Source organism: Myripristis murdjan, chromosome 24, assembly GCF_902150065.1.
Source record: "Myripristis murdjan chromosome 24, fMyrMur1.1, whole genome shotgun sequence".
Taxonomy (NCBI): Eukaryota; Metazoa; Chordata; class Actinopteri; order Holocentriformes; family Holocentridae; genus Myripristis; species Myripristis murdjan.
In genome coordinates, this window is record NC_044003.1 from 3,778,747 (window position 1) to 3,922,925 (window position 144,179).

The 144,179-nt window shown below is 44.3% G+C and overlaps 2 protein-coding genes across 3 annotated transcripts; one reads left to right on the forward strand and one right to left on the reverse strand.

Annotated features, from left to right (window-relative positions):
* Positions 1-1,189: 1,189 nt before the first annotated feature.
* On the forward strand, positions 1,190-78,611 carry rad51b (RAD51 paralog B). Of its 2 annotated transcripts, XM_030047935.1 has the most exons (11): positions 1,190-1,421; positions 4,283-4,396; positions 5,033-5,137; positions 6,796-6,932; positions 7,125-7,244; positions 7,830-8,013; positions 15,092-15,134; positions 32,167-32,285; positions 37,381-37,459; positions 77,692-77,842; positions 78,172-78,611. In XM_030047935.1, exons 1-10 carry the CDS (start codon positions 1,338-1,340, stop codon positions 77,805-77,807), a joined length of 1,101 nt encoding a protein of 366 aa, XP_029903795.1. In that variant the 5' UTR covers positions 1,190-1,337; the 3' UTR covers positions 77,808-77,842; positions 78,172-78,611. The 2 variants fall into 2 exon arrangements, with proteins under 2 accessions (XP_029903795.1, XP_029903794.1); XM_030047934.1 differs by lacking the exon at positions 78,172-78,611 and having other exon boundaries at positions 77,692-78,156.
* Positions 78,612-92,585: 13,974 nt separating this feature from the next.
* Positions 92,586-98,331, reverse strand: zfp36l1b (zinc finger protein 36, C3H type-like 1b). Its single transcript, XM_030047455.1, has 2 exons — positions 98,195-98,331; positions 92,586-96,639 (listed from the first exon to the last, which is right to left on the reverse strand). Exons 1-2 carry the CDS (start codon positions 98,246-98,248, stop codon positions 95,629-95,631), a joined length of 1,065 nt encoding a protein of 354 aa, XP_029903315.1. The 5' UTR covers positions 98,249-98,331; the 3' UTR covers positions 92,586-95,628.
* Positions 98,332-144,179: the final 45,848 nt, after the last annotated feature.

The following is a 144,179-nucleotide window of genomic DNA, read 5'->3' on the forward strand; positions in this document are numbered from 1 at the left end:
CTAACACTTTCTAGCCATTGAAAATGCGCCAGATAACATTATAAACCTCTGGATTTTAGTTTCATCTTTCCAATCCTCCAAATAAGTTTCTTTACATTGCATTTCTTCAAACATAAAAGTGTGTAAATATCCTAAAGCTAATCAACACCCACAAATGAACACAAAAATTAATTTTAATGCTAATATTACAAGGATACAAGGATACAAGGAAGTTTATTTGTCATTATCAACAGGTTGAATAATGAAATTAAGGTGTGGTTCCCTCTTGATTGATTAATTGATTGATTGTGTAGAAAATAGAATTATTAAGCCTGGAGGAGTTCAGATGGTGCATTTAGTAGTCTCACAGCCTGAGGGAAGAAGCTGCTCTGTAGTGTGGTGGTATGGCAGCGAATACTTCTGTATCTTTTGCCTGACGGCAGCAGGTGAACAGGCTGTGGCTGGGATGGCTGTTGTCTTTTAGGATCTCACCTCACCTCCCCGATATCACTGTTGCTTGGTAGATGGGTACCAATGATGTTTTGGGCAGTTTTAGTCACTCGTTGCAGAGTCTTCCTGTCCTGGGCCGTGCACATCCCATGCCAGTTTGTGATGTTTCCAGTCAGGATGCTTTCAATCGCTCCTTTGTAGAAGCTGACAAGAACTTGGCGTGGGAATTTTGCTTTCTTAAGTTTCCTTAAGAAATACAGCCGTGTCTAAGCTTTTTTAACCAGGGCAGAGATATGTGAAGTCCATGACAGGTTCTCTGTTATGTTGATTCCCAGGAACTTAAAACTGCTCACTTGCTCCACCTCAGCTCCATTGATGTAGACAGGATTGTGTGTCTACTTACCACTACTATTATTACTGCTACTCATAATAGTAACATATTAAGACATTATGACGACAACACGGCAATGAAGGTAAAAATGAAGGTCCAAACAAAACAAAACAAAACAAAACATTTTGTCACTATTTCCAGTCCAAACGTGCCCTGCGTTCCAATACTCATACTACCATACTATTTAGTAGGGAGAAAAAGAATTAGCATGCATATTACATACTAAACTACATACTTTGTAAGGGCAGCTGCAGTACATACTAAAAGTAAAAAGTATAAGTATGCGATTTGGAACGCAGGGAGCGACTCAAGAGCGCCCAAGTAGCGTAATCGAGGAAAAAACTACATTACCCATAGTGCAGTGCGGAAGAGTCGAGTCACAGTTGTGTTCGTTAGCCGCGGATTGTTGCTGCTGCTGCTGCTGCTGCTGTAACCCAGGGGGAGAAAAATAATGGTTGTTCGTTTATTTTCATCTAACATTTCCCCGCATCGACAGGGGAGGTGAGACCAGGCCGACATGGCGACTAAAAGGCTGAGACGAGCCGGAGTTTCCCCGGAAATCTGCGAGCGGCTCCAGCGGCAGCACATAGAGAGCTGCAAGGTAACGACAGGTTAGCTAACGTCGGTTACGGCTGTCATCTCAACCGCTTCAAAGTTTAACAAAACTCCGTGTAGTGGAGGGTAAACACACCTAAACTGGTTTAAACTCACCTTTAATATCGATTCAGTCTAGTTTACTCAACTTTTAATGCTGACATAGTGTATTTTAATCGTTATTTTGCGTTGGACTCTAGCCGCTTTATTCGCTTCCATCTCGTTTCAGCTGTGCTAATGTGATTTAATCTGTTATTTATGCGCAGATTATGTGTTACCTTGTGTTTTTTGGCTGCAGCAGGTGTCTGTGTTAGTACACACTGTGACAGAGGGAAGGAGAAAAGCACATTAAAGCGTCTCTCTAAGGGTTTTGGGCCGCCACCAAACCTCCAGTCTGGCCTCAGTGCTCTTTGGGTTAGACTGGCAAAGTGATGACTGTGATAATCCCTCATTTGGGGTTTTGATGATGATGATGATGGTGATGGTGATGATGATGGTGGGGAGTCCAGAATCTCCCATGCATGTTGAACTGGGCTGAGATGTGCTCAGTGAGAAACCCACAGCATAACATAGGATTTAGATCATTTTCATCCAATCAATTTAAACTTCCAGACAGATGATAATAAAAACTGTTACCTGAGATTATGTGTCAGGTGCTGTTTGTGTCCTGTTGACAACCTAAATAGAAAAAAAACATAAAACATACCCCACGTTTATACATCAAAGTTCTTGTGGGAATCATGTTTTTCTCTCTCAAATGTCACATTAATTATCAGTGTTTCTTGCACTCCTACAGGTGTGGGTTTGTTAGGTTTGGGCCCTAAAGCACAGGAAAGTTTGTCGAAGATTATATATGGCATATGCAACGCCAGTATCTAATGAGGAAACTGGTTTCATATGGCGTAAGTGAGGAAATTTTAGAGACTGTCCGCAGAAGTCTTGTTGAAAGTATTTTAACTTTCAGTATGTGGACATGGTGTGGCCACCTGGGGTCTAAGAGCGAGAGCAGACTATCTGGGATTATAAACATGGCCAGTGAAGTTATTGGGAAAGAGCAGAGACAGCTAGCATGTATATATAATAAAATGCATGTGAAACAAATAAATGGAAATATTATGTATGATCCTGTTTGTCCCCTCTTAAAAGAATTCATGAAACTGCCCTCAGGAGGGCGCTATTGAGCCGCTGCAGCAACTAAGAACTAAGAACTTTTATAAAAAGTCTTTAATACCAAATGCAGGAACTCTGCTAAACTGGTAAACCCCATTCACACTGGAACTGTGACTGTCACTGTTGTTTGTACTCTGCCTTTTGTGTGTTTTTGTAATTTCTGAATTTTTATGATTTACTGTGACATGTTTTTAAGGAACTTGTGAAGGCAAATTTACACATCTGTGCACAATAAAGAGATTATCCTATCTATCTTATATTATATACTAGTTCCTCAGAATGTGTATAGGACATTGAAAACATACCATGATGTTAATTTAATGTTTGCCCAGTCATCCCGTTTAAATTGTGAAAATTGAACCCAGAGATAATAAGAGGGTTAAAGCATTCAGCGAGCCCTCCTGCCCCATGGTTGGGGGTGTCCCATCAGAATGGAAATGTTTCATCATAGGATAAAGGTGATAATAAGAACTCCTTCAGTCAGATAGTAAGGTGGTCCAGTAGGCTGACTGGTGAGCCACAGCTTTACCCTGAATCCCTCTACACTAGGCAGCTACAGAGGAAGGCTGCTTCCATTCTGCTAGATGGCTCCCACCCTCTGCACAATGAATTTCAGCCCCTTCCATCAGGGCGCAGATATAAACTGCCAGCCTGTAAGACAAAGAGATATAGAGAGAGTTTTGTCCCCTCAGCAATTAGATATACCAACAAACAGTTGCCAAACCAAACTGAATAAATGACAACTGTATGTGTGTAAATGTATGTATGCGGCTGGCAATCTTTTAATGCCTCAACTCTGAATTTTGAATTTTATCTATACACTCACATATTAATTTATTTCATGTCCTTTGATCACACACAGCGCTGCACTTTTATCTGTCACTGTTTTTATCAGTAGTACTAGTAGTTCTATGTGTTGATGTAGTGCTAAGTTTTGTTTTGTTTTTTTTTTGTCTTTTGTCTCTTGTGGGGGGGGGGGGGGGGGGGGGGGGGGGGGGGGGGGTGGGGGGGGGGGGGGTATAAATAAAGTGACCTTACCTTACTCAGAATAACCTTGTAGTGATTTGGGTGGAAAATGTTCCCCACACGGAGCCAGCAGACCCCCTCAGTGTCGGGGTTCAGCAGTCAGGCAGGTAGCGCTCTCTTACGGGACAGCTCTTGTCCAGACTGTAATGAAGAATAACTCCTCTGACCACATCACTTTTTTCCACATCTCTGTAGGGCAGTACCACTCAACTCTCAGATGTGCATTTGTTTCTGTAATGAGGGTCCTAATATATTATCCGTCCCTGTGCGGTTGTTTTTGGACAGTTCTTGCTGACAGTTGGATCACGTTGCATTGACTCTCTCAGCCACATGAGGACGAGATGCTCGTCAGATGTCACTTTAGTCACTGTTCCTGTTGAAACACTAGCCAGCTGAGCAGTCTTTGTGACTAACACACCTGCTGACAGTAACTGACATCTTGTCCTCTTGCCATCTTGATCCAAAATCGAAGTCACCTGGGCCTGCTCATTATTATTCTTCCATGTCACAGTACAATTTTTCACCCGTCTGTAACTTGAATAATTGTAGTAAATGGACCAGATTTCCTGTGTGGAGTGATTTATATAAATATTAAGCCTGCATGATGTGACTGTCCGTAGCAACGCTCATGATGCTTGCAGTTTGTCTGACTCTGGGCTCTTCTTCTTCCAGGATCTGTTGTCTCTGACTCCTCTGGAAGTGATGAGCACCACAGGGCTGAGCCACCAAAATGCCTTAATGCTGCTGCAGACGGTCAGCAAAGCCATCGCACCTCCAGTCACCACGGTTTGTCCAGCAGCCACTGACTCTGTCCTCTACACGGCGACGGTTCACGTTTCACAAGTTCTCCATCAAAATTGTACTATTGTCTCTTGTAAAAATGTTGTATTGACAACATCTTAAATAGTTTGCAGTCTCTTGCAGTAATCTGGTGCCGTTGCTTTGTGTTTCAGAAATAAACATAATTCATACATCGCTGCAAACAAACTCTTATTATATTGTTACCAAGGTTTTATGGAAGTCCTCTTGTGAGACGGGGAGATACTGTCCCATCCTGCTTTGATGCAGTTTGCTGGTGTTTCCTCCTAATAAGCAAATGACATGAAATAGGACATGTTTGAGTGACAATATGAAATTTCACATCAGATGAGGCCAAATGTGTCTGAAAGTGGTGACTTTTTTAGGCACATCCTCACAGTCGACTGGCCACTTACGCTGTTTTATCAGCCATGTAGATGTTCAAAATGGATCTAGACAGTAAGATAACGTAGAGTACAGTGAAATAGAGCAGATTTTTTTAGCATTTATGTTGAAGCCAGTAGTAATTTCGCACACTGGTTCAACCACAGTGTCAAATCATACAGTGCAGCAAAATCAAATGTCACCTTCTATCCTCAGTCATTGAAGTCCTTGTGTTTAAAGGCCCTGGAGTTGTGGAAGCAAAACGCAGTGTCCTGTTTTCCTACGTCGTTGTCGGCGCTGGACAAACTCCTTCGAGGAGGTCTGCCCTGCGGGACGATCACAGAGGTACAACTTTAAAACAAGCTCATGTCATTTTCTACGCATCTGTTTGTTTGTGGTTGCACTTGACATTTCCATTATAGTCCAGTAATTTTAGGCCAAAATTGGGGTCAACCTAGGACAAATTGCAAGAGAAGCAAACTCCACTGATTTTGTATCCTCAGTTTGTCCTGAGTGATGGGAAAAAAGTCCCAAGAAATCCCATTGGTGGAAAGTTTTGAAAGTTACTATATATAAAGTAACCTTGAATTAAAAGGTTACTATATAACAGTGAATTAAAAGGTTACTATATATATAGTAACCTTTTAATTCACTGTTTAAATATCTGTTCTGGCATTTATTCCTTATATTCCTTATTAGCGCATATCAAATCAGATAATGTGTGATATGCATGTGTAAACAGAATAATTCAAAGAACTGGTAATTGACTTTTTTTCTTGTCTTTGTGTGTGTAATCAACTTGTGAATTTTTATAGTGATATCTGAAAGTAAAATGTTGAACCCCTTTCCCCTGTGTGTTAAAAACAGTGTTTTTTGGTAATATGTGGTCATAAATAGGTGATTTTCAAAACTTTCCACCAATGGGATTTCTTGGGACTTTTTTCCCCCTCACTCAGGACAAACTGAGGATACAGAATCAGTTGAGTTTGCTTCTCTTGCAGTTTGTCCAAGGTTTTTTCATAAAATGACTGGACTATTAGGCTTGTGTCATCATGTGTGCAGCTGCATTGAGCCACTGAGCCCCCTAGCCACTGGTAACTGGCGATTCTATGACAACCACTGACAAAGCATGACAAGCCAAAATATTCCAACTAAGCCTACATACATTTTGTATAACCGGTTAATGACACCTGAATGAAATTGTAGCTGCCTGCTTTGTGATATGAACAGATGGTAACAACAACACAATCTTTTTTTCCACGCCTGGTCCCGTAGATTGCGCAGTGTGATTGTGCAGTTCTCGTACTAAATAAAAAGGTGATTGTTGGATGCTGATGTAGGATACTCGCCGCTCCTGTGTTGAACAAGATGTTATCAATATTACATGAAATATAGTTTGTTTAATGCGGCCTTTATGGGATAGTAGCTGGTTCCAGTGAGGTCTCAACAAAGGGAAACAACAGCATGATCTGGAGGTGGGTTGCAGAATGGCTTGCAGAGGAAGCAGCTTAGATAAGATGCCCTGTATGAGATTTGCCATTTGAATGCATTGAAGGGAATCAGCTGATGTAGCAGGGATTGTGAGCTGAGCCTCCCTGAATTAACGCTATGCTCAGTAATCTGTGCCGAAACACAATCGTTTCTCTGCTATGATGTGTCCCGGAATAAACAATTGAAGTGTGAATATTTTGTCCCTCTTGATTTGAATAATTTCTGTCTGTGTCACCTTTGCCCTTTTTTGACGACAGCTGAATCGGTCAGAGTTTGCTTGGATGATGTTCTCTGTAGAAACTCCTGTGTGCGGTAGAGTGCTACTTGTTTACAGAGACGAAGACACCAGAACAGAAAATTAAATTCTGCTGCAGGTTTTACAGGCTGGCTGTGGTCAGGGAGGAACATCCATCACATCAGAAGTGGATGAAACTGCCTGGTCGATATCTGGTATTTAATAAATATGATGATATGATGTGTCAGATGTTAAAAAATAAATCTGCATCCTTTAGGTGACGGGGCCGTCCGGATGCGGGAAAACCCAGATGTGTCTGATGCTCAGTGTCTTGGCCACGCTACCCAGGAGCATGGGCGGCCTGGACAGCAGTGTGATCTACATCGACACAGAGTCCGCTTTCTCCGCTGAGAGGTGACCGCAGTGCTGACAAATGCTTCTGCCATTTTACCTCAGTGGTTATTTACACTACTCTAAATTCCAGTTATATCAGTGGTATGCTAAACACAAATAAATGTTTCCATATTGTCAAATTCTGCAAATATTAATCACCAAAACGAAAGTTATGCAATAAATTATGACATGCTTTACTCGGTCTAATCTCAGGTTGGTGGAAATCGCCCAGAGCCGGTTCCCAGACTACTTCTGTTCCAAAGAGAAGGTTCTGCACATGGCCGGGCGGGTTCACCTGTTCAGGGAGCTCACCTGTCAGGACGTCCTGAACAGGTACAGTGACTGCTCTCCGCTGTTTGATTTTCTCTTAAGAGTTTTTAGGTCTTCAAAGTTGCTCCATCAGTCAGTGATTTTACACTCACTTCAGCAGTGCAGGCAGGTATCCGACTTGTGAAATGCCGTGTAAGCGAGATACCAGGTTAACACATAGATTTCTGCTGCAGGAACTCCATCACTGAGTTATGTGAAGCCTTACTTGGATTTCTGAAAGGCTTTATATATATGGGATATAGGATAAGAGAGTGAATGAAGAAACTGACACAATAAATAACACACAAAGTGAAATTTGGCTTGTTTACAGGTAAAAAACAAAGAGTGGCGTTGCACTTTTTTTTTTTTTTTTTTAACTGAAAATGAACACAGATCCTCCAGTCCTCGGTTCGGTGAATTGTACATGGGTGGTGAACTGATTTTTTTGTTTTGTTTTGTTTTTGACCATAGATCCTGTTATTTTCTTGAGCAAATTATTAGAAAAGCATTATAGCGAGCATACTAATAATTATGTTAGGCCTGTTATTTACAGTGGGATGTTCTCTAGCTGATTCCCTGGATGTGGTCTTTGCTCTGTCCTGAGTTCAGGTTGGAGAAACTGGAGGAGGACATCATCTCTAACGCCGCAGGCCTGGTCATCGTGGACTCGGTGGCTTCGGTGGTGCGGAAGGAGTTTGACACGACGCTGCCCGGGAACCTGATCCACCGCAGCAACCTGCTGGGCCAGGAGGCGTCCACCCTCAAATACCTGGCTCACGAGTTTCAGATCCCTGTAAGCAAACCAAACCCCTTCATCCTGACAGACAGAGCTGGTTTATAAAGTGCTGTGGTGTTTCAGCACTTTGCAGAGATCACCTGTCAGTCACACAGTGTGGGCAGGACTTCGATTTTCTGTTGTGGGAGTTTAAGTTTCTTCTGGTTGCACTTTTTGTGTTGTCTGCTCAGCCATGGTGGATATCACTGCTTATGTTAGCTAAAAAACCATAACACATGCATCACCTCCTGTGTGTTAGTGGATTTTAACTGAGAAACACTGATCAGACTCTCTGTCTTTAGAAGAGCACCTGCACAGGTTAAATCACTTCTGTGTTGTATTTGTCTGAATTGTGGACATACCAGCCCATACAGGGTAAGGAGGCTCCCAGCCCTGGTTTGGATATCTGAGGTTCAGGAGGAGTTTCTTCTGTGGTAAATGGTTGTAATGTTGTTCTCCACCACTAGATGTCAGTGGTATCATATGAAGAGTTTGCTCCAAAATGAGAGATCAACCATTTGGAGAACTGTGAGGCCTCCCCTGACAAAACATGATTGATAGCAAAACATTGACACAAATTACAGTACTTTTTAAAGCGTAGCAGATATTTAAAGTTCTCGGTTAACAAATGAATCACTTTTACAGGCTGCCTCCTCAACCACTAAATGATCACCTTCAGCCTTATTGAGGCTTATTTCCACGATGGATTTATAGTGTTTTGAAAATAAGCTCTTCATTTACATTTGCCCTCATCCTCCTCAAGGTCATGAAATCACAACAAAACCAAACAAAGAAAACCCACGTCAGGCGGATGAACATTACACTGCAGATACACCTAGATATCCTGAAAATCGAGTAAAAACAAAAACAACTCCCATCTGACACTCTCCTTAAATTAATGTCATGCTGTGAGGAATGCGTCTCGTCTGGCTCGGCGTCAGAAAAAGACGAAGCAGCACACTAGAGGGCAGAGACGAGCGGGGCTACACCTCATCCAGCTTTGTGTAGTGTTTCTGAGTGTGTCTGGCTCCACTGTGGAGGATTTCTTCATCAACTTGTGGTGTTTCAGCAGTGCTACAGCTACGTTTTCTGTTTTACTACTACTACTACTACTACTACTACTCCCTCTATCACCACTAATACTACTGCTTCAGCTTCTACAACTACTACCACTGCTGCTCTTCCTGCTTCCACTACCAGGCCTCTCACTAGCACAACATTTACTAACATGAGTTCATATGCTGATATGACCTGATTTGAGCAGGTCCCACTTGTGTCTTCTGGTTCTCTGGGGGTCCCTGCCCCTGACTCTGTGCACTGAAATCCGCATTTGTACAGAAATACGAGGAGAAGAAGAAACATCAGATACAGATCAGTGCCCCCCCCCCCCCCCCCCCCCCCCCCCACTCCCCAGTTTCCTCCTCGGTCTCCTGAGAAAGCGTTTGAGTCCAGCGTCCACAGACCCCGACGTACGAGCCAAGGCACAGCAGGTGTCTTGGTAAACTGCACCTCTAATGCAGGAATACATCACGTCTGTAGCCACCAGCCAAATATACCGGTACATCTGTGGAGCGGTTCCATGGTTTCCCCTCTGTCCTTCCTCGAGTTTGTCAGTCAGACACTGTGGGCAGGACTGCGACATTTGTCTTCTTGGATTTTCCGTTCGGTGGATCGCCACGGTGGCAAAATGGGTGCAGACCCCAGGCGTTTAAAAGAACCAGGCGGCTATTTGCGGCCGGGCGATTAATTGGTGAAATACGGTAACTAGGTAGCGCTACCAACTACTACACTGTACAGTTGTCTGTTACGTTGTCAACTAACCATGGTAGTTATTCTGATACACTTTACTTACTAACATAAACAATTAAACAATAATTAACGTTACCCAGGTACAGTAACGTTAGCTTTATTGCTGACATCCTTAAATTAAGCTAACATTACTTTCTCACCTCAACCTCATACCAGGCATTTTTTTTTTTTTTTTTTTTTTTCATGGAAGCCTCGACTTTGTTGTACGAGTTCAGTCCCTTTTTTACCGAATTCGGGAAACTGGCAAAATATGAAGTAACCGTAAAAAAGGTGACTGGCTCTTTAGCGGCTGCCATTGCTGTTTACATCCATGCCGGCCGGTGTTGTGTGGCTCACGTTAGTTTAAATAACCCAGGGCCCTGCTTGGTCGCGTTGTACTTTGGAGTTCATAAAGTGAGAAGTAAAAGTTTGATATATTTATCTTAAAATGTGGATGAATCTTCACAGCGTCGCCTTTTAAACGGTGTATTCCATGTCTTCGTAGCCTTACCGGGCGTTTTACAATCCAGCGGTAAAGATAGGCTGCTACCATCGCTGTTTACCATCGGATGGACCCGTTCGGACCCGGAAGTGATTTATGACGTAGCACTAGCCACCCCTATAAAACATATTGAAATGGAAATTGAATCGATTTTGGACGTTGTGAATCAGAGTCGAATTGACTCGGGGAAATCAGTGGCGATACCCAGCTCTAGAAAAAGATTCATGAACTGAATCTGAACTGAAAGAGGGTAAACACAAAAACTTATTATATGAAAATGCCACAAATTATTGCTTCAAGTTTACTGAGTGCCCTTGAGCAAGCAACTTAAACCCCATTTATTCCAGTGGAGGTGACTGTGGTTACACTGATTTCAATGTGTGTGAAGATTAATTTCACACACAACATTGTGGTGGTGAGAAGGGGGACTCATTCCTGCTGCATAAAGAAGTTAAAACAGTCATATTTCTGTCCTGGTGTACATTCAGAGCCCGTCGCTGCCTCGGGGGCGTGCAACCCGCAGCTTGAGGCGTTTCAGCTCCGACACAGGAGCAGCCTGTGCTCTGGCTTTATGTACACATGTCACATAGGCCCTACTTGGCGTTACGTAGCAACAAGATCCTTGTGATGCCCTCAGCTTTTGTTCAAATAATCTCCTTCTCTCAGCCCTCTGTCATTACCCAGGACTGTCCCCGTCCCGGCTCTGTTTTTTAAGAAATTTGTCTGCGCGTTTCGTGTTTTCAGTCATGCTTGAGCCACATGTGCCATGACTTTGTGCCCATGTTTTGGCAGAGGGATGTTTGTGGTGCGGTTGAGTGCTGTTGGAACTTGACAAAGCACACAGCCTTAGTGTGTTTGTGTGTGTGTGTGTGTGTGTGTGTGTGTGTGTTTTTTCTTACCTTTCATTATCAGTTAAACTAAAATGTGCCCTGACAAGACGCACACAAAGGAGGGAGGGAAGTTACCTCGCTGTGGCCCTCTTGGCATTCTTTTATTTTTATTTTTTTTAGACTGTCGTGACTAAAAAAAATAAGACTTTTATCAGTAGCACCCAGGGCCATAGCAGCAAGGCTGTTCAGTTGATTAAGTGTTGTTAAGGTTCTGTTTGAAGTGCCAAAACCATATTTAATCACACTGTTGATGACTTTGGCAGATTGGAGCGCTTTGCTTCGTTTAATCTTTATTTATTCAAGGAAGGGTTTGCTGACTGACGTTTTTTCAGCAACACCCTTTTTCACATTCACTCTGCCAGTGGCACACATTCACACCTGGATTTCCTAACACGACCGCAGTCCTCCAGTGAGCTGCTTCGCTGCAGCCAACTGAGGCTGAGTGCCTTGCCCGGTGGCATCATGGTTGTAGTTGTTGAGGGATGGGAACCGGTTACCAGTTATTCTTGGAATTTGAACTGACCACGTCTTTTTCATAAGCTTTCCTCTTGAACTTCATACAGGGTGTCCACAAGTCCTTCAAAGGTCTTAAAACGTCTTAATTTCACTTTTATGAATATCATTGTTAAGTTAGTCTCAAACTTAGGTTAATATTAGGTCTTAATCCAAACATTTTTGCTTATTTCTGTTATACATAGCTCTTCTTCAAGCTCTTCTGCATCAGATCAGTGCTTCTGACATAATAAAACTATACTGACCTGCTGGGACAATGACCTACTCACCTTATACTCACCTGTTATACTGACCTGTGGAGAAAATTCAATGAAAATCCCTGAACTTACCCTTGTCAAGCTCTTTGGAGTGAAAATGGTGTTGGTTAGATTTATTACAGCAGCAGCTTCATATCAAACCCTAAAGTAAACTGTTAAAATGTTATTACAGTCATCTAGTTAATATCCGACCATACTGCAACCTAAAACTGACCTGCACAGTGTGCCCTATTTATAGCACTTACCTGTGATGCTGTTGTGGACAAGAAAAAGATGATTCATTCAGTGATTAGTCTGAAATTTGGTTTGCCTTTCTGTTAATTAAAACATTTTATAAAAAACTGTCTGTTACCAGTAGACACCCCATTATTTTGTTTCCAAAGCTGAGAGTCTGTTTTGTATTTTTTTTTTTTTTTTTTTTTCCCATTTATCAAGCTACTATTCCAAAGGCTGTGGTCAGGTGGAGGCATATGGTCTGCACCTAGGTAGAAATTATCTCAGTGTATTGGTGTGATGCACTGTCTCATTCTAGAGATTCCTTTCTAAAATTATGAGTTGGTATCATTTTAGTTGCATTTTTTTTCATGAAAGCAATACCATGATAGGGCTGTTTTGGAAAAACACGGCACCAGACAGGCCTGGGAACATACAGAGTTTCATATCACTGAGGTTTTATTATAATGCGTGCCAGCAAAACAAACCCAGAAGGGCTGCAGGGCTTCATCTGCCTGTTTTGTTTCTTTAAGACGGGATTAAAACGGGACAGAGTCAGTTTGTCATGGGAGTCCAGTCCAACTAGTTTTACTGTCATGCACAGAATTTACTTCACGCTCATTACTTCTGTGTTCGATCACTGTGCGTATTCAGGCAGCAGCAAACACCAAACATATACAAAGTGTACCAGCCTTGTCCCATTCATATTAAACAGTCAACCGATGAAGGTTTTTCAATGGCTGATGCCAATATTTAGAGAGCAGGGTGGCCAATGGCTGATATATAATGCCGATATGTTGTTGTTGTTTGCATCTAATAAAACACAACAATTTAATAATAATAACAAATGAGATGCAAAATCACTGCACTTAAATTGCTGAGCATTTATTTAACGTTAATGTTATTTTCTGCCTTATCTCTGTTTGCTGAAGTAGATAGATAGATGGATAGATAGATAGATAGATACTTTATTCATCCCGAAGGAAATTCACAGTTTTCAGCAGTATCCACAGAGTACAAGATTAAGTAAATAAAAAATGAAGAATAATAAAAAATAAAGAATATAAAAAATAAAGAATAAAAGATGACACTCGAGATCTAAAGATCTAAGTACCCAATGTGCAAAAAACAATGTGCAAAAAAAAACAAAAAAAAACCAGTGTGCATCGATGTATACAATGTGCATAGATGTGGGCAATGTGCAATTTACAGTATAAACAGATGATAAATAACACTCTGTCTGCAGTGCACTCCTTTTAAATTCAAAAATATCAACCAAATGAATTTCCAAAGGTAATGAACAAACTAAACTTTGAAAAACAAAACAAAACAAAACAAAAACATTTGTGAATGGAACAGCATCATAATTCATATCATATCGGATTGACTGAGGGAAGCATTGATGTTAGCCTCCTAGTCAAAAGTCAGGAATTCGTTCTGATCCTGTGCAGCAGCGGCCCACAGCTGATGAGAGTCGTGACCGTCTGTAGCTGTTTTTGCTCTCTGATTAAAGTAATCCGGACTCATTCTGATCAACAGTCTCGCTTTAGTCAGCTGGAACTGACTGATCAGTTTGACGTTTTTGTTGCATTTTCAGTCCAGAACATGTAAATCCAGACGGAGCTGATGCCTTTATTATCAGTCGCCTTTATATGACGAAGGCCGGTTTGATTCCTTAAACTGGTTCTCAGACATGTTGGTGTTGCTGAGCTGTCCGAGATGCCCCTGAGCAAGGCAGGGAACCCTCCACTGTTCAGCAGCTGTTCAAAACTGTGATTGCACTGGGCAGGCCTTATGTGTGAATGTGAATGCCCATTACTGCAAAAGTGCATGCATGCTCACTCAGCTTCTCCAGGATAAATGCCCGTAGAATAAAAAAGCAAATTGCAGCAGGTCCAGTGGAGTTTTCATGTATGAGCACTGCAAAAACTCAAAATCTTACCAAGATTATTTGTCTTATTTCAAGTCAAAAATGTCTTATTCCTAGTCAAAATATCTCATTACACTTAAAATAAGACATGATCACCTCAGAAGTAACTTGTTTTTAGACAGTTGTCTCTTGTTTCAAGTGAAAATTTGCTTGAAACAAGTGAAAATTTGCTTGTTTCATTGGCAAAATTTGTTTCTTGTTTCTAGCTAATTTTCACTTATTTCAAGTGAATTTTCACTTTTTCCACTGGCAAATTTTGCCAATGAAACAAGAGACAAAGGCACAACATCGTTCCATGCTCAGGCATTTTTGACTTGAAATAAGACAAATAATCTTGGTAAGATTTTGCATTTTTGCAGTGAGGTGAGATCTAATTCTTTTTTTTTGGCCTTTATTCATCCAGGTTAGTGGTGTTCAGTGACACAAGGTTTGAGTACTCAGCGGAGATCAAGCCAGTAGCACTACATTTAAGTTAAACACACAACGCCCATGTAAACATTTCCCCAAAAAATAAAAGATGTACTTGAACCCTTTGTAACCCAATGATCACATACGCTTGTGCTCCTTCAGTTGGATCAGACTCACCGTCACGTTTCCAGCTAAATTTCGTCAGTAGAGTTACTAAAGAATTACCTCATAGCATCCTCTCCCCATTGAATCACAGCTTTTCTGTCTTCTCCCTCTGCTTGCCCTCGCATGCCCCTCTTTTGAAATAACTACCTTTCATAGCTCTTATTTTTCTTCCGTCTTCTCCAAACACCGCTCTTTTTACAGGATCATGGTGATCCCAGGAATAATGTCTGAGTTCTCTGGGTCTGACCCTTGCCCTTCTTAGTGTTGGTCGCTTGTAATGTTGGCAATCGAGGAATTTCAGCCTAATCCAGTGTTTCACTCTGTCTTAAGTTTCTTTGGATAACAAAAGTAATGACTTGCAAGCCATTGACAAAACCACGGCTGTGCCAAGCCAACCTGTCTGCCTTTGTCTCTGTTTTTTTCTCCCTAGGTGGTCCTGACCAACCAGATCACAACTCATATTGGGGAAAGAGGTGAGACACTTGTGCTGTTATGGAGGGCGGTTTGGCTTTGGGTTTGGGGTCTGCCAGACAACAACAGTATCCATGTTGTTCTTCTGGACCACATCTCTGTTTGTCACAAAACAGACATCCAAGGGGGAGTCTTGTCTTAGGGAGAGGGGGATGTTGCACTATAATGCAAATATAATGCATTCAGTGGGGAAAAAAAAGTTTGGGTTTATCGTGTTGCAATTCAGAATATGTGTCTATTGTACAAGATTTTGACATTGCTTACATTTCATCCTCCCAAATAAAATACAAGTTCAAACTCACACAGTCATCCATAATCTGCTGGTTTTTGGTGGCACGCCACCATCTTAACCCAAAGCAGCTGAGCTTGGAGGGATGTTGTGCTCAAGCTGTATGAAATTTAAAATAAATGTTAAATCTGATCCTGGGAAAAAACATTCACACCATCCCTCCCCCCGCCTCCCTTGTAGTAACTCTGTGCATTTTTGGCATTCGGAACCACGTTATATGTTTCAATGACAAAAAAGTGTCACAGTAATCAAAGATTCTTCCTCTTCTTCTGACACAATGTGAACGTGGCACAGCCTCCATGTTAAGGCAGAGACACACTCGCAGTGGATCGCTAATAGTCACACGGATTTCCACTGACCTATATTCACACCAGCAGCTTTATTGAGCCGTCTGGAGCCGGCTGACTTTTCCCTGTAGAAATGTCCTGAAGTTTCACAAGATCTTCCAAATGTCACAAGATTTCACAAGATGTTTTGCGATTTTTTTTTTTCTTTCAGCTTCATCACAGGTCCAGTAAATATAGCTGCATCTCTGTAAGATAGAAGCGTAGTTACAGATATTTCAGCTGGGGCGCCTGGTGGCTCAGCGGGGAGAGCGCGTGCCGCACATCAAGGCTCAGTCCTTACCACAGAGGCCTCGGTTTGAACCTTTTCTAACATGTCATCTCCTCTCTCCCTCGCCTTGTCTCTCTCTACTGTAGCTGTTGAACAAAGCAGAAATGCCCAAAGGGAAAAAGGGATATTTCAACAGATAAAGCTCGTAACTTGGCCCAAACACGTCTCTGTCACCCTGCGACCTGTGACCTCAGTGCTGAACGAGGACGCAGCAAAAACGCTCGGTGTGTCACAGGTTCAGTCAGATAAACTTTATTTAGGACTGCAGGACCTGCAGTGTTGATTATATTGCGAGATATGATGTATTTTCTTGTGATGAGTTGTGTTTCTATGTGTCTTTCCTCTACGCACAATGGAAAAAATAGACTTAAGGTGGAAAAAAGCTTCCCGTACCCGAGCAGTGAGCACCATGCACCACGGTGTGCCGGATTTATCAACAAGCGCATCCGACAGCACGGGAGTTACAATGACATTTGGCTGTTAAGTGAGTTTCGCTTGCTGCTTTTCATGACTTTTGATTGGTGGACGTGACTCAGCTGGGACACACCCAAAACTTCAGAGTGACTGAGAAAACATAGAAGTCGTAATGAAATGTGTTCTGTAGCTAGAGCAGGGCGATATGGCCAAAAAAATAAACTCTTTTTTTCCCCCCAAACTTTTCACAATTTATGATTTTAATCCAGATTTTTCACTAACTATTGGGAATCTTAGATCATGTGACTGATGATTCGCCCATGCGTTGTTCTGTGATTTGTTTGGCTCATGTGACAGTGCTCAGCTGTTTTGGATAACATTCATTGTCAAATCTTGATTTTACGATTCAGACTTTTTTGCATCGATAAAAAATGAATCTCAGTGGTTTTAATGGATTTTTTGTGTGTGTATATACACTATATTACCAAAAGTATTCGCTCACCCATTCAAATGATCAGAATCAGGTGTCCTAATCACTTGGCCTGGCCACAGGTGTATAAAATCAAGCACTCAGGCATGCAGACTGTGAAACAAGACATTTGTGAAAGAATGGGCCGCTCTCAGGAGCTCAGTGAATTCCAGCGTGGAACTGTCATAGGATGCCACCTGTGCAACAAATCCAGTCGTGAAATTTCCTCGCGCCTAAATATTCCACAGTCAACTGTCAGCTCTATTATAACAAAATGGAAGCGTTTGGGAACAACAGCAACTCAGCCACGAAGTGGTAGGCCACGTAAAGTGACGGAGAGGGGTCAGCGGATGCTGAAGCGCATAGTGCAAAGAGGTCGCCGACTTTCTGCACAGTCAATTGCTACAGAGCTACAAACTTCATGTGACCTTCAGATTAGCCCAAGTACAGTACGCAGAGAGCTTCATGGAATGGGTTTCCATGGCCGAGCAGCTGCAGCCAAGCCACACATCACCAAGTGCAATGCAAAGCGTCGGATGCAATGGTGTAAAGCACGCCGCCACTGGCCTCTAGAGCAGTGGAGACGCGTTCTCTGGAGTGATGAATCACGCTTTTCCATCTGGCAATCTGATGGACGAGTCTGGGTTTGGAGGTTGCCAGGAGAACGGTACATTTCAGACTGCATTGTGCCGACTGTGAAATTTGGTGGAGGAGGAATTATGGTGTGGGGTTGTTTTTCAGGAGCTGGGCTTGGCCCCTTAGTTCCAGTGAAAGGAACTTTGAATGCTTCAGGATACCAAAACATTTTGGACAATTCCATGCTCCCAACCTTGTGGGAACAGTTTGGAGCGGGCCCCTTCCTCTTCCAACATGACTGTGCACCAGTGCACAAAGCAAGGTCCATAAAGACATGGATGACAGAGTCTGGTGTGGATAAACTTGACTGGCCTGCACAGAGTCCTGACCTGAACCCGATAGAACACCTTTGGGATGAATTAGAGCGGAGACTGAGAGCCAGGCCTTCTCGTCCAACATCAGTGTGTGACCTCACCAATGCGCTTTTGGAAGAATGGTCAAAAATTCCTATAAACACTCTCCTCAACCTTGTGGACAGTCTTCCCAGAAGAGTTGAAGCTGTAATAGCTGCAAAAGGTGGACCGACATCATATTGAACTCTATGGGTTAGGAATGGGATGGCACTTCAGTTCATAGTATGAGTAAAGGCAGGTGAGCGAATACTTTTGGTAATATAGTGTATATATATATATATATATATATATATATATACAGTACAGGCCAAAAGTTTGGACACACCTTCTCATTCAATGCGTTTTCTTTATTTTCATGACTATTTACATTGTAGATTCACACTGAAGGAATCAAAACTATGAATGAACACGTGGAGTTATGTACTTAACAAAAAAAGGTGAAATAACTGAAAACATGTTTTATATTCTAGTTTCTTCAAAATAGTCACCTCCTGCATGATACTCACAAAATCCTTCCTCGCAACTTCACAGGCCGCTGTGTTTTGGTGCTGCGGCTACCTCAAACCTCCGGTCATGTCTATGAGATCAATTCCGCTGTGTGCAGCATCTTTTATGAAAAATCCAGCTTCACCCTGTGAAGAAATCTGTAAATCTGTCACTAACCAGTGTAGTTAGAACCTGTTAATGCCCACTCGAAACACTGATTGGCATTTATTTTCATTTAATCTGTTATTACGCCTTATAATCATGTCCTTTATTACCTTTCGCTTCTCTGTTCTCCAGCCCACACCTTCATTTTTTGCTGCTATGATTCAGTTTCGCCTTCAGGATCAGTTAAATTAATCTTATCTTAAAAAACCTTTGAACACTTGATCTGTGCCAAGCGTGTTAACTTCTTCCGACCAGTAATTTAATTGAGACACGTAGGTCTGCCAGAAGCCATTAGCTCTTCAGAACCAGCCTGTTATTAACTCCGAGGGTGGGGAAATTAGTGCCACTTTTTACTGCATTGCTCGCCGAGCCGCTGATTCTGTTGTGCGTCATCACCAAGAGAGTTTGCTCAGGACATGACCTTCGTTATAATACATTATCCTCCAGCGTGGTTCAGCGTTTGTTTGTAGAGCGACACTAAAATACTAATACTCAAGGTCCAAATATTCAAGAATAAATTGTCTGTCTTACTAACACGAGTTAACGCCTTACCACTCTGGCCCTTTCTTTAGATCCTTTTTGTTTTTTCAGTTTTGGCTTCAGTTATGAGTCAGAAGTTGTTGCAGCAGTTTTTCAGTTGACAGTTTTTTTTTTTGACATTTGGAGATTTCTGTAAGAATTGCTCTTTTGGCGATTGCCCAGTGAGCTCATCTGTTTGGAAACAGCTCAGGATCCCCCCTCCCCCCTTTATGGACGATATACCTAGAAAAGAAACCCAGCCATCCTGTGAATGCCCTTGTTGTGTAGTTTGTGGCTGTAAAGTCTCCCGAGGCTGTTATTATCCTAGAGGTCATTATAGGTCATTTCATACAGTGACATCAAGTTCCAGGAAATGGTCTCGCTACAATTAAGTGGCTGCTATGGGGGCGAGCATCATCACACATGAATCAAGCGTGGCTCATTGAACCCAGCAGAGTCTCAGCTTTCCGTTCAGATCGTCATCATGCTCAGGGGTCAGATGAAGCCTAAAAGCAGGAAACGGGGGTTACAGCGGCCACCTCTGTATACACTATTAATGCAAGATGTGTGAAGCTTCATGCATTGTCCTGTAGCCACCACTGTTACAGACTTTTAAACCCTCCTGTTATGTTCACATTTTTGAACATCTTTTATGTTTGTGGTCAATTTGACCCCTGTCGTTTAAACTTCCACGAAATTATTATAACTAAAATTGTTATTAAAGTTTATGTGTCAAGTACTTTATGTTTCTTTGTTGATTACCTAAAAAAGCCCTTTAAATAAAACATAACTCCCTCCCACCCCGACTTAAACATCCAGTATTCCTATTATGCGACAATGGAAAAATATGCAAATCACCATAAAATCTCACTGATTGATCTAAAATTGGAAAGAAATTTAATTTTTGGTCTTTTAATGGCTTCATATTATTTCTAAGTACAGATTTTTGTTATTTATAACCAATGCGTTACAAAGTCTGTACAGGACATTGAAAACATATCATCATGTCAATTTCATGTTTACCCAGTAGTACCCATTACATTAGGAACACTCATTAAATGTGAAGCAAAAAAAAAAAAAATGATGTTAATCATTTATTTAGAGACGTTAAACATTGTCTGGGGTCAAATTGGTCCCAAACATAATAGGAGGGTTGAACACAGATTTCATGCCGTGCTAAACACTGAATTTTGACAGTGGCTTGCGGACCTTAAAATTAACAGTCACAGTGTGGAAAAAATTGTTTTCTGCCCTACTAACCCATATGCAGTAAGCATTACTATTGATTGTCTTGTTGTAACACCTCTGTGTATTTGTGTATTTGTGTGTGGTTGAAACTTTGCGGCAACACTTTGCTTTAAAGGCAGCTCGGCATGTTGGCCTGGAGAGAAAGCCATTTGAGTGAATTTCAGTCCTTAAACAGAATGTAGGCAGACAGATAAACTGCAGACTGTGTTTTCGCATTCACCAGTCCGGTCTGCGTCGCAAAGGAGAGCGACGGCACAGGAGAGGTGACGCACAGTTTTCCCTGGAAATCTCTGGAGTCATCTCTTGCACGGGGCACAGATTTCCCACTGCTGTCCTCACCTGACGCCAGAATTTCATTTGGGCGAATCGCGTGAATCTTTGTTGTCTCAATTAGCGGGGACAAGGCGTCCTTCTCTGTTGCAGCCCCGTTTGGTGATGTAGGCTGATAAGACGGGTGTGTTTTTACGTAAAAATCTTACATAGTGCAGCAAGTAAGGCGATACAGGTCTTTCTCTTATGTTATCCAATAGACACATGATATTGACCTGTAACTATATTCTTTCCTTCTCCTCCTTTCTCTTTCTTTTTTGCTCGAGCTACCTTCGCTTTAGCTTTCTCCCCGCAACTGTTTTTTTTTTTTTTTTGTCATTTTCTCTGTCTTTAGCCCTTTCCATCTGTCTGTCATTCTCTCTCTCTTTCTCCCTCTTACATGCAATGTTTCCCCTCAGGTCCTGCTCTCTTTCATGCCCTTACCCACCCCTTGTCCTAGGACAGTGTGTGTGTTTGTGGATGGTGACGGAGAGTCAGACAATAGGGCGTGTATCCGATTCACCCTCCTTATGCTCGTGTAATCAGATTCACATCTCCTGCCATGTCCTTGCTGTCTCTTTCTCTCTGTGCCTCTCTGTCTCTCTCACTCTCTTCTGTCCCGCTTTGTCTCCAGCGCTGGTTTTTGTTTTCAGCCAGGGAACCCCACGTCTCGTCTTCCCCGTTACGACGTGGGCCCTCGTCTGGAGCCTTAATCCCCCGGCGAGGGGCTCCCATGTCAGTACAGTGAGTGTCGGGCGATGGGCGAGGCTTTGAATAGGACCTCTGTATCTGTCTGTGAGAGAGAGAGGGCGGGTCTGGTTACACCTGGGAAGGGAGGCGGGGGCGGGGTGGTTTGATCTGGTGACACACTCAGGTGGGCTTTTGGTGCTCAGGCCTGTCGATGATGAAGATGAATCGCGTCAGGGTTAAATCGTCGGGGTGCGTGACTTCCAAGGTTCTGGATTTGAAGCCTACAGATTTGCAGTATTATGGGACGATGCACCAACGATACGAAAACATGTCAGGATGCATCATGGGGCAGAAAAATCTATCATGGTGTTTGTTACGTTTTATTCTGCTGTAATAACCACAAAAGACTCTCCATTAAAATTATATTATTTTCACTTTGCAACAACAACATTTTCAAGCTGAGCAACCTGGTAGTGTTTCAAGAAAGATCTGTGCCTCTGAAATAAATGTAATTCTGTACAGTTGTCCTTCGCTATAACGCGCTTCACCTTTCGCGGCCTCGCAGTTTTTTTTTTTGCATGCGTATTTTTTATTTATTTATTTTATTTTTATTTTTTTTACAGCGCATTGTGTTCTGCGTCCTGATTGGCTGAGGGACTGTAGACCATTGTCAATCAGTCTCCTCCGTGCCGTGTCTCCTGTACAGTACAGTACAGAATGCGTTCGGCTTGCCAGATTTACATAAATCTTCGATCGCTAGCAGTGTGACTCTGAAGTGCTGTATGTTTGCAAAGGTTTGAACTTTGAGAGTTTAAACAAGAGAGAAAAGTGAGAAAATGTTAATGCCTGTCTGAGAAAAGTGTATAAAGTGTGTCGTGAGGGGTTTTACAGCCTTAAAACATCTAGAATAATTGTAAAAAATAAAGCTGACTACTTTGCGGATTTCGCCTATTGCGGGTTATTTGTAGAACGTAAGTCCCGCGATTAATGAGGGAACACTGTATATATTTACTTTGTTCTCAGTGGACGTATCGCAGAATAAGCCTATGGTCTCACCCCTAATTCTCATCGTGGGATTTGCTGGCGATCACCCTGCATCGGGGAGCAGTGTGTGCATGGTGCTGGAACGGCAAAGCTGTGGTAACGTTTCGGTGAGGGATAGCCATAAGCAAACTCATGCAAGTTATTGGTCAGTTAATGCAACACAAGTGGCCTTTTCATAGACTTGCTGCTTTTACATTGCACGATACGTCTGGCTACCCACCACACTGGCAGTATTTTGAGGAGACGGGCTCATCTGAGATTCAGGCAGGCTACTGAACGTGCTCTTAGGGGATGCATGAGTGATTCAAGTCAGCTGTGACACAGTAAGCCGGGGAATTGTTAGCAGTGCTCTGTGCTCAGCTGATGAATAAGGGTTGATGAGGCAATAGCCACCGTTGTAGAAGCTTTGGAGAAAATACATTTCTTGGAGGAGAGGATGCGTTCACTTTGGGAAAGGTTTTATCTACTACCCAGCTCCTTTTAATGGTGGAAAAAACTGAATCTGAGAAGCATCCAGTGGTCATTGTTGTGTCTCCTGTGATATTAATGCAAGACCGAAGTTGGGCATAGCGGCTGTCCAGATGTTTGGAGCGATAAAGACATAACATTTTTCAATTGTTTCTGGTAGTCCAGAGTCTGCAGAATGTCACAGATTTTCACCTTACAAGATCATCTTTTCTAACATGTGTTCTGTCCAGATCTTGCATAACGGCGGCTGTTGCCTCATCAGCCGTTATTCCCCAGCTTGCACGCAGCACTGTTAACAACTCCCTGGCTCGCTGAGTCACGGCGTCATGGCGGCGTCACTAGCAACAAACACAAGGGTGAAACTGTCTGCATCTTGGACGAGCCCACCTCTTCCAAACAATACCAATTTAGTGGGTAGCCAGACGTATCTCACAGTGTGAAAAGCTGCGAGATTCAGCCGGCTCATGAGGCTTGCTCTTTTCAGGTACCCAGACCAAAAAAGAAAAACAGAAAATGATCATCCGAGTGGTGTTGGCCGACACCAAGAGTTGACTTTGCTCGGTTTCTCAGGGTCATTAACCGAGAGCTGGTCCTGACTGTCTTCTTAGATCTTGTAGGGTTTAGGAATCGACTTTTTGTTGTCAATCCACCACTACCAAATAATGTTTTGCCTAAAAAAGTTTTAATCTTTGACCCTCTGTCACACATGACCATTGCAGTGTCTCATCAGTACAACTTTATCTAGACAGGTTTTTCAGTTGTGCCGCAAATCTAACAAGCACACCTGGTGCCATCTTGGAGGTGCCCTGCTGAACTACCTGTGCACAAATAATGGCCAAATATACACTACTCACAAAAAGTTAGGGATATTTGGCTTTTGGGTGAAATTTATGGAAAATGTAAAAAGTTCACACTACAGTGATATTATATCATGAAAGTAGGGCATTTAAGTAGAAGCATACACTGGTGATTTCCTCATCTCAAACAATTTCTTGAAACAAAAGCCAACAACAGTGGTGGATATACCACAACAAAAAATGTCAGTGTCAATAACTTGTCATGTGCCCTTGAGCATCAATTACAGCTTGACAGCGACGTCTCATGCTGTTCACAAGTCGACTTATTGTCTGCTGAGGCATGGCATCCCACTCTTCTTGAAGGGCGGCCCTCAGGACATTGAGGTTCTGGGGTACAGAGCTCCGAGCCTCTACACGGCGACTCAGCTGATCCCATAGGTTTTCTATGGGATTCAGGTCTGGAGAAAGTGCAGGCCACTCCATCTGAGGTACCCCAGTCTCCAGCAGCCGTTCCCTAATGATACGACCTCGATGAGCTGGAGCATCAAACACCTGATGTGAATTTTGCCGTTAAGCTCCTTGTTAGAGAACAGCAACTTGTGCAAAAAGTACTGAAACACTGAACAGTTGGACATGTGCATTCAAAAGTTTACAGAAGGTCACATTAAGTTCACCTGTAAAGGTTAGAATGCATTTTAGGTTCATCCTGAAATTTCACCCGAAAGCCGAATATCCCTAACTTTTTGTGAGTAGTGTATAAGAGCAAATGAGGTTCAGAAAGACTGACAGTCTAAAAGACATTATTTGTTATTTCAACCAGGTATATCTTTGATTTACAGCTCACCAGACATTTTCTGGTATTGTTCTGTAATGATGAACGCCTCCCCTTTGGTATTTCCCCATTCATGAAAAAACAGAGACCTCTCAAATTATTAGAGGCTGTTTTTTTGTTGGGCTGGTGTGAGGATCACTTCTGGACTGACCTGGACAAACGTGTCACTTTAACAGAGAGTCGGTCTGTCGGTTCAAGGACAAATATTCACCGCTGCATGAATACTGAGACACTGTGCATTTAGTAACAGGGTAAATATGACTCATGATAGGGTGATAAATATTTTTGGTATTTTTTAACAGTTGAAAGACGAGACCAGTATTGAGGAAAAATAGCCCTGGGTAAATGAGTTGAACACTAATGCATCAGTTTGTTGATACGAGCACAAATATTGACTGTTGGCTGAGGACCTCGACTGCTTGTGTTGCTCATTTAGTAATCGTATAAATTTGACTCTGTAATGAGGTAGTAGCTGCTCTGTTTTTCAGTGTTGTTTGATCGTTGAAAGAGGAAACCAGCATTCAGCATAAATAGCCCCAGAGTTGCCAGAGCAAATTAATAAAACTCTAACGATGCATTATTCTGCCAAATGAAGGCAAATATTGACTGGGGACTGTACACTGAGGCTGTTTTGTGACTCATTTAATTATATGGAAAGAATGACCGAGTTTTATTTTTTGTTTGTTTTTGTTTTTTTTTTCCAAAATAAGGTAATAGCTATTCACTCTTCCAACTCAAACACCAACTCTTTGGTGTTTGGAAGGGGAATAAAACCGTCCCGAAGAGAGACAGCCCTCCACTCAGCCTGCAGCACATCTCTTCCCCTCTCGCTCTGTGGTAGGGCGGAAAGACGCTGGGTGTCTCTGAGGTTCGCCTCGATCCCTGTGTTTAATCTAGCGGAGCTGCAGTTGTCCAAGCGAAGCTCCCTCTGACCTCATTTTGTGAAAACTCAATAGCTCAGCGAGTGCCAAGAGCCGCCTTTGCCAACAGCAGAGCCACCAGGAGAGCCGAGGACAAGCAGTGGGCAAGGATATGCAAACAGAGACTGGAGCTCAACCCAGAAACCCAGAGCGAGACCGCGAGGTGAAAAAGCCTCAACAAACGTGCCAGAACTGGAACAACAGGCGGCACCTTGGAAAAATGAACCGGCCGTGTTTTTATTTAGCAGCGAGCATGATTCGGCTGCACAGCTTTAATCATCTGATGCCCGGTGAGCCAAAGCCCGGACATAAGGCACCGAGGCCTGGCAGGTTTACTTCTGTTTAGCTCAGCTTAGAAAAGTTTAACTTGGTTTATTTTTGTTTGGATTGGGTTAGACCGTTTTAATTTGGCCCAGCTTATCTCCACTTTGCTTTGCTTTGCTTAGCTTGGTTTTCTTTACTAAAATGCATATTGAAAATACACATGCATCTCAGATTGATCAGGGAAAACACTGTGGAAGGCAGAGCACCGCGCGGGGGTCGGTGAAGCCATTCTCAGAAGAAATCATGACGAGTGGTTGTAAATGTAGTGTTGACTTTCTAGAACATAGTAAGGAAGTAGTAAGGAATAATATAAAGTGCATGTGGATTTTTCTGTGTGAGGGTTAGAGTTGTAAACAACAGAATAAACATATTCTCTGGTTTGAGGTGGTTTGTTTTGCACGGACTGTGGTGATTTGTCACTCTGTTGCTGGTTAGGTTTGGTTTGCTCTGTCATGTTCTCACAAAGCGCGCTTTTGTCTCTGCTGATTTGATGTGTTTCAATTTCTGAATCGTTACTTGTCCAAGGTGCTGCAGACACACAGCTGGTGTCATTCGGCCCGGATCATGTAGTGCTTATTGCTAAAACATCAGGACAGACGTCACGTGTACAAAACCTCAGGACGAGCTGCTTTTTTTTTCTTTTTCTTTTTCCTTCCTGACTGGTGAATCCAGGTGAAAGCTAAGAATATCTAGTTGATTTCACCCATTTAACCAGTTTAAGTTAGGATTTGGATCATTTATTTTGCACAAAAAAAACGACGCTGGACCAGAACATGAGGAACAAAGAGAGAGGCTTTGTGCAGGCGAGTTTGGAAGCCTTCCTTTGTGCGCGTGAATGAGAATTTGTGTATACGACTGCATGTGTGGGGCAGCTGGAGGTGGGATGTAAACCAGAAATGGAAGCTAAACGGAGTCTTCCGCTGCGGTTTCTCGTCCTGCCTCCCACGTCTCTGCCTGCCCCATCCCTCTGCCCCTGCAGGGGTCAGATGGGAGTTGGAGGGCAGTGGTGTGAGACCTGCCACCGGCCCTGCGGACAGCCTCTCTTTGTCTGCAGAGCTCCTTCATTGACTGTGTGTGACAGAGGCTCCAGTGATTCAGGCCCCTCCCTCCTGCCCCTCAGCGCCGCCTCTGATAAGAGAGCCACTGTGTACACACACACACAAACACACACGCACACACACACCTCCGTGCCCTCATGCTGCTCTATCTGCATAATTAACTTTTTTTGTCCCCATGTACGCATTTTAGACATTTAGTTGATTCTGAACATCTTGCAGTGAGTGCAACAGCATCAGTCACTCAATCAGATTTTATGTGCACAGCATCAGTCGCTCAGTCACATTTTATTTCTGTGCACAATTAGTGTGTTAAGATGCGATGCAATCTACTTAACATGGGCGAAGAAACAATAGAAAGCATACACGGCAGAGAATGGATGAAAAAATAGAAAGTATATAAATACAAAGAAATTGGATTAATCTGTTACAACAAATTGCTCCTTGGTAAAAGGAAGAATTAGCAAAGTGTGTCCTGAGGCCTTCGGTGATGTAGCAGAGTTTGGGTGTGGAGGAACGGAAACAGTGCAATGTGCTTGAAGTAAAATTACAGACATATTCGACCTTGATGCTATTTTCTGATCTTCCTTCATCGTAACAGTTGATTCTGGCCAAAATCTTGGAAATTTCTTCTGCATAGACCACCTTGCACCTGGTTTTCCAAGACTTTCCAGTACTGTCCTATAGAGGGCACCCCGAACATCACCCTCAGGTGACCCAGAGCATGTTGTCGTCCCCCGTCAGACGGCCTGTTAGGACACGGGCAGCCTGACGCTGAGTCGCTCTGCGGTGAGATTTTGCTCAGAAGTGAACGGTTTGATGGAAAACAGCAGGAAAAGTTGGGTCCCAGGTTGAAGGTTACGCTTTAAATTCCCACATCACCAACACTGCAAGCAACCGGCGGAAAAAAAGTGTCGGGGCGGCTGCAGTGTTTTCAAGTAACATGGCACGTCCTCTGGTGGCCATATTGGAAGCTGTGTGGCTACCAACCCTGAGATCAGCTGATGGCATCGCTAAAATAATGAACTGCAATATCAACAGCATCAAACCGACTTTGTAAATGCAGTGTAAATTCTGTGCATCCTAATTGGGAAATGATAGTTTTATCACGAATACATGTGATTAATTTTGTTTTTAGGTAATAGCTTGTTGGCTGGCTAGTTGGCTAACCCCGTTATCTATGTGGCCGTAGATGAACCTCATACTGTAATCCACCAGTATGCTCCATAGAGCTGGGAGCACAGAGCTGTCAGTCAAACTGGGTTTTAAGAGGAACAGGCAAGGAGACGTGAACATAAGAGAGCTGTAGATTTAATGCCTGAGAGACTTAAACAGTGTATTTTGAGAAAGAGTGAGTTTTGGGGCAAAGCTGAGTGAATGGGGGGGGCAGAGGAAAGGAGAAAAGGGAGATCTGATGTTGATTTGTTTATGAGAGCCAACTTCCTCTGCATCTCACAGGGAGCTCACTATCACATGTCACTGATAAGGGTTTATCTTTGCTTTTCTATAGAGGAATATGATATCTTTTCTAAATACCATCCTGCTGACTTTGGCCACTTAAGCTAAAGTTTCAAACTGTTACTCTGGAGACCAACATTTTCTAAGGATTTCTGACTCCAGCAGACGGGCTTTGTTGGCTATTTTAGGAGTTAATTAAGAAAAATATTGTGTACTCTGAAGGAAGTGATCCAGCCCACTTAAAGGGTCATCAAGTAATTCATGACTAAGCTAGCTAATTAGAGCAGAGATCCAACAGAAACTAGTCTAGTGAAGGGGCAATACATCACCGCACTAAATGATGGAAGAATAATAATAATAACTGCCTTGTCATGTGCTTTTTTTGTCTTGAGAGCAAGTAGTTTTAGGCCACAGCTGTAATGCTTTGCAATGAAGGTCACTCTCTTGTTAAACAGCCCTTTATCATGGAGCAGTTGGTTATAATTTGACTTACTGGTATTGATAAACAACCCTATCAGCCCTTCAGATATATTATGGTTATTTTGGCCTGTGGCTGATAAGAGTCTTTCTTAATTCCCCTTCAATGCTCCATTGACCTGAGAAATCTTTGGCATCACGACATGGTCATCAGTGCAGAATTGGATTTGTCCAGTTCAAAGTTCCTATCCTCTGATGCCAGTGCGCTGATAATTTCATTCACCAGAGTCTGCTTTGCAGTCTCGCAGGGCTCCCATTTGTTTCTGCTCTTGTGCCTGAGAATATAAGACGTTTCCTATAGACAGACTGTTTTTTGGGAAGACGTCCAGCAGGGCGGGCTGGTTCAGTTTACATGCCGGGCCGGGCTGCTGCCTCCCTTACCATATCTGCTCTCTGCTGCTCAAAGTGTGGGAAATCATATGGGCCAGCCTGGCTGTATGGACCAGTGGGGTTTGAGGGGTGGTCCGGGTGGTGGAATGATGGGGGTGAACGGACGGAGGAGGAGGAGGAGGAGGAGGAGGAGGTGGAACAGGGCTTCAGTGTTTGTGTTGGAGGCAGGATCAGCAGAGCCAGCAGGGGAAGGCAGGCCGATAGCAGATCCTGTCCTCCCGGGGATAGAGGGGAGGTCTGAAGCACACATGGAGTTTGTTTAGTCTGCCTTTCCTTCCCACTGGCCTTCTCTCTCTCTCTCTCTCTCTGCCTCTCTCTCTCTCTCCCTCTCTCTCTCTCTCTCTCTCTCTGCAAACTGTCTTACTGTTAGAGCCGCCATGATCAGTAGTATACGTTTTCTGTCTTGTTTCACCTTGTTTCTGATATAAATAAGTGATTTTAGTTTGTATTGTATGTTGATTTGGGTTTGTATTTTCAGTTTATTCAGCTCTCAACTGTAAAAACAAAGCATTGCGCACTTGTCGCCCCTCTCCTGCCATCAGAAACAGCCACCTTTGACACAGAGATGATGAATAATTCGCATTATTAATTATTGGAAGTAGTGCAAGAGCGGCATATATTGCTTCATTTATAATTAAAAAAAATAAATAAAACCGTGATACGTCTAAAACGTTCATCAAAAATGCTTCTCTGTTGTTGATCCACTGTTTTACCATAACCTGCTGTTGAAATCAACCCGCTGCCCCTCGCTGCCCTTACACAATGGCCACATCATGTGACTGAAATGCACTTTCTTCATGTACACATTTCCACAGGAAATGTTTTGAGGAAGTCAGAGTTGCTGATGTGACACTCGTAAAGCAGAATCCCTGCTTAGCACATGGAAAAACCAGCAAGGAAGAGGGCAGTGGGGCAGCGACTGGGGCATGTGTTTGCTGTGAAAGCTTAGTGACATTCTGCAGGACAAAAAAAAAAAAAAAAATACAGCATTCAGTCTGGAAATATGCAGCTCAAATCCTTGAACTGTGATCGAACCAACTGCACCGTTTGAACTGCGGGGCGGCCGATCGTCCTGTCCTGCAAAATCAAACAGCAGTGAGACAATGAAACTCTGAGAAAAAAAAAAAATAACCCGTCCCAAAAAAATGCATTGTTGAGATACAAATTCACATCAGTCAGCGCAATTTAATAGCATAATTTCTTTTTACCTAAAGCCTTTTTAAAACACAGAAGAGAGTGCTTACTGTTCTCTGTAGGCCAAAAAAGGCCCAAGGTGAGAACATGCAACTGTGAAAATGATGTAGTGTTGCCGTAAAAACACACACATGCTCAGCAGAACATTACTCGCAAAAACTCCAGTTTTCAGAATCCTCCTGTCTCGAACTTTAGCTGACAGATTTATCCCTGAAGTCATGGGAACAGCAAGAGTCGCCGTCTGATCGAGGCAGTCTCAGCTGATAAGAGCGTCAGGTGCGAGCCTCTTGGTCAGGCCTGTGTTTTGTCCCGGTCAAGGCTCATTGAGGTGCACAGGACAAATACAGTCACACAGCTGCATAGTTGTTGTTGTTGTTCGGCGACTTTGAGCCCTGTGATGAGCCGCGGGCTGTTTTCACTCATGACGCAGCAGAAACAGTTCAGCGGGTGAATGCCGTGATGGCGTTTCCCTTCGTGACAAGATGTTTATAACCTGGACCGGTTGAGAGAATCTGTTTAGTGAAAGTGAGAGAGAAACACTGTCCTCTTCCATTGCCAATAATGAATGAATGAATGAATTGAATTTTTATTGAAGTGTCGTGCACTCAAGGTGCCCAACCCACATGGGCTTATAAGACACTAAACATGACAAACAGCATTGCATAGTGAGTAAACAGATAAACAAAACAACAACAGATAAACAAAAATAAAGAAAAAAATACATACACTTATACCTGCACATATGGACTACATACTGTATATATTACCAAATTCAAATCAAATGTACAGCACATTTTCTCTCTTTTCCCACGCTTTACAAATAAAGTTAGCTGTATGAAAAACTCCTATTCTGAAACATAATTCAAGTTTTTTATAATCATCCAGGTAAAAGAAACCATTGAATAACAATCTCATTTTTTGAAAAAATACATGTCTGAGCTCATCGTACAGAGGACAAAGGAACATAAAATGAATCTCATTTTCAATCTGTTCTAAATCACAGAGCAGGCAAATACAGTCAAGGTGCCCTTCAACAACACAGTATAACACACCGTTTTGCTCTACGGTGGCTGCACAGGGCCAAATCCAGTTGTGAACGGATATAACATTGTATGAATATGACTTGGGATGGAGACCTCTGCCGTAGATTTGGCCTCAGTGTTGGTGGAACGATGAAGCTTTCCAAATCAGCTAGAATGAAAAAACAAATCCATGCTGTTGAAGCTTAAGTTAGCCTGCTAGATAGTGTTTGTGTATTTACTTGAGTGTGCTCGGGACATATTAACCGCACAGACTCACAGAAGTGTGTGTGTCTCCAGTCAGGTTTTTGAGGGACAGCGTAGTTTTATCACCTGCCAATCCCTCCGGCCTCCACAGCGCCTTGTCAGCTTAAACATCCCCAGATGTCGCTCTCAGACAGTTTTCACAAAGAGCTCTGCGGCTGGTCCTGGAAGACCACGCTGTTTGTAAGAACCGATCATCACTTAGTTAGAAAACAAGGAAAAAGGGAGCGCATCACACCTGTTAGAGTTTTGGCTTCCCTTCATTGCCTGCCAGTTAGTTTTAGGATCTGCTGTTTGGCCCCTCCTTATATCTCTGATGGTCTTCATCCATTTTCCATATCTCGATCACTCAGGTCTGTCCCATGATCTCAGTTAAAGCTAAGAGGGACTGGGCTTTCTCTGTGGCCATCAGGTCTGCACCCCCCTGCATCCCCACTCAGATCTCCCTTTTCTCCCTTGCTTTCAATTCCACATAAGGTTTATTGTTCTGTTTATGTGTCTTGCTTTTATTATTTGTCTTGTGCTCTCTGTTAATGATAATGAGTAATTCATCATTTATCCAAAGGCTCTTTTTTTCCCTTCTCTGATGTGTGTTTCAGGATCTGCTCCACCTGGTGAGATGGATTCTGGGTTTGTGGTGGCAGCCCTTGGGAATACGTGGAGCCACAGCGTCAACACGCGTCTGATTGTCCAGTATGTGGGGACACACCAGAGACAGGTGAGGGACACACCTGGACAAAGTACATTTCCTGCATCTAGTTGACAGTCCTACCCAGTGTGATGTACCATGTGTGAGAAGGTAGGGGCTCATTTGATTGACTGTAATTTGCTGACAGACTGTTTCAATTGGTAAGTTGGTTTTGTCTCTATAAAAAGATTATATATATAGATATACATGTACATGTGGCAGCAAGCAGCTACACCAGAACCCTTGTAAAATTGGCTGTCGCCCCTAGAGACTAAATCGTCGTCAGATGATAGCCGATGGGTTTTCAGATTGTTTTTTAGTATACAAAATTTTCTCATAAAAATTAATTGACTCACTGAAAAAGAGAAACAGCATCTCAGCTGTTTTTGCATGTCTTTTTTTTTTGTTGATTTTTGTCTGATAAACAACAGATTTAAGTTCAGTTTGCACGACTGCTTGTGTTTGAAGGGGGTCAGTCGTGAGAGTGGCCCACTTGAAGTCATAAAACTGGGTTTCTTAAGTCAGTGACAGAAATTCATCTATACGGTACATTATTACTCCCATTCAGTCTAACGATGGGAACGGAACAGTTTCTTCGTGCAGCCTCTGTGATTTTGTGCAGAACTGCCCCACGAGGAGTTTCACAGGCATGCAGTAAACCACCGCAGTAGGACCTTGCTTATATTATCTATTGCTGAAATATTGTTGCCAGACCCTGTGTGTCCGTTCTCTATACACCCCCCACACACCCACACACATACACACACACACACACACACACACACACATCCTCCCTGTCGTCTCATCCTGCACAGCTCAGTGCTGCGGTGCATTCCACAGCAACTCCGCAAAGCCCTCCGAGGTCCAGAGGCTCTGCTTTCATTTTCATGTTCCAGATCCTCCCCAAAGGAAAAACAGTGTGAAAGGAAAGCAGCGGTCCACAACTGCTGTCCATTAAGGCCCCTGCACTAACTGCTCCCTGGCCCTGAACACTGAGGCTGCTGTCCCGTCCCGTCCCGTCCCGTCCCGTCCCCAGGCCATTCACCCAGATAAAGGTTAAAATGGTTAACTAAAAGTAAGAGTGATACGGCATCAAAAGTTAAGTACTATTGGTCCTCAAAATCTCAGTTTAGCCATTACTGTGTTAATGCATGAGAGGAACATCCTACAGCAGTGCTTGGGCATCTTGTTTTTTAATATTGGACCCCAAACACACCTGTGTCAGACAGGTACTTCCTGTAGAAAGTAAACATATTCCAACTTGATCTACACATGAGAATTCAAATCAAAGTTTAAAAGGAAATTGGTTCAGTCTATTTTAACCAAGGAGTTGCAACAACACTGACAAGTCTAACATACAACCTGTGATTAACAGAAATAGTCACATTTTTCATGAGAGAAATGAGTCAGCTCGGTAAATGTTCCTAAAATTCCTTGCAAAAAGGTCAGATGTCACCGTGCAAAATGCTGTAGTAATAAAATCACTTTATCAGCTGCGGTTTGGGCTTGAGAACGAGCCTTTTTTTTTTTTTTTTTTGCCCTTCATAGATGTAATGTCTTCGTACACTACGTGCTCACTTGTCCTCCGTCACTGAGCAGTTGAAAGCACGAGTCGTCTGTTGTTTTTGTTCCAGACGCACAGGCCGCAAAGTCATTTTTAATGCCATAAATCTTGGTAACGCCTGGTGATGTTAAATAATTTTGAGTAATTGTTATTAATCAGCAACCCTTTCACTCGCCACCCCCACCGCACAAATACATTAATAATCAATTTGTGTTGTAGAACATTAAAATAGTACTTTTTGCACGTTTAAAAAAAAAAAAAACCAAAACAAAACACAAAACTCTGAAAAAATGCAATTCCCAGTACTGTCATAACAATGCCTCGGGCTCATTACCCTGCAGTGTTTCTCAATCTTTAAGTCATTAGAAGGAAACATGCCTGGCTTAACATATGGCGACATGTCTCTGTCACAATAATGACATGTTATTGTGGCTGCCGCGGTCTGAAACTCGCAGAGGAATGGCTTATGCGGTCCCATGGCTCTGCATGCCTGTGAAAATCAACTGAGACTGCATTATTCACACTGGTCTAATTCAGGGGGGGCTAGCCAAAACAACTGATTACCAACCACAGGTAATCTAATCCGCTGTGAAATAGCACTCAAAGTTTATTTTTAACTTTAATCAAGAAACAGCAGACATCTGTAACTGGTTAGGCCTAAGTGGGGATAAATGCTCAAATTGGAGCTGCACCTCCTGAAAGAAAACCTATTAACTGTGCTGGGGTTGTTTTTCTTAATCTGACGTCCCCCTCCCCATTTCCACTGCTGCTGACTGGACTGCTCAGAGGCTGCCTGGGAATGGGTTCAGTATAGCTACAGAGCACACATTACTTAAAGCATTATTTTTGCATGCCAGCACCTTAAACGTAATTTCCACTCTCAGAGCAACACAGCGATGGTCTCGCAGTAACCGAAAGTGATTGTTTGAACACATGGAAAAAACAATATTAACTATTTGTCTTGTAGTTATTAAGAAAACAAAAATGACATACATACATTCTGGAATGGTATCCTTTCATGACAAGTTTGAATTATGAACCATACGATCCCAATTATTAGCAACATTGCGACTGTAAACCAACATAAAACTTGTCATTATTAAAATAGCAGTCAAATTACCATTTATAGGTTTCCATTATTGTTTGCCAGTTATCCTTTATTAGAATGAATATTTGCCGGTTTCTGTCACCCAGTCAGCATCTACATATGTGAACAAGGCCTATAGCCAAACCTCGTGGAGACCTATAAGGGTAAAAGGGACAACCCAGCACTCTGTTAAAAGTTGGGAAAACACTGGTCTAAATACATTTGATTTCATTGTGTTGACTGTGATGTTGCCGCAGCTTAACGTCATGAACGACCAGGTTTCCAAAACACTGAATCACATCCATGTCCGCATGATCTCTGCACAGCGTATACCAATTTATGCAGAAACTCCAGACATCCTGTTTTTGCCTCAATTATTTCCCATTTCGCTAACGTTTGTCATTGCCAGCTGCCAGGAAAACTCCCTGGCCTGTTTTGACAGTCCGGGACGGCTGGAGCGCAGCATCACATCAGTGGAACTGTGCAAGACCTCTGTCCCAAAAAAAAAGAACAACAAAAAGCCACAGGTGCACTGGAAATTAGAAACTTAATGACAACAAAATGTAGGAAAATTGTGTAACAAAAATGCACAAAAGACAAAGCGAGGGAAAAAAGTCTGTGGTGGGTAATATGATGGGACTGATCAGCACGTTACATCTTTAAGTATTTTGACACACATACATGGTTGTCCAGGTGTGGCTCTGGCCATGGACCGTGCCCTCTAAAACTAAGGGTCGATGGGTAGATCTGTGCTCGCAGTTTATTTATTTCTTATTTCTTATATCAGTGGTTTTGTATGTCCCAAAGTTCTTTGCACTCCAAGTCCGAACGACCTGAAATGCTACCTCACAAGTTTACTGACTAGCAGTTTGTCTCACTGTTGGGGCATAAAAGAGGTTAGGGGTCGGAATCACAGAGTAACTGGCAAAACAATACCATCACAATATTTTAACCACGATAATGATGAATTCACAGTACAGGTGATTCTACGATACGCGATATGTTGTAAGATCGTCATCGTATCTGTGAATGATCAAGAAAGACATACTCTGGAAAAGGCAAAATGTTTCTCCAATATGCAGAAATCAGCACCGTGACAGTTTCTCTTCAAATACCTAAAGGCAGGGAACAAATACATGCGACAGGAACTCACATGTACATCTGCGTAAATGAAATTGGAAACTCAAATATCGATACTTGGCAGTGTGTCAATAATGTGTCACAAGAGGAGGTATCGCGATATTCTGATATTTTGTCCCATCCCTGTTTATGTTGGTGTATGACTCAGCTGCTGGCATTCCCAATCTTTATCTTCTTTATTAGAGAACATCTCTTGTGCCATGAATTTTTTTTTTTTTTTTTTTTTTTTTTACATTGAAAAGTAGAAATTGTTCTGTGATCCAAAGGGAGTGACTACGTGCCTTTGGGTCCCTCATGAGACTGAATTTTCCCAATGTTTTCCATGAAGGAGCCTCATAAAACCCACTTCTTTTCTTTAGCTTTTGATACCATGTAGGATTTATGATTTTATGATTTATGATTTTATGTGTGCTTGTTTTTTCTTTTATGCTGTGCGGGCAGTGCATTTTACATTATTTTATTCTATTAAAATTATAATTGTATTATTATTTTATTTTATTATTTTATTTTATTTTAATATTTTGTATTTATTTTAATATTTTATATATTTTATTTATTCTATCCTATTTTGTTTTATTGTTTTATTATTATTATTATTATTATTATTATTATTATTATTATCATTACTATTATTATTTTACTTTATTTGATTTTATTTTAATTAATCTTATCTTATTTTATCGTGTTATCCTACTGTGTTTGTTACCTTTTTATTCTGCTTCTATTGTGTTATCTTGTGGTGTTTTATCTTGCTGTGCAGCACTTTGGAAAACCTTGTGTTTGTTAAAATTGTGCTATATAAATAAAGTGGATTGGATTGGATTGGATATGTTCAGGAACCCTCCATAAAGGGGTTCCTCAAGGTTCCTTTAGAACTGCAGACTGTAGAGCCGTAAAAGGTTCCCCGCAGCCCCTTTACCTTGAAGAGTGCGCTGCCCTGATGTTTCACTTGATGGTTAGCTGAGTTTGACGCTGCGTGACAAAAGCCGAGCGTGTTCGGTCTGTGAGCTGCTGAGACTCTCTTCAGGTCAAGTGGGATGTGAACATGGCTCTCTGTGTTGCAACGATGCAGAACAATTTCAACTCAATGAACTGAGACAAGTAACTGAGTTCATCCTTCACACAAGTATGTGACAAACAACCTCCATCCCTCCTCTCTTATGCACTTCATCCCTCACTGTTCCCTTATCTCTGACTCCTTCCCTTACTTTTTTCTGATTTTCTGTTGGCTTTTCTGACTCTACCTACACATCTCCATCAGTGCCAGTCCCCTTCTCTCCCTGTGTCTTTTCTCAATTAATAGTATTCTTGTTCAATGTCTTGCTGTTTTTCAGATATTGATAGCCAAGTCACCTGTGGCTCCATTCTCTGTACTGAACTATACCATCCAGAAAGAGGGCATCTGCTTAAGCGGTGAGTGGACACTGTGAATCTATTTTCCCGTGAGCATTGCTCTGTTTCTCATTCTGTTTCTTACCAAGGCAACAGCAAATACTAAGGCACTACCCTGTCTGACCTGGTAAGTTAATGAGTTGGATATGTAGGTAAGCAGCTGGACGACAGCAAGAGCCTGCCAAGTGCACTCAGCCCAGCTTTCAGTATTTGATTGTTAGTCTCATTTGGACACTGCATGGGTATCTGTAATAGTGGGAATAAGGAGAATGAACATTTTTTCCCATACATCAGACAAACAAAAAGGCACCAGAAGCAAAAAAAAAAAGATCGTAATACAGAGTGGAAGCATTATACTTGAACAAATTATAGAATTCAGTATATCACTAAAGGCAGCTGTATGGGAAAAACAGAAAAGTGTAAAGTTGTGATTTAAAATGTGAACCTGCTCACCTTTAGTCTTGAACCTAGACCAAAGGTCATTCCATGTGCTCACAACCATGGCTGACCTGCCAATTAAATGAGATGTAAAACAGGGTCAATTACCTAATGCGCTCAGTCCGTTGGGAGAAAATCGCTCTGTTTCATATCACATGAATCTTCAAATGCTGACCTGCCGGCCAAATGAGCATTTAGTGTTTCTCGCTTGTACTTTTTAGCAGTCTTGTTCTTCACCTGAGGTGCACCGGGGTCAACCCGTCTGATACGCTCAGCCTAATGAGAGAATCCAGCCTGTCCAGCGTTTTATTGTCACTGTGCAGTTTCGAGGCCACATGACACCCCCCGAAACACTCATTAGGCTGACCCTCCAACTAAATGAGCATGTTTTTTTGGATGGTACGTTGTGGATGACTTCCCTCTCTCCCAGCATCAACCTGCCTAATGATCTCAGTCCACTGACAGAATTCAGACCATCAGCGTTTTATTTGGCCTCAAAATACCATACTGATAGCAAATCTCCATAGTCAGAGAGCAGCGGCCAGCTAGCGGGAGGAAGCGGTGGCAGCCGGGAGTTTAGAAAAGCAGGTTTGTGACTGGCAGGTTGCCTGTTTGAATCCCTGACAAGCTGGGAACATGAGGCAGGGGAAAGAAATTAACCAAGTGGGCAGGTGAGGCTGTGTGAAGCTGTGTGTTGTTAAAAGAGAGCATATGTTCTTAGGCAACTTCATCCAAGTAAGTAAAGGTTAAAAAAAAAAAAAAAAGGTTGATTGTGTTTTGTTTGGCGTTTGAGCGGCATCAACCTGGGCGACGCACACAGCCCGTGAAGTAACAGAGTCTGTAAAGTTGTATTTTATTATCACCGGTTTGTCTTGAGGCCACATGAAGCTCCATATGGAAAGATTATGTTGGAGCGTTCTCACGGAAATGGAAAGTTCACTGAATATTCCCCAACGTTCCGTCAACGGGGAGACAGTAGGAGAGTGAAAGAGGAGCCACCCACCTGCCTCCATCTGGGCCGTAGCAGAGATGTGCCCCCAAAAAGCTGCTCACACTGCTCTGCTGTTTTCACTTGCAGCCAAATCTTAAAATCCAGTTGGAACATGGAAAGGTGAATGAAAGCCAAGCAGCGCTGTGTGTGCTGTGACCGTTTGGGTTGTGTAAGCCTGGAAATTGATTCTCCGGGGGTCATCTGAGTGGTTCCAAGGGTTCTGTTGTGTTTCTCAGCGTTAAGTGTTTATCTTGCACAACCCTGCTGGCTCGCTGTCACACTTTGGCCCTTTGACCTCTCTGGTGTTTGTAAGGTCCCAAATAACTATTTTGCAACACATGCAGAAATGCACACTTTAAAACCAGCTGTTAGGTTGTTGATCAGTATCTCTGCTTACAGGGCGACGTCAAGTAAATCCGGGAATGTGACCGGAACATGTCTGGTTCAAATCCCAAGACTGGGGAGAACAATCTGGCTCAGTGCAGATTAATGAGTTGGTAGTTTCAGTTTTATTTTTTGAAGTGCAGCTTTGGCAAATTGATTTGGCTCTTATTTCAGGTTTTACCTCTCATCGTCTCAAATCAATAATCCAGTGGTTTAGAACCAGCTATTATCCCATAATCCACCGCTGTGCCGCCATTTTGAACCAAATTGAGTTGCAATTGTTTTGCATCATTACAAGTTCATTGACAGTGCAAGCTCCCTCTCATGCCAGTGCCACATAACCCTGATCAATGGTGATGCTGATAGATGCTGACAGACTGCAGACACACCCTAAGCCAGGTCCAACGCAAAATGAATATAATCATCATTTGATAAATCACTTTTTGGAATGGAAATTTTCTGTGGAATGAGGGGCTCTTGTGCAATGTTTTCACTTCCCATTGACAGCTTATGCTCGCTTGCTGCCAGATGATGATAGTGATTTTGCAACGCATGATGGAACAAAAACCCAAAATGTTCCCATCGTAGTATTCAAAACCTCAACGGATTGAGACAAATCGGGTTTGAAAACCAGTTTCCCTCAGTCACACATGATTAACAGATTTGAATTATGAAAAGAAACATTGCTGTTCCATTTCAGTTGTCCAAAAACCTGCCAAATATTGTAGGCTGTTACACAAGTGGGGAGAGAGTTAGGGAAAAGAGTAACTACACTGCACAAAATATCATCTTAATTTAATTATCCTTTTATTTGGAAAAGAATAAGGAATGTTATATCACTGCTGTAGTATCTAGAAAATCACACTTTAAGAAAATTGTTTCACCAAGGGGAAGTATTTCACCCCATTTTCTTTCACTTGCTTGGAGAAAAATGACTTGATTTTTTTTTTTTTCCCTTTTTTGCTGTGCACCCCTCCAAAACCATGGCAGCTCGTTTCTGAAAGTTAAATGTGACACCCCGAGCCAGTGAAGGCTTGGCTCTCTGTCTTGTGTCTCATTAAATGATCTCATTACCTTCCCCATCCAGTGCACATCGCTTCCATTAGGGGACCTGCTGTCCCCCGGCATTACGTAACTTCCCCCTCTGCGTCTTTGTCAGGAGAGCGTTCGTGACCGAGGTTTCGGGCAGCGCTGCCAGAGCGACAGAGCAGCTCACAGATGCAAAACATTTACATCTCACATTTTTGACATTTAGCTGACCTTCTCATCCAGAGCACCCCACCAGTAAAACATGAGAAGGAGCTTCATTTTCTAGATTGCCAACAGTACAAACAACCAGTTCAGCCCTGTGACAACAGAAGAAAGCAAACTCTGCTTTGATGTTAAAATGATCATGAAATGTTAGGAAATGAAAATGAGTGTGTTAAAATCAGTTAATTTTTGTGTTAAATCAGTTAAAATGCTTTAAAAAAAAGCTGTCCACATAATGTTCAAGGATTCAAGGATTCAAGGAACTTTATTGTCATACCAGCTCACATTTACATGCTAGTGGTACGAAATTAGCACTCAGGTCCCAGTATAAGCCTAAATAAATAAATAAAGCAAGGTAAAAAAAAAAAAAAAGAAGTGTAAATATAGAATATAAGTATATATAGAATATAGAATATAAGTATAAACAGTATATATAAACAATATGTGTGAATATAAACAGTATGTATAACTATAAACAGTATATATAAATGAATATAAACAGTGTATGTAAATATAAATAGTATATATATAATAAATATAAATAAACAGCCTATGTATATAAGTAGTATATGTATAATAAATATAAAATATATATATATATGAACAATAAATATAAAAATATAAATATAAACCTGGCGTCTGGTACTGGGATTCAGGAGCTGCTGACTAATGTGTCTTGCAAAACACACTCTTTCCACATTGCCCTGATAAAACATTGACACTTATGCTTACATTTACATTTTAGCTGTCATTTTAGCTGACTGTATTATCCAGAGCAACTAAGTGAGTTCAGCTGCTCAGCTGTTGAAGGAAAGCAGTGAATCCCACATTAGCTCTCAGCTAGGCCACAGCAACCTGTATGGACATGCCTTTACAAAAGTAAGAGTACATTATAGGGGTGCACGATATTGACAGAATACCATATTGTGATATTTTCCAGGCATATTGTGATTTCAATATCAATTTCAGCGTTCATAATCCCATGGGAAAATGCTTTATCTTTCTGTCTGCATGTGCTAAATATGTATATTCCATGTCCCAGCAACTTGAGACACGCATATGGGTCATGTGATATGCTTCACACATGCTCATTTAGTGAACCTGTGACATAACAGGCCAGCCAATGACAAAGAAAGGTGATCAGCGAACCTCCTGCTTTGCGCCCCAGCTCACTCAGTCCTTAAATCAAATGCACCCATGGCCACTCATCTAACAGCAGGCGCAAAGGGGTGTCTGTTACTTCCATGCATAAACTAAATATTGCATAATTTTACAGACATTTTCCATACGATATGGAGCACTTTGATATAGAGATATGGCTTTTGCAAGACTCAAGATCCAATGAAAGGGTGTCAGACAGTAAACTCTGGTCTCAAATCATCACAGCTAACTTGAGATGTACAGTGTATGTTCACTGTAGAATATACTCAACTTAAAACCACCTGGAAGTGTATCCAAGCTTTTTATTTACCAACATCCTGATTTGTCCTATTCTGATATTATGTTCATCTTGCAGTAAAAATAAGTGATACAGCATGTTGTAATGATAGTATAGTAGAATACTGTGATGTAGTATATCATTCAGCCCTGTTGTCTCCTTACCCAAACTGTAGGCAACATTTGAAAAGTGCAAAGATGAGAACTTGTAGCGCTTCAGTAGCTGGATGGTTTGTTTAAACCAGCTTGGTTTGGTTGGTAAAACATAAAAATCAAGATAAATGATGCACTTTCACTGAGAGAATCTTTCTCTCATTGTAATATAACATGTCAAAGTTAAGCAACAGTAGCTCGACAAGAGAAGTGTTACAGAGTGTTGACTTTAATGAATTTCATTAATGATGAGGACTGAAAGCTTTATTCTATAAGTTATGGATATACATGCAACAGATTAAAAACCAATACCAGTGTTGGGCTCCTTTGGACTCGTAAGTGGCTCATGTGTTAAAAGGTAATAACTTTATGCTTTGCGACAAGCCAAGCCAGCAGGTACTTCAAGCAGGTCAAAACAGATTTCCTAATTATTTAAAAATGCCATATAAAATATTTTGGCCCAGATCTGATGTGCAGCACTAATGCTTTTGGGGAGTTTTAAATTTGGCAGCGGAAAGTTGAGGTAAGTAGGAGGTAAGTTTGTGTGGGATCTGCTAACCCACTGAGGCCTGTAACTGATGTGAAAAGGCCTCCTCTCTGAAGCGGAGGAAAACCAGACTGTGCCTGGTGCCAGAGGGGAGAAGGAGCAGGAGAGGGAGCTGAGTAGGAGAGACAGACAGACAGAGAGAGAGAAAGCACCTTAGCAAGATCCTGCATGCCTGGGAATTCACTTATTGTTATTGCCTTCAGGATTATTTATGGGCCTGCCTGGAGTGGCCAAGCTGGCAGAGCACGCGGAAGGAAAAAGTGCTGTCACTGCACAACTGTCGAACTGTATAAGGCTACGGGCGCTATCTCAGTTCCTACTGTGTTCCATGTGGTAACCAATGCAGCAGAGCTGGCACAGATGCATCATGGGAGTCACGGAAACCCTAGTGTCTCACACAGAGGATGACAGCAGAGTTTCCCAGTATGTTTAGATAATTTATTTTCTTGTTCTCTCCTTGCATTGGATTAATGTTTCTCACGTCAGAGACGATTCCGTCACTACAGTCTAATAGTTTTCATCTGCGTTGACTTAGGTGCAGGAGGTGTAATATACTTAATAGTTTCTTTCAAAGTGAGTCAGTTTTTTTTTTGTTGTTGTTTTTGTCTGTAGTTTTTGTAAGACATGTGGTTAAAGATGAAATATAAGACTTATTACATTACAAGTATAAATAAATCAGAAAACAGAGAATGCGTAATACATTATCAGTCTGTGCGTCTGTGACTTTGTGTATACATGTCTAAATATTTGCCTGAAATTGGCCTTTTAATGGTTTTGGATGTTTTTGGGTGTGTACCGTTTGCTGTGGTACAGCCAGCTGTGAGCTAGCTGTGGTCATGGATGAGGTGAGGCAACACAACCACAGAGCTGTGAAGTCATAGAGCAACAACAATGGCAGAAAATAGGAGGAAACAAAAGGACAGCAAAGCTAAACATGCAGCAGACAAGACCGAGTGAGCATCCGTATTGCTGTAAAAAAAAAAAAAAAAAAAAAAGTCTATTTATTTCTTTCATTGCAGACTAGTCACACTGGCCCTCCTCTTTAACATCTGTGTTGGCTTTATAGATGCTGGTTACCACACTCCCAGGGCAGAGGCCAGCTCAAATTAGCTGAGCAACAACTTTTGAGGTTTGACTTTGACCAGTGAGGGTATGGAGGGCAGGTTTAATAATACACCTTTTTTCCTCGAGCCTGTAAGCAGCTTTAAGTAAAAGTGGTTTTATATAATCTGAGTCAGTGAGAAAAGTTTGTTTTTAGAAATAGTCAGTGTATAAAAGGCTTTTATTTTGAAGGGTTTCAGAGGAAGTGTTTATATTTTCCGTCTTCCTTGTTAAGTGAATCGACGTTATCACTCGGCAGAGTTAATTAGCAGCGGCAGAGTCAACGGACTTTTCTCCTGTCTCCGTTTTTTCACCTCACACCTGTAGGGCTTACCTGTGTGTTTTTTACCTGTTGCAAGGTGTGTTTTGTTTGGGATTGGACTTGTTATGGTGCTCCAAGTGTTAAAGTGGATGCAGAAAGTAAGTGCCGTTTTTTATATGGAGATATTTTATGCTAATTACTCGGCGAGGGAGCCGACATGTGAGCCATGCATGGGTGTTTACTTAGCGTTTATTTTAACCAGTAGAGGGTGTTATTCGGTTGAATTACTCATGTTTATGGTGAAATGTATGGATGTTGATTTGTTATGTATTATTGTGGTTTTTATGCACAGAGGATAATGTGTATATTATTCTGTTTCTGTGGTAATATTATATTAGTAATAAGAAGACAATTAGATATAATATGATTTATTGTTATCATTTCCAGAAACTGTTACAACACTGAGTGCCACAATAAAGAGCCACAGCTGTTAGATCTGCTGAAAGGAGTCCTCATCTTCTGTCATTATCCTGGTGTCCTGATAGACACAGCATCTTGTTTATTGCATAACCCTGAAAAGAACTAGCTACCAACCCTTACCTCATTTACATTGGTCCTTCGAGCCGGATGCAGTATTCAAGATGCAGTCAGAAGAAGAGTTTTATCCTGATGTGAGACCCAAACGTCTAACACGTCGACCTACTAGACATCAAGATTTTGAGGTGGACTACGTGGGAGATCGTTCCCGAGACCCATCACAGTGGGGAACACCACCCCCTCCCTCAGAGCAGACTGTGTTTTTTCCCCAGGATGGTCCTGTTGATATGAGCCATTTTCGTTCAACCCAGTCTCCCTTTAGTGGCTTCCATGGGGATGCTGCTCATCATGAGACACCTCAGCTAGCCCCGGGTCGCCTTCAGTGGGGAAACCTAGCCTCAGAGATCCTACCTGGAGCTTCTACCTCACTCCAGTGGAGTTCCCACAGAGATCCACCTTTTTATCCAGACATCAGAACCATCCAGGAAGAGAACGCTAAGTTGCTACAATCTCAGCAGGTGTTCCAGTCTACACTAAAGGAACTCCATGAGGCCCGGAAGGAGATGAAGGAACTAATAGGCGTAGCCCGCTCATTAAGGGAGGACATGGAACGGTCTGCTGGCTCAGCCTCAAGTCACAGCAGCTACAGACCTTTTGGAGTTACTGCTGCAACATCACAGAGTTATCCCATTCCTATCCAGCCAAAGGAAGAAGATGAGGAGGATTGGCCTGATCCTCCGCCATGGCCTGAACCTGAGGATGACCTGCCTACGGGCATGAGTGGTCTTAACCTGGGGAAACAAGATATACAGAATACTCAACCTTCTTATGGTTCCCAGATTCCAGCTAAGTCATCCTCTAAGCCTCCCATGTTCGCCTCACTACCTCATCAGCTCACACACCCTGCCCCATATAGTGGGACCCTGCCTTACCCTCCAGCGCAGCCTTCTCAGTCACTCCCTCACCCTGCTCCTGCCTACATAGGCCCAAGACCCCCAGCACCGCCACGAGCATCACCTCCCTCGGCAGCCACCGGCGCTGCACCCTGCTCACTCCCACCTAACCAGCCTGTACAGGTTCCTGTGTCAGAACTAGTGTATAGAGGTCCCAAACCTACAATACCCAAGTTCATTCAGCCAGACCCCAGTGAGTTTGCTAGACTCCGCCTCGCTTTAGAGAACCTCCTCCCATCAGACTCCACAGAACTCTTCAAGTACCAGATTCTTGTGGATCACTTGAAGTTGGAGGAAGCTAAGCTAATAGCTGATGCTTATCTAAATTCACCTACTCCCTACACTGACACAATGAGAGCTCTGTATGACAGATTTGGTCAGCCTCATCAGCTAGCTTTAAGGAAGATAGCTAGTGTCTTAGAAGCCCCGGAAATCAAACGTGGTGACGCTGCAGCATTTCAGAGGTTCTCTCTCCAGATCCAATCCCTAGTGGGTTTGCTGAAGACCTTAGGCCCAGAGGGTGAGATTGAACTTAACTGTGGTTCCCATGTGGCTCGTCTCCTGAGCAAGCTGCCAGCAGAACAGAGAGCTGACTTCCGTCGCCATCGGTTCAAGCAGCCTGGGTCTTCACACACGCTGCATGATCTGTCAGAATGGCTCAGCTATGAGTCCTGGTGCCTGAGTTTTGACAGCCAAGTCAGTCCAAGAACTAGTAAGGAAAGACAGCCTACTCGGCCTGATACTCGTCCTGGGAAACAGATGGTGACTGTCCTACACGGTCTTGGAGAGCCATCCGGGGACGTCGCCATGCCTAAGCCAAGTTCGGGGAAGAAGAAACCTACGAGCCCAGCTCCCTGTGCCTATTGTCAGAGTGCTGAACATCACTTCAGTCAGTGCAGTGCAGTTGCCAAACTCTCTAAAGAGCAGCTCAAGGAGTGGATTCAGGCCAACAAACGGTGCTGGCGCTGTGCACGGAATCATCAGGCAGCTCAGTGCACCTTAAAGAAGCCCTGCAGTATTTGTCAAGGGAAACACCTCCTAGCCCTTCATGAGGTAAACTTGAGGCCAGAGAGACGTGACAAAGATGTAGCAGGGAAGGAGGAGAGCTGCCTGACTAACTCCGCCTCTGACTCCCTCTACCTCGACCGACCTGGAGCTGGAAATCGGGTCATGTTGAAAGTCGTCCCAGTGCTTCTACACCACGAGGGACGCAGTCTTAGCACCTTTGCTCTGCTGGATGATGGATCAGAGAGATCCATGTTACTACCAACTGCAGCCAAGTCACTGGGAATGAAAGGCATCCCAGAAGATCTTCCTCTGCGGACAGTCCGGCAAGATATCCAGGTGCTCCACGGACACAAGGTATCCTTCCATGTTTCTCCAGCTGCCAATCATAAGGTCAGTTATAAGATTGAAGGTGCCTTTACAGCTAGCCGTCTCAGTTTAGCTCAGCATACTTACCCCATAGAACAACTTCAGAAGAAGTACAAACACCTTCGTGGCCTTCCCATACCTACCCTGAAGGAGGCCCAGCCATCGCTCCTTCTCGGCTCTGATCAGGCACATCTCATAACCCCTGTGGAACCGGTCAGACTCGGGCCGCCTGGTGGCCCAGCAGCAGTCCACACCAGGTTGGGATGGACCCTTCAAGGTCCTGTCAGATCCATGGGGCGGCCAGCTCACCCTGTGCAGTGTCTCTTCACCTCCTCCCCACCACATGTGGATGAGCTATTCCGCCATGTCGCGAGGCTCTGGCAGATAGACACTGTACATCACAGACCAGAAAAGGAAGTGACTCGGTCCAAACAGGACCAACAAGCAGTCACATTACTGGACGCCAAGACAGTGCGCATGGAGGTTGACGGAGTTAGAAGGTATGCTACACCACTACTACGTCATGCAGCCATGCCCCCCCTGTGTGCACCTAAGGAGTCAGTCATGGCTTTATTACGGAGTACTGAGCGGCGCCTCCTGAAAGATCCTGAGAGAGCAGAGATCTATCAAGCGGAAATGCAGAAACTCATAGGAGCAGGTGCTGTGCAGGAGGTCAACCAGGAGAAACCGCCAGAGGAGTGTTGGTACATTCCACATCACCTGGTCGCCCATAACGGTAAACATCGGCTCGTTTTCAACTGCTCTCACCAGTACCTTGGGCAGACTCTGAACCAGTACCTACTTCCTGGCCCCACCCTTGGAGCTTCCTTGGTGGGTGTGTTACTGAGATTCCGGGAGCATCGCATTGCTGTAAGTGGAGACATCAAGGGGATGTTTCATCAGGTCCTCCTCCTTCCAGAAGATCGTCCCCTTTTGAGGTTCCTGTGGCGTGACCTGAAGGTGGATGAGCCCCCGAGAGTATTTGAGTGGCAGGTCCTGCCCTTTGGCACAACCTGCAGCCCCTGCTGCGCGACATATGCACTGCAGCGCCATGTTGTTGATCACTGCCAGCCTGATGACATCCTGAGGTTCTCAGTTGAACAGTGCTTTTACGTCGACAACTGCCTCCAGAGTGTGCGTACACCAGACGAAGCCAAGCAGCTGGTGGATCGCCTTAGAGACCTTCTGTTCTCTGCAGGCTTTGAGATGCGACAGTGGGCCTGCAATGAGCCGAGGATTCTGGATCATTTGCCCCAGGATGCCAGATCTCAGAGCCTGGACCTGTGGTTGGCTCTAGACAGGGTCAGCCCCCAGGAATCGACCCTTGGTCTCAGTTGGAACTGGGAGAGAGACTCCCTGAGCTACAAGCATAGGCCAGTGTCCTATGACACCCCTACCCTTAGGAACATCTACAGGGTCCTGGCTTCCCAGTACGACCCTTTAGGTTACCTCCTACCTTTCTCCACCAGGGCGAAGCTCATCATCCGACAACTGTGGGATAAGCAGCGAGGTTGGGATGACCCGAACTTACCTGCAGCGCTGCTTCAAGCCTGGTCCAACTGGGAGGATGAGCTCCAGTTTTTACCTCTCCTTAGCTTCCCTCGGGCATATGTGCCCCCAGACTTTGACCCTGAGGCTGTCACTCGTGAAGTGCATGTCTTCGCTGACGCTTCAGAACAGGCTTATGGAGCCGTAGCCTACCTGAGGACAGAGACCAAAGAGGGCCAGGTTCATCTTTCCTTCATCCTTGCTCGTTCCAGAGTGGCTCCTAAACGTGTGCACTCTGTTCCACGCCTGGAATTGTGTGCAGCTCTTGTAGCAGCACAACTGGCAAGTCTCCTCATAAAGGAACTCACCTTGGAAGTGGCCCACACCATCTTATGGTCTGACTCTACCACCGTGCTCACTTGGCTCCATTCCCAGTCTTGTCGCTACAAGGTCTTCGTCGGGGCAAGGGTGGCAGAGATCCAGGAACTGACCGAGAACTGCACCTGGCGTTACGTGGACTCGGACCAAAATCCTGCAGATGACCTAACTAGAGGTAAAACTCTAGAAGAGCTTAAGGATCCCAACAGGTGGTCCCAGGGACCCCCCTTCCTTCTGCAAAGCCCAGACAACTGGCCAGAAAGGCCCAAGCCTGAACCTCCAGAGGATCAAGTCGAGCTCCGTAAAACTGCCTTTTGTGGAGCTACAGTCACTGCAGCTACAGGCGATGGCCCAGGTGACATGAAGTATAGTTCCTGGCAAGAACTCATGGAGGCCACTGCCAAAGAGCTCCAGGGAGCAACCTCCTCCAGTACCCCACCAACGGCTGATGAATATCAGCAAGCTGAAACCAGAGTCCTGCAGCGAGCTCAGAAAGAGTCCTTTCCTGAGGACTATAAGTTGCTTGCAGCGGGGAAATCAGTGTCGCCCTCAAGTCGCCTACTCACCTTAGCTCCTGTCCTGGACCAGACCTCTGGTTTGATAAGAGTGGGTGGTCGACTCAGACGGTTGGAAGACCTAGACTTATCCCTACATCCTGTTGTCCTTGATGCAGCTCATCCAGTTGTCCATCTTCTCATCCAGAAGTTCGACAGTGATTTGCATCACCCTGGTCCTGAGCGAGTTTTCGCTGAGTTGCGGAGGTCGTTCTGGATCATCCATGGGCGAGAGGCCGTCCGAAAGCATCAACGGGCTTGTGCCGAATGTCAACGTTGGAGGGGTCAGCCTTCTATTCCCAAGATGTCTGATCTTCCTGCTGCTCGCCTCAGACTGCACAAACCAGCTTTTTACTCCACTGGCGTGGATTGTTTTGGGCCTATGATGGTGAAGATAGGCAGACGCCAGGAGAAACGCTGGGGTATCATCTTTAAGTGCTTAACTACCAGAGCAGTACATTTGGACCTTCTCCGGAATATGGACTCCGACGCCTACTTGATGGCTTTGAGGCGGTTTGTCGCCAGAAGAGGGACTCCTGCAGAACTGTGGTCAGACCAAGGAACTAATTTCAAGGGAGCTGAACGGGAACTCAGAGAAGCCTTTGAGAGTATGGTCCCAGCGTTGCAGCAACAGCTCGCCCGTCAGAAGATCAAGTTCCACTTTAACCCTCCTGCTGCTCCCCATTTTGGTGGAGTGTGGGAACGGGAAGTCCGGTCTGTTAAGTCAGCACTCTACACATGTGTTGGATCTCAACCAGTCCCTGAAGAGGTGCTCCTCACTGTGCTTCTTGAAGTTGAGGCTATCCTCAACTCGAAGCCATTGGGCTTTGTGTCGGCTGACATCGCAGACATTGACCCTGTGACACCAAACAGTTTGCTGATGGGGCGGCCTGATGGTTCACTCCCTCAAGTAGTGTACCCAGAGACTGAGATCTTGAGCCGCAGGCGCTGGCGACATTCACAGATCCTAGCGGATCAGTTCTGGTCTAGGTTCATAAGGGAATACCTACCTGGTCTACAGACAAGACAGAAATGGCAGTCCTCTCCCCCCGACCTGCAAGACAAAGCAGTCATCATGTTGGTGGAGCCACAGCTACCACGGGCCCAGTGGCCAGTAGGACGCGTGGTTAAGGTCCATCGCAGTGATGATGGGTGCATCAGATCAGCTGATGTCAACATTAAGGGACACATCTTCACACGGCCTGTAGCCCGGTTGGTAATGTTACCAGCTCTTCCATCTGGTGAGGAAGATCCTCCTCCAAGTTCGGGACCCTCTAAGACTGTTTGAGCCTTTTATTTGATTCAAATGTGCTATGCACATTTGGGGGCGGCTGTATAAAAGGCTTTTATTTTGAAGGGTTTCAGAGGAAGTGTTTATATTTTCCGTCTTCCTTGTTAAGTGAATCGACGTTATCACTCGGCAGAGTTAATTAGCAGCGGCAGAGTCAACGGACTTTTCTCCTGTCTCCGTTTTTTCACCTCACACCTGTAGGGCTTACCTGTGTGTTTTTTACCTGTTGCAAGGTGTGTTTTGTTTGGGATTGGACTTGTTATGGTGCTCCAAGTGTTAAAGTGGATGCAGAAAGTAAGTGCCGTTTTTTATATGGAGATATTTTATGCTAATTACTCGGCGAGGGAGCCGACATGTGAGCCATGCATGGGTGTTTACTTAGCGTTTATTTTAACCAGTAGAGGGTGTTATTCGGTTGAATTACTCATGTTTATGGTGAAATGTATGGATGTTGATTTGTTATGTATTATTGTGGTTTTTATGCACAGAGGATAATGTGTATATTATTCTGTTTCTGTGGTAATATTATATTAGTAATAAGAAGACAATTAGATATAATATGATTTATTGTTATCATTTCCAGAAACTGTTACAACACTGAGTGCCACAATAAAGAGCCACAGCTGTTAGATCTGCTGAAAGGAGTCCTCATCTTCTGTCATTATCCTGGTGTCCTGATAGACACAGCATCTTGTTTATTGCATAACCCTGAAAAGAACTAGCTACCAACCCTTACCTCATTTACAGTCAGCCTTGACTCTCCTGTGCTCTATTGTACATAGAGGATTATGCAGTAGTGTGTGCAGCCAAATGCTTGTGTGTGTGTAAAACCTGTGCTTGGTCATGGGCTGGGAGATTGAGATGCACAGGTGTTCTCCTTCAGGCCCTGAGGTGGGGATCAAAATAGACCCTTACCCTGCCTACCTCGCCTCCTTTCAGACCAGCGAGATCCAGACGCTCTTATCTGCCTCCCGTTGCTTTTGTCTTGTAATCTTATCGCAGCAAAAAGCGTGTCAACACTATTGTCAGCTCAGCTGACAACGGAGAAAACAGGAGTCCCAGGTGTATTCATCCTGATGTGTTATTTAACGTGTGTGTTGCCGTTGGCTGGTGGACAGTAGGACCATGTGCAGCCAGGTAACCAGAGACGTCCCTGTGGATTGACTGTACAGCTCTATTAAGCAGAGGATGATGACTCTGATGTCAGGACTGTGTGGACCTGAGACCTGACCCACACTTAGCACAGAGTGATGATGACATTTTGTAATGACGGAATCAGATGGACTGGATTTCCCAAGCAGAGTAAACATTCAGGGATTTGACTCTGTGGCTCTGGTGCAGAGACGTCTGTAGTGAGACAGTACATATTGACACACACGCCGGCCTACAAAGGCAAACAGTTATAAGAGCGTAAGAAACAGAGAAAAATGACTTCATCCACTGACCTAACAAAAGCAATGTCGGTAAAGCAGCAGTGTATCATGTAATAGCTGCTGCATCGTCCAAAATAAACACCCACCGAGCGCCAAATGCCGGTACAGCTTGTCTTCTGCACCGGCTGGTAATGTTTTGAAAAAATAACATTAAACTCCTAGGTTATAAACAGCCTTTGGTTTTTGCTTCTGCTCAGACTTTGGCCTCGCTGAACGTGCTCTCTGGCTGGAAGTCCAAACCATCAGTGGCTCGGTTGTAAAGCGGCTTGATGCGCTGCTGTTCACAGACCAGTAGCATCACATCTGCTGCCTGGATGGTTCACTCGCTGGCCTTAATTGAAAGATTAATCAGTTATTTCTTTTATGAAAGAGAGAAATATAGATATGAAAACAAAAAAGTGAAGACCAGGTGATGTCAGTGGGTAGTTCCCACTCTGTGGTTGAAGGTGAGCTAATGACTCGAACAGTGTTGTTGGAATAAAAACCTGCAGACTCTTATCTGTTCATCACATGGCTGCCCATCCCTGATTTATGGCTTTACACGGCACCTGATTCTCAACCACTGTGTTCTCAACAGTTGAACACAATGTCAGCAAACAGAGGGACACATTTCTGTCTATATTCATTATTTTGACCAGTAAATTTATTTTTAGTGTAGCAACCTGTTGCAGATGTGTCAGTGACAGGTTTGCTGATCTGAAATCTCATCCCCAGTCCTGAATGTTGCCTTTTAGACATGGAGAAGTTAGTTAACACGTGGTGTACGTGCAGAAGTAGATGATTTTAATCTGAGGCAATATAAATATCTCTACTAGCCTACATCTACAGCCCCCCCGACAATGGACTTTCCTATAAGTGCTTGTTATCTTTAAACACAAACACTCAAAGCCTAACCTCTGTCACACCCTCAGACAAAAGGGCAAACCGCCTTTTTACTACCATTCAAACACTTGACTTTTATTGCTATATGGCCCATCATGCACCTGGTTTAGGATAGAAGGGGTGTCAGGACTGTGAGCCATTGTTTGTGGGACTCTTCATTTTTTTACCTGCCGCTTCTCTGTCATTATGATAATTGTAGGGACACGGATGCTTGTCATGTCTGTTCTAGGCTCCTTAATACTGGCTGCTTGTAAGGCTGGCAGTCTAAGAGTTTGATCTGATTCCATCGCTGTGCTCAGTCTGTGTTGTGCTGCGGCTTTGGAGTCTGTATGAACAGAAAAATCCTGCATATAGTCCCAAGCTAGACCCGGTAGATGGACTACATGTGACTTGAAAGCTAAAATATGGATTTCTCAGTGTTGCCATGATAAGTAGATCCTCTGTCCAGCTGTTATAATTTCACTATCACATTAGAAAAGAAAGTGAAACTGACTTACAGTGTATTTCAGAAATGGATTAATTCAGTCATAAATCAAAGCTTGTTAGCTCTTTGCATGTGTCTTTAGTTTTTTCATGGCCAGTGCCAATCCTCCAAAAAAATGTGGTATCAGTAGATTAGAGCATGAAGCCTGTGGTGAGAATGCTGCTGTAGTTTCATCTCTCTGTCCTCAGCTCCCCGGTCCTCCTCCTCCTCACTTTTCCTCTTTTTGCTTCGCGGTGGAGGTTCATGCTGGTTTTCATTAAAGTTGCCACGCAACTTCCGAAGACGTGCCAAACCCTCAGGAATGCAGACACGGGATCCAACACATTCACGTCTCCAGACTCGTACATGGTGTTGTTTCAGGTAGATCGTCCCCCGTTTGTGATGGAGGCCCGGCTCTGTGATACATGGGCTTGTGTGCTACTCGTACGCTACATAGAAGTGGATATGAAAATATGGCTCTAGATTTATGTTATATATTAATGCTGTAACCAACTCACAGTTTTCCAGTTGGCCTTTCAATACAACAAATCGACTCTTTGCGTTGACGCAGTGCAGCATCTGGACAGCGGTCTTTGTTTTTCCTTCATCCGCTCCGTGGGTGGGATTAGCTCTTGTTTGGTCCTGTAGCGACGTCTTGATTTAGGACACTTACATTTGACATGTTTTCATGTTGATTATGTACAGAGTGGTTTCAGAACTGTCCTTAGCGATTCACCAGTTAATTAAACCATTTGACTGCACATCTACCAGTTCTAAAGGGGTATAAAAACAATATTTTTCCATTTCTTAATATATTCCCGGTGTGTTTATAAGAAAACGTGTCTTTTGTTGTAATATTGCCCAGTACCTACCTAAAAAAAAAAAAAGAAATTTCTGATGATTCCTCAGCTTGTAAATGGTAAATGGACTGCACTTCCATGCATCTTTTTTTACTCTACTGACCACTCAAAGCACTTTACAGTGTCTGCCTCACATTCACACACAAACACACACACACACACACACACACACACACACACACACACACACACTGATGGCAGAAGGTGCCAAGCTGCCCATCAGGAGCTGCTCCACCTCCTGAGCCACACCACCTGCCGCTGGTGATAAAGCATTTTTGTTCTTTCGTTTATTGTTTTGCATGTTGCTTCTATGACAACTAAATAATAAATAATGCATCTTTCTACCTGCCTGCTTTCTTATTTACCTGCAGATTCCATCGCTCTGTCTGTTTTGAACACCGTCAGGCGACCCTGTCCTCAAGTGGCTTGCACGGAAATTCGGTGCTAACATTTTCTCCCTTTCTCAAATACAGTGAAACATGAGCAGATCTGGCAACCGCTCTCTGCAATTTGATGAAAGTCAACGCTCATTATTTCGGTGTACCAGTGGCAAATTTTGACACCCGTGCGATTCTCTTAGCCCGCAACAGCAGAGAATGCCTCTTGAATTCTGCTGTCATATTTTCTGTGTGAATATTGTGATTGCTGTCAGGATTGCCCACATGTGAGATGATTATGGCGGCCGTGAGCGCCAAGTCAGTTCTAACATTTTTGTGGGGAACATTCTTCACAAGTTGTTTTGAAAATGAATTCATCAAGAGCATAGGTCAGCGCGTCTGTGGAGTTTGCATAACTTCAAACACACAGTGTGCAGCATCTCAGCCACTGAAGACATGCAGGTATTCATTTTCTCAGCTGTTTAAACTGCGTCTGTGTTGCAGACCGTAGAGGCGTTTGGACGTGTGATATGTTGTTCTCGCACTGAATCTTGGAATTTCCCGTTCTCGATTGCATAGTTACCATCCGATATATCCCTCTGCTGGCAAAATAAAATTCATCCCCGGCATTCTTTTGCTCTGGAATCATATTTCAGCGATTTGCCATGAAATGCATCATGGAGGGCACAAAAATGCAACACCTATGGAGAGACCCTTGATCTAATGTTTGTATCTAATGTATGTATTATTTTACCTCTTAATGGAGGCTGTATACCAGCTATTGTTTAGTTTAGTTTAGTTTAGCTTATTAGTTTATTATGTCGTGGACAGTCCCAATTAATTAACTGCAATTCAATGACAGTAAAAAGGGCAGCTTTAGCCAACATGGCTAATATCCTGCTGTAGTCCCCGGCCAGATGACAATAGGCACCCTAAAAAACAACCAAAAACAACAACAATATATTACAGCACACTGATTAAAAAGAGAGGGTTAAGACAGCTAAGAGACAAGATAAATCAGTAAAGATGAGAGAGAACAGTGAAACATGCAAAGACAGCACATGAAAACATACAAAAGCAGCACATACAACATACGAATAATCACACAACACATCAGCACATACAATACATTCAGTATGTTCATGTTGTGGCGAGGTAGTACTTAAAATAAAAACTGGCATGTGGAACTTTGTGATCCTATTGGAGAGATTGTTGTTGCTCCCACAAGGAGGTCAAAGGGCAGTGACAAAACAGCAACACTGGAGCTGATAGGGATTTAGTGTCTTGCTCAATGACACTTCAGCTGGGGAAAGGCTTGCCATCATGGAGGCTTAAACCCGCAGCTGAAGGACGGTGATTTCCGGCCACTAGGCCATTTTGCTGCCCAAGTCTTAACGTACCTAATGACTCGAGTCACATGTCGCAATCTTTCACAAAGGCTCTGGTAGATGTTTAGACCAGGGCTGATCAGGGTCAACTCACACACACACACACACACACACACAGGAAGTCTTAACGCTTCAGCCAGCTTTTACTCAGACACTGGTGACTAACTAATATCCACAAAGGATTACAGTGTGTCTGAGTCACCAATCCCCTGCTCAGGACTACAACTCACTATTAAGTGATAGTTAGTGGTACCTTGATGCCGTTTGGCCTCAGTCAATATTTTCAGACATTGAAACGTGCTCAAAATGATGGATTTACACAGATTTTTAGGTTTTAGGTTAGGTTTAGGTTATTTTTTTTCTCTGCTGTTTAAATTGTTCATATTTCTATTTTTTATGAATTTCCTTGTTTATAGTGTATATATTGCTTGCTGCTATTTATCATCTGTTTATACTGTAAATTTGCACATTGCCCACATCTATGCACATGGTTTTTTGCACATTGGGTACTTAGATCTCTAGTCTCATCTTTTATTCTTTATTTTTTTATTTATTTAATCTTGTAATCTGTGGATACTGCTGAAAACTGTGAATTTCCTTCGGGATGAATAAAGTATCTATCTATCTATCTATCTATCTATCTATCTATCTATCTATCTATCTATCTATCTAGATGACTGTATGGTTTCCTCCGTAGCATGAGAACTTGTTTTGTTATTGTATCTAAACAGTCAATACAGTCCACAGCAAAGATAAATATTAAGGGGAAATAATAGTCTTCATACCAGGATGAAGTGTTCTTTGAATCAGCAGAGAAAGGTATCATTTAAGAGCCAGCATCAACTTTGTGTTGGAGCTGGTATCTGTCTGAAAAAAAAAACAAAAAAAAAAACAAGGTAGCATAATGAACCAAGAACAATGCAAAGTAAGCAGGAGGCCTAACGGTTACATTTGTACACTTTATGTACTTACACGCTGTTCTCACACCCTTACATTCCTTAGATTACCTTGAATGTGTTTTTGATAAAAGAACCACTTCCCATTCTTCAGATTCTGTCGTACATTCGGAGCGATTAGGGAGATTCTCAGGAATTGCTCTCTCAGCATGATCGTATACTTACTTATCTTGCCGCAGGTTAGCATAGGAGTGGTCCTGTGCAGCTCAGTGAGTGGAGCATGGCACCAACACACACACACTGATGGAGTTAGCTGTTTGATGCCCACTTGAGGGAAAAGCACACACAAAGCGGCACACAGGTTAAATGTTGTGTTTGGTTAACCTCTTAAGACCCGAGCTCTTGTTTGATATGCATATGATTCTATTTTGGCTTACTGGACCCTGATAAGTATAAAAACTAAGCATTTCTTTTTACATTATGTAGTTTTAGAGAAAAATGATGTCCAAATATGTGGACACTGGTTCTAAATAGAGTGCAAAAGTCTTTATTTCCACCTTGAACATTGCAGTTTTTGTCCTGATTGCTTCGTCTTGTATTAATAACACATACAAACATATTTTTGAACATGTTTTGAATATCACAGTGCAAAAAAACAAAATGAAGTAACAACATTTTTGCCCCCTTTGGACAATCACAGCTACAGTAAGACATCATATGCATATAAAACAAGTAGTGGCAGGCAGTGTAAGGGTCCACATACATGGCCAGACGGCCCCAGGTAAGCAGAATTAACTTCTACGGTAATATAACCTAAAATGTGATGTCCACACATGTGTGTGCCAGGTCCTAAGAGGTTAATGATTCATTTGGTTCATACACTGGAATACGACCACATTAAAATGTTACCGTGGTCACAGATAGCCGGCTCTGCTCTGATAGAGATAGATAGATAGATAGATAGATACTTTATTCATCCCGCAGGAAATTCACAGTTTTTCAGCAGTATCCACAGATTACGGATTAAGTAAATCAATAAAAAAAAAAGATAAAAAATAAAGAATAAGATCTAAGTACAACAGAACAAGATCTGAGTACAACCCAGTGTGCAAAAATCAATGTGCAAGAAAAAAAAAAAAAAAACGTGTGCATGGGTGCATAAAATGTGCATAGAGGTAGGTCAATGTGCAAATTTAGAAGAAATATGCAGTATACACATGATAAATACTTTTTTTTTTTTTTTTTTTTTAGATAGATAGGCAGTAAGCAATATAAACACTATAAACAAGGATTATATATATATATATAAAAAAAAAAAATAGAAATATGAACAATTTGGGACAACAGGAGGAGCTTTTCTCTGAGTGGATGACACCAGCAGCCCACAGTTGAATGGCTGAATCTGAGGACTCGGTGACACTGAGCAGTGAGCGGTCAGTCTCTTTGGCTTCGGTGAGTGTGTGTGGTCCACTGTCGTCAAACGTAATTTAGAAGAAGCTCATATCAGTTGACAGCACTTATCCCGCTGAGGCCAGCCGCACGTCGGTATCCAGACCCCGCACTGGCGCCAGGACTCTGTGTGCTCGTTTGCTGCTGTGGCCTTAGATGCTCCTGGGCCGGCCGGGTCCTGGTGGGGTACGGCTCCCCCGATTCCCTTCTAGCAGGGCGGGGAACTGACTTTTTCATCCACCAGTGAGCACCAAATCTGACCTGCCACTGTTTAACTGGCCAGCTAGATTTTCAGGGCAGGACAGGACCTCCAGCTGATGTTTGGTGGCTGTCGGCACAGCATATTTTCCGCTATCAGTCAGTGTGTAAAGCTGCTCACAACTGTATGAAACTTTGATGGGCTTGGACTTGCATAAGCACTTGCATCATGTTGGCCTTTTACATTCTTGAATTTCAACCCAAAGCCCAAATTGACCACCATTTGGCTGGTCGTCATAGTTCCTGCCCTCCTTGTTAGCATTACTGGTTATTAATTCTCACTGTGACACAGTTTTTTTTATAGCAGAGGCTGTCGTATCGTGCGAAAGTTGACATAGCTGACATGATGACAGGCTGACAAAAGTGCAATTTTGATGTTTAGGTTTGGATCACTTGCAGTGGTTTGGACAGGAACCTATGAGTTGGGACGGCATCCCACAATAGCATGTTTTTCCCCCGCTCATGTGCATCCATACTGACTGGTGCAGTGTGTATAGAGCTGTGTGTGTGTGTGTGTACGGGAAACACTCCTTCCACCGCCCGCAGCCTCTTTGAAGATCAGTGTGAGAGTTGTCTTACATTGGCTGGTAATGGCATCTTTTTCCTGATGTGGCTCTATAGGGCCAGCTGTTCACCAGGATTAGCTGTCTCTGTTTGTGCAACACACACACACACACACACACACACACACACACACACACACACACACACACACACACACACACACACAAATGCACAAACACATGACATGACATAATTGAGGGTTTTTTTGTTTGTTTTTTTGCAGTTTAACAAAGTAAATATTCTTTCCCATGATGATATTTGAAATAGGTCAAAAACAGAAAAATAGGAAGATGTCGGTGTAATGTTGCAAATGTAGTCACAAAAAGAATATATATATATTTTTTTTTATTCTGTTTTTATCGACTAGAATGTAATTATTTTAGTTGACTAAAGCCTGATTACGTTTAAGGGCTATATATGTCAAAAGACTATGCCTGCATTTTAGATTTAGATTACTTTATTGTCATTGTACAGAACATAGGACGAAAATCAGTTACATTCACGACCGGACTCTTATTAAAAAAATAAGTAAATGGAAAAGTAAGAAAAAATAAATGCATTCATCCATCACTCATACCCGGTGAAAACGCTGTGAAAACGAGCGGTGACATGAAGAGGTGGTGGCACTCGAACGCCTCGCCCTCGTGCTCCCATCTCCGGGTCGCCACACAGCTGCCCTGTGTGTTCCTGTGGCCTGACCTTTCCAGCCATGGCAGCTGACACACACTCTGCTCTCACATGCCAAGCCACATCCTCACACACACACACACACACACACACATACACATATACCTCCTCTCACAGGTCAGTCAGCAGCAATTCCCATTTCCACTGAGAGGCTCCAAATGCTGTACTTCCCCTCTGCACCCTCAAACACACACACACACACACACACACACACGCCCAGGCAGTATACTAAATGTAAGCTTTAAAAAACCAACACACAGCTCATTCAAACCATATAGAGAAAAGAATGAGCCAGAACAGTTGATTAGACGCCTTCTCGGTCAGCAGCTGACTATTTGTTCCCTAATCCTGACGGTTTTATAAAGGATGTGGAAAGACATTTTTTATATACATATATATATATATATGTGTGTGTGTGTGTGTGTGTATATATGTATTCATCACTCATCTCACATGGAGAACTTGTGAAACAGACCAAGACTGTAGGTTTGTGTTCAGCAAAAGCACAGACAGGAAAAGACCAGAAATACCTACATTTCTCTTTGCCATTTTTCTAGATTTAAGAAGACATTAATTAATCTTTTTTATTATTATTATTATGATACCAGGAGTCTTCTTTGTTGTTATGCCTACACAAAGTACAGGCTTTTCGTTAGCCCATCAGTTCCACTAGTTCAGGGGTGTCAAACTCGTGCCATGGAGGGCCAAGAGGCTGCAGGTTTTCATTCCAACCAAAACCCCCACCAGATGATTTCACTGATCACCCTACCTCCAAACAGAGAGGCGGGACTAATCAGTGAAATCACCTGGTGGAGTTGTTGGTTGGAATGAAAACCTGCAGCCTCTTGGCCCTCCATGACACCAGTTTGACACCTGTGCACCAGTTGTTAGGACCAAACATCAGGTAAGTTTCTGCGTCCCTTATATCAGACTAATTGATTTGAAAACATACAATGTACAGTCCTATCTAAACCTGCATACACACAAGTACACATGCATGTTTTCCACTCACAGATCAACCAGTAGGACTTCCTGTTTCCACTGGCAAGAGTAGGAGATTTTCGGCCTGTCATCCCTGTTGGTAAACTCAACCTGTTGTGTTGATGCGGTTGGATGTCCAGCGTGTTGTGTCCCAGGTTTACTTTGTGGAGAGCCGCTCCAATGAAACATCAAAAGCATGTCTGGGAACAAGAGGGCCAGACATCCCAAGTGTGTTTCCTCACTGGTTTTGGTATGCAGTGAGATTTGGGCTTGAGGCATCAGCGTCATGTCCGGTTTGCACCCTTTGACTGCATCCCTCATATACAGAGACACAAACAATGAGACGTCTGTCCGTGTATAGGCAGAGATAGAGGGACAGGAAAAAAGAGAGGGAAGAAGTTGGAGAGAGGTCTTTGGGTTTATGGAGAGGGAAAGGTCTGGCTATGTAAAGGGAGAGATAGAGATAAAGAAATCTGACTGCGGAGAGAGAAGATGATAAGTAGATAGAGGGATTTCTGGCAGAGAGAGAGATATATAGGAAGAGAGGGAGCTGCATATCCTCCTGGCTCTGCTTGCCATGAGTCCCTGCTGTAAGCCAAGGAGCCGCCAAACAGGGAATAATGGTGCCCCTGTTCACCGTGCAAGACTTAAGACTGGATGCAGAGTGACTCGGGGGGGCGTGGGTGGAGGGGGTGGAGGTGTTGGGTCGGGGGCTGCGGGGGGGTGGTGTGTTGGGGAAGGAAGCAGGAAGCCGGGGAAGCCTATGGGAACACCAATATCCTTTTGGAATTAAATTGCCAGCGCTCGCTTTGATCCCTTTGAGAAGGGATTTTATTCTGGGCCAACTTTTACTTGCCCTCTCTCCTTCGCCGACCCAGACCACCCTCCCTCCCCGCACCTTCTCCCCACTTCCCGCCACCCCCAACTCTGCCACCCTCCTGCAACTGCCCACTCTTTTCACGCTCAACAGCTGGGCGAGTGACGGGGCAGTTGCTCACGGGACTGTGGGAAGGCGCTGTCAAAAGAATGGGCTCTCCATCGTGGTTGCGGTCAGGGTTTGGCAGGGTAGGGTGCCCCGTGGATGCCCTGCCATCTCACCGCCACCGCCATCCCCACTGTCTCTCTCCGGGCCGTACGGCTGGAGGAGATGACGGCCACACACTTACGCTTTCTCCTCTCACTCTTATTTTGTCGCTTTCCCAGCACTTCTCTGTTACTTCATCCTTCTGTGCTGACAGGAATATGGCCCTGACCCTCGACCTCCTCAGTCTTATTTGGGTCTGAAGTAATTCCCTTTTCACTCCTCTCTTTCCCTGTTTCTTCAGATGTTGTTGGTGATATTTGTTTTATTGCCTCTCAGGCTGTGGCTTTGACCCTTGGGATCCTTAAAACTTGTTGTTCGTAATGCTCCAACATTATCCGACTGGGAACGTTCTGAACATATTCTGCTGTTCTGCTCAAGAACTTTGAGAAATCATTAGTGATTCTTCTGACTGCAGCCACAGAGAAGCCTCCGAAGGTTCCTTGAAGGACCTTGACACAGGATTCATGAATAAGGATGCGACGTCTGTGAACCTCCATCATTTTGGAGTTCTTCAAGGCACCTTTTAGGAATCCCTTAATCGACCCTAGAGGGTTCCCTTAGGAATCCGTTTTTAAAGGGATCAAGTACTTGCACCATCTTCTAACGTAAAGGAACCCATATTTAGATGTGAAGCAGCTCATGGGCCTGGTAAGTATTCGCTACCTCACTCGTTCACATACTTAGGAGGCGTGGCGATATCTACAGACAGCACACTGAAGCAGGAGAGGTCACTCACCTCCTCTCTGCAGTGCTGTGTAGGCCACATTGCATCTACAACGTGTCTGTCCTTGTTTCTCACAATAAACCTGCCGGTCCATGAACATTAGATGAACCCCTGATGAACTATAGAGTGTAAACAGCTGCAACCAATGAGGAACCAAGCACCATCACAACAACAGAAACCTTTACATGTAAATATCGGTCTGTCTGTCTGACAGACACAATACTTGATCTGAAGGCAGTCCAATCATCAGAAAAGGGAAACGAAGCCAGCCTGGTAAGCACAAACCTCTACAGAAACACTCTCGCTTCCTCTTCTGGATTCAGTTCTCGGTGTGCGGGGGCACTCTCTGAAAACCCCGTGTTATCCTTACCATCAGTACATAGACATCAAACCACGGTCATACACTGTAGTATTCGCAAAACAAGCCGTCGTGTTTGGTTTACAGTAAAGTGTTGCTATGATACTGTGGAGTACACAAAAGTCAGACCAGGGGTAGATCAGATTAGGTCACTCTCTAGAGGGTTCCTTGAGGAACCCTTTCATTAAGGGCTTAGACTGCTGACGCTGCTTCCATGAACCTTCAAAACTGCCATATTTTTGCAGTATTATAGGTATATTTTCATTTTGAGGAGTCCTAAGGCTCTAATAAGCCACTACCAAGTCAGATATTTCTTGACTTTCTCAGTTCTTAGATCAGTAAAATTGCAAGTAATCAGTATTTTGAGATCAAGGGTCAGAGGTCATATCAGATGATCAGTGACCTCTAACCTTAGAATGATCAATGATGTGGCAGAAGCCAGTAAAACACTCTCAGGTAAAGCCATTAGCAGCACTTCATTTCCTTACAACTCAAACATGTATATCTGCACTGATATGGATCACCAGCAGACACTATCATCCATCATCTGTCGGCTCCTCTGTAGCCCGTGGTGCACACACATTAAAATTATATAAAAACATATAAATAGAGGCAATACATAATTTAGCAGCTTGCAGAAGTACATGAGAGTGTAATCAAAGTTCTTTTCATTCACACGTTACGTACACAACAATACAAAAAACATGCATGAACGCTGGCCACTCGGTTCCATATTGCGAGCAGAGTGTGTTTTGTTCCAAGGAGAGGTTGACCCTCCATCCTCCATCTGCCTCCAGAGGTGCTCGCTGGAAATGGATGTCAGGAAATCCTCCACCTGTGTGGCCTCTCCAGGGATTATGGGTAATCGCAGGAGATTTGTATACATGTCTTTTGAGTTTTGTTTCCGGACTTTAAGTGGCCTGTGTGTACGCCGGCGTGGTTAGACGTAGGTTGACTTATGCTCATGTCGTCCAATCCCCTTTCACACTCCATATCTTCAGCGTGTCAAGACGTTCCTGCCAGTTCCAGTCTTAGGGGCAGATTTACTGCAAAGCATTGCACATGTAGGAAAAAAAACTAGTGGCTCATCTACTAATAACCAGAATGAAAATGAAGACAGCTGCAGCTCGCCTAATGAATATGTGGCACAACAAAAATAACATGGCATCGCCAACAAAGGAATGGCAGACAGAGAGGTTTACAGACTTGGCCTTAGTTGAAGAAACCAACAAACATCCATGTACCGCAAAATCAGAACGTTTGGCCCTCGCGTGAAATTGCTATGTGGATTACCATCTCAGACACAGTTTACACAGTGGAGGAGCACAACATTAATCACTGTCCTAAAGGAGAGATGGCAGATCCCGTCTCGTGTCTTCCCGGAGAAATAAGTCGTAGACGTGTTGGCACCAAGACAAAAAGTTTTCCAGAGATGTTAAATAGTGTGTGTGATCACTGAGTCTGAAAATACTGTCAGCCTTGATGAATCAGAAGATGTGGTTGATTAACAAATTCACCTCCTGACATTTCGCACTTTGAGAGGGAAACTCCCTTAAATGTATATGCAAGGAGGCAAAAGTACAGAACAGTAACCATTTCCCCTTTGGGGGGATGGGTAGAGGCGCTAAAGTCGTAATTTTTTTAATGCCAAAAAAAGTTTAGAGTGGTGTTGAACATAGATCTGGCCCCTTAGAAAAGATGTGTTGTTTTCACAGCTTTGTGTTTTGGTTAGGACAACACACAGCATAAACTAATCCCACAGCACATTAGCAGCAGTGTAAGCTGGTGCTCATGTGTGCCATGTTAAAAACTGTTATGGCAGCGGCCTGTGCCAGGCCTCAGACGGGGTGAAAACTGACATCCTTTTCGAGAGTGTACGTGTTTTTTTAGGTTAATCGACTTAGTTTGACATGTAACACTCGCTTTCGCTGCAATTTAATCTCGGCACTCAAAAGGTTGTTTATGAGGAAATGAGATTAGAAAGTCTCCCAGTTTTTAATCTGCCTTGCGTTCCTGTGATAGGAGCTGTGTGACTCACACAGGAGTGGTGAGTAAACGGCGTGCTCTGCGTTTGTCCTCTGAATTGAGTTTTCATGTGAGCCGTAATGCAACACAGCTGCTGGATATATTTCTCCTCAGCAGAGGCGGTTACATACAACCAAAGCACATGAGCAAAGAGCACCCAGAACATTTCATAGAGCGTTTCTACTGACGTACAGCAGTTACTGTCAGTTTGGCAAAGGCTCCCTTTTCAAATAAAGACATCAGGAAGGGAAATACGTGAGGTACAATCTGTTATATGTTCATTTATTTGAAATGAAAAGCAACCAGAAAAAACAATCTGGTATCATTTATCTGTTAAAGCAGGTCCTCCGTTTGAACACGCCTGATATAGTAGTACAGAATATTAGTGCTGCTACAGTTGGTTTAACACAAATGTTCACTTTTTGGCGTGGAACGTCAAGAGGAAGGGTAGTAGTGACAGCTAGAATAGTAGGAATGAGGATAAAAGACTGCCTCGAGAGAGAGGAGATGACTAAGAAAGAGGGGAAGAACGACCGCGAGGGAGAGGGAGAAGGGCAGCGAAGAGTTAAGTCTGTTTCCTGGAGGAGAATAAATTAAAAGCGGCTCGTAATCACATTGCAGGAATGCAGTCAGTGTACACTGTTAAACACTCCCTAAGCCCTGGCTCCACTTCACTCTCTCAGCACTGCACACAAAGCCCTCTTTGTTCTGGCTGCTCTTGTAAAGAAATACTCCCCCCGTCCTCTTCTCCTCTCTCCCCTCCCTCCCTCTTTCTCTTTATTCCTTCTCTCTTCTCTCTATTCCTTTCCTCCTCTCTCTCTCTCTCTCAATCCTGCCCCTCGTCGTCGGACTCCCATTCTCGTACTTTTTCCCCCTCTCCTGTATCTGCGCCTGCCGCCGTCCCTCGCCCCTCCATTTTCCTCACATTTCAATAGATCATATTTCCGAGGCCTTCTTTTCATTTCCTGGAGGCGTCGGAAAAATGTCCGAGGCCGTTTGCGTACTGACAAAGGAGTTTTATCTGGGTCGAAAAAGCAAATAACAGTGACAGGAAATGAGACGAAAGCATAAAATCTTCTCCGAACCCCCCCCACCACCACCACCACCACCACCCGGCAGTGCAGAGGACTTTTCGCCCAGAGTGTCACCTACAGTTCAGTCTGAGAGACATTTTAGCCGAGCGGTTCACAGTGAGCGCGACAAAAGCCGAATTTCCTAGGAGAGCAGGGGTCAAAGCCACAGCTGCAGAGATATCTTTGAGCACAGACGAGCTGGTGAAATGAAAGGCATCAGATTATAAACTACTACAAAAACAGAAGTGTGAACAGACGGGGAATTATGCAGCGCCGCGTTATCGCCGCGAAGAAAACTATCTAGTCATAACATGTGTGGCGTGACGACTGAAACCAAGCGTTTCCTGGGAGCAGCTGAGACAAATCCTTTATAGAGGAGTTTACTGTAGTCTGTGCATGCTGTGTGTGTGTGTGAGTGTGTGTGTGTGTGTGTGTGACTGCTTACGTCTGCTTACAGTTGGAAGGTTTTATAGCCGGGCTGTGTGACCTCTCACATGCTGCTCGACTCTTACCGTGGTGTGAGAGTTCAGCGGTGTGAAGGAGTGTTTTTCCTCCATCGCACATCGCTGGCTACCTCTCTGCCCTGTCTCGCTCCAGCTGCTGCTCAGTATTCCCACCACACATCCACTTACAATAGTGTGTGTGTGTGTGTGTGTGTGTGTGTGTGTGCGCATGAGAGAATCTCCATGACGTGAAGGGGCAGAGAAGCCGAGGTCTGCGTCGATAATAAACACAGAGAGCTGTTAAAGTAAAACATGTCAGCGAAGCCGAAATGAAGCCAGAGAGCGTCTTGACATTTTGTCAGTACACACACATAAATACATTTGTGAGGAGGATATAATACTAGAGTGTGATAGCACATGTGAGAGTGAAACCCCACACTGCAAAAACTCAAAATCTTACCAAGATTATTTGTCTTATTTCAAGTCAAAAATGTCTTATTTCTAGTCAAAATATCTCATTACACTTAAAATAAGACATGATCACCTCAGAAGTAACTTGTTTTCTTGTTTCAAGTGAAAATTTGCTTGTTTCATTGGCAAAATTTGTTTCTTGTTTCTAGCTAATTTTTACTTATTTCAAGTGAATTTTCACTTTTTCCACTGGCAAATTTTGCCAATGAAACAAGCAAATTTTCACTTGTTTCAAGCAAATTTTCACTTGAAACAAGAGACAGTTGTCCAAAAACAAGTTACTTCTGAGGTGATCATGTCTTATTTTAAGTGTAATGAGACATTTTGACTAGAAATAAGACAAATAATCTTGGTAAGATTTTGCGTTTTTGCAGTGTGAGGAGGATATAATACTAGAGTGTGATAGCACATGTGAGAGTGAAACCCCAGTCCTTTTTTTTTTTTTTTTTTTTTTTTTCATTCCAAGCCTCAGCGACTCTCCATCCCAGCTGCAGCCCACCCGCCCGCCCGCCCCCCCCACGGCCGCTACGAGCCCCGGCACGTCCCGCTCACGCACCGACTGCCAGGGGCATCACGTGCATGTAATTACTAATAACCAAAGCAGTAAAAGAAAAATAAATGTGCCACCTACACCGTGAATATGACTCACACCTGGATGCAGGCCAGCAGCCGGCTGAAGCCAGTTTATAGAGAACCGTGTTAAAATCCATCATGTGGGCCCGGTCCCAGCACAGGTCGGGCTGTGAGCAGTGAGATGTGAGGCGCTGCGGTCACGGAGAGAGGGAAAAAAGTGTGTGAAAGGCAGTTTGGGTGTTTTTTTTTTTATTATTATCATTCTTATTCAATTTTAATGCTCCCAGGCTTGCGTGCTTGTGGTCAAAAATGTTAGACAAAATTAAATCAACAAGAACTTGCACATTGATTTGATTCAACAAGGACTCGCTTTTATTTCCACACAAAAGTGACAACAGTAGTATAACTGTAAAAAAAACGTACTTTAAAAGCATTTTGGGTGAGTTTTTTCATTTCTAACTCAAATTGAGTGCTTCCGTTTTCTTTTATTCACTGACTGACTTTCACGACAAAACCCTGTTGAAGAAAATAAAAAAAAAAAATCAAGTTATTCCTGTAAAATTTTCTTTCTGAGAGGCAAATCTGACATTTATTTACATACAAAAGTGACAAAAGTATGTAAACTAAAAAAAAAAAAAAAAGTGCACAACTGTTAACATTTCAGTCGGTAGACCATTCGCTCTTCCAGAAATCTGCTTTGTGCCTTTGTGAGATTTTCTTTCACTGCAAAAACGCAAAATCTTACCAAGATTATTTGTCTTATTTCTAGTCAAAATATCTCTTTACACTTAAAATAAGACATGATCACCTCAGAAGTAAATTGTTTGTAGACAATTTTCACTTGTTTCAAGTGAAAATTCACTTGAAACAAGTGAAAATTTGCTTGTTTCATTGGCAAAATTTGCCAGTGGAAAAAGTGAAAATTCACTTGAAATAAGTGAAAATTAGCTAGAAACAAGAAACAAATTTTGCCAATGAAACAAGCAAATTTTCACTTGAAACAAGAGACAATTGTCTAAAACCAATTTACTTCTGAGGTGATCATGTCTTATTTTAAGTGTAATGAGATATTTTGACTAGAAATAAGACAAATAATCTTGGTAAGATTTTGAGTTTTTGCAGTGTTGCTGGAAGTGGCATCAGGCTGCGGCTCCAGCCCTGCAGGACCGATGACGAAGACTCTGAATGTGTGTCGGCTCAAAACCAAACATCTTCATCACCCAACTGTCAAACAAAACCATACTGGTGATCTCCTCAGCTGCCCGGTTATATAAGGAGGGAATTACACAACATGGCGTTTTGTCCACTCCATATTTAGTCACACTGTTTGGGGCAGAGGAAATGAAGCATCTGTGAATCAGCGCTGTATCATTTTGGCTCAATCAGTCGGGGCTGCAGTTCAGATCCGATGAGCGGGGTCACGCCGAGCTGCCGCCTGCTTTGGCATGCGACGATAACATCTGCTCATCGCCGTGACCGTGACTCCGTATGCAGAGCAGCGGGTGACGGAGAGGGTTCATGTCAGAACGCTGCTGTTAGCTAACACCTCAGAGTGACACACAGCGAGTACATCAGTGAGATTTAGCTTTTATTCCTATTTCACCGATTTCCTTTTTCCCTAGAATTACCTTAGAAAAATGTTCTACCTCAGACAAAGTGCATATGAGAGTGAGGAGAAAGAGTGAGGGAAAGATGAGTGGGATGAAGAAGAAACTCTGAAACTGCATTTTCTCAGGAAGTTGGACATGAGGTGACTCCACTTGACCGCCACCATGAAGCATTTGGGGTTTAAATGCCTTGCTCAAGGGAACTTCAGGCTTAGGTGTTGCTCAGTCATGCCCGCTTGCCCACATTTTTCCTGCCAGTTCAGGAGATTGAGCCTTTCGTTCCCAAGCCTGACCTCTGACCCCGAGGCCACGGCTGCCCGTCAGGAGCGGTGATGGGTCTCGGTGTCGGACCAGCGACACGTCGACATGCTCTGTGGAGGCGCCGGGGATCAAACCGGGAACCCTCCGGTGAGCCATGCTGGTTTTGTGAAGGTGGCCTCTCTCCAGTGGGGCTGATGAGCTTTCCTTCCAGGCAGAAGGTCCTCATGAAGCTGTTTTTCTTCTTGTTGACAGCCTTCAGTCACAGCTGTGCCTCATGTGGCCACATGACTGTGATCAGGGAGAATCCCCACTTCTGCTTTCTGTAAAGCACGGCGTGACACACATCTGAAACACGTTCTATAAACAGAGTTGTTTTGATATTAAAGAAAGACAGAAACTACTCCACCTCCGTGAGCCGAGCTGAGAAATGACACATCAGCCGTTGATCCAGCTGATGCAATACGCAACATTTTTGACATTAAAATAACAAATCAACATGATGTATTACCAATCTGACTGTGGCCCCGAGTGCCTGCATCTTCCTAACAACAGAGAAAAGCATCAAAGCATCAAGAAATGCAAGTGCACTGAAGCTAAATGTGCGACACTCATCCAGCCTCCGTCCTGCCAAAGCTGCCTGACGTCGTCCTGGAGAGAGTCCCGAGCGGACGTGACATCGCCGCATAGTCACAAAAACAAGAACCTGGCGTCTTGCAGAGTGGGAGTTTGCTTATTTCACACTCCTTTCTTGTCTCTTTTCCTCATTTAGAAATGAGTAATGTCCTCCATGGATTCGTGGAACGGAGCTTCAGAACTTTTAAGCAGAAATGTTTTCATTCGCCTCTCCAGCTGCTGTCAGCGAGGCTCCCCGTACAGCCAGCTCAGGCCTTTCACTGCTTTCTGCCACCATGGAAGGCCAAGCATGTGGGGATGACCGTATATATATCAAATATTACTTTGTGTTTTCAAATTGTACCTGTCACTCATTGAGGCATTATCAGATAAATGTGTTATTCACATCTACGACGTATAGAAATAGAGGCAGAGCAATTCTTTTTTTTTTTTTTTTTTTCGTTTGAACTACTCACAATTTACTATTTACTTAAAACATTCGTGAACACTAGCCAGGTTTACATGCAGACTTTTTTTCATTCTGATTGAAATCATTCCGATTGAAGAGTTCAGGTCAACTGTTTACATGTGACGTGATCTATTCCGATCTGGTGTTTACATGTGATTCAAGATTCAAGATTCAAGGTTTATTTGTCACATGCATGAATGTACAGGTACAGCAGCAGTGAAATGTAATTGCAACAACTCCGGCACTGTGCAAGTAAAAAATAAAAATAAAATAAAAATAAAAATACAAATAATAATAATAACGGTAATAATAATAAAAAATAAAAGAAAATAAGATAGAAATAAAGGTAAAATAGAAAGAATATATGACATTCCTATATACAATGAACGACTATATACAGTCTGCAACAATATACAAAAGGTAAAAAAAGTACAAAAAGTACAAATAAGTAGAGGGTAAGTGCCACTACATTTAATCAGAACCGCCGTTTTACAGCTGTGTGTCACGCGCAGATCGATGAAAACATCACGTGATTGATCAAAGATGGAGGTCTATCGTCTGATCAGCACAGTAGTTGCGATTGTTTTGACACTTTTATTCAAGCAACAGCTTGATACTAAGGCGCTCCTACTGGAAGCACTGAAGAGGAGAAGGCGTACAGAAGAGGGCCTTTTTGTTGGTGCTTTGCGATGTTTGCCCGTGCTGCCCCCTCCGAAGACCATCTCATAATGAAGACCAGCTCATAATGAACATAATAACATGTCTATCCGACTGGTATTAGTTTGGCGAACTTACCAGAAATGCTAGCTTCAGGATCATCATGGGGACGGTTCATAAGAGAACTCTCCCCATCACACGACTCCTCCTCAAAACCCACATCCACTCCATTGTCAGCGACGTTTGCCAATGGTCGTCCTCCCATAATTTCGTCCATCGGCTCGTAAAACGGAAAGTTTGCGGGGTCATATCCACTTTTGTTGTTGTGCTGTTTAGCCTTGTAGTAGCCGGTCTTCAGAGTTTTCCAGCGGTTTCTAATTTGTTCGACGTTTCGGTCGATGCCGGCTTCGCTGAGTTTTTCGTGGACTTTTTTTAAACAGTTCACAATTTCTTGTTTTGCTACCGTCTAAGCGTGCGATAATGTTCAGATCTTTGAGAGTTTGGATTAAAAAATAAAGTCTCCGCCGCAGACCAGTGTTCTGTGTGTACTGCTTGGAAGCCGCCATATTTTCAAGTGAGGAAACGTCACTGCGCATTTACGTCAAGACAGAGCATGCGCAGAAAGAACGCAGCCTGACAACTTTCCGTTTCACCGTTTACATGATAAAATTTTACTTTTGATCGGTTTGGGAAAAGGAATATTCTACCCCTGTGAAACCGAATGAAATTCCATTCGGTTTAGGCCTGTTTATTCTAATTGATGTGTTTATATGGAACATTTTTATTCGGTTTGGGCTTCTAACCCGATTCTATTTGGAATATTAGGCTCCATGTAAACCCAGCTACTGGCACTGATTTTATACCTTAGCCAGGCCAGATCCAAGTGTGACTAAAAGAGTGGCAGGACCAGGACTACACTTCAGCCTGAAGGCGGAAAAATGTCTATTTTCATTTTAATTTCTTGTGTATATGAGCAGCAGTTCTCAGAGCCGGGGTTCCTCTGTGCCCAGCGCTGCCCAAGTCCTCGTGTTCGAGGCTTGTAGATAAACATGAAACAAAAGGCCTCGGTCGACTCAGTGTTTCCAGCAGGGCCGGGAGGGGAGGGGGAGCTGGGCGAGGGATGGGTCCCGAACCTCACCACACCACAGAGCAGTGTAAAGCAGCAGAGAGAGACCCCGGATCGCAGGCGTACACACACTCTCACACACACATGCTGACACACACTGACTCATTATTAGCAATAAGCAGCAGAATCTGGAAGCCTTTAGCTGCCGCGGCGGCGCAGCCAGCAGAGAGCAGGCTCCCATGACCGAGCTGCTGCGGGACGGGTCTGCGTGCAGAGCGGTAATGGGGCTCCTCTCCTCTGTAATTTGGCAGTTTGATTTGATTATTGGTGAGGTTTGTGTTGGGCCGGGGCCTGCGAGAGAAGGGGGCTAATTAGGACCATTATGTAAGACTTCAAACAGGCCTGGACACAGCCGTGGGCCGGCCCTGGGATGTGGGGGTGTTGATTGTAAGGCACTCTCACCCTGACTCCACCGCTCCGTCTTCCCATAACTCAGACCAACCAAACTATTCCCATAAAGCCTTTGGACTGACCCTTTTTTAAGACCCCAGCTCTTCCCCTTGGCAGTGATTTATTTACACATTTACTGATGATAAAAAAAAAAAAAACACTGAAAAATAGAGACAATACAATCTGAGTCTTCACTAAAAACCATAACATGTATCTGTAAAGTCCTGAGTTCAGATCTAGTCTTGGAGCTTTGCTTTGCTTGTTATCCCTTTCTGTCCTAATGTTTCTCATCCCTTTCAACTATAAGCTGTCAAATAAAAGCAAAAATACCACAAAAAAAAACAAGCCCCCTCTTAGGACTCCCCTATGCCCAAGGGTCTGTCTGTAATAGCATCCTGCTCCGAGGGAAGCCCAGAAAAGGGTCGATCCAGTGTTTAAAGAGAGCCGTCAGTAAAGGAAAGGGCATATTTTTGATTCCTGCAAGGCTTGAATCAAAACCGAGCGCTCCTTACTTTGTCTGCTCGGCTTTGGTGGACACTGATGATGACGCTAACTACACAAACTAACCCATCTGCCGCTATTTATTCCAGTGAAACATTAAACACATCACCACCTGTACGGCAGATGATATTTAGACGCCAGGTGATATTTAGAAGACCTGATGTAAAAGCTTTCATGAGGTGCCTACAGGTTTGTGTTAGCACAACATGGCGTTTTTAAAGGAAAGTGTCGTAGAGTATTGGTTTAATTGTCGGGCTTTGAACACGGCAGCCGCACGAACCCCCTCCACGTTCTCCAGCGGCTCGGCGGGGATGTGCGAAGAAACAAATTTCTAATTACATTGGAATGAAGAGCTGTAAAACACGGGCCGCTGGTTTGGCCCCGGTCCAGCCGGAGGGCCCCCAGCGTTACTTAATCCAGCGGCAGGTTTCACAGAGGTGCTCATTTCGAGACGGGCTTTATCTTCTTCCCCCCGTCCCCGCTGTCTCCGTCTGAGGGCTGGAAATCAAAGGCGCGCGGGCCGGGGGGCTCGATACAAGACCCAGGTTCCTGTTTCCCATCCAGGATCACTGACATGGACTTGCCCTATCACTCATCTCTCACCCCTCCCACACACACACAGACACAGCGACACATACATCCATGTACACACACACACACACACTCTCACAAAGTCCCAAGCACTGTGAATGCCTTTCTCTTTCCTCCTAATACTCCCCTGCTTCCTCTCAGTGCCTCGTCAAGGAAAAGAGAGGATCCGTTTCCCCCGCCGCTCGCTGTTATTCTTTGCGGTGCCTCGTTTCAGGGGCGGAAAATCATTTCGGCTTGTTTGGCCTCTGATGAATTTGAGGAAGTCGCTGTGTTGTCGGTTATGAGCAAATCCCCCATAACTACTGTTTTGACTCATCCGCGGGGTTAGTCAGTGCAGCGTGAAAAAACCCCACGGCGAGTCGAGTGTGTTTGGAGAGCAGCGGCGGCGGCGTGTTTCTCGCTGTGCGGCTCTAATAACCGGGCACTGAAATGGAACATTAATTTCACATGAAGGTTTAGCGCGCTGCTGGAGAATAGGCCACTTCCTGTACACAGAGTCCTTCCCGCTGTTTGGGTACGATGTGACGTTTTGTTTGGAAACGGGGGCTGAAAAATTGAGGGTTGAAACGTGCAGGACTGTCAGGACCATGTGGCTGCGACGGCCTGTTTACTGTTTGCTTGTTTTAGACGGGGCGTGTATTTGTAGGGCAGAAAGGGCCAGGGTTGAAGCCCAGAGGTTGTGTGTGTGTGTGTGTGTGTGTGTGTGTGTGCACTGTACGATGGAGTAGTGTGTGGGTCAGGGGTCGGGTTTTTGTGGCTCGAGTCAGGAGCATATGGTGATGATGTCATGGAAACTAATGTTGTGGACGGAGTAAATAAACGGCTCCGGAAGCCTGAGACTTGAGTCTTCCCTTATCACTCTCCTGAACGGCCTCTTCCTCCCTCGTTCCTCCAGCCTCCTCAGAGACCAACCAAACTGCCATTTCGTCCGACATTAGAACTGACTGAGAAGCACGAAGGTGTTTCAAGGAAATTATCTTTGCTCGGCCAAGTCACCCCCCGAGGGCTGACCTGGAATAACTTCTCCAACCTTTCACGTATTTACTGAACAATGGAGAAGTTGGAAAAAACTGACCTTAGCTTAACTTGTAGAAAAAAAATCCAGGGGATGTCAGGTCTTATCAGAGCCAGAGAAGAGAGTTCACCAGCGAGGCTGAAGGATATATCCTTATCATTACCTAGATATGAACATTTGTGACCTTTATATCTCAGAAGGAAACTATATGGATGATATCAAACACAGGGTTAGTCTAAGACAGTGACAGTGATCTAATAAAAAAAACAAAAACAAAAAAAAAAACTGAAGTAGCTGCATTTTCTACATCAGTTGGTATTATTACACTGTTGTTGTTTTTTTTGAAGAATTCTTCATTTTCACTGTTGCAGAACTTCAAATTCCAAGTAAGTGTGAACAGATAGTCATGAATAGTTGTTATTTTATATGGACATTTAGTTTAGTTTAGTTTAGTTTAGTTTATTAGTTTATTATGTCGTGGACAGTCCCAATTAATTAACTGCAATTCAATGACAGTAAAAAGGGCAGCTTTAGCCAGATGACAGTAGGCACCCTAAAAAACAACCAAAAACAACAACAATATATTACAGCACACTGATTAAAAAGAGAGGGTTAAGACAGCTAAGAGGCAAGATAAATCAGTAAAGATGAGAGAGAACAGTCAAACATGCAGAGACAGCACATGAAAACATACAAAAGCAGCACATACAACATACCAGAAATCACACAATACATCAGCACATACAACACATTCAGGGATGCAGACAGACATCACGTATAGACAGGCAGCATGATCATGACGCAAATAACACCCAGCCATATGTTAGTGTGTGCAAGTATGATTGTTGACAAGCCATGTTTTTAATTTGGCTGTAAAAGTGCAGTATGTATGTATGTCTTTAATATGGATGGGAAGTGAGTTCCAGGTTTGTTTTGCTTTAACAGAAAATGATAACTGACCAAATGTACTTCTCCTGAATGGGACTGATAAGTCACCACGCGTACTGCTTCTAGTGATCTGACCAGTGTTATTTAGTCTGCAATAAAGATTTATATATATAAAGTGTCACTATTGAGGTATTTGGCATAAATATGGAGGTATGAACTTTTGTCCGTATGGTGCAGCCGTACCACCGGCCTCAGTTAACGCCCTCTTCCACCTCAGTCACCAAACTACGTCTTTAGAACAGGAGGATTTCCAAACGCCGCTTGGTTCCTCGCCAAACTGAGCCTTACACTTTGGCAACTTCTGCAGGGTGGATTTTTTTTTTTTTTATGAAAGGTCTTTTCTAGTTATAATGAGGTGAAATTTTGTAATGGATCTTTGGCTGCACCGAGCGCAACAAACGCTGCGTTAGAAACCACTGCTTTAACTGGCTCAGGGCAAAATTACCCCTTTTCCCATGTTTCTTTATACATATTTATATCTATATTTTGCTCCACAGCACTTAAGCAGTCAGTCGCATCAAACCTTGATTAAACCTTCACCCCCTAAGCGTTCCCCTCATGAATGATGAGCCGTGATTCAGCTGTCTGGGGACGTCCTGCGAACAGGTGGAGGCCGAGGCTCAGCCCTCAGACTTAAAATCTTCTGGGATGTTTATTGTCCTTCTTCCTTTTCAGATTGACTTCAGCCCAACAGGCTTTTGTTCTCAAGACAATTGGCCGTGATTTTTGCCCAGTTATGAAGAGAGATGATCTTCCAGATTAAGTTTTATTGTTATTAAAACCCAGATGTGGGTCGTGTGAATCAGGCCCCCGGCGCGGGACACGTGTTTGATGAGTCATGATGGGATTTCACAGCTGAATCTGCCTTGCAGCCCTTATCCACAATTATTACTGCAAGTAAACATATTTAGACTTTTACCAGTTTCCAGCTCATCACAGAATCATATCAACAGCTTCATGAAAGTGGAAGCATGCCTTACTCAGTGCTAATAGAGCAAAATGTATAAAAGTGTTTTGGTTATAATTTACAAAGAATTTCATTCCAAAATGAGACGTGAGAAAACGAGACATCCTCCATCTGATGCAACACATCTCTCTCAGTGACTGCTGGCGTGAAGACATGAAAGCAGAAGTGTTATCCGGTGACCTTTGCTAATAAACATGTGGAGCAGTGAATATGAGATACATTATTTATGAGAAAGATACATTGTTTTATTATGCGTCCCTTCTCACGCCGCTTCATGTTTTCCAAACGTCAGATTCAGGCTGGAAGTGATCCGCAGCCGGCCTTTGTTTTCAGACCCGCTCTCTCCGCCTTCCCTTCCCCTTGAGGAATCGATATGGATTATGGCAAAACAAATAGATGTTATAAAAATACCTCTGATGACGTCGGTAGCTATGGAAGTAATCCGTCCCCTATTTTTCTTCAGCTGGTTTTGTTTTACACAGTCTGCTTTGGACCAACATTTTTGTAAATGTTTACCTCAAACAAGAGCCCACAGAGTGTCGGCCTCCACGATGAGGGCGTGGGGAGTGCCGTCGCTTCCAGTTACACTTCAGGCTTTTAGCTGACGCTCTTTCTTCAGGGCGGTTTACAGCGAGCGATCAGGCGGGGGGCCGGCGTCTCGCTCAAGGACGCCGGGGCCGGACGCTCGGCTGCTGCAGGGAGAAACCTGCCGCTTTCTCCACCGGCGAGGCCGTCCCATAAAACCTGATTGCTTTCATTGTACAGTTGTAGAAGTTTAACGGGCGTCGTGGGCGCTCTGACGGGACGGCGAGCTGCTGATGGACACGCCGGCTGTCTGTCCTGCTCACAGCGGCAAAACACACACAACTGTTCAGTGGAAATCTGTGTCAAGTGATACACCACACATCTTTAAAGCAACCTTGATCAGTGGCGGTGTGTTTTACTCCTGTGTGTGTGTGTGTGTGTGTGTGTGTTTTCTAGGAAACGACAGTCAGGACACCTTGTACGAGGGCACAGACTCCGGCCTGCAGCCAATCAGAGTGCGGACGGGATTCAACTACAACCTGACCAAATCCACGGACCAGACGCTCCCCTGACTCTGCAAGGCGTGTGTGTGTGCACAGAACAAAATGTATGTAACGTTACGTGTGTGTGTGTGTGTGTGTGTGTGTGTGTGTGTGTGTGTGTGTGTGTGTGTGGTGGTGATACGTGCCTGGATCAGGATTACATTTGTTGATGTTGTAAACGATGATGATGATGACTCATCTCAGTTGGTTTGATCAGGGATCGCCCCTCACCCCTCCTCCATTTTTACAATTCGGCCTCGTGTCATTTTACACTTTAAATAAACATCAGTGACTTCTTAACTGCAGATGAGACAAACACGCAACAATAACAAATTAAAAAAAAAAAAAGAAAGAAAGAAAATTAGAAACACCTCAGTTGTTTTCCTTGTTACAGTCGCCACAGAGGCCATGATATGAAACCAGATTCAGCAGCATCGAGTTAGACGCAGACTTCAGGATCAACACTGATTGTGTGTCGGCGTCAGACAACACGGGTTTGGAAGACAGACGTTTTTATTAAAATTTTTGAAACTGAACTTGCCAATATTTTCTGTAAATACGTTCTTAATTTTTTCCATTTTTGTGCCAAAAAAGTTGTTTCATTCGTCCCCAGAGGTTTGATCATGGTAAGCCCACGTCTCCTGCACGTTTCAGAGAGATTTACGTTTCCTGGCCAGCAAACATCAAGTTAAGCTCCATCCTCTGCACACAGTGGACTGTACACACTGCAAAAACTCAAAATCTTACCAAGATTATTTGTCTTATTTCAAGTCAAAAATGTCTTATTCCTAGTCAAAATATCTCATTACACTTAAAATAAGACATGATCACCTCAGAAGTAACTTGTTTTTAAACAATTGTCTCTTGTTTCAAGTGAAAATTTGCTTGTTTCATTGGCAAAATTTGTTTCTTGTTTCTAGCTAATTTTCACTTGTTTCAAGTGAATTTTCACTTTTTCCACTGGCAAATTTTGCCAATGAAACAAGCAAATTTTCACTTGTTTCAAGTGGATTTTCACTTGAAACAAGAGACAATTGTCTAAAAACAAGTTACTTCTGAGGTGATCATGTCTTATTTTAAGTGTAATGAGATATTTTGACTAGAAATAAGACATTTTTGACTTGAAATAAGACAAATAATCTTGGAAAGTTTTTGCGTTTTTGCAGTCCAGCCTCATCTTCAAACATAAGCATTTTTATATTCAACAGTATTTTTGCTCTATCTTGTTTCAGTTCATTTTCAAGCTCGTCAGTGTAGATAAAAGTGTTGACTTATCGGTCTAGACGAATATTTCTGTGCTGCCGTGGAGCCGAGGAGTCAGAGCTCAGGTTCAACTCTGAAAACAGCTCGACCTCTGAAAATGAAATGTGTCATGAACAAAATGAACATTTCCTGTGTGTGTATGTCTGCGGCGTCACTTGCTCTCTAACTTTAGTGTGTATTTTTAATGGGTTAAAAATTCACAGCAGCAATAAAGCGTGGGCCAGGCCAGACGGCTCGGTGTTGTATTAACTCGTTATCGGGCCGGGCGTGGGCGGGTCACGGCCTCGCTCCTGTCTGACTCCCTCCTGGTGAAGTGAAGGACACAGGAAGCAAAGTTAACATTACAGTTGACAGCTGTGTTGAATTTTTGGGATTGAAATATCTCCGCTTTAAAACGTCCCCCCATGACTTTCCTCTCGACCTACTTTTCTTGCACAAACCAGCGTTCGATTTTCAGCGTCGTGCAGGGAAGCTGTGGTACTTTTTATATTTACAGCCTTCAATTAATGGCTTGTTGGCCGCCTCTTAAAACCCTGAAATCCAGCGGCCTTTCTAGTATTAAAACAAGTTGACATCAGCTTCTGTGAAACTGCAGGAATACACTCTTTCTCTGTTTGAAGTTTGAATTTTGAACATCAATACACTCCCTTATCACCCACACTCTAAAGATTGTTTTCCTTAATTGTCTGCCTGAATTTGATGGGTCAAAATAAGAAGACTGGAAAGACTGTTAATTTATTTCCCTTACTACTTATTTATGCATTTTGTTTTTGTACCATTCTGTCTCATGTTTGAATTTTGCTCTAATTTTTTATTGTCTTGACTTGTTGTTTCTCTCGCTCTTTTTGAGCTCTCTGTGTTTGTATTTCATTTCCTTACTTTTTTATCATTTGTGAAAACACATTAAATATATTTTAGAAAGAACCAAAACTCTCAGTGTCGTTAACTCAAATGAAAGCTCATGGAAAAAAAAAAAACTGAGAATGGTACTGTACACGCAGCGTTCATCCCTGAAACAGAACAGATCGTACTCCTGGTGTTGTATCGTATTGTAACTCACTTTTCAGTCGTGCACGCATTTTGAAAAGGACCAGAGGTGTAACTCCTGTACCTGAGACAGGTGAACGGGGAGAATCTGCCTCTGTGTTCTGTAGGAGTCGTACATTAAATGTGCAGGACTTTGTGTCGGTGACACTTTGGCAGGGCGGCGGTGCGATCTGACTGCGTGGCGCTCACATGGCGGACGGGCAGCAGGACTTCATATTTAGTGAAACAAGAACCTTAACTTGCATTGGCACCGGGTCACATTTTCAGCAGCCGGTTTTCTCCATCAGTCTGCACGGTTTCTCTGTGACTGGTAGAAAGATCAGAGCTGATACTGATTCAGAGAGTCACACGTGGCTTCATGGTTTCTGCCTTTTTATGTGGAAAGAAATGCAGACAACATGAAATGGTAATGATGGTTAACAGCAAATTAGGAATATTATGGGACATTAAACGCTATGATGGTGGATTTTCAAATGCAGGAGGGATGAACCTTTATTTATTTATTTTTTTTTTGTTCTGTCTTGAGAAAGGTTCTTGCAACCAAAACGTCGACAGACTCCCTTGAGTAAATCAGAGCAGAGGTGGAAAAGTGTGCGCGCAAATTGACTCTCCACTTCTGGAGTTGTATCTTCAGCGACTTTGATTCCCTGCATCACACAAGAGACAAAGCAAATAATGTGTGTGTTGCCTTCGTTTCATCCAAGATTGAGCCTAAAGCCCAGAATATTTTCTCATTGGACTTGACTTCCTGCTGTATCCAAGGTGTTTTGAGGCAGCACGTACGCCGCTGACTCGCTGTTTCCAGTGCAGTCAAACAAAAGACGTGTGAGCCTTACAGGTTAGTCAGGTTTGAATGAAAAAAAAAAAAAAAAAAAGCCACTTAGTCTTGTTTTCTTTGAAGTTAATTTTATTCCAAGGACTTGAGCAAGGTATTCAGGTTTGACCCGAAACAGGAGCATGGTAACCGAGCCCAACCCGAACCCAACAGGCATTGGTTTTTTTTGTGTATGTGCAAACTCGACCCGAGACTGAGATTTTGCTTGCCCTCGATCGCTAGTAGTGTTGTAGTCAAGACCACACCAACCGAGACCAAGACATTACCGAGACTAGAGAGTACCAAGGCCAAGACAAGACCGAGACATTTTGAGGTCGAGACCGAGACCCTCAAAAAGTGGTCTCGAGACCAAGACCGATCTCGAGTACTACAACACTAATCGCTAGGTTAGATTTACCACCTGAAACAGCCCATGTGATGCCTTCAGTGTTGCGTAAATTCTAACACTATATAGGAACTTTCCCAGAATTGACGGAAGGTCCATCATTTTTCACTAAAATAACAACGAGGTGACCGAACCCGGTCCAAGCCCAAACATATTTTCTTCATTTTTGTCCAAACCCGACCCGAGCTGGGCCGGGTATCCACACTCTATACACAGTCCTTAAGATGAGAGGGTGTTTCCTAAAGAGCTGGGTTTTTAGCCTCCTCTTATGGCACTTTTCCACGAGCACCTACTCAGCTCGACTCGACTCGACTCTACTCGGCTTGTAAGCTTTTCCATTAGGTGGTAGTACCTGGTACCAGGTACTATTTCAGTACCTACTCGGCCGGCGTTTCAAGCGAGCTGAGTCGAGCCGAAATGTGACGTAAGCGCTGTGCAGGCCACTGATTCGACAGGGAGCGACGACAGATGAAAGCGACTCCTTCACGAAAACCAAACCCGGAATTTTTAAAAGAAAACGGCGACCGTGCGCATTGATCATCAGTGAAGTTGGCAAAGTCGGAAAATGGCAAGCAAACCGGCACCGCGGTCAAATGAAGAGGTGGAGACTTTTCTGTGCTTGGTGGCGCAGAAAAGTCTGCGCCACCAAGCTCCACCGACGATGAGTTGGTACTCAACTGTAATGGAAAACGACCGAAACCGAGTCGAGCCGAGTAGAGTCGAGTAGGTGCTCGTGGAAAAGCGGCATTAGAGGCTGAGAGGGACTCCTAATGGAGTTTGGTGGCTCGTTCCACCACCGAGGAACCACAGAGGAGAAGAGCCCAGCTGCTGATCCAGGGCCTCGCTGTGCTGGAGGCTCCAGGCGTCGCTCCATGGAGGACAGAAGAGGGCAGGAGGGAGTGCACACCTGGACGAGCGAGTCCAGGTAGGCAGGAGCAGGTCTGGTTGCTGCCCTGTCGGCGAGGGACAGGAACATGGAGAGACGCGCTGTTTTGGGCTGGTTGAAGAACAAACACACCGTCTTGTCCGGTCTACCTTTGCTATGAAGTCCAGCAAACAGGAGATGCAAAGACAAAGGCCCAACCTGTCAGCAGGAGGTGGGAGGTGAACAGTGGGAGGTGAACGGTGGCTCCTGGAGGGCAGGCAGGCGGGAGTTTCTGCAGCCTCCCACAGACGTGTTGGCATCTCAGCAGCAGCACAGTGCGTGCAGTGTGCTGTGATCGCTGCAGTTAAACACTGCTGAGGCGCGTTGTGCTGCTTGGTAGGGCAGATTACAGAGGCCTGGGGGCGGTGGAGGGGAGAGGAGGGCAGGCTGGGTAGGTTTTCCACGCTGAGGCCTGGCGGCGGCGGCGGCGGTGGGGGAGGAGGAGGTGGAGGATTGGAGCTGGCGCAGCGACAGGGACGATGCAGAGTCAGCTGCTAATCGTCAGTATTTTTGACGAGCCGCTTGAACGAGATCCGTCAATCCTGGGAGTTCATGAAGGGGCAGGCTGTTGTTGCCATGACGCCCGTTCCCATGACTTCTGTTCCCATGGCCAGGAGCCTTTAGGGGAAGTTTGGCTGATTAGCTGAACAATGGTGTTATTTCGGGTGGTTCCTCCTCATTTTTTTTTTTTTTTTTTTCTGTTGTTTCGTTCCTGACGTGTGGACACACAGCCTGTCTCTGTCTGTCCGCCCCGAGGAGCATGAAGTAACTGCACACTGTTTGTTTACGGCTTGCAGCGGTGTGTGTGTGTGTGTGTGTGTGTGTGCATGCGTGCGTGCAGGGGGCTTTACAGCTCACTGCTAGTAAGAGGAGGAAAAGCACTGAGCAATAAGGCATTCATACACTTTCAAAAGCCTGTGTGTTTGTTTTTCTGGTCATATGGTGTTCGCTCCAGAGATGTTCTTTTCACTCCACTCAAAGCATCATGGGAAGTTTCCTCCCCTGTGGTGTCCTACTTTTGAATATTGCATATGTTTTAACCCTCTGTGACCTTTCAGCTGATCTCAGAGCTCCGATCACACAACATGAGGTTGATCTGATGCACCGTGGATCTCAGTTTGTCATGTATGATACAGTATATCATGTTACCATTAATATCATGTATTGATTATGTATTTTAAATATTGGATCAGTTACATGTTAAGCACAGATCAAACCTTTTTTTTTCTTTTAAGCATGTTCCCCAAGAATATAAATTCAGGTTTTTCAAATTTTTGGACTTTTATTCTTGGAAAACTGTCTACATATGACACAATCTCTCTCTCTCTCTCTCTCTCCCTCTCTCTTGTTCTTTCTCTCTCTCACACACACACACACATACACACACACACACGTACACACCCTCGATGTGTCTGTCAAGTTGATGAATGCTGAGTGATGACAGCCCTGTTTGTCTTGGCCTGTTCAGGGAAGAAAGCAATAATGTGGTTAAAGATAGAGAGAGAGAAAGGGGGAGGTGTGTTTAGGCAGAGCACCATCATCACACACACACACACACACACACACACACACACACACACACACCACGCAGCACAGCCTCAGGGCCGCTCTGAGCACTGACATGTTTCCACAGGTTGGCCGATGGGCCCGTCTCCACCTTCCTTCATGACAACAGTTTGATTTCTGTGAGACTTTCTTTAAAGAACGTAAGAAATGCCGATCACTGGACGGTTAACACCATGAGATCAAATCAATCAAGGAAGGAAGGAACTGACAATAAACACCAACAGAAGAGAAGAATGAAACAGTCAGGCCAAAAGTGAGTTTAAAGGAATATTCCAACGTTTTGGGCAAAATCCTCTTTCCCTGACTCTGTCCCCCAGACTGAGACCAGATGTTGGACACCAGTTTCTCCTCTGGACGTCCACTGGTTCAGCTCCTGTGGGTAGCATTTCATGTTAGCTTAGCATAAAGACTTGAAGTCTGTGGGAGTCGTTAGCCTGACTAAACCAAAAAAAAACCAAGATATGTATTTCAAAATGCTTGCCATAGGAACCAAACCACCGGTCTGAAGTGTCGACGTGTGACTCCGGCCGGGTCTCGACGGTTTCGGACAAAAATTTAGAAATGATGTTGGCGTTTGGGTCGGGTTCGGCCACATCAGGGTTATTTTAGTCAAACACTCGTGACACAAATAAAAATGTTAGACCCCCTGTCTGTTCTGGACAAAACTTCCGTGATGACGCTGAAGGCAACACGTAGGCTGTTTTCTGGAGATGGAGGAGAGGCTGAATCTCAGGCTCGGGTCAGGTTCAGACACAAATATCTGGCTTGATCCGCGAGAGGAAAACGATATCCAACATCTTGTCTCAGTCTGGGGAAATCAGAGAAAGGGTATTTTGCCTAAAACATCAGTATAATCCTTTAAAAAAAAAAGTTCTGTTTTGAGCTGAGATATAAAAGCATCATCAGGTCCTACTGTCAGTTTGGACCTTCACCTCAAAACCTCCGTCTCCTTCAGGTCAGACGGCAGAGCTCCTCTCAGAGAGCGCTGTTGCCCGAGGGTCCGTGAACAGATTCAGGATTCACTAATAAAAACTGTAAATCAGCTCTGCATGAACCAGGCAGCCGCTGAAGGAGGCCAGCGGGCAGAGCTCCGGGTTCTGGGCTCAGCTCCTTGCAGCCGCGGTTTGAGCAGGCTGACGTTTCAAATGCATTCGTTTCATCTCTGAACTCTGAATTGATGAGTTGTAAATTTCCAACCTGTGACAACATCATGTCAGCTCGGGGAAAATGGATGGAGCTTGAGGAAGACACTGCATTTTCCTCCTGGGTTAGTGCCCAAGAAGAAGATAAGACATGCATTTCCAGTGCTATCACTAACCTCTTACATCTTTTACATACATGTAATTCTTTGAGTTCTCTTTGTGGTCCACAGGGCAGGCTAGGCAAATGCTGTAGGCGCCTTCTGGCATGATGGCGCAGGGCAAGTGTTTATTGTACCTTCTGACAAAAAAAAAAAAGAAATTAAATAACACTTATCATATATGAGTTTTGTTTTGCTGCAATTAATTGTGCACAATTGTGTTTTTTTTTTTTAAACAAAGAAAACAACATTTTTAACCCCTTACTCTTTACATTTTTCCTCAAGTAATTAAAAACATAAGACTTTTTTTCGATCCTGCACCACAATGTCAGACATACTCTGTGACTGCGCCAGTGAAGCTACATCGCCTCCACATCACATCGCTTTAGCTTTTTCAAAACTGGCAAAAATATCCCAGCAAAACCAGAAGCGGGTCGCTGATGGACAGCTGCAGGGCACAGATGATCCACCAGGGGGCAGAAGACCTGGATCAGATTACATACGTCCGAGTTTTCAGGAAATCTTCGTGGCCTCGGAAACTCGTGTATCAAATATGATTCACTCCTGGTTACAGGTTTAATAAGGAAGGCTAATTAACTGAATAGCTACCATTATTAACGAGATGTGAAGCGGTCTTTGAGCTGCCGTGCCTGAACGTTCCTGCTTGGCATCGCTCCAAGTAATCACCAATTTTCTTGTGTGCTTTGACGTCACTTGAGCTGAAACCGGAGAAGCTGGAGTTTAAATGACAGCCAGATCTCAAACCTGTCAAGCCGTGCTGGGTGTCTGATCAGTTTGTTTTTGCAAAAGTCGGCACGTGTTGTTTTCCACGGTGACGAGTTTCAAGATGAACCGATCATGCAGCCAAATTACACAAAGCTTTCCTTGAGGCAAGCAGCAGTAATTTGATTGGTCCAATAAAATGTCAGTAGGCCGGGCCAAAGAATTACCGTTTTTCTGGCAAAGTAATCTCTTAGCTCTATGTAGCGCCTTCCTGAAGCTGTTTCCAAAGTGCTTCAGTGTGATGTTTTACTCTCGCTCAGATTAAAAACCAGAATGCGACTGGATAATCTACAGGAGCAGCTGGGATTTGGTGCCGCCAGTCTTCAAAAAAACATCTGAGAACTGACGCAGTTTAAGACGCTGTCAGACCGGTCCAGGACGCGTCGCTCGGACGACAGGCACCTCAGGGTGTCCACAAAGTCTCTTTACAATTTAAAAAATCTATTACAAAAGCAACTGCTGAGATATGTTAATCAGATTTGTTCTATTTACTCAGTGGCCATCAAAGTTTTTAATCACGTTGGACATCAGTGACCTGAAGCTAAAGGTCACTGATGCCGTTGCCACCATTGATGAGGCTCTGCTGCAGCCAACATGGCAAGAAATGAAGTAGCGTCTTGATGTGCTTCATGCAACTAATGGTGCCCATATAGAGGTGGATTAACTGAGGCAAAAAAAAAAAAAAACAAACAAAAAAAACTTCAATAAATTGCAATAATTTGCAATAAATTTGTTAAATTGTAAACAGACTTTATGGACACCCTATATTTTTAAAATTTTGTCCACGATCTCAAACGTTTCCGTGACTGGAAAATCGTGGCTCAAATCTCGTCTAATCCTGGCTGAAGTTGTGCTCCAAAAAAACGGAGGTTCAACTCAACACATCAGCTTATTTCTGCCTCCAGACCCACTATGCCTAAAAAAATATATAAAGAAATGAGTAGAGCAAGGCACTAACAGCCAGGGTTAAGGGTTTGATTCCCACTGGGGCTCCTCAGTGAATATTTAGGTGCTGGTGCTTTAGATGCAAATGATTATTGATCATTCAGCTTTATCTGATAGCTCTCTTTAAAATCTAAATTCAATCTGACATACTGCAGCAGTCCCAGGCTTTTCCAGCTACATGAAATCTGATCTGTCTTGTGAGGACAGCTGAATAATGTGTCTATGTAATCAAGTTGTTTCATAATTGGGGGCTGAGTGTGCACCTTTTTCTTTGCCTGGACCTGAGCGAGCGAGCGAGGTGCGGGCGAGCGAGCGGCGAGGCTCCTGCAGGTCGGATCAGCGAGGCAGCGCCGGTGCAGCGCCGTCTGGAAAAATCTGTGTCATAATAATGAGTGAGGAATTGGAGCAGGGTCACGAGGCCTGGTCTGCAGAGAGAGCAAAGTCCTCGCTCAGAGAGGACCGAGCAGCACACACACACACACACACACACACTCAAGATTACAGTCAGTACACTGTCAGATTCAGCTCGTCTCTGCCACTGTGCACAGTCGACCGTCCTGCTGACAAACTAAGAGCTTTCACAAACTGCACAATCTGTTTTAACAGCATCAAGTCCCACATTACTGAACCTCACAAATACAACAAATATCAAGAAACAAAAAACAAAAAAACAATGCAACTTTAACTTTTAGCATCCTGTTTCCCAGTAAAAATCTTGTATCTTGTCTTTTTGAATTCATTCCCATCAGTGATTTGCAGGAACTTCCTCGAATGCCTGAAGGCTTTTTCAAGGAATAATGTTGGGATACTTTCTTGATAAAGGGATCCTCGAGTGTTTAATGGCTTCCTTTTTGCAAGAAGGATCCCCGATGAACTCAGTTTTTAGTGTCTGTGTGTGTGTGTGTGTGTGTGTGTCGGAACATGCGCAGTGGTGATTTAGTGGTGAGTAAAAGCGTTGGGTAAACTCTGAACTAAGGGGGGGGGGGGGGGTCAACACAAGCAGAACAAACAGCAGCACAAACAGAAAAGCGTTTCATATCCTCCGAGGAGCGCCTCGTTTATTTTCTTGACAAGACGGGATGCTTCCATGTAACTCGCACCAGCGCGATGCCGTCGGCTATAATTTACCCTAATCCGCGGATAAACCCAGTCGGGGTGTATTTACTCTCCAAAACATTCTTGGGTACGCCGTATAAATTTCATCATGTTATTTGTCAATTATAATCTCACATCTTGGCAGTTCGAGCGGGTTCCAGTCGGCGTGGTGTTACCGGGGGATGTGCTCTGAAATCTTTTTCCTTGCTCGTCCCTACAAGCCGAGGTCCTCCCCCGTCTGTCCTAATTTACTTTCCCTGCGCTCATCATCCTATCTTTCAAACATGTGCCCGCTGAGCTCATCCCTCTTGGCTCCGATGGGGAGGTCTGGCTTTCCAGTGCAGAGAACTACAGGCTGTGGACCTCTGCCTCTGTTTGCTCCACTTTTTTTTTCTTTTCTTTTTGGTTTCACATGAGGAAAAAAGAAAAACAGCTGATAGGGGAACTGCAGTCTAAGGCGGGAGTGTTGCTCAACTGTAGTGGCGGTCTTCCCTGCAGCGCTGCTTAAAGGCGCAGGCGGCCAACACGCAAGCAACTCCCCCTTCCTGACGCTCGAGCCGCTAACGTGCTGCTGCTGCAGGGTTTGAACATGACAAGATCAGCACCCTGCTCCCCGGCACCTGTCGGGACAGGTTTTATTTGGCGGGCCGAGCCCCGTTCCGTGGTGTCCTCCCGTCATTAGGAGGATGAGAGCGTCTAATTTGAAAGGAGCGCCCCGGTCCTGTTGGGACTTCTGTTCAGCCGTCGTGAGCTCACGGCCTCTGCTCAAAAATCAACCCCGACTCACCCAGAGGTCTCCGTCCTTGTTTAAGAAATGTGGGAAATAAAACAGCTCAGAGAAACTTAAACTTGCTACACATCTGTAATTCCAGTGTGTCAAAACATTTGGCCGGCAGGTATTTGTGCAAAAAGAACCAGAAATCCATTAAAATTCGGGTACTTTGCCGAACGCCCCTTCGGTATCAAGGCTTTGTCCTCGCCCTTTGCTCTCTCTAACGTCACTATCAAATAAAGCAAAATGCCCAAAAAAATCGTCTTTAAACAAGGTACTTTGAAAGGAACTATTTATTCCCGTGCAATTCACTGCCGTTTTGTTTAAGAAATGTGGAAAAATTGTTCAGTGAAACTGGAAACTTACTGCACTTTGGTAATTCCAATGTTTGTGCAAAAATAACTGCAAATCCAGTAAAATTCAGGCACTTTGAAAGGAACTATTTTTTTCCAGGCCTATTCAGATCCAGTTGGGAGGGCAGAACCCATGAAGCACATTGGCTGAAAGTTTCCCTACAAAACAAAGCTTTGAACACGGTACTCATTTGGTATTAATGCCTGAATTCTGAGTGATTACAATCAAGAAAAACAGTCATTTTCACAGGTCAAGTATTCAGAAGATGTTAATTTCCTGTGCAAAACAACTTTCATTGCATTTTTGGAACGTGAATGGGAGAGAGGTGCTCGGACACCGTTAGCAACAAAAAAACTTCAATAAACAAAGATGCATCAACAGAAGCCATGTGGGAGCAGGCAGGCAGCTCATTGGTCAGGGTCGGACAGACGTCGCCAGACTGAAAGAAAGAAGAGAAAGGAAGTGGGGATGTTTTTTTTTTTTCCTCTCTCACTTTATTGTAGAAAACCATTTGGCCAACATGGTGTCAAACATGGGTACGGAGCGCCAGCAGCAGCAGCCTCGCACTGCAAAAACTCAAAATCTTACCAAGATTATTTGTCTTATTTCAAGTCAAAAATGTCTTATTACTAGTCAAAATATCTCATTACGCTTAAAATAAGACATGATCACCTCAGAAGGAACTTGTTTTTCGACAATTGTCTCTTGTTTCAAGTGAAAATTTGCTTGTTTCATTGGCAAAATTTGTTTCTTGTTTCTAGCTAATTTTCACTTATTTCAAGTGAATTTTCACTTTTTCCACTGGCAAATTTTGCCAATGAAACAAGCAAATTTTCACTTGAAACAAGTGAAAATTGTCTAAAAACAATTTACTTCTGAGGTGATCATGTCTTATTTTAAGCGTAATGAGATATTTTGACTAGAAATAAGACATTTTGACTTGAAATAAGACAAATAATCTTGTTAAGATTTTGCATTTTTGCAGTGCGGCATTTCAGCCTTGCAGAGCTCATTTGGGCTAAATACCAGTATATTTCCTTGTTGCTCCATTGCCTCATTGTGCTGCTGTGCTGCTCACTGCCAGCCACGGCGTGCACCTGAGCCGCGGCGTGCACCTGAGCCACGGCGTGCACCTGAGCCACAGGAGCTGCTTCAGCCCAGAGCCCACATTCACACCGCAAACGAACTCTGAGAGCTGATTTGTCACGGAGACCTCCTCCTCCTCCTCCTCCTCCTCCTCCTCCTCCTCCTCCTCCACAGGGTCTCAGTCCGGCTCGTGGGTCAGACCCTGAGCTGGGTTGCTGGTTTCACACCTGCCCAAACAAACCGCTCCAGGTGGGTGAGCCATTTTAGTCAGACTAAACCAGGCAGGTGTGAAAGCCACTTAGATCCGAAGAGGCGAGCAGCATAAGGAGCACGAGCACGTTGACGGGCAGTGAACGCCTCACTGAGGCTGCAGCATGAGTCCAGTCTGAGGTCTGCTTTTCTCACAGTTTAGTTGTTTTTTTTTTTTGTTTTCTTCTCCTGTATCTACTCCCAGACCTGTTTTCTCAGTCACTGCTGGACGTCAACTGCAATCCAGTCTTTCCTGCTTACAATCTCACAGTTTTCAAACGTCTCTCTCCTCCTCCTGCTCCTCTGTTTAGTGTTTCCCTGCACTGCGATCTGATGAACTCCATGTGTGTATAGTTAGCAAACTTTCTATGCTTTGATTAGTCAAAGGCCTACGTATTAATTTGTCGGATGCTGGAAGGTGTGGATGGGGCTCCAGCAGAAAGAGCTGCTGTCCATCCCCCCTGTGAATCTGGCCTCCACTCAAAACAACTTAACAGGGTCTTGAAACTGACTTGGAATCAGCCGAGTTGGTCTTGACCACAGTCCAGCCCCGAAGCCCCGGCGGCGTTAGGACCTCATGTGACCTCACACCGGACCGCCGCCTCACAGGGGTTAAAGAGGTGAGTCCAGACGCTCTGAGCTCGATCAGGAGGTGGGAAGTGAACAAAACAAGAGATGTTCTTTGGTTCAGGGGTCAGAGTGCCACAATGAGAGCAGGAACTCCCAGCTCCTTTTTGTTTACTTGGGAGCTGAGCCCCACTTCATCTACTTTTCTCCGGGGAAATAAAGAGTTGGATTAAGAGGTCTCTGCAGGGAGAGAGGCCGATTTACAGCTCACAGGTTTCTGCTGTCAGCTGCTGAAAGGTGCATTTAAGCTGCGAGTTGTCGATGGGACAGATGAGATTATGTTCACCGGCACGTCTAGAGGTTCAGTCCCATCAAGCATGTCGGGAGCGGTCTGTTAAAACCATTCCCTCCTCCAGTTTGGCCTGTTGAGGCGAGTGTGAGCGGTTTGAATCGAGGTCACACCAGAAGACGGGTGTGCATCATCCTCCAGGCGAGCCGGGGGAGAATTTATTAAGAGTGAAAAAGGAACCGGACCATCTGCAGGACACGACCCCGAGACCCAAAGTCTTCTGGACGTGAGACAGATGCTGAGACCTGACAGCTGTTACTCGTGTTTGGAAAGCCTGGCAAAACAAAATGTACCGAGAGCAAACTGCAGTCTGCTGCCGACGCTCGTGTTCAGCTGTTTCTTTGTTTTAGTTGTCATGAACACCAGAGAAGGTAAAAATCCCTGCCACTAAAATCTCTAGGCGATCACAACTCTGTCCGGTAAACAAGCTGACTGTGAGTCCATGTGATTTTTATTTACGAGCCCTGCTTTGCTCATGGCCCATAGGCAGTGTGAACGTAAATGAACCAAATACAAACAAAGGAAAACTTGGAGCAAAGAAAACAAAGTGAAAATGTGCTCGCACCCTTCAATACCCTTGAGCAAGGCACCGAGCCTCGGCTGCACCGGCGGCTAAATTCAGGAAGTGAAGACGTTTTGAGGTTTGGGTCTGCCAGGGGGTGAGAGACACACGCAAACCGAACCTGCAACTCATCGATTCAAAAGGAAAACGGGGCCGGACCGGGACGCCGAGAAAGTCAACACCGAAACTCCAGCCCGGCCGTAACCATGGCGACAGCCGGTGAAAGGTCTTGAATTTCAGATGAGGAAGCCCGGTGAAGTTCAGTGCCTCTCTTTGATTCCAGCCAGCCCGCGGAGAGAGAAAAGCACTCCATCCTGGACAATGGCTCTGGAGGAGGCGGAGGAGGCGCTGCAGCGACGGCACACAAGTTGCATTTTCCTTCTCGGGACACTTTTCTCCTGCCAAGACGCTAATAGCTGTTTTGGTGGTGGAGGAGCCTGATTTAATGTAGTGGAAAATGAACGGATGCCAGCTAACATGGCAGCCGGTGGAGGCTTTTATCAAACACACCTCGCCACAGCGTGAGCGCATTACATCTTCACCCGTGGGAGCTGCACCCGTAACCGTCACGGCGCTGCTGACTCACACCACTTAAAGATCATAATTCAACACCGGTGAAAAATAAGTCTTTGTTTGATACCGGTTCGACCTTGTAATTTTCCTGATATTTTCCCCTCGGGAGGAATGAGTGACAGCAGCTCTCCGCACAAACAGGAAGTGACACGTTCAATAGAAATATGGGTTTATTGGTTTAAACTGCAATCTGTCATTACAAAACAAAAACAAAAAAATACATGAACAAAGTAATTACTGTAGTGAACAGCAACAGCTGCTAGAGAATACATTCAACAGTTGCTTTTCATGTGTCAATCCTGTTAACCTTTAACCTACAAGAATACGCTTTAGGCTTTTATCTGCTCTGTTATACAAAAATATGAAGGCACAACATTTGGGAAACCTGGAATGTATTCATAGGCACTTCATGGGAGAGAAAAAAAAAAAGAGTGGTCAAAAAAAAAAAAAAAAAGATTTAACCTTAACACATCATCTACTTTGATGACTAAAAGTGCTAGTAAGTGTGCGTGGTGTTGTGGAACAGGCAAGCTTCCATTATCGTTTCAAATAAGAGCTTAAAATGTCTCGTTTTTGTCGTGTACAGCGAGACCCGACACGGAGTCCAGGTGACTCGGATCATCAAATGAGAATTCATCCCAGTGAAAAGACACTGAAACACCGAGGACAGGACTGTTACCCGAGCCGCTCTACATTCTAGAGGATGAGATAAACGGCTGCCCAGAACTGGAGCAGGGATTTAAAAAGCCTCAACGCACTGGAAGCGCTCGTTAACGCTCGTCTCTCGCTGCTCCTGACGGGACGTCTCTGAGCAGAGCTCCTGCACGGCCCGGCTCAAACTCCTCACGCTGTCATTTCTGGATTTCATCTGGAACTTTCTGTGCTGAGTGATGTATGCAGATGGACATTTGGCCCATTAAACTCTGTGGAGGGTTACTCCTCAGAGCAATCCAATGTTTACTTTCATGTATATCATTTCTATACATTTTTTTGTGCAATTTCCACACTTGTTAGGAGACAAAGAAGTTGCCAAATTCTTTTTCCAAATATTTCCCAGCTTTGCAGCGCCGTGCAGGAACTCTGTGTGAAGCACCGACGTTTACATGCTGAACAACTGCATGGCACTAGCTTAATTACCTGCTTATTTTGCGGTCGCCGTATTAGCTTTAAAAGTCATATTGTCGTGAAATACATAAATGGTGTAGACAGTCCAGAGGACCTCACAAAAGCCCGAGTGTGTGCAGGAACGCTGCACACACACACACAGGCACGTCAGGGAGGAGGAACAAAAAAACAAAAAAAACCAAAACAAAGTGACACTATAACGCTTCCAGTGCGTTTCTGCATGATGACAGCAACAGAGAACCTGAAACCGCAGTCCAACATGAGGGAGGAGAAAACAATAAATTAAAAAAAAAAAGAAAAGAAAAAAACGCAAAACCCTTTTGCATTTTGTTTTAAATTAAGATTCACTTTCAAAATAAATCAAGTGTAGTTACAAAAATGTCATTGCAGTATAATATATTAACTGTGAAAAAAAAATAACAAAAAACAGGTCTTCACAATCTTGCGATTAATACGGAAGATCATAATTTAACATAAAAGAAAATATATTCTATTGTTTCATTATCCAGATAAATACAAAATAAAAATGCTTAAGATCAGCAATAAATACATTTTGATAAGTTAAATAAGCAGTGACAAGCAAAACCCTCACTCTGGGGGTTTTTGAAATAAACTAAACAATAATATAATAACAATAATAATAATAATAATAATAATAATAATATTGAACAAGGTGGAATCGACAGAGCGTTGGTGCTCGTTTGATTACAGACAGCAGGCCGAGACGCTGATCTCAGCCACAGAGTTGATCTGCAGGGTTTTGTGGTCGTTAGATGGGGATGAAAACACGGAGCTGGACTAATGCTGCTGTGATGACGACAACGTGACACAGTTTGAAAGGTTAACCCGACGCTCAGGGTGGGAAACTAACACCCAGAGAACATGCCAGCTGCTGGGGGGGGGGCGGTCCGCTCTTCCTCCCACTGGGCAGGTGGATCTGAGGCCAGTGGACCATCACCTGCCATCCACACACCCACTGGCTGGTTTCAAAACAACAACAACAACAACAACTTGTGACTGGTTCAATTTTTTGGATTCACCTGATTGTGTAGCACAGAAAAACAAGTTTCCCACCCGGCTAACTTTCTGCACCGCGGACCACCAGAGAGACCCTCACACTCGGGGTCGTGGGCTTGTGATGATACAAGGCACATAGCACCAGCAGAAAGCCACTTTTCATTCCAACCTGGCTACAGAAGCAAAGCAATTGTGTTTTAGCCCCTTATCTGAAAAAAATAAAATAAAATAAAATAATAATCACCATTCAACAAGTGAAAATATAAAACAGGGTGTATGATTAAAAGTACAAAATATAGCTGTGGTCCAATATTCTTGGCTTCATGAGAGAAAACGCACACCAAGGCACTTTTTTTAAAATCGTTTCAGCTCAACGATCCACTGATTTCTCTTGTTACTTTCATATGGTGGTGATCTTTTAAAAAAAAAAAAAAAAAAAAAAAAAAACATGGAGCAGTGATTTGTCAAAGGCCTCTGGGTTTCAAATGCTGGGAAGTGTAAGGCAGCAATACACAACACTGAAGATACACAACACTGCTGCACACCAGCGGAGGTGAACACACACTCGTCCCGACACTGGAACACAGACTGTCACTCCTCTTGCTCATGATAGATAATATTAATTATTTTTATCTGATATCTCAGCTACTTCTCACAATCATTCACATTCATTCACCCATGGCACTGGTGCACGGCACAGACGAGGAATATGACTCTTGGTGGCCAACTGCCTGTTGTGATTAAGAGACAGCGTGGAGAACAAAAGGCCGACTGTTGCCTGGATCAGACTGATCTGGATGCAGAGGGGATGGGGAGTCCGTGAGTGGAGAAGGAGAGGGCTTATGATCCTCAAGAGAGGAGGCAATTCGGTTTTCCGATTTGACTCAGTGGCTACAACAATGCACACAACTGTCCGCTTCTCCTGTAAACAAGGCCGGGAGGAGAGGACGAGGAGGTGTCGGTGGTGACGAGGAGGCAAAGTGATCTCCAGCTTCCTCTCTTTCTCTGCTCTCTCTTAATCACTCCATCTCCAGGCCCGAGGATGCAGACTCCTTAATCGTCGGAGATGGAGAGCCTGCTGAAGATGGGGAGGCGGCGCGAGGCGTCCAGGACGGGCGACTCGGAGCCGCTCTGGCTGCCCAGGCTGCTCTGGTAGCCCTCCTGGTCGGACAGAGAGTCAGGGGGGCTGGGAGGGCTCTCCGATGTGGGCCGGAAAAAGCAGGGGGCGGTCGGGGAAGGGGGGGCGGGGCCCTGAGGCTCCGCGTGAGAGGGCCCCAGGCTGGGGCCAAACAGGCTGGCGAGCTCCTGGCTGGAGTAGGTGAAGGGGTTGCTCTGCCACTCCGTCAGGTCTTCGGTGGAGAACATTGGCGGAGGCGTGACGGAGGTGGGGCTGTCCTGCAGGCCGCCTGAGCTGGGGAACCCGGCGAAGCTGAAGCTGTGCTGCAGCCGCGGGCGCTCCAGCTTGTTGAAGGCAGAGAGGGGAGGCGGGCCGCGGCGCTCCTCGGCGTTGTGAATGAAGTGGCAGCGGGGGCCGTACGGGCAGAAGCCGATGGTGTGGAAGGTGCGGCACAGCTCGGTTTTGTACTTGGGGTGGCGGCTCAGGCTGCGCAGCTCGTGTATCCCGTGGGCGAACTGGCACTTATCGCCGTACTTACAGGTACCATTCTCTTCGAAGGGCCGGCACAACTCAGTCTTGTAGCGGCTGGAGTTGATCTGACCGCCGCCGCCCACGCACGATTGGCCGCCGGGCCTCAGCCTCTCCCCCGTCTCCGAGTAGGAACGGTCACGGAAACGGTTCTCCTTGTTGTTGCTGCTGCCCACCAGGACAGTGGGGTCTGTCTTAAGGCTGTTGATGAATTGGTTCTGGTTGAATTTGGCGTTGGGGAGGGTTACTGAGTGGCGGCGCTGAAACAGGCCTCCTGCAGAGGGGGCCCCCACCACCTTCCTGTCCAGCAGGGACCCAGTGGGGGTGCAGGAGGAGAGGCTGGCACTGGAGCAGGGGACAGATGTCAGGTGGGGTCCACCGAGACTGTTGTTGTTGCTGTAGTTCAACATTTTGTTGTTCTACAAAAAAGGAGAAACATCAAAATTAGAAAAACATCTGACTGCCAGCGCAATGCCTTCACGTTTCCAGCACATTCCACGACTACCCTGGCACATCTCCATGTCCTTAGAGATGACACACTGTGTTTGGCTCGCTGACTGGCAGCTCATACAGTTTCCCAAATGTAAGCAACTTGCAGCCACTATACTGCGTATCCTAATGCCGTGAATGTGCAGAATCAACAGTTAGTGCAGACAACACAGAGACAAACTGGCACAGATCTGACGTTGCATAAAGTGACCCGATTTTAAAACTGCAGGCTTTTCCTTCACTTCACCGGTAAAGTGATCAAATTCCCTGACATTCCCGGTACACGGAGGGCAGCCGTGCCATCTGTGTAACTCTGCCCAGGATGTCGACGTGGGATCCAGAGCACACTTCAGCAAACACAGCTCAGCTCTGTGCATCAGAGTACAGTCTGTCCTGCACAGGGGGGGCGCGTTTGTTTTAATGGCAGGCAAATTAAACACCCATCGGTTTCTTTGTCTCATCTATTCTATGCTGTCTTATTCACTCTTCCATCAATAACCCCTTCATCACGTTTTCACCAATTTCTTCTGAGCGGCTCGTGCAAGCAGAAGGCTAACAGGTGACTGGCAAAAATCGCATGATTCATACGGAGTTACTGTTTTCTTTCTTTTCTTTTCTTTTCTTTTTTTTTTTTAAATGCATGTGGTTTTGCAGCTACATGCGGGTATGAGAGGCTGACTCAAACTGATCACTGCCACTTTTTAAACAGAGAGACCATCGATCAAACTTCACAGCGCCGCACACATGCGCTTGGCACAGCAGCTCCATATAAAAAGTCATGTTACTTTGGCCGCTGTCACAACAGGGCTGTGTCGCAATTTTATATCCCGACTTTACAATTTAATCACGGCGGCAATACAATAAGGTTGGGCTAACGTCAGCTAATTAAACTCATACAAAGTCCCTGGGCAAAGTCCCGCAGCAGCAGCGAGCTGGCGGCTCGGTGCGGGACGGGACAGCTAACGCTAACACACCGAGTCAGCAGCAATAAACAGGTTATAACATCAAAACACGACAATCAGCTGACAAATGAGTAAAGCGCCAGCAAAGTGGTCCTGTTAGCTCCCGCTGACCTCATGTAGAAGCACCAACACGGCCGCGAAACTCTGATTTAAACTCAAATCCAACTCACGGAGCCGCTGTGCGCCAAGCCGCGGCTAGCTCCGCTCAGCTAGCACCAACAGCTAAAACAGCTATCGATCCACACTTTGACTGATTTCTCTAATCAAATCAAATGTCTGCAGCTCTTTGCACTGGTCAAAAGAGACGACCTGACGCTTCCCTTACGTAACGGTGCGTTAACGAGGCCAGTCAGCAGGAATGCGGCTAAAGCAGTAAAAGTTAAACCTCCAGCTTGCAGGGCAGCGTGGCTAAGCTAACGAGGCTAATGAGGCTAATGCTGTTAGCGGAGCAGCGTCCTGCTCCTGCGGGGAAAAGCCCCTCGCTCCGCGGCCGCCTCGCCCCGGGCCGCCGGCCCCTCCTTACCTTGTTGGAGACTTCACTGTACTCGAAGAAAGGAGAAATGATGGTGGCTGTCATGTTTGCTGGCTGACTGTAGAGACGTAGGGCTGGTGGTGGTGAGCGGTAGTCCAGATTCAGTGCGTCCTGCCCCGCAGAGAGCCCCCTCTGTCCCGCCTGCCTCCTGCGCACTTCCTTTTCACCAGGCGGCAGGCATGGCCCGGCGGGGGGCGGGGCCAGCGGCTGACTGACAGGCGCGGCTCTCGGCGCACAGCGGCCACACGGCGGGGCGGTACGGCGGCCTGTCAGGGCCAGTGAGGGGGACCTGAGCACAGACAAACAACAACAACAACAAGTCAAATAGTCACTGAGATTATAGTCGTAACTTTGCAAGACAAAAACTCACAACTTTATGAGAAAAAAGTCAAAAACTCAGATATAATAAAGTCACAAGTTTTGTAAAAAAAAAAAAAAAAAAAAAAATTGAAGAAATAGTTTTACTTTGTTTTATTTATTTATTTATTTATTTATTTATTTATTTATTTATTTTTTGGTCAAGGAACCACATCACTGTATCACTTTACTTGGCTGAATCTGGTTCTTGGTTCCTTGACCACAAAAAAAAAGTAAAACAAAAACTGTTTTTCCAATATTTTTCTTATAAATTTGTTACCTTATAATCTCAGAATTTCTATTTTTTTCCCCTCATAAATTTAAGTTTTTTACTTTTAAACTTGTGACTTTAATCTCAGAGAATTTCTATATTTTTTTCTCACAAATGTGTGACTTTATAATCTTTGAATATTTGATTTTTTTCTCATTAATATGTGACTTTTTTTGTTGCAAATTAATTTCAGAGAATATGCAGAATATATATATATATATATATATATATATATATATATATATATATATATATATATATTGTAAATTTACGACTTTAATGATGGAAATGGAATAATCATTGAGTTTTTTTTCCCCTTACAACGGCCCTAATATGCTGTCATAATTATTTCTATATAGATAGATAGATAGATAGATATAGGTAAAGATATGTGTGTGTGTGTGTGTGTGTGTGTGTGTTAAATTAGAGCCGAATGATATACTGGTATCATATTGTTATTTGTGTGATATTAATATCTTAAAGGGCAACAATATGGACGATATTAAAGTAAGAGTTGGGGTTAAAATCTAAAAAATACTTTGTGAAGTCACTGCATTTTTCTACATGCAGTTGATGTTATTATGCTGTTTATTGAAGGATGCTCCATTTTCACTGTTGCAGCACTTAACATTTCAAACGAGTGTGAACCCACAGTCATGTCATACAGCCATCAAGATATTTGGCGTTGATATGGAGACATTTTGCCCGTATCGTGCAGCCCGAGATTAAAAGATTGCGCTGCGGCTCAGACGCCGGCTGCCAGCTCCACTTGGGTGCAACTGAGGACTCAAACTGCCAGCATGAAATGTGCCCAGCAAAAATAACTTCATAACATGTTTATTTTCTGAAGTATATTTAGTGAACTTTTGTGGTGCAAGTTTTTCATTCTTTGTTTCTTTTTTTTCTTTCAGCATCAGATATAAGTCAGTCAGTGAAGTCCAGCCCTGATATGACAGAGCTGTCTGTGCACATGCTTTTCAGCTTTTTCTGTTGATTATTTCTTCACTTTGAAGCTGACAGTTTCACTTTCCATTGTGAAGGTGATGTGGGTCACAGCGCCTTGAGGAGTTTCAGTTTCTCAGTCTGGGTTTCAGTTTTAGTGTCTAAAATGTTGGTTATCAGCAGCCTCAGTCCAAAAGGCTCAGTATCAGCCTCCAAAAGCCCACATCAACATGAACGCTTCCCCGCTGATAACCAGACTGGTGCAATGTTTTTCACTCTGCACTTGCCAGCCTTTTTCTTTTGGCAGGCTGCGAGTGGTTTCTGGGGCTCGTTTTGAGTATCACTTCTCTTTTTATGAAACATGTTTTTTTGAAGCTGGACATCAGACTCAAGGCTTTTCATCATGCCACCCAGTTTGTGGTTTCTTTCTGTGCGCCGCCTCAGAGCTCAAAGCAGGCCTCGCCGTCCGGCCGCTCTCAGCATCACACCAGGCGGATGAACAGTCCTGTACGACACTTTGAATGACTTGGCTTGTTGAATTTTGATGGGTTTTTTTTCTCAGTTAGCCGAGCAGAGCAGATAAGACTGTGATGCTGTCATTCAACAAACAGCCGTCACTCACAAGTCAGTGGGTTCAGTCCTGGTCGCTGCACAGCTGACGGACGAGATGCACATCATCACGTTTGATTTTCCTCACACACCGAGTCAGTGATGTCCTGATCATGCTGAATACGAGACACAGCCGGAGCTTTCTGATTGGCCGTTCAGCCTGACCAAAGGGCATACCGGTTTGGAAAAGCCCCGAGATCTGTGGCTGTTGAATCCACAATTTCATCTACATCCTTTATTTTTCTTCTTCCACCTGCAAAAGACCTTAGATGAACACTCCAACATTTTGGGCTAAATACCCTTTTCTATCCCCGACTTCCCCAGACTGAGACCAGATGTTGGACACCATTTCCACCTCTGGATGTCCAGTGGTTCAGTTCCTGTGGGTAGCATCTCCTGTTAGCTTAGCATAAAGACTTGAAGTCTATGGGAGTCGTTAGCCTGGCTCAGTCAAAGTGAAAAATTCAACCTTGCAGCAGCTCTGAAGCGTCTGACTGACACAGAGGATGGGGTGGATCTGAAACACAAAGCGGTTAAAAGATGAATGAGTCCAACATTCAGACTGTCCCGTCAGAAACCTGAGTTCAAATCCACATCCATGCTAAACCAGTTTGTTTGCAGAGTGTTGGCTAATGTTAGCTAACGTCGCTAACTAAAATGTCCTTACCTTTACCTTAACCTAATCTTCACCTTAACCAAGTGTTTTACCAACGTTAGTTAACAAGCTAAGAAGCTAACGAGCTCATGATTAGGTAATGCTAAGAAGCAAAGTGTTGCGTGTCATTGTGACGCCTCGGCGACATAAAAACTCAACACTGCCACTGTTTCCCCCGGTGGCCCGGCGGCGGTACTGCAGGCTGTGGCAGGATGTCAGGCTGCTCAGAGGTCAGCTCGCCGTGTAACCTCAAAACAGATTTAACATAAATATATTCTTATGTATGTGCCACTTCCAACACAGCATATGGTGATAAACACACACACACACACACACACACACACACACACAGTGAGACGTCATGCAAACACACTATTAGAAAGTGGACCACACAGACAGTGACATGGTTTTATTGCGCGCTATAAATTTTCTCTGCTGTGGGAAACGAGAAAACAGAAAACACTGCCGAGGGAAAGAAACTCTGTGATGCTCTAAACAAAGCAGCACTCTGTGTGGGATTAACCGGGATTACGGGACGCAGACGGGGGGATGGCACTTGCAGTCGACTTGGATCGACTTGAAAACATCGGAGTGTAAAATTCATTCCCTGATTCCATGAGGTTCAATAACGCCACCGAGTCGGCTGCATGTTTTCTGTTTGAAGGTGGATTTGAGCCTCATTCAGCACTTTCATTTCCTCTCTCTCTCTCTCTCCGTCTGTCTCTCTCTCTTCTTTTCTTGCCATCACTACATTTGTCAACTTGTTTTTTTCCGTCCTCAGCCTTGGGCTTATTGGTTTGAGTCTTCCTGCGGTGTGTATGAGAGGGTCATACACTGTGGTTCCCATACTTCTGTTAACCATCCTCATTAAATTGCCAGAATATGGTTTTCCCTCAGTTATTGCATTATTTCGGGTTATGGGTTCCCTCAGAGGGGGACAGTTTGTTTCTATCCTCGTCTTACCGCAACTTAATAATATCAGCTGTCTTCACGTCTCCTTCTGCAGTTCCCCTCGCAGACCTCAGCTGTTTTTTGTTTTTCATTTTTTTTCTCTTTTTCATTTTTTTTTTTTTTTTTTTTGCACCCTGCAGATTACAGAGGCGAGTCTTATCACAAAGCTATCTGACTCTGCAGTGAATGCATTAGCCAGCAGCTTTGACTGATTAGGAAAGATATAAATACAGAGCAGAAGTTTTTGTTTTTTTTTATGTGTGTGTGTGTGTGTGCGTGTGTGTGCTTCAAGTCTTGATGGCCATAAAAGAAATCTGGTTTTGCTTACTTTCTGTCCACAGGGAGGTCAGAGGTCAGAGTCAGCTATAAACACAGCAAGAAAGAAAAGAGAACGCCAACACACGACCAAAATACACACCGAGCAGTTTTAGGCCATAAAAATGATTCAAATGACAGTTAATATTTATTTCAGTTCATTCAAGATACAAGAAAAGATGTTTTCTGTCCGTCTGGTGAAGTTTCCACCGAGCGCAGTGAGGCGGAACGGATTTTGGTTTGTTTTGTGGGGCTCAAACATTCAGAAATGTTCATGTGAAAAACAGCACAGACAGTAACAGCACAATCCGTAACACACGCAGCATAATCCTCAGGAGGTGAAGAGATTCTGAGATTATAAAGTCACAAATTTATAAGACAAAAAAAACTTGGGAAAATTGTTTTTTTCTTTTCTTTCCTGCAGCTGATCACCTTTTTTTTCTGATAAATTTGTGTTTTTTCCTCATAAATTAGCAACTTTAATCTCAGAGAATCAGCGTGTTTTTCCTGCAAATGTGTAACTTTATAATCTCAGAATTTCTCAGAGTTTTTGTCCCATAAATTTATGGGTTCTTTTCTTGTGAATTTGCCACTTTAATCCCACAGAAGTCTCGTCAGGAACTATTTCCTGCCAAAGAACGCCAGCGTCCCTCCGCCCCGGCGCGTACGGATCAGAGGCGGAAAGCGAATTTCAAAACACGCAAACTTATTTACTTCTGAATTTGTCATGACACACACACTTTGCAGCTCCTTGGTTGTATTAGCTGTCAATCAGAGGCGGGACTTGGACTTCCTGCTGATGGAGTCTGAGTTGCTCTTTTGTTTGTCTCTTAACTCCCCTGTCCTTACCCAGCTCATAATAATATCTGTTACCAGCCATAAAACTGCACCATGCATCATTTACATGCTGCACTTCTGAGTTTGATATTTTCTTTTCTTTTTTCTTTTTTTTTTATTATTGTGTTTTTTTTATTTTCAATTTAGTAAATACATGTAAATACAAACAAAGTCCCAAATCCCCCCCTCCCCTAAACAAGATTAGAATATATATATATATATATATATATATATATATATATATATATATATATATGTACATATATATACACATACATACATACACATACACGCATACATGTACATACACACATACATACACATATACATATATACATACATACATACATACATACATACAAAAAATAAATAAATAAACAAATAAATAAAAATAAGGTCAGTGCATCAAATCCAATAAAACAAAGTAGAGAGACACTGCATCAGAATATTAATGAGAAGTTAAGTGATCAATATAATCCAGATAAGGCTGCCAAATTTCAAGAAAAGTTTTGTGTTTGATATTTTCAGCAGGACCTCAAGAACGCCGGCCTCCGGGATTTTTTATTTATTTATTTATTTTTTTTTTTTTGTCTTCACGTTTTCATTTTGGAGGCGTAACACTGGAAATGTGTCACCATATCTCTAACAACACGTCATCATAACTCCACACGCTGTAGAAGGTGCCATGTATGAGCTTTGATTGGCTGACGTCACGATGGGTACGGTGGCCGGTGAGGGTCAAATTAAGTCTCAGTCGGTGTGAACCTGCCCCCCTGGCTGGTGACCCCAATTTATTTACCCGCCAAACCCCCAAATGTACCCGCATTTGGAGGGTAAACGGTGTTAAGTTTGGACGCGGTGCCCTGTTCTTCTTCTTCTGCTGTTCACGCCAAACAAACTGGAAACGTAAAACGCCTCGTTTCCTTTTCCTGTGCAGGCCGCAGAGCGCTCAGGGCGGCGAGGGAAGAAGCTTTATGAGGTGGAAACGGGTCGATTCACCGCCGCCAGCCAACAGGACCCGCGTGCGCTTCCATGGGAATGACACAGATTACAGCCAATCTGAGAGGGAATAACTCTGTGACACTGAGAGAGAGAGAGAGAGAGAGAGAGAGAGAGAGAGAGAGAGAGAGGAGCTGAGGCCCAATGAAGAGGAGCACTGTGAGGCATCTGACATCCCACAGTCACAGAGGAAGTGTGTGTGTGTGTGTGTGTGTGTGTGTGTGTGTGTGTGTGTGTGTGTGTGTGTGTGTGTGTGTGTGTGTGTGTGTGTGTGGCAGAGCGCTGCTTCAGGCCCAAGGACAAATCTCAAGTAACACACCACTTCCCTTCCTCCACTGTAACCTCAGTATCTCTCTCTCTCTCTCTCTCTCTCTCTCTCTCTCTCTCTCTCTCTCTCGGTAAATCGAGATTGGAGAGGAGCCTTCAGCGGTCAGACGAGTTATTCTCACACTATATGTGCAATCTTCATCTCAACATGTATTTTAATCTCTGATTCATCACTGTAAGGGAGGGAAAAAAGGGCTGGATTAATATTACAAGAAAAAACTCTGAGATTAAAGTTGTAAATTTATGAGAGAAAAACAAAATTTTTTGAATAAATGTAGGAAATTCTGAGATTATAAAGTCACAAATTTATAAAACAAAAAAACTTGGGAAAATTGTTTTTTCTTTTCACTCTGCAGCCGCTCGCTGTGTCTCAGGCCTGCAGCTGATCACCTCAGCAGATTCTACTTTGACATGAGATTTAGGATTTAGGGTTTAGGATTTTAGCCCAGAATCACCAGATTCTCTTCAGCATCTGGACTTTGAAGAGACGTTGATTTCGTTTCTGATAAATTTGTGTTTTTTCCTCATAAATTAACAACTTTAATCTCAGAGAATCGGTGTTTTTTCCTGCAATTTTTCCTATAATCTCAGAATTTAGTTTTTTCTTGTAAATTTATGACTTTAATCTCGGAAATTTTGAGTTTTTTCTCCTCCTCCCCCGGCATCATCATTTTTTTCCTCCTACAATGGCCTTAATATTCCAGCGTACATGCTCTGTCTGCAGATCTTGTAAATTTTAAAAAATCTGCCGGTTGAGACGAGATAATCCCGTTGGTTTCTGATGCTAATGATCTTGTTTCCAAAATTTTCTTGGCTCCGGCGTCATTTTCTTGACCCTCATGGCTGATCTGCCTCGTTCTGCCTTGTTTCAGCAGATTTATACCCGCTCCCAGGAAAACAAGTGAAACTGCTCGGGAAACACAAGGGATTATCTCATCCCACAGATTTTTTTTTAAACTTGCTTGAAGAAAAACAAGATTTTAAGACTCGACACTCATTTTTTTGGCTCTGATTTTGGCGAAGTCGGCCTCCGCTTAAAACAACAGACTGTCACAGAGAGCTATTAGGCCGCGTCGCTTCCCAGGATTAATTGCACAAATTATGTGATATTATGGCGCAACAGCAGAGCTTTCCTGCCTGCGCGGGAACGGGAACAGGACATTTGAGCTATTAGAGAGTTTAAAGTGCAGCTCCAGATGAGGATTTATCGTTCTTATCGGGGCAGAGAGAGCAGCGGCGGCCGGGTCGGAGCTCGTCGCTGCGCTCGCCGCTCGTCACGGTGAATAATAACTCCCGAGCGCCGGTCATCAGCGCCGCTAAATATAGGTCTCCCCCTCGGCCGCGGCCTGCTGTTGCCTAAGCATCGCATTGGCTTGTTTTTCACTTCCAAAGAGCACCAATCCAATTTTACCGAACCACATTCACAGACTATTTTTTGAACTAATTGCCTTTTTCCCCCCCGTCGGCCCTCCTCGCCCCGCTTCTCCTCTTACGGCCCCCAATCCGCCGCGGCGATCTTCCCACCGACACGTTTGGCCTCATGAGAGCGCAGAGGGCTTGGCATCGAGGACGCTGGACGCCCCGGCTGTTGACACGCTGGTGTTTTGCAATGCAAAGTAGACTGCGGTTTATTTTTGAAAATCCTTTTCTACCAGGCCGCAACTTATTTTTCCCTTCCCCTCGCTGTTATTGTTGTGGGGGAGCGAGGCCTGCGTGCTTTTGATGGAGAGAGAGAGAGAGAGGGAAAGCGAGGCGGAGAGGGGAGGAGAGTGGTTTTCTGTTTGAAGAGCACATCTCTTGATTTATTTGGGTTCATACAGCGTGGTATGTTATTTCACAAGAGGCCCATGGTGAGATAAGAGCGCCCCGTTCGGATCCCTGATTGATGGAGGCACTTGGCCGTGTTTACCGAGTCGGACGCACCGCCTCGGCTCGGAGCGTGTTTACTTTCCCCCCCCCGAAAAATGAAGAGGAGATGATTGAAAGACAGGAAGGAGGCTTTCAAGTTATTGCACAGGGAAATTCTGCCTGGTGTTGAATGTTAATAAGGCGCCGGGGCTCGTTAACGTCACTCCGAATGCAGTCAAACAATCCAACGTATTTATTGAGACGTCGGCCGCAAAGCGCTTCAGGGAGAGCTCAGAGACATAAATACAGGAAAAGAAGACAATGACAGCAAACAAGAAGCAACAACCACATCGTAAATTTGAAGGTATGCTCGGCTCCGACGCAGCTGGCAGGCGTGACGGAGGAGATGCTCGGTCTGGTGTCAATATGCTCGGGGTTTATTTCCTTCCTTAAAGTAATAATCCACAACATTTTCATCCTGATATATGTCCTTTTTTTTTTACGTCTCTCTGTGACCGAGCCAGTGGACATCCCGTCTCCATTTCCACTTCCCGCTGCACGTTTTCCAGCTTGTTTTGCAAAAAGTCAAACTCCATGAGCCCCCAAATCCCTAAGCCCCGCCCCCACACGGTTTGATTGACAGGTGACCCGCACCCAAAACGTCGCGGCGATAAGACAAAATAAATTAAAATAAAAGGAACACGAGGATTTCCACATTCAGATTTAGACCTTTTGATTAGAAAGGAAGCAGCTGACGTTTCTCCATTTCTCTCACGCACACACACACACACACACACACACACACACACACAGGAATGTGATACAGAGGTAAAAAATAATAATAATAATAATGTGATGGTGGCAAACTAAAAGTGAGAAGGAGGAAGTGAAGAGAGAGACGCAGGGCAAGAAACACAAGAGGAAAGTGAAAGAGGCACTTTCATGGAGGAGGAATCGAAAGGGAGGATGTGGAGCGGTGGAAACACAAACAGAGAGAGAGAGAGAGGGAGAGAGAGAGAGAGAGAGAGAGAGGAGCTGTTGAAGGAGAGAGATAATAGATGAGCCATAAAAAGTGTGTGTGTTGAAGAAAATGATTTAGAGAGAGGGAGAGCTGGAGAAAGAGATGGTGAGAGATGTGTGTGTGTGTGTGTGTGTGTGTGTTGCCAAAAAAGCATTAAAGTGTTTGTTTGTGTGTGTGTGTTTTTTGGGGAAAAGAGGTTGAGAGAGAGAGAGAGAGAGAGAGAGAGAGAGAGGCTTTGAGGGAAATGATAGAGCTGTCTGTCTGTTCTGAGCGACTTCCTGTACAGTGCTGGAGTTTACGTGACGACCCTGAAGGCACCACGCGGTAAACGTGAGCTGGAGATGGAGGACGAGTAAAATCTGGGGCTCGGGTCGAGTTCAGACACAAATAAAAGAGAGAGAGTCGTTTTATAAGAAGTTAATTTGCACTGGATCTTCCAATACATTTAGCATTTAGTGTTAGCTTAGCATAAAGACTTGAGGTCTATGGGAGTCGTTAGCCTGGCTCCGTGAAAATAAAAATAAAAAAAAAAAAAAAAAGGCTGTCTGATTTCCACACTTCTAAGACGTGTCGTTCAAACCCACATGATCCACTTTGTGAATCAGAGCCTTAAAGAGCTGCTGGGTTCACTTTGACAGAGCCAGGCTAACGACTCCCATAGACTTCAAGTCTTTATGCTAAGCTAACATGAAATGCTATCCATAGGAATTGAACCACTGGACGTCCAGAGGTGGAGATGGTGTCCAACATCTGGTCTCAGCCTGGGGAAGCTGTAAAACGGATATTTAGCCCAAAATGTTGGAATATTCCTTTAACAAACTCTGTTGGCTGCAGCTCACCAGCAGATCAGCAACATCTCATCTGTTTATCTTTTTAATTTTCACTAAACGAAGAAGGTGAAATGACACTGAGGATGGAAACGACTAACAAGAACCTCGTCGACATCTGGAGAGAGAGAGAGAGGGGAGGGAGGAAGAGAGAGAGAGGGAGAGAGAGAGGGAGGGAGGGAGGGAGAGAGGGAGAGAGAGAGAGAGAGGGAGGGAGGGAGAGAGAGAGGGAGAAAGAGATAAAGAGAGGAATGGAGGAGAGAGAGAGAGGTGAGGGAGGAGAGAGAGAGTAGAGAGAAAGGGAGAGAGAGGAGAGAGAGAGATGGAGAGAGGAGGGAGAAAGAGAGGGAGGGAGGAGGGAGAGAGAGAGAAGAGTGGCGAGGGAGGGAGGAGGAAGGAGAGAGAGGGAGATAGAGAGAGAGGGAGGGAGGGAGGGAGAGGAGGGGAGAGAAGTGGGAGAGAGAGGAGAGGGAGAGAGGGGGGATGGAGAGGAGATGAGAGAAAGAAAGGGGAGAGAGAGGAGGGAGAAGAGAGGAGAGAGAGAGGGAGGAGAGGAGAGAGAGAGAGAGAGAGGGAGGAGAGAGAGAGAGAGAGGAGAGAGAGAGAGGGAGAGAGAGAGGGAGAAAGAGAGAGGGAGGGAGGGAGGGAGAGAGGGAGAGAGAGAGAGAGAGAGAGAGAGAGGGAGAGAGAGAGGGAGAAAGAGAGAGGGAGGGAGGGAGGGAGAGAGAGAGAGAGAGAGAGGGAGGGTGTGTTGTGGAAAAAGATGCAGAATCAGAGGGAGAGAAAGTGTTCCAGAGAAGGAGAAGAAAAGGGAAAAGGTATTTGTTGGAAGGAAAACCCTGGAGAGATAAAGCTGCAGGGAAACTGTTTTTTATTTTTATTATTTTTTGTTTAAGCCGTCAGGTCACTTGATAAGAGCAGATTCTTACTTTCACACATGATTTGATCCTGCAGAAAGAGATTAGGACAAGTTTAGGGAAAGTGTGGAGGAGAAAGTGTGTGTGTGTGTGTGTGTGTGTGTGTGTGTGTGTGTGTGTGTGTGTGTAGAGAAACTGCTCTGTCATGTCTCAGGAATGTCCACAGGCTGATTTCCTGTGTGACTAAACCATTTTTCACTGCTGTAACCTGAGGAAGTCCGTCGGTAAGCGTGTGTGTGTGTGTGTGTGTGTGTGTGTGTGTGTGTGTGTGTGTGTGTGTGTGTGTGTGTGTGCTGGGAGCAGGAGGGGGGCCTGGGCCGGGGTGGGGTGGGGGGGTCATGCATACTGTAGCCGTAGTTTTCATTCCTGCGTCTCTCTCCGCGGAGCCGTAAACAGCCTCGGCAGCTCCTCAGAGGATTTATGCAGCTTTACTGAACGGATCCTTGACCCTTTGCATTCCTCTCTCGCTGCAGTGCATTGTGGGGGAGTCTGGAGCGCCGCCGCGGGGCCCGGCCCTCCCTGCGGCGCTCCGTTCGGCTGCGGGGCGGGACGTCAGCGCCGGGCTCGGGCTAAACGCTGGGAACAAATGATGATGAGCAGATTAACCCTCGAGTTTCCCTTCAAAGAAGTTACATCCATGACCCAAGTGGACAAAAATGTGAAAGACGTGAAATAAATTGTACTATCGACCGTACTGTTACTGCTCAAAATGATCTGTGTTTATTGTTGTAAATCAAACAGAATATTTTTCTCAAGTTGAACTCTCATTTTGATTTTATTTCACCTCTTTCACCCCTTTCAGTGGTTTTGCCCTCTGTAGAAACAAACAGCACCCAGACGTGTTCAAAATGGCCTGGAGGGGGTTACAATCTTGAAATCCATGTCCAAAGTGACTTAGTGTAACTCCATATGAGTCACTTCAAAGATTTTGAGGATAATAAGTACAAATAGCAACAATAACAAATGGATAAATGACAGGTGGACATTTTTGTCCATGAAGGGTCATGGATGTAGATAGATAGATAGATAGATAGATAGATAGATAGATAGGTATACTTTATTGATCCCAGACTGGGAAATTCACACGTTACAGCAGCATCATCAATAAAAACAAAAAAATAAAATTAAAAGTATATACAATAGAGACTAAAAAAAAAAAAAAAAAAAAGTGATAAAAATGCATTACAGGGTCAAATAATGGATTTTCATGCTGAAAGTTGGGATTTTCAAATTTAAACCGAAAATCCCCCCCTGTGACCTTTTGGTGGTCACTTTCTAGAAAATGGACATTTTTGTCCACAAAGGGTCATGGATGTGATAAAAATGCATTACAGGGTCAAAAAATGGATTTTTGTGCTGAAAGTTGAGATTTTGAAATTTCACCCAGAATGACACCCCCCCTCACCAAAAATCTGCTCAGGTGAGGATGGTGATTGTCTGTGAGGGAGTTTTGAATTTTGAAAATGGACAAAAATGTCCAAGATTCAAGATTCAAGATTCAAGATTTATTCGTCACATGCATGAATGTACAGGTACAGCAGCAGTGAAATGTAATTGCAACAACTCCAGCACTGTGCAAGTAAAAAAAAAAATAATAATAATAATAATAATAATAACGATAATAATAATAATAAAAAAAATAAAATAAAATAAAAATAAAGATAAAATAGAAAGAATATATGACATTCCTATATACAATGAACAACCTGTATACAATATACAACAATATACAAAAAGTACAAATAAGTAGAGGGTAAGTACGAGGGTTAAACACACGGAGGGTTTCTCTCTGAAGCAGAGAGACGTGACGGGACGAGAGCGGCCTCACCAGAGCACCTCTCTGCTGTTCCTCCTCCTCGGCTCGGGGAAAAGAGGCCGAGTTTTCCAGGAGCTCGTCAGTTTGGTTTAGTAAAACTGTTTTTTAACAAACGTCTGTTAGCACATTAGCTACTTTAGCTGCTTTTATTTAGCTTCTTTACCTAATGTTAGCTAATATCACCTTTAGCCCTACTTGCTCTGATTAATGTGAGGAAAAGGTCACGGTTAAGGTTAGGAGCATCAGCTGAAAACAAACACGGGAACAGAACACACACACACACACACACACACACACACTCCTCCTAACATGGACTGTGTAAGGAAAAGGTCATGGTTAGGGTTAAGGTTAGGAAACATTAGCCAACATTGATCAATAAGATAGAAACTTTAATAATGCTTTTCAGGAAATCATCAACAAACAACAACAAACAACAACAGTAATAACTTTGCGGCGACCATCAAACCACGAGGTTACAAAGCTAAAAGGACAATAAATAAATCGATGAGTTAAAAATAAATAAATCCGAGTGTGAAACTTGTTGCTAGCTTGCTAAAAACAAACACGAACGGTCACCCAAGAGGAAGCCTTCTGCGTCTCTGATTGGCCCGTCCCCCGTCCCAGCCTCCTGCTAAAGGCTCATTTATACTCAGGTGTTGAATACGAATGTGGGCGGAGCCTCCTGTCTGTAATCTGCGTTCATTTCGTTCGGATTTGTGCAGGTTTTCAGGAAGTTTACGCATCCAGACAAACGCAGCAGCAGCATCAGAAACGAGAGTCAAAGAGACTTTCAGCAAGACAGGAAGAAGACAGTTTACATTTTTTTTTTTACAAACTGATAATATTAGAGGAGGAACTCTCCGTCCTCCCGTCGTGGTGTGTTTAATCCAGACTCCACGGCCTCCGCCACGCCGGCTGGATGTTCACATGTTCACATGAAACATGTTTTTGCTTCAGAAATGCACACGCTTCAACATTTTAGTAGTTTGAAGAAATTTTTTTCCAGGTGACCGGGCTGGTTCCAACAGACCCTCTGTGTCTGGGACGCTCGGTGTTCAGGCCGGCTGGCAAAAATAATCTGCCGGTGGGATTAGATAATCCCACTTGTTTCCAGAGTGTTATTGAATCAAGTGCCATTTTCTTGATCCCAGTGGCTGATCTGCCTCATTCTGTCTCACATGATCAAAAGTTCCTGAAACAAATGAAGCTGCAGGTGGGATTATCTCGTCCCACCTCTGAGATTTTTGTATGTAACTTCTGTTTTTGCCCATTACAGAGATCAGAAACTCTACTTTTCACTTCAGAGTTCACAGCACTTTGCATTATTTTGCTCAGATTAGACGTTGCTGGCAGGCCGAGCAGGAGGACGAGGGGACGGCGGCACCGGCTGAAAACAGATTGTGGCTGCTGGTAGTTTCCCAGCCTGATGGAGAGTTGTTGGCCCATACATTTGGAGGCGAGCTGTAAGGCCGGTGAGCAAACAGCGCGGCGAGGGCCTGACGTAAGAGAGAAGCCCAAACATGTCGGCTCCGTGACGGAGACCAAACAAAAACACAACGCCGGCCCCGGGGCCCGCCCGCCGCCTCGCTCTCAAGCGGCCTGTGCTCATAAAACGGCCCTCGGCTCACGGCGGGGGCAGGTATCCAATAACCGGGAGTAGCCTCAGGTCACGCAATATCCCGGCGCGCCGCGTTCCCCCCGCGTCGCCTCGGATACGGCAGCGAGCAGCCGCACGGGGTCAAAGGTTTCCGGGGCAGATATTTCTGAAGAACATGCTTGTGTACGCACGCACGCCGATAAGGTATTTATGGAGCTGCTGAAAGCCAGCAATCCCTAAAGATCACACAGGGTCAGCCGCAGACAGACGGCCTGTGGAACAACAAGGCCCAGCTTTACCTTCCACCCCCCCCAAAAAAAAAAAACAAAAAAAAAACTCATTTCAGCTCTTTGAGGAAGTGAGACGGCTGTTTTGAATCCTGCGGTCTGCGCTGATGTCAGCCTTGGCTCGGTTCCTGACATGAATGACATAATGTTTATCAGATAGCCCAGTATCACACACACACACACACACACACACATACACACACACACACACCTTGTATTACTGTGCCCTGACCTTGGAACGCAGCAGTTCCTGTATTTACTGAAGATATTATACCACGGGGGGGTTTTTCTTAACTTCCAGTCGCTCCACAGCCCTCCTTTGTTCTGTCGCTTTCTTAGATCTGCATTTTTACCTCGGAGGCATGTGTAGTGCTGCAGTACATGTTTTTTTTTTTTTTCGATCCAGGGGGCCTGTTACAGTGGCCTAGGTGAAAGCAGAATTGAACATGAAGCAGCTCTCTGTGATCGTGCTCTGTAGTTTTGGCCTCGTAACCCTCTGACCATCTTGGGCTACTTTTTCTGTTAAAGACATTTACAGCTCATCCAGAGCAACTTCTCATACAAACATCACTGGTGGAGTTGAGCTCCTGGTTAGTGTGCAGGCATATGGAGACGTCACTTCAGAGAAGAGCTGAAAGGATGCCACTGCACACTGGTTTTACAAATATAAATCTCATCACTTGCTTTCCCCAACAATTAAAGATCAGGGCAGGGACTCGAGCTCCTGCCGCCCTGTTGCAGATGAAGCCTGGGAGGAAGGATGGATTTAAAGCTGACTGTCCCAGCACAGCGCCACCACCAGGGCAACCGGGCCCTGAGCTTCACACTAGACGTCACAGACAATCCTGGGTCAGGTTTGACGGACCTTTGTGGAACCATGTGTTTTTACGCTGATATCCAGCATCCATAGTATAAAACTGACTGTCTCTCCACAGCGCCACCAACAGGCCGAAAGGTCCCCAAGCTTGTAGCAACGTCCTGGATGCTGCACATCACATAAATAATAATAATAAAAATTACATTAACCAATTGTGGGCCACATTTAGTTAACTCTGCAAAATATAATGCTCAGAGTTAAAACTGGCTTTTTTTAAACCAAGGTAAAAAAAAAAAAAAAAAAAAGTGGGATTATCTCATCTAACTGGCAGATTTTTTTTTTTATTTGGTTAAAGAAAAATAATTTTTTTGAACACAGAATATGAGACTAACTGATGTGTTATGTGTTTTTGGTTGCGAGTGACAGAAACCAACACTGATTTGATTTCCCAGCACTTCCTGTTTATTGTCAAACTCTCAATGATGAGTTTTTGGTCTTTGTCTGGAAAAACTCCACCCGTCTGGCACTTTGCTGGGATAAAAACAAACCATAGGAAGTGTCTGCAGACTGTTTGGCCCTGGCTGGCTGCCGTACGGTGTGTTTTACGCTCCCAGCTGCACCAGTGGATGATGTAAAGTCACCTGTCGGCTTCAGGGCAGGAAACTGGTTTTGTTGCTGTCGGCTGGACACACAGACAGACACATCAAACTCATGGGCCATTTTCACTGCAGGCCTGATTTTCTTAGAGACTTCTGGATCCAAAAATTGATCATTAATGAAAAAAATGAAGGGTTTTCCTCATTTCTTCAAAATAAGTTATTACATTTGGATGTTTGTCTATGAGAAGTCAAATCATAAGTCCCTTTTTTTTTTTTTTTTTTTAACAATCTATATAATTTTACAGAACTGATTGCTAACAGCTAAGTGGTTAGCCACCCATCACCATCCAGTGACACCAGCTGGAGTTGCAGTGACTCTCCTTAATCCTTTTGTTGTTTCCTTGAACAAAGAGAACAGACCGAACAAAGAAATGGACATGTTAGGTGGAAATGGTCTCCAACATCTTGTCTCAGTCTGAGGAAATCGGAAAAACACTATTTTGCCCAAAATGTCGGAGTATTGCTTCAACGAAATTCAGTGGATCCAGTCCCATTTGATGGAAACATGCAGATAAAATGCCCCGAAGTGACAGACTGACAGGGATGATTGTGTAAAAATCCCATGTGCTTGTGTTCTTCATCGGCCAAAACTTTACATTAGACCTCCGAGGCCCATTTTACCAGTCAGCTAGATTTAATGGAATAAGACCTTCAAACGGCTGTGGTGTTCTCGGGGTGGATTAAGCAGATTTACCGCACATACTCTAAATTTACCAGCATCCAGCTGGTGGTTGGCAGTGATTTCCCACCTCGGTCCCGTTGCTGTAATCAGAATGGCTGTGATTCGCCGAGGGCAACGGGTTCACGAGGAATTTGACCTGGTTTCTTGGTGCTGACACATGACAGGACAGTTACACAACACGCTGATGCACCGCGGCCGCACGGCACAATGGGACCAAACCTCGAGTTTCAAACAAGGCACGCGGTCGCTGCCAGAAACCTCCACCTCAGCCAGGGATTTTAGTCCCGTCAGTGCTGAGATCTGCTGGTGGGATGAGACAACACCACTGGTTTGCAACTTAATCAACTTGTTTCAAGTGTCATTTTCTCAATCTGCACTGTTCTGCCTTGTTTCAGCAGATTTACACTTCCCAGGAAATAATCCTGAAACCAGTGAAATTGTATGACTGTACTCTAAACATAACACCATATATTCTCATATGAACTCAGAGTCACATAACATATTCACTGGATCCAGATCTAAGCTTTGACCAGTATGGATATTGAATGCTGGAATATTGCTGATACTGATATTTTTACTCATAAAACACCAGTATTCTGTGTTTTATGTTTTATGTCTTCATGTGTTACCCTTGTAGTACTCCCCAAAAATTAGAAGTATTTAGTGTTTCGCCCAGAATTTATTCCCAGAAAAGCCTGAATCTTCATTTAGAGTCGATAAAACTCTCCACTGAAACCCAAAGTAATGAAAAACAACATTTCTCCTGTGACTGGGGAAACTGGGGAATTCTTAAATACAGAATTAACTTTGAAATTAATTCATTAAGAGTGTAAAGAAAACCAAATACAATCACATGTCAACGTTTATTATTAACCTTTGCTTCTCGCAGAGTTTTGATCCTTGTGGCTTCCTACAGAAGCTGAACCCTCTTAAAGCTGCTGGGTTGAAAATAAACCAGTTTGGGTTAACTTGGTATCCCAGTGCTGGATCAAACAGCAGGGTTGGGTTCTGGGTCAACATGCCAGAATATATTTTCATGTTTTCCAGCCAAAAATAGAATTAGCAAAAATGACTACATTGTTGACTAAAGCTACCAAAAAACTGGGTTGAAAAATAAAACCCAACACGAGAACATGATGTCACAGCCGTTCTTTTATCGCTACGAGCAAAAAAGTTAGTCATGTATTTCCAATCAATTAACTGAACATCCTGATACATCAAATCTATAAAATGATCTTCACCACGGACTGGGAGCTCTGGTTTCCAGTTCATCTCCCAGGAGACTCCAGATGGAATACAGAAAATAGCAAGTGCGCCATTTTTACCTCATGCTAACAGTTAGCATCACACTAACAGTTGGCATTTTGTGAAGTTTTAGCGCAGCACGTCACAGTAAATAACTTTAAGTATCTTGTGCTGAAAATGCTTAAAACACCACGAGCTATAAGATAGATAGATAGATAGATAGATAGATAGATAGGTATACTTTATTGATCCCAGACTGGGAAATTCACACGTTACAGCAGCAGCATCAATAAAAACAAAAAAATTAAAAATTAAAAATTAAAATTAAAAGTATATACAATAGAGACTAAATATGTTAAAATATATACACTAAATACAATAAGGGCTAAGTATATACAATAAAGTAGCCTGAAAATATGAGATGTTTAAGTGTTGAAATGTAAGAAATGTAGGATATACTGATGGAAATAATAAATATGAAAAATGAAAAATACAGTAGATGGTATGGCACAGGGTAAGCTTGAAACCATGGAACCAGGAAAACCAAGTGGCAGAACCCGACGCCCGGTAATGGGATTCGGCAACTGTCCGACTTGATTTGGTCCCATGGAATCACCACTTCTAATAAATAACAGTTAAGGTGCTGAGTGGTGGATAATAAAAAAAAATAATAATAAAGAGCTCACGTTATGTTACACTAGCTAACACAAACTAATTATTGGTTGTAGCTAGCGTGCTAACTGTTAGCATAAGCTAGTGTTAGCCAACGTGAACTTTAGCTGTTTATGTGTACAGTTGTTTATGGCGTTGGGGTTAGCAGACACCGGCAGTTAGCTTGTTTTGTGTGAACTAAGGTTCATATTAAAGTGAGTTAATGTGACATCTACAAACGTGTGGTCACAATTGTAAAGTTTTTTATTTTATTTTGGGTATTTTCTTTGAGAGAGGCCAGATTTAAATGTGTTTCTAAAGTGTATCCGTCGAAATGACAGTAATGTTAAATGTTCTTTCAGTTTTATGCCAAAGACTGTTACAGGAAATAGTGTTAATTAAATGTTTTGTTTATGTTAAAAATTCGGGAATTGTGTAATGGAAAGTGACTGGGTTTATAAACAGCCTCGTTTATTTCCATTGAAAACCAGGATGTCCTTTATATCTGTGCCTTAACACAAATGCTTGCCATAGGGTTGTGTATAATATAGTTTAAGGTTTACTATGGTAGGAAAGTGTGTATTGTGTGTGTGAGTGACTAAGCTTAATGTTTACATGTATTTTTGGTGTTAGCTGTTCAGATTAGGCTAAGTGATATTTTTCTTAGTAGCACTAAAGTGTCCCATATGCAGTACGACTGTGAAAACTAAACTAAGCAAGGTCTGAATACTGTGTTATTAGTGTAATTTATAAAGTGAATTTAAGCTTTTAAAGCAGCATTCAGAGAGTTTACAGTGCTCTAGTAATTTGCATACAGATGCATTTAAGGAACTTTATTTTTGGTAAATGTGGGACAGAGACCAGTGTGCAGAATTTGTATTCAAACAGTAACAGCGGATCCTAGGGTTTAAGGTGGAATTTACTGTGATTTAAGGTTATGGTAATTATTACAATTTGTGATTGAAATTAAAAGAAAAAGAGTGAAAAGAGAAAATGGAAATATTAAGATTCTGTTTGATAAATATACAGACTTCAGCCTGCGTGGTGAAGCGACATGACGTCTGTATTTTCCCAGTTCAAAACAGGACACATCTTCTGCTAACAGGTATCTCTTGCGAGGCCTGTAACACAAACATTATTTTTTTAGTTAACATTTACAGTGAAAATGAATTAGCTGCAGTTTTATCACCTTATTGTTTCCTGTACCTGGCTGATGGACACCGCGCCGTCGGCATGAAAACGCTGGACTGTAAAACCTGACGCTGCTGGTTTTGACCCGACGTCGGGCCCAACCAGCCGGCCACAGCCTCACGGTGAATCCACGGGCAGGTTCACCACCACAGGCACGTCCCGGAGCAAAATGAAGCCACCAAACCAAAAATACGAGCCTGAAGTGGCGAGGAGGAGGAAGCGGCGCGGTCCGGCCCCGCCGTGATGGATGTGCTGCTCAGAGGTAAAGGCAGACGTGTTTCCAAACAGGCCCAGAAGGGTGAGGGTTTGTTGTAGTTGCGGCGTGATGTTTGTTAGGGCTAAATCAGGACGGCCATTCATCACCAGTCAAATGTTCTCTCAGGGACAGACACACACTGTTCTGCCAGGAATAATAACCGTTTACACACACGTCGCTTCGTTTTAGAGTCACTCCTCAAATCTCATTTTTCCTCCGACAAGTGGAAAACCCAGAGTGGGATGAGATAATCCCACTTGTTCCAACGCTAATCAACCTGTTTCCAGATTTTTTTTTTTTTTTTTTAAATCAAGTGAAACTGCATTGGAAACAAGTGGGATTATCTCAACCCACTGGTGGATTTTTTCACTTGGTTGAAGACAAACAAGATTTTAACACTGAAGATGAGATGAAAAGACTTCTGAAGCTGTGGGAAACTCTCCCTCTCTCTCTCTCTCTCTCTCTCTCTCTCTCCCTCTCTCTCTCCCTCCAGACAGACAGCGGACCTTGCTCTCTCGCCCGGTCGGCCAATCTAAACACTCCAGATTTCACAACACATGTGTCTCCTTGCTTCATCCTGATAAAGCGAGCGGCTGCGGGCCGGCCCCGGGCCCCCGCTCGCTCTGGACTGGGCTGTTTCCCTCCCAGTGGAAAATAACCAGCAGCTGGACGACAAACCAGCGCTGGTAAATGTGTCCAAACTGGTGTGTTTGGCAGCTGACCGTCCACCAAGCAAAGCAAAGCCTCCGTCCCGCTGAAGCCTGAACATCTGACACACGTGGCCGGTGGAGGGGGATCAGCTGGGCCTCACAGAGCCTGGAAATGACTTAATAATTTAAAAAATATTTACAGGTATAGCAATGCAATGGTAAGCTCTTGGCACCAACCACCCCCAAAAATAAATAATTAAATGAAATGATAATAATAATAATAATAATAATAATAATAATAATAATAATAATAATTTTAAAAACTATGAAAACACAGGGTTTGTAACACAACATGTGGACGAATGTTTTCACTGTGTTTCCTCACTCAGCACAAACAGACTGAATTTCCCTTTACAATTAATGTCTTGGTTTAGTTTATCCTGCATTACTTATAGTCTCAAAACTATTTTATTTTATTTTATTATATTTATTTATTTTTAATTGAATTGCAGGGTGCATTATTAACTCTTTAAAATTTACATGTGGCTCTCTAAATCCTGCAGATCCGCTCACTTTGGGAGGTGCAGACTGTAACCTGCATATATAATAAATGTATATCAAGGCCCCGGCTGCTCTTTACTGTTCAGCTTTCCATCCTTAAAAAACGCTGAAAGCAGAGTTGTGTTGAAGAAACCTGAGGGAGGTGGGAAGGGATGTTAAAAAGTTGTGATGTGCCAGATGGGTGGAGTTTGGCTCAAAGATGGAGATCCTTTCCAACGGTGAGAAAAGGTCCTCAAATGTCTCACTAAAGTAAAAGTATCAACACCATGATGTGTAAAAATACTCCAGTAAAAGTATAAAATCCTGCATTCCTTCATGTATTCTCAGTAAAAGTAGTCGTTGTTCCAGAGAGTTAAATTATCGCTGCATTAACCTGTAAGAAGTTTTTTTTATTGTTGTAGCTCCACGTCCTGCTGGCTGGTTTCCTCTCCAACATGCAGCTCATCTGATGTTCTGCAGCTTCTTCTGCACAGGAACCAGAAACTCCAGCCGTCGCATAAATTCAGAGCCGGGAAAGTAGCAGATCTGTTCTGAAGTAAAGTCTCACTGGATGGAAAAAGTCAAGCAAAGTGAAAGAATCTCAAAAACTGCAAAGCAAAAAAATCTCCATTTTAACATTTTTTTTCTTCGAGCAAGGTCAAAAATCTGCCAGTGGGATGAGATAATCCCACTTGTTTCCGATGCTAATCATCTTGTTTCCAGAATTTTCTTGAATCCGGTGTCGTTTTCTTGATCCAAATGGGCTGATCTGCCTCATCCTGCCTCGTTTCAACACATTTATACTTTATACAAGTGAAACTGGAACGGAGTGACAACCCAGGTCCCCAACTGGAGCAGCTCAGGATCAATGGCCTTGCTCAAGGGCACTTGAACAGTAGTTGGCTGGGCAGGATGGAGTGCTTCTGGCTGTCCTGGATTTCCCTGGCCGCTCAGAGACTCAAACACTGGAAAAATCTCCAGCTTAACAAGTCATTTAGTTTCAAAACAAGAAGAACAAGGTGAAAAATCTGCCGTGGGATGAGATAATCCCATTTGTTTGCAACGCTAATCAACTTGTTTCCAGAATTTTCTTGAATCAGGTGTCACTTTCCTGATCCCAGTGCCTGATTCTGCCTCGTTTCAACACATTTAATCCTGTTCCCAGTGTGGTTTCACTTTTTTTCTGGGAACATCCCGCTGGCAGATTTTTTTTTTTTTTTCAACTTGTTTGGAAGAAAAATAAAATGTCAACACTGAATTTGAGACTGAATGACTTGACATGGGTGTTTAAGTTGGATATTTTTGCAGTGTGCAGCAGGTGGGATTTGGGTTTCCTGCTCTAATGCACTTGGGTAGCAGCTGGTGAGGGGATTATATTCCTGATACACTCTCCCAACACGTTTTCCCCATTTTTCCCAGCTCGTTCGGAGACTTGAACCGACAGCCTTCCCATCACAAGCCCCTCTCCCGCCCCCCTCCCGGGTTGCCAGGGCTCAGACAGCAGCCTGATTACAGGACGTGTAAATGACGGCGGGAGCGCCGGCCTGCACGAGCAGCCAGCGCCGCCGGGCCTCTCATTTCCCAGCTCTCCCTCTGCCTCCCAGGCTCTTCTGAGAACCGGCCCGGTGCAAATCATGAACCCGGCCCCGGGAAGGCCGCGCCGAAACAACACGCTTAAAGAAAAGCCTGAAGGTAAAAACCTCCCCCGCCGCCGCAGGCTGTGACCTGGTTTGCGTTCGTCACGGTGTCACGTTCGCCCGTCCCGACGCCAAACGCTGCTCCGCTTCAGATTTCCATATTTCTTCCAAACACCCAGAAGCCGAGCGACCAGCGCGGGGAATGAATCACCACGAGAGGCACAATGCATATAAAAACATCCTGCATGTCGTGGTGGTGTTATTTGTGCCCTTCCTGTCCATGACATTTGACGTCACGTAATACAATAGGCCTTTTATATCAAATGTTTGTCCTTTTTTAAGGGGGGAAAGACGGGGTTTGTCTCGAAATGTCAAATTGATAAAAAATTAAATAGAGGAAATCTAGGAGAGGATGTTTTGGGAATGTGAAACTGTTTTGTGTGTGTGTGTCTGGTGCACGGGTGTGTGTTTCTGTGCATGTGTGCATCTCACTGTAATGCATCTGTGCATGTGTGTGTTCACATCTCATAATGGTGTGTGTTCACTGTTCCAGTCTTGCATGCCTGCTGATGCTGTATGTTGTACGTGACTCCCAGGCTTTGGGTTCAGCCAAAACCAATATTATTTTTGGATTGATGTTCCGATGTTCAGTTTCTTTCAGTTTGACCAGATTCACGCCACAAGAATCACAAGCATCCAGTGTCTCCCCCAGAATTTCACTCCGAGCCCAATAATTGTTCCAGCGCAGCAGCATTGGATACGGTATCGAGGCTTTGACCAATATTTTGGGATTAAAACCACTTTTAATCACTGTTCTATCTTGAAATCTGACCATTTTCATACCAAAAAAAAAAGAGGAGAATTCAGTGTTTCCCTCAGAGCTGCATTCTTGGCAGCGTGGAAGAGCCTCTCAAACAGTATTTAGACCATCCGGCACTAAAACGACCCACTGAGAGCAGCTCCTTCAAGGCTCGGTTGGGTATTTTTCAACCCTATTAAAATATTGTTTCCCATCACTTACATCTCCGGTTCACCTTTTTTCACTGCTCGGTTTGTTCCTCAGTTTTTAGGCCACCGTATCGTGGCTTGGCTTGGGGGGAAAAAAATGAACTGACTCACGGTCCAAGCCATTTCTTTTTAATTTAAAAATAAACCAACAATTCAAGAGAAAAATGTTCAGCGGGGTTTTTGCCAAAGGTCTTTAAACGCTGTGCAACAGAAAGCCCTTTGTATGCAGATTATTGAAAAGTCACTTATCAGGCCGAATGTTATGCATTAAAGGAATAAACCAAAGTTTTTGGGCAAGCATTTCCTGTTAGCTTAGCATAAAGACTTGACGTCTATAGGAGTCGTTAGCCTGGAAAAATAAACCTTCCAGCAGCTCCGAGGCTCTTATTTACACAGCAGATCATGTGGATACACACATCCAGGAATTTATGGATACACTCTCACACACCTTGATACACACTTTGATACACCTGGGACTCTACTGATCCCTGCAGTGGCGCCTCTAGTGGCCGGACCACAAACTGCAGAGGTTTCACCAGGTCACACTGGACTTTAGCCTGAGTGTGAAAACATTTATGGATTAATTTGACATTTGCAAATGATGCACACGTGAATGAATGAATGTGTTACATCGTTTTCACAACACAAAACATTTATTTTTTTAGGATGTGAGGTAAAATCTGATTGGCTTCCTCTCTAAATGTTTAAATATAAATCATTCTTCCAAGTTTTTTTTTTAACACCAGAGTGAGCTTGGGAGCATGAAGTTACAAAATAATTCAAATTAGAACAAACAACCTCCGTCAAGGGAGTTGGATGCGTCCATGTTGTCTGTTTGTTTGTTTGTTTGTTTGTTTATGGTTTGTTTGTTAGCAGCACATCTCAAAAAGTTGTGAACTGCTTTGTATGAGACGTTGTGGAGCAGCAGGTCACCGGACTGGGAGGAACTGATCATCAAACTGTTTAAACCGACTGGCCAACAGGGGGCGCAGCGTCAAACACAAGCAGCTTCCCAACAGATTCACAGAGACTTTGTCATTCAGTTTTCACGCAGACGGGCTCCAGGCAGGAGTGCGGCCAAAATCACAGGAGAAGCAGGACAGACTAAAGGCCAGATTATGCTTCTGCGTAAGCGGGGCCTGCAGGGGTTGTGCGAAGCTTGCACGGGTTGTGCGACCGCCGCAGAGCCTTGCCGCGCACCTCCGAAAAATTTTAACTACGCGGACCCCACGTAGCCCCCAACGCAGGCCCCCCACTGACAACAAGAGCTATGATTGGTCTGCCGAACTACATCATTTCCGGCATTTCGCCCCTCTGGAGTCACGTCCTGTTGTTGTGCCGGCAGCTTCATTTTTAAAAGAACTGCTGCTGTGATCGCATCTCGACTTGTCAGTTGATTTCAAATTGTTTGGAAAGTTTGGATCATGCTGGATCTGGATCTACTGCTGCTCCTTTTAAAAATGGCGTTGCCGGCACAACAACAGGAAGAGCAGTGATCACACGCCACAGGGTCTAAGTAGGTCTGCAGAAAAAAAACACGCCCCATAGCGTTGTGGCGGAGAATTGCTTAGCGTTTAACGCAGAGGTATGTTGGGCACACACGCCCTGTGTGAGAACTGTGTGCGCATTACGTCGAGTCTCCGCAGAACCATAATCCGACTTCAGTGGAGCACAGATAAAACCCCGAAGACACAAATCAATGCAAGATAATAGGACTGAGCACATTGAGGGTGCTTTCAGACCGGTCCCGTTTGGAGCAGTTGTTCCGAAACAGGGAGCGTTTCCACCTAAAGATCGGTTCGTTTGGACATATGTGAACACAGCAATCGCGCTCGGATGCGGGACAAAACAAGCGAGCCGAGATCGCCTAGAAGAGGTGGTCTCGGCTCGATTCCATTCGAGCCCTGGAGCGGTTCGTTTGCAGTGAGAACAGAATTGACACAGCAACCGACACAACTCACTCATAACTGTGGTTCAACCAGCGTCAGAGCCCATCTTCATCGGCGACTCCTTGTCACGGCACGTCTTCTTCTCAGTAGATGCAGTATGATATTATTTTCCCTGCGCAGTCTGGATTCCCGGTAGAACGGGATGTTTTCCTCCGTTACAGAACACCGGTACATTAACCACCAGAAACAGTGGTGTAGTCTACGTGATACGCAGGTATACGCCGTATACCCGCTAGAAAAGGTCCCGAATTTCCGTATAACCACTTTAAAATGCACAAAGATACGCATCAGTATGTTTTTTTGACATAACGTTCACTTTCCCGTTAATAAAGTCGCCTTCTCTGTCTTATGAAGAGGGCTCTTTTTGACCATATTTCGGGGGACACTACAGCTGGAGCTAACGTTAACGTTTCAGAAAGGGAGCATGTGTGTGTGTGTGTGCGTGCGTGCATATACCCACTAGAATAAACTAGACTACACCACTGCACAGAAACAAACTAGCCACACACTGAAGATGCTCCATGGTTTTTGTTTTTCCTGGGGTAAGAACAGAAGAGGAAACTTCTTCTTTCAGGGTGATTTCTGACCAATGAGAGAACAGTTGGTTCATGCATGGCATTTGTTTACAGCTTTGAACCGCTACAGACGGCTGCCCTGTGAACACAAACGCCCCAAACGAGAAACGAAACAACCGTATCGGTTTACCCCCTGAAGCGGAACAAAGCAAACGGGCCACAGGTCTGAAAGCACCCTAAGTCAAATAATAACCTCAATTCAAACTAAACACCATTCCTTCTACTATTGATGTGAATAATAAAATAATAAAATGTTTTAAATGACAACATAAATTCTGTTGTTTACACTGTATATTCTGTTGTATCTATTTATTCTCTATTGCACTCATTATTGTTTAGCTCTTGTTTTTTAGCACTAGTTATATAGATTATATTGCACTAGTTATATAGATTATATTTTAATTATTTAAACTGCCCCACAATTCCATCTCTTTTGTAATCCGGAAGCCAAGCAACGACATTTTGTTGCCAAAATCTCACTGCTGTGTTTTTTTGTGCAATGACAAGAAAGAAAGTCTAAGTCTATAAATTGAAATATTCACACAAAAAAAATCTAATTACTGCCATTACACAGTTGGTGGGTAATATTAATGCACAATGTGGCTCCAACAGCCGGCGGGATGAACTTCTGGTGAAAATCCAACATGTGGCGCTCTCATATCTCTCTGCTCTCTGGGTTGTTTATTGTTTACATCACAAACACTAATGATGAATAATAAGATGAAGACGGTGTGAAGAGGCTCCTCATCACAGCGCCGAGCGTGGCCGCCTGTCTGTGTGTGTGTGTGTGTGTGTGTGTGTGTGTTTCCTGTAACATCACTGGCCTGGAGGTGATGGAGTTCTGCTGGACTGCACACATGCAACCGTTCAAAGTGCTGACTTGTAATACAAACACACTCACACACACACACACACACACACACACACACACACTCTACTCGACGTTCCCAGGGTCTTACGGACGTTCCCTCAATAGCACAAAGAAATTCATGAGTTCCTTTCCTCCCATGAAAGAAGGAAAACGTCTCCAGCTCCGTTTGCAAAACACAATGTCACCGCAGCGCCATGACGACACATTTTTCTTTTTGCCAGCTTCAAATAATTTCCTGTATTTGCGTCACGCGGCTCCGACCCCGCCGCTGCCGGGCCCGAGGCGCTGAGTCGCCTCACTCCAGCGGACGACCACACGCCTGAAGACGGACTGTGGCTTATTTTTATGTCCCACGGTCAGTGAAGTAAACACGAGCCACAGATTTCTCAACAGTCTGACACTAAACGTGATATTGTGTCATATTCTAATCAATCAAATTTATTAATAATGTGTGTGTGTGTGTGTGTGTGTGTGTGTGTGTGTGTTTGCATTTCACTGCTGCTGTACCTGTACATTCATGCATGTGACAAATAAAAATCTTGAATCTTGAATCTTGAACTATTGTCTGAAACTACAAAAAGGTATAGTCTGTAGAATCGTGCCTCAAAAGCAGGTGGAAGTAACTGATAACATTTGTGTGCTTTTACTGATTTAATTCAGTAGTTTTTTTTTTTTTTTTTTAGTTTTTTACTTGAGTTTTGTCCTTCACTGCATTTTACATCAGATCCATCACAGAGAACACACTGTGGCACCTTTCACAATAAAAGCTCAGTCAGCAGAGATGAGCGGAGGAACCTGCTTCTGCTTTGTTGCATCTGCTTTTTGTCATTTTTTTCCAAATTTCACAATAAAAGTTGCCCCATGAAAAACTGCAGCGAGGACCGTGTAGACTCAACTGGCTACAAATGTGAAGTACGTGTGGACGGTGACTCTGGTGCCTGAGACCAGATGTTGGACACCATCTCCTCCTCTGTGCGGCCACTGGTTCAGCTCCTGTGGGTAGCATCTCCTGTTAGCTTAGCATAAAGACTTGAAGTCTATGGGAGTCGTTAGCCTGGCTCCGTCACAGTGAAAAAATAAACCTCGTGGATTATGAGTATTTGAAAAACACGTCTCAATTATTCGATTTTATTGTTCTGTCTCTTTTTTCTTTCTTCTTTGCTTTTCCTTGTTTGATTTGTTTAGATATTTATTTCTTGACCGGTCCGTCGATCGATTTCACTGATTGGTCCTTTTTTTCTTTCTTTCTTCCTTTTTCTTGTTTGATGTATTTAGATTTTTGTCTTGATTGATTGTCGATTGGTTTCACTGACCTTCTGTTCTTTCTCTCTCTGTCTTTCTTTTTCTTGTTTGAGATCTGTAGATTTTTTTCTTGATTGATCAGTCAGTTGATTTCACAGATTATTCTTTCATTCTCTTTCTTTCTTTCTTTGTCTGTCTGTCTTTCTGTCTTTTTTATTTCCTTTTCTCCTTTTGATTTCTTTAATTTTTTTTTTTAGATTGATTGGTTGGGTATTTGATTGATTGATTCAATTGAGTCGATTGATTTCACAGATAGAGCTCTTTCTCTCTCTCTCTCTCTCTCTCTCTCTCTCTCTCTCTTCCAGTCGGAGCTGAGCAGCAGCTCTGTGACAGTTTTCCCAGAAGCCGAACAGGGAAACCCCCTTTTCTCCGTCCTGAAGGACCGATTCGTTTGGCCACGCTGACAACCTGCTCCCGTTGCATTGTGGGGGTTTTCCATCAGATGAGCTGCGGTGGCTGCAGGACTCTGACGTGAGAGGCCGACCTGCTGCTGGAGGTTAACGGACGGAGGTCAGACGAGTCAGTCCAGGGCACAACATGACCCATATTTTCCCCGTTGTTGGCTGGGGGTCGGCTGGGGGTCGGCTGGGGGTCGGCTGGGGGTCGGCTGGGGGTCAGCTGGGGGTCGGCGGGGGGTCGGCTGGGGGTCGGCTGCACAGCGGCGGTGTTAGGTGGCCAGTCGCCGCCCGCCGACGTGACGCGAGGCGACGAGGTCAGAGGTCAGCGTGGGCGGGTCGCTACAGGCTCCTCTGGTCTTTCAGTTTATACTTTAGGATTCACTTTTTTTTTTAAACTTCATTAATTGTGGGAAAGTTGACAGCGCACATCCCACATCCTGTTTTTCCACCACACACACACTGACACACACGCTGACACACACACTGACACACATGCTTGTGCAGCAGTCGCCTGACCTCTGACCTCTGGCCAGTCGTCTCCTCACTGTGAGTTCATGAAGGACAAAATGGCAGAGCGGCCTTCTGGATCTCCGTGCAGACAGAAACAGAAACAGAAACAGGTCAGCTGGAGTGAGAGAAAATGTTTGAAAACAAATGAGTCGACCTGTTCTGGGTTTGTGGAGTGTGTGTGGAGTGTGTGTGGAGTGTGTGTGGAGTGTGTGTGGAGCGGAGCCGGGTTCTGAGGGGAACGTGAGCTCAGCGGTCCTCACTCTGGTCGACAGATTTCCAGGACCAGACTCGGGTAAGTCGGAGAAAAGGCCGAGGGGGTTCGCAGGTCCTCCAGAAGGGTCCTCTGGCCGGGCCCTTTTGGAGGACCCTTACTCTCGTTTGGTCTCTAGAGGTGACCGTGCCTTTGCTGTTCGGGGCCCCAGACTTTGGAACACCCTGCTGGAGGACCTCAGGCAGGCAAACTCTCTGGGCTCTAGTTTCCCGGCGCAGCGCGGGGTGGCGCAGTGAGGCGAACCCCGCGCAGAGCTAGTTTCGACCGGCGAAGCGGCAGAGGCGGACAGTGTCCAAGTTTCGCAGGCGGAGGTTCGCCGAGATGGGAGTGGCGGCGCAGCGGGGGGAGGTGCCGACAGATTCGGCTTGGCGCAGTGACAGTTTTGTGCCAAAAGGCTTCGCCGAGGTGCGCCAAAAGCTCGCCATCTGAAACCACGTCTACTTTCAGCGCAAGGCGGAGCGGAGCCGGCGCAGTGGAAGTTTGGCTGCCTGGCGCACATCACCAAAACCTCACAATCAGCACAAACGGTGCCAATCTCCTTTGATCTGACATCAGCTGTGACGGGACAGTTGATATGGAGATATATGTATGTGCTGATTGTGATCGTAGCATTGAATAGTGATTTTTTCGGTATTTATTGCATCGTTCATGTGCCTGACATCCCTGAAGCCTGCCTGTGAGGTTTTGGTGACGTGTCCGCACTGCTCGCCGGTCTCCGCTCCGCGCCTGTCTCCTGAGCTCCGCTCCGCCTGCGGCAGTAGACCTCCTTGTCAGCTGTGTAAACTTTCATTACGCCTTCGCGCAGCGCATTTTAAAGGCGAGGACAGGGGCTCATTTGATTGGCTACATGTGAATCGGCTGTGTCAAACCCACTCCACGCCTTCTCTCCTCCTGCGCCGGTAGGAGGGACGGCGGAGTACTTGCGCCACCGAGAACGGCGTGCCAAACTTGGAAAATCCGCCTGGCCACACCCAGTTGGTGAAGCGCATCTGCGCTACGCCCCCGCCTCGCCTGGTCTGCGAAACTAGAGCCCTATGTCTTCTTTTAAATCCCTTCTTAAAACTCACTTTTACTGTTTGGCCTTTTCCAGGCCCGGACTGTACATCGGGAGAACCGGGAGAATTCCCGAAGCGCCGGCCTGTCACTGGCCTGCTGGCCTGCCTGTCTTTTTTTTTTTTTTTTTTTTTTTTTTTTTTTGGACAGGTCGCCGGCCAGGCCAATCAGCTGTCATGCCGGTCCGCTCTCCGGTTGGCCTGGCCCTTACAGAGGGACAGGCCAGGCCAGGCCAATCAGAGGCCAGCAGCCTGTGACAAGATCAAGACGTGATTGGTTTGTTTTGATTAACACCCGCCCCAACAGTCCGAGCACGCTGTAAACATAGGAGGGGGTGTGGCGACTCGCGCGAGTGTGTTGGACTGTGGAGGAGAGCGGAGGAGGCGGAAGGAAAGGTTTAGTGATTACATTGCAGTTGATAAATAAATTTTTCCATGGACCCCAATCCAAATCCGGGGGAAAAAAGAGGAAAGGTGGGGCAGAAAGGGAGAGAGAGAAAAAAAGAAAGGCACTCGAGGAAGACGCTGCCAAGTGCCTCAAGTTGCCCTTGTTATTCAGCCCCCCCCTCGCTGTCGCACCGTCAAAAAAAAGTGATGCTTCAGCAAGTGAGTTTTCTAAAACACACTGGTTCTTCTCAGTAGGAGGTTCTTTAGGCCATGTACACTCTCAGTTAGAGTTGAATTAACACTGAGGATTAGATTTTACACGTACAGTGTAGAAATGTAGGACCTGGACTTGAAATTCAAAAGTTTTGAAATTAATAAGGATTGAGGTTTTAAATCACTGATTTACAAGCCATATTTTTTTTACTGCCTTTGAGATTAATTTTTTGTGCAACAAATGGGATATAATCATTCCATTATTCTTATAGTGAATGCAAAACACAATAATTCTATGTTTGCTATTCAAAGGTGGTGGTGGTATTGATAGCAGTCCTGTTGGTGCTGCAGAAAGAGAGGCCAGTGCACGACCATTGGCAGAAGGTACACAACAATGTCTACAGTAGGGCATGTGATAGGTGGTACATGAGTCATTTGCATGTTCCTTGGGATTACATTACAAAAATGGTAGTTATTCTTTATTATTAATCACCAACCTGTAACAAGTTGCAGACATATGAAAACCAGGCAGTTGACATAAATATGGAGTGGCTATGTGACATCAGAGTGAGTGTTGGAGTGGCTAGTGCCTGTATGTGTAGGCTTCCAACCCCCCCCCCCCCCCCCCCCCCCCCCCCCCCCCCCCCCCCCACCCCCCCCCGGGTCCACTCCAACGACCCCCCCCCCCCGTTGGCCTGGGTGGATGACTACCTCCTGGCCTGAAATAATCTCCCAGTCCGGCCCTGGCCTTTTCTTAGTTGCTGGTTCTGTCTTTTATGGTCTTTTACTATTTTATGGGGACCCCTTCTGGTTTTATTGTAATTTCATTTTGTTTTATCCTCACTTCTATTTTTATTTTTTAAAATTTTATTGTATTTTATTTTATTATTTTATTATTTTTATGTTGTTGTTATTTTATTTTATTTTGTTGTGAAGCACTTTGTAACTGTGTGTTTTGAAAAGTGCTATACAAATAAAGTTATTATTATTATGATTATTATTATTATTACTTTTGATGTAACTTAATACATAATGCACATGCCTTTTTATAATTGTCTAAAGCACGTATTTTTGTATTTTTCATTTCTTTTTCTATTTTCTCATGATTTAATTCTTCTCTTGAGAATCTGAGCAACTGCATGTGATCTAATTTCTCCTCAGGGATCCGTAAAGTATTTGAATCTGACTCTGATTGTGATCCCCGGCCTCTGCAGCCTGCCAGACGTCTGTAAATCCACGGAGACGAATCTCCGCAGCGTCGCTTTGGACCCCAGAGGAAGTTTCTGTTTCAGAGCACAAAGACGCCGTCATGCCGCCGCTTTGCTCCGGCCTTTGTCAGCGTGGAGGTACGGACGACTCGCCGCCGCCACCGCCTCGTGTTTCAGCAGCCGACGTAGAGACTCGCCCACGCAGACGATCAGCAGGTCGACTCACGGGGTCTGTCTCAATCGAAGGGCTAGATGACTACTAGGTCTCAGCCCACGGTGCCCACGTAGGAGGCGTCCGACGTAGGTGCCGATATCAGGTTTACCGGAGCTAAAAGTTTAGTGAATTGGGACGGTGTAGCCTGCGGAGGATTCCTACGTCATTATTATCGAGTCTTCCCGAAGCGCATTCGAGTGATGCAGCGTAAAATGCCAAAGCAGGTTTGGGAGGTGTGTCAGTGAACACCTGTGCATGAAACCAAACGATAAGCAGCTTCAACGCTCTCAAGGTGGACAACATGGATTCTGTAGTTTTATGTATTTTATTTTATTTTGTCTTCGTGAAGATGCAGGAAATTAAGATAATTGTTACACCTCACAAATTGCAACAGACTATCCCAGTTACAGTAATTGTACACATGGCTACATTGTAACGTACCTGATGGTTGCTATGGAAACATCATGCAAAATGCCTGTCTAACTCATCTAACTAAGCTTGCATTTACAAGCGTTGTTCGGATCCAGTTAACAGCTAAACCGAATCTATGGTGGTGATTATAGGCATGAAAACTTATCCAAACGTCATGATATAAACATTAAGACGGTCTAAAACATGCTTCATAATTCCAGCGATGGTGGCTGATCCAGAAATTCAACTGGACCCAAAGGTACCCTGGGAAGTAGGCTGTGATGTCGGCCGTGAAGCATCGTGGAGGTGTATCCTGCAAATTAGTCAAAAATAGACCCTGCGCGGTAAAACTGAACTGGGACAGCACTTGTCGCTCCGCCGTGACGTAAGCAGCCTACAAATACGACCTGGGCAGCGTACAGCCTTTGAATTGGGACAGAGCCACGCAGAAGCATGAAGCTACGCTGATGCTCGGCTGTGGTTGACCTCTGACCTCTGAGCCCTCCTGACGCTGTTGAAGTCGCGTCAGGGGTGGGATCAAGAAGTTGGTTTCTCCGAGAGCTTTTTCAGAAAGTAGGTCTCCGTGTGTGTTTTCTCGGTGATGCGTTGCACATGTGGAGTCGAGCGCGTGGCCCTGCGCCGCGTCCCGGCTCGAGCCGTGTGGTCGGGCGCGCGGGGGGGGGGGGGGGCGGGGGGCCGGATGTGGGGCTCGTCCTGATCCTGATTGGACTCGACGCGCTCGGTTTCCCCGCGGCGTGACAGAGCCGAGTCGCAGAGGAGATGGAAGGATGTGGACGGAGAGGGAAGAGTCGGGAGGAAGAGCGGCGGCGATGCAGAGACCTCGGGGTCGGAGCGCTGCGGCCGAGCTGGAAACCCTCTCATTTCCATTTTTTCGGGGGGGGGGGGGGGGGGGGGGGGGGGGGGGGGGGGGGAAGAGAGAGCAAACAGATTTTCTTACAGCCATAAGTGCTCGTTCTGACGGCGGCTCTCATGTGGCTTCCTCCTCCAGACTCGTCTCTCGGGCCGCGGCTCGGGCTGCACGCCTTTGTAGTTTGGGACGGGGAAGCGGGGAGGAACGTGGGGGTTTGTCAGCGTTCTGAGGGGGGCTCCTTGGAGGTTTTTGTTAGGATGGGACGGGACGGGGGGGGGCTGTGCAGACACTTCTCCTCCCCTCAGAGATAAGCCAGGCCTGGATTCAATAACAGAGATGGGAAAGGAGCCCGGGTTCCCATAACATGATCACCACCACAGACCCCCAGACCCAGGCGAGACCTGTCATTACAGCCATCTGAGAAAACGAGAGCCACACACACACACACACACACACACACACACACACACTGAAAAAAAGCCATCTTAACAAGTCATATTCAGCCTCATATCCTGCTTTAAAATCTTGTTTTTCTCTAAAAAAGTGAAACAAAAAATCGGCCAGTGGGATGAAATAACTCGTTTCCAGTGCAGTTTCAGGAATATATATATATATATATATATATATATATTTTTTTTTTTTTTTTTTTTTTTTTTTTTCCTGGTAAGTATAAATCTGTTTACACGAGGCAGAATGAGGCAGATCAGCCCGCCAGGATGAAGAAAATGCAACTTGATTCAAGAAAACTCTGGAAACAAGTTGATTAGTGTCGCAAACAGGCAAGAAAAACAACATTTTAAGACCAAATATGAAAATATGAGACTCAATGCTTCACTCAGATGGATTTTTTTTTTTTTGTAATATATGCACACGGTGACACGTTTAAGAGGGGAATGTGGGGGTGTTTCCTGTAACTTTCAACAAGCTCTGAGGCAACATTTGGCCTTGGACACGGAGGTTACAGCACTGTACACACACACACACACACACACACACACACACACACACACACACTCGTAGACTCTCTGTCAATGAGTAACATGAACTGGCACACTGCTCCTCTGCACGACTCGCATTACAAGACCTCTGTTAAACTTTCAGTCATTTCATAAGTCATTTATAGCCGCTGCTTATGTAATGCACTTTAATGGAGGTCTGTAGTGCGGGGCAAAGTACACGACAGGGTAAAAAAAAAAAAAAAAAAAGCAAAGAAAAAAGTGCAAACATGTTGATCAGTATGCGGTTCAGGCAGTAAAAGTGGAGGTGAGCTCATACGGGGAAGGTGGGAGCTGGAGGAAATGATTGACAGCTGCAGATTTTAGGTGGATCTCAGTTGCGTGGGCGGGACTTCAGACCCAGACTGTCCGGATCAGAGATACTTCACTGATCCCTGAGGGGAAACCGGCTCCTCCAGCACAAACCGAGCCCCTATGTCATCTGGACAGCACTTTATTATGACCTATAGCCACAGTATTAGAGTTAAGCGCCCTCTAGTGGCCCTGTAAATAATGACACTGTGGTAATCAGGCTGGTGGCGGATACGTATAAGTTTTTAATATTAGGGGACGTTAGCAAACATTTCCTAACCTTAACCCCGACCTTTTCCCAACCCTAACCGTTACGACAAACCTGAACCAGGTATTTTTAGTGGCTTGCGAGCTGTTCTCGAACAAACAGTCAATCAAACTGTGGTCGCCTCGGCTGGGGGTCTTGTTGGTTTCAGAGCTAAACCTTCATCTTAAACCTGACAGGGACGGAGGAAACGTATCCTGGCCTCAGAGCTGTCAATCACTTTTTTGTGTGTGCATTTGTGCTTTTACACCCTTCACCCACACAGAAAAAAATGAAATAATAATAATAATAAAGTAAAAATAACTGCAAATCCATCTCCTCCTTCATGTACTCGTGTACAAACAATTATGACTACAAGAATAATAATAATAACAATAATAATAATAATAATATATTTTTTTAAAAGTGCCGATGCTTTGTCCATTAAGAACATCAACAAAAAAAGGATACATGAAATATGCACAAAATGATAAGATCTGGATGTAATGTCTGAATTTTCTGACACAATAAAGTATATAAAAAAAAGACCTGTGAATCACATGTTCACTTTTTGGAAAAAAAAAAAAAAAAAAGGGGATTCACGTGGTGTTTCCCTGGTCAGCTGACCGGGCCGATCAGCGGCGATGTTGGGCTTTTTTGACGTCGTCAAGCTGCACCAGAGAGATCGTTAAAGTTACAACTTTAATCTCAAAAATTCAGAGTTTTTTCCCAGAATGTTATCCCCTGGCTCCATGTTTTTTATTCACCCTATAATGGCCCTAATACACTGTCATACATTTGCCTGTGTATCTTCTGGAGCTGAATATAAATCCATATTCTGACACTCAGGTGCACCAGCTGCTTTGAATGTTACCTAGTTTGAGCGCAGTGGATTTATGCTTTAACTTTATATAAAAACCGGTTGCAGCATAAAACACGTTAGTGCCAACATAAAGGATCAGTCCCGACATAATTTACAGCCTGTTTGCATCCTTTTTTCTTTTGATGTATTTGCATCAGAATTTGATCAGTAAATAATATATATTTAAAAATGTAGATGGAATCCTTTTGATATGACTGATGACTTTCCTGCGGGCTGCTTTTCACGATGTGTTCAGTGTCTCAGGGAATTTGCAGCTTAAATGACCTAAAGGCTGTTAAAACAACACGTTCACATCTACAGCAAATCAAACAGTTTGGATCTGGCCTGAAGCTGAAAGGCCTGATGGTGATGTTCCGCAGCATCACACACACACACACACACACACACACGCACACACACACACACACACACACACACACACACACGACAAGCACAATGTCAGTTCAATGGATAAATGAGTCATATCAGTTAGTTTACCCATGATAGTGTATTTCTATTTATATTAAAGCGTATGATTTTGAATTTTATGTTATTTCCATGTTGAAAATGTGACATGTTAATATCCCTATATGTAAAAAATCCCTCTTTCATTGATTTTCTATGAAGCAGCTCCAGACTTTACACCTGACAGCATCACGAGACTCTTAATCAGGTTGTGCCGGTGGAGCCGAGCCGTTTATGTTCACCAATATTCTCAGGGGCGTCTGAGAGCTAAACAGTGACGTGTGAATGGTTTCATTACAAAAGGCCAAATATCTGATCCTGCAGATCCTGTCCACTCAAGACATTTTGCAGATAAAGTTGTCGAGGATGCAACCAGTTTATCAAATCAGGGGTCACGTTCTTAAAATAGCGGTCTTTATTTTTTCATTCATAAATACTCCAAACGAGCGGTGTTGCGCTTTAACCTCCCGGTGTTGTTTCTGCTCCTGTCCAGAGGTTCAGTCACCGAGCGGCTGATCACCCCGCCGCCTCTTCTGATGACACGGGCCGGAGTTTGGCCTCCAACACAGGAGGATTCAGAGAGCCGCTGCAGAACGAGCGTTATTCACCTGCAAACGTCACGAGATGGGGAGCGGTGACGTAAAGAGAGTCCCGTCCAGGTTTACGCCTGGAGTCACCTGTCATGTAGTGACACAACCTGAGCCGCCAACTCCATGAACACATGACGGCTTTCATTACAAAATGCAAAAATAAAAAAATAAATAAATAAATAAAAATAAAAAAAATCTTACTTTGACAAAATTAATGTTCTTGGCTTCATTGTGTTTGGGCCCATCCTGCATCACTGCTTTTTTTTTTTTATGTATTTATTTATTTTACCATTTAATTACAATTATTGTGTGCAGTGGTTGTGTTACTGTTGTATTTCTCACCATTATAACACCAACAATGTCCTTCAGTAAAAAAATTTTTTTGCTTTGTTGTCGTAATTGGCCTTTAAACGCATGTGTAACGGGGGGGATGTAGAGAAATATTCATAGATAGATAGATGCACTGTATGGACAAAAGTACGGGGCCACACCTGTTAGTCAGTGAATTCAGGTGTTTCATTCAGTCCCGTCACCACAGGTGTGTAACCTCCAGCAGCAGCCATGCAGTCTGCCTTTACCAACATCAGTGACAGAGCGTCTGGTTCTAAAGAGCTCACTGAGTTCAGGTGCTGCTGGAATAGTGATGGAACAGGAAGCCACCGCTGCAACAAGTCAGGTTTTTCTTAACGCTTCAGCTCACCGACACATTTTGGACAATTCTCTGCTTCCAGCTCTGTGGGACCAGTTTGGGGAAGGAAGGCCCTTTCCTGTCCCAGCATGACTGAGCCCCAGTGCACAGAGCAGCTCCATAAAGGCGTGGCCGGCTGAGTTTGGTGTGGAAGAACCTGAGCGGCCCGCACAGAGCCCCGACCTCAACCCCATCCAACACCTTTGGGATCAACTAGAATGGAGACTGGGAGCCGGGCCCTCTGGTCCAACATCAGAGTCTGAGCTCACAAAGGCTCTTCTGGACCAACTCCATATTAATGCCTCTGGATTTAGGATGGAGCTCAGAGAAGCTCCTGCAGGTGGACCAGGACTTCTGTCCGTACAGTGAGTGTCTGCTCAGACCTCCACACCCCGACTCTCCACCGTGTTAGATCAATGTCAAACTACTTTCTGTTTCTAATTGTTCCTCTGCTCCTCCTAATCCTCATTTCTCTTTCTTGCTATTTGCTTTGCGAGGCATCATTTTTCATCATTTTTCAAACTTTTCACGAGACCGGGGCCAAGCTGTCAGGAGAACAGAGTGAAACTGCATGAACACAAAGGAGAACGTCTTCAGCTGTCTTCAGTTGTTCATGCACAGTATTATTTGGAATAACACGCCAGTATTCTTTTACGATACAATAGTGTTTACTGGTTTTTGTCATGGGACACAATACTCACAAAGTGCTGCAAAGTCCAAGAGCTAAACTGATGAGAACTGTTCTCCTGCTTGGAATATCCCTCCATCAATATCAGACAGACTAAAAGTAGATTATTTTTTTTTAAATTGAGGAAAACTGAATTTCTTATAGACAGTATTGTGGTGTCTCAAAATTCGTATTTTTTTTTTTTTTTTAATTTTGCTTGTTGCATATCTGACAATTATGTTTTTGTTTGCATTTTAGGTTACTATTTTTGTTTCCTAAGAGTTATTTGACTAATTTACTGATTCTCTACATTTGGTTGCTATTGATGCAGTGTTATTGTAATTATCGCTTGTCTTTATCGTTGCTGTTTCTTTGCGCGGGAGCCCAGGGGGTTAGCGGCCGCTTTGTGGAAGCTGACAGGGAGTAAAGAATAAAGACTGAATGAAGAGCAGAGCGACTTCCTGATGGTGTGCTGTGCTCTCCTCAGGTCTTGGGTTGAGTCTCAGTGAAGCTGCTGAACGACCGTCCAGGTGACTCTCCTCTGACGCTCTGTGGTGTCTCTTACTTTTTAAGAATGGCCTCTGATCCCCCCTCTCCTCCCGTCCCGTGTGTTGCTCCATGTTATGTAAGTTGTGCTGTTTTGGAGGGGATTTGGCTGTCCAGCCGCGGCCCTGCGGAGAGGAGGCGGCCCGGGAGCCGTGACATGAGCAGACAAAGGCCAGAGAGACTTACATAACATCTGCGGTGGGCGACTCCCTCACACTCCCTCAGTCCCGACTGAGTCCAGATCGCAGCCAAACCCCATTATTTCACTTTCACCACTTCATCATCTGGAGATGGAGCCTGGAGGCTCTTGGCGGCGGTGGTTTGTCCTGGCGGAGAGCACGCTGTGTGTGTGTGTGTGTGTGTGTGTGTGTGTGTGTGTGTGTGTGTGTGAGTGTGTGTGGGTGGGAATTATGAACCTGCTGTAAATTGGTTTCTCTTGGCGTTTCATGGGCAAAATACGAGCCTCAGCATCAAAGGACTTGTGAGTCCAACTTCTTCCTTTTTTTCCTTTTTTCTTCAGCAACACACAATACACTGTACAGTCACATGCACACACACACGCCTCAGTTACAGCACTCTGGTGGACCTCGTCATTTCCATCGTTAACCTCTTTCCTGTGACCTGAAACGACCGCAGCAGAGAAACGCTTCTCTCATCTCTTCATGTTTGTGCCACCTGACGACACGGAAACATGCACCTACATGCTGACATGAAAATTTCCATTTTAATGGATGAAATAAACTTGACTTGACTTGACTTGACTTGAAAGAACAAAAAAAACACACAAACACACAGTGTGTACATCTAGCACACACACACACACACACAGTGCAAACACATTCACATGCAGTGAGTCCCGGCGTGCAGCAGCAGCATGGCCGCCCGCTGGCCGGCTGCCCTCACCTCACAGGTAAAAGAGGAAGAAATCAGCGCCGTAATCCGAGCTTCCCTTTTGTTTTCTTTCTCTTCCCTTGTCCCTCGAACCTCGCCTCCCGTTTCACCGAGGCTGCCGCGGTGCATCGTGGGAGACGGGCTGGGGAAGGTGGGGAGGGGAGGAGGTGTTTTTGTGATTGTGAGGACAAAGAATAGATGAGGGAGTAAAGGAGGAGAAACAGGGAGACGGTGCAGAGAGTTTGTGCCGGTGAGAGCGGGCGGGACGAGGAGCGGGCGGGGCGAGGGCAGGTGGGACGAGGACGGGGCAGGACGAGGAGCGGGCGGGACGAGGAGCGGGCGGGACGAGGAGCGGGCGGGACGAGGGCGGGGCGGGACGAGGGCGGGACGAGGGCAGGAGGGACGAGGAGCGGGCGGGACGAGGGCGGGCGGGACGAGGGCAGGAGGGACAAGGAGCGGGCGGGACGAGGAGCGGGCGGGGTGAGGGCGGGGCGGGGTGAGGGCGGGGCGGGACGAGGACGGCGGCGGGGCGAGGGGCGGGTGGGACGAGGGGCGGGTGGGATGGGGAGCGGCGGTGGGGCTGCAGGGGGCAGAGGAACAGGCCTGCCCTGCCTGTGCAGCCCGGGACAGTTTCCATGAGCTCAGCTAAATCACATTAAAGGGCCGGTCAGAAACATGTGAACAGACGTAAACGTGGCTCCTCTCTGTGGGACAGCAGAGGTCCCGCTCAGGAAGCTTCACAAACTCTCTGCTGGCTCTTTCCTGCTGCACAGGAAGTGATGCTGCCGGTTGGTTTGGAAGAAACAGAAGAAGAAGAACCGGTGCTGAACAGACAAGGAGAAGACAAACTCAAACTCCATCTACAGAAAATCAGACTTACAAAATCCAGATTATAACCTGAGTCAGGACGTCCTGTTTGATGCAGATGCAATGAAACATGAAGATGGTTCTTTATGAAGAATCATCCAAGATGTCAGGAGAACATCAGGCCAGCTGTGGTTTTGTGTGTGAATGAGGTTTGAAAACGTGAATTTAACTGGTGCACATCCTCTGATGTGGGTTGCTATGGTTACCAGGTCTAAGGAGGCGCAGTAACCCGGCAGTGAAGCGTCGCTGTGCGTTCTGTCTGATCTGTCTTTGTCCCGACTCGGTTCCCTCCTCCGTGCAGACAGACACGTTTTCAACAAAGTGCTTTGTGGACCCAAGTGGTTCAGTAAAGAACCTTTTTTTAAATGGTTCTTTGGTAATTTTTCAGAATAAAAGTCTCCCTGAGTGTTTTAAACCAGATGACTGTGTGCAGGTTGGAAACCAACATGAACATGTTGTTGGCCGGTTCTCCACGTTTCTTGTTCCTTCACTGGGTTCCAGACGAGCTATTAAAAATGTTTTCTGATGGTTTATAGAGCGAGACATTAATCCATTCACTGAGGAAATAATCTGCACATTAATCCATTCACTGAGGAAATAATCTGCACATTAATCCATTCACTGAGGAAATAATCTGCACATTAATCCATTCACTGAGGAAATAATCTGCACATTAATCCACAAGGAGAAGAATTGTTAGCTGCTGCCGCCACCAAATAACTCCAATAAACATGAAGAACCTTTAGCACTTTAAAGAACCACAGAGAGTGTGTGGAGAACCAGCCCCTAAATAAAGAGGTTCTTCAGCAGAGCGTTTTGAAGAACCCTTTAAGAGCCAGTGTTTCTCTGAGAGACCTGATGATGTACGAAGCATCACCGCTGATCGCTCTGAGGGGCCACGAGTCGGGACCCGCTGTCCCGGGGCCGAGGGAACAGGACTGTGATTGGCCCTGGTGGCCCCGCCCACGCCGTGTGATTGACAGGTGACCGTGGGAAGTGCAGAGCAGAAACGCGGCGGCGGCGCCCGCTCAGCGCCTGAAGACGCAGACGAAATCCAAAAAACAAGAATCTTGTGGATTACCGCTTTGAGTTTTCTTTCCTTTTGATTATTTTTAAAAAGTTTTGTTTTGGATAAATTTAGATTAGCTGTACACACACATGCACACACACACACACACACACACACACACACACAAAAACAACAAGTGAAAAACAAGGAGAGAGGAGAAACAAACTGTGTGAGTGTGTGGGAGGCAGAGGACGCCTAGAAAAACACATCAGGTCAGCGAGGAGGAGGAAGGAGCCGCGACCACAGAGCACAGCCAGGAAAACAACCAGTGTGTGTATGTGTGTGTGTGTGTGTGTGTGTTTGCAGCATCACAGGTTGACATTAATGTTTGGGTCAACATTAAATAAAAGCTATAGGGCACAGAAACATAATCATAATCACAATAACACATTTTATTTTATTTCTGAATGTGTTTCAAGTCGCCAAAGGACACTTTACTGATTAACTAAATTAAAGCAATGCAAAAACTTATCGTCTGAAAAAAGGAACATGAAACTAAAACCATAAAATAAAACAAAAGGAAAACGTGCACCAGATCCCACAGACGTCTGGATTTGGGTTTCAGTTTCCATTACTTTTTTCATCTTTTTTTTTCTATTATCATCATCAGGATCTGCCTTTTTTAATTTATTCTTTAAATTTATTTTTATATTGTATCATATTTTATATTGTATTTTCCTGTGTGAAGTGTGAAGCACATTTATATGAAATGAGCCAAACACCACAAACAATCCTCATGTTATCAAGTCATTTAGTGTCATCTTCAGCGTCCAAATTTTGTTTTCCTTTTAAAAAAAATGAAAAAAAAAATCTGCCAGTGAAATGAAATAATCCCACAGGCATAAATCTATTGAAACAAGGCAGAATAAGGCCAATCAGCACATAAACACTGCAATAAATAAATAAATAAATAAAAATAAAAAATACACATCTTAATAAGTCATATTTAGTCTTATATTCAGCCTTAAAATCTTGTTTTCCTTTAAAAAAAAAAAAAGAAAAAAGAAAGAAAGAAAGAAAAAAAAAGTGAAACAAAAAATCTGACAGTGGGATTAAATAATCCCTCTTGTTTCCAGAGCAGTTTCACTTGTTTCAGGGTTATTTTATTTCTGGGAATAAGTCTAAATGTGTTGAAACAAGGCAAAAAAAAAAAAGGCAGATCAGCCTCTGGGATCAAGAAAATGATGCTTGATTCAAGAAAATGATTACCTGATTAAAAGTGGGATTACATCATTTTGCTGTGAGATTTTTTCCCCGTTCATTTTCAGTTCATTCAGGAAGAAAAACAAGATCTTTAACATTCAACACGTGAAAAAGAACAGATTTAAATGCAGTGATGTGAATTTTGAATCCTTTTTCATTGGTTCTTGGAAGAGATGAGCTCATAAATAGAAGACGAAAGCAGATTATCACTGGAAACAGGTGGGATTATCTCATCCCACAGGCAGATTTTTGAGCTTGTTTGAAGAAAAACAAGATTCTAAACACTGAAGAACAACTTGAATGGCTTGTTAAGTAGGAGATTTTTTTACAGTGTGTGTGTATGTGTGTGTGTGTGTGTGTGTGTGTGTGTGTGAATGAATACTACATCTGTCCTTGTTTGCACTGTTTTGTGGCAGCCTTTACGTCCAGAATAAATCGCCTACAGGACAAAATAAAGCGGCTAATCCTGTATCTTGAACTCTGTCCCCAGATGACTTTGGGTAATCATGTGATGAGGTGTGTGTGTGTGTGTGTGTGTGTGTGTGTGTGTGTGTGTGTGTGTGCGGCCTCGCAGCCACTCACCCCGTCCAGCTCGGGGTCAGCAGGGCTGTGAGAGCCGCTCGCTCCGTGAAGCCGCAGCTTACGGCTCAGCCCAGAACACGCCGCTGTTTGGAGTTTGGGAGTTGACAGCTCGCGCTCCTTTAAGCGCTCGGCCTCCGTGACCAGCGCCTGGGGTCAAGCCCCGTCCCGAGGGCGGCCGCAGGGCGTGTGTGTGTGTGTGTGTGTGTGTGTGTGTGTGTGTGTGGAGTAACACTGGCTGAACTTGCTGAACTGCGGTCCAAGTGAAATCTTCCTCCACAGAATCCAAGAGAGCAGGCCGTGTGTGTGCTGCGGGGGCTGGGAGGGAGGATGAGGAGGATGGAGGAAGGGTGATGGAGGGGCTGAGAGAGAGAGAGAGAGAGAGAGGGAGAGAGAGAGAGAGAGAGGCTGGGAGGTCTGCTCTCCTTGCGGCTGGTGGCCGGCCCTCGCTGCGTCTTGGCAGCCGCGGCGTCTTGAGGAAAAGCCCAAACTGTTTGTTTTAGGATATCAAGCCGCTCATTTACAGGAAGCTGGCCGTGCGGTGCGCCGGCGCTCCCAGCCTCCTCGCTGATGCTCCTCAAGAGCTATTTTCACCGCTGCTGTGCACTGTGGGAGTATACACACAACAACTGGAGCAGAGTGCTGCGGTCTCACAGAACAATGTAGAACAAGATGTCTATTTATTTATTCTATTTCGGTGTGGAGACACACTGCACGCAAGGTGAGAGCGTACGGGCACATGCATATTCACACAAGCCTCAGCTATATTCAGCACGCTGCACAAAAAAAAAAAAAAAAACCCTGGTAACGAGTCATTTAGTCTCAGATTCAGTGGTGGGATGAGCTAATCCCGCTTGTTTCAGCACTGATCGACTTGTTTGAAGAGTTTTCTTGAATCCGGTGTGATTTTCACGATGCGAGTGGAGCGGTCTGCCTTATTCTGCCGTGTTTCAGCAGATTTACTCTGAAAAAATCCTAAAACTGCATTGGAAACAAGTGGGATTATCTCATCCCGGTGGCAGATTTTTACCGTGTTTGAAGAAGAGAATGATTTAACACTGATCTTTAAGACAAAATGAGACAAAGTGACTTGTTGAGATGCAGATTGTTTTGCGGTGTCGAGCCGAAATCGCTCCTTTGTGGCTGCTGAGATCAGATCTGAACACCGTAGATGAGACTAAACGACTAAAACGGAGATATTCTGCACTTTAAGTATAAAAGGGAAACTCCATCGTTTTTATGCGGCAGAGGAAGGTCAGTCAGGGTAAATTTAAAGGTGCATTTCCTGCTCGTTCACACTCATCACAGCTGATTTATCATTTTTAGTAGATCTGAACGGCCACAAAGGAGCCACTTCAGCTCTCAACTGCAAAAAATCTGCATCTTCACAAATCAGTTAATCTCAAACTTTTTTTTTTTTCCTTCAAACAAGTGAAAAAATCTGCCAGCGGAATGAAATAATCCCACTTGTTTCCAGTGCAGCGTCAGGAATATTTCTGGGAACGAGTCTAAATGTGTTGAAACGAGGCAGATCAGCCTCTGGGATCAAGAAAATGATGCTTGATTCAAGAAAATTGTGGAAACACTTCAGCGCTGGAAACAACTGGGATTATCTCATCCTGCTGGCGGATTCTTTTTCCCGTGTCTGAGGAAAAAACAGATTTGAACTCTGAGGATGAGATTGAATAACTTGTTGAGATGAAGATTTTTTTTTTTTATCCTGCAGTTTTGGAGGCTTTGTCAGTTTCCTCGAGTATTTCCAGTCAGTGAGACTTTCTACTCTCCTTTCACATTTCACAGAGAAATCTGCACATTTTACTGCTCGACATGCGTCTGATGACTGGAGTCACTTTG

Excerpts from the sequence above, each read along its gene's own strand:
- rad51b (XM_030047935.1), top strand. The coding sequence starts at position 1,338 with ATGGCGACTAAAAGGCTGAGACGAGCCGGAGTTTCCCCGGAAATCTGC. Across the intron at positions 1,422-4,282 it reads AGCACATAGAGAGCTGCAAG|GATCTGTTGTCTCTGACTCC; the intron begins GTAACGACAGGT and ends TTCTTCTTCCAG. Across the intron at positions 15,135-32,166 it reads AACTCATATTGGGGAAAGAG|GATCTGCTCCACCTGGTGAG; the intron begins GTGAGACACTTG and ends TGTGTGTTTCAG.
- zfp36l1b (XM_030047455.1), bottom strand. The coding sequence starts at position 98,248 with ATGACAGCCACCATCATTTCTCCTTTCTTCGAGTACAGTGAAGTCTCC. Across the intron at positions 96,640-98,194 it reads ACAGTGAAGTCTCCAACAAG|AACAACAAAATGTTGAACTA; the intron begins GTAAGGAGGGGC and ends CCTTTTTTGTAG.